This window comes from Talpa occidentalis, unplaced genomic scaffold (genome assembly GCF_014898055.3).
Source record: "Talpa occidentalis isolate TD23 unplaced genomic scaffold, MPIMG_talOcc4v2.1 talOcc4.10, whole genome shotgun sequence".
NCBI classification, from domain to species: Eukaryota; Metazoa; Chordata; class Mammalia; order Eulipotyphla; family Talpidae; genus Talpa; species Talpa occidentalis.
In genome coordinates, this window is record NW_023600993.1 from 27,843,103 (window position 1) to 27,953,192 (window position 110,090).

The 110,090-nt window shown below is 51.9% G+C and overlaps 1 protein-coding gene and 1 long non-coding RNA gene across 4 annotated transcripts; both read right to left on the reverse strand.

Moving 5' to 3' along the window:
• Nucleotides 1-1,974: 1,974 nt before the first annotated feature.
• SCN5A (sodium voltage-gated channel alpha subunit 5) lies at nt 1,975-90,740 on the reverse strand. 3 transcript variants are annotated; one of them, XM_054693185.1, is made up of 28 exons: nt 90,584-90,740; nt 75,036-75,361; nt 73,018-73,136; nt 65,828-65,917; nt 64,974-65,102; nt 58,357-58,448; nt 54,986-55,216; nt 53,486-53,549; nt 52,197-52,338; nt 51,528-51,725; nt 50,503-50,682; nt 49,628-49,999; nt 44,503-44,635; nt 43,342-43,580; nt 35,530-35,703; nt 33,963-34,319; nt 29,673-30,098; nt 28,181-28,342; nt 25,428-25,548; nt 24,762-24,916; nt 17,278-17,451; nt 15,512-15,634; nt 13,499-13,780; nt 11,319-11,372; nt 10,564-10,701; nt 9,821-9,925; nt 8,478-8,748; nt 1,975-5,502 (listed from the first exon to the last, which is right to left on the reverse strand). In XM_054693185.1, exons 2-28 carry the CDS (start codon nt 75,306-75,308, stop codon nt 4,262-4,264), a joined length of 6,045 nt encoding a protein of 2,014 aa, XP_054549160.1. In that variant the 5' UTR covers nt 75,309-75,361; nt 90,584-90,740; the 3' UTR covers nt 1,975-4,261. The 3 variants fall into 3 exon arrangements, with proteins under 3 accessions (XP_054549160.1, XP_054549157.1, XP_037382532.1); XM_054693182.1 differs by lacking the exon at nt 90,584-90,740 and adding an exon at nt 76,011-76,209; XM_037526635.2 differs by lacking the exons at nt 28,181-28,342; nt 90,584-90,740 and adding an exon at nt 76,011-76,209.
• A 7,322-nt stretch (nt 90,741-98,062) lies between these two features.
• Nucleotides 98,063-101,142, reverse strand: LOC119252655 (uncharacterized). Its single transcript, XR_005126877.2, has 3 exons — nt 100,890-101,142; nt 99,273-99,621; nt 98,063-98,085 (listed from the first exon to the last, which is right to left on the reverse strand). It is a non-coding gene; the product is annotated as an uncharacterized LOC119252655 (long non-coding RNA).
• Between the last annotated feature and the right edge of the window lie 8,948 nt (nt 101,143-110,090).

The window sequence follows — 110,090 nt, forward strand, 5'->3', positions numbered from 1 at the left end:
GGGGCCCTGGCCTCACAGAGCTTTCAAACTCTTCACTGGAGTTTCCAGGAAAATATATTTTCCACCACTGCCTGGGGGGCACACAGTCACTCACCCATGTTTTCTGTGTATCTGAAACAGCACTTTTACTCGTCCTTCCACACAGGAGACACTGCTATTGTAGGTCCTGATATTTTTAAAAAAGCTGCCGGTGGCCCTCTGCCTTGGGCATGGCCTGCCTTTAGAAAGCCCTGACCTGGCTGGGGAAAGATGATTAACGCCCTGGCTCAGGGTAGAATGAACTGCGTCTTGCCTGGTTTTGACCAAAGGACCAACACCAAGGGTTTGGGACACCAAATCATGTGTCTCTCATGTACAGATTCATGGGGCTGGACACTCTCTGGAGAAGCCTACCTGTATTTACAACAGAAAGGATACTCTTCTTTCACCCAAGGTTGAGCAAAAAGCCATAGTTTTGGCCTGGTTTTCATCCAGGGCCAGGGAAGATTCCTTCCACTGAACAGAGTTGAAAGGGGCCAGGAGAGACAAGAGCAAAAGCTGGGTTTGATGACGTCAGAATGGTGTTGTTTCCGCACTGTGGGTTGAGTGCTTTGACAAGGAAGTACCAAGAGTTGGGGAGGTGGTGGGGAAAGGGGTGGGTGGTCAGGGAGGCTCCTGGAGGAGGCGCCAATAAGATGAGGCCTGAAGGCTGAGTGGAAAGGAAAGTAGTATTTTGAGTGGAAGGAAGAGCAGTTGGCAAGGCTGAGAGGAGGCAGAGCCTGGGGTCTTTAATGGGTTGTGTAGAGAAGCAGCTACAGAGGCTGGCAGAGCGGGAGGTCCTGGGAATGGTTTGCTTTGATCCTGAGGATCCAGGAAGCCACTGCAAAGCTTTACAAGGAGGCAACAGTCTTGGATGTTACTATCACTCTGGTTGCCCAGAGGAGGAGTTTGGAATGTGTGAGGTTGGGGGAGGGGAAGCCAGCGAGGAGCCACCCTGGTGTCTCCCCAGGCAGGATGCTGGACAAACCCAGGGAGTGGCAGTGGGAGGCACCAAATAGAGGGCTTGAGAGCTGCCGAGAAGGTAGCACCCACAGGGTGTGGACTGGGTGAGCGGGTGAGGGACGATGGCTTCTGTTGGGGTGCCTCCGCTGACGGGCTGGCTTGGGGGTGAGAGAGGTGAGTTTGGTGTTGGCGGGGTTGGATGTGGAAACTTGGAGACACCCCAAGTAGGCAGCCGGATATGCCTGGCCTGGGATCTGTGGGGAGCCCTGGGTAGCAGATGAAGACTTAAGAGATTCTTCCTTAAAGCTGGGCAGGGCTTGAGGGTGTTTTCCCTTATCTCTAGCTGTGAAAAGGCCCAAGGTCTAAAGAACTTGAATATTTAATCCAACATTGGAGGACACACCCCTAAGAGAGGCTGAACTGGTGCAATCCTAGAGAGTGGAGGAGGCCCTGCAGGGGCCGAGAGGACTTCCAGAAGGGACAGTTAAATGCCAAGAAGGGACCATGCAAGACGAGGACAGAGGGGGCTCCACCAGATCCAGCCGCTAGGAGGCCCCTGCTGCCTGGCAGAGCGCTGAGTTGGGGGTGGGAGGTAGGGCAGCAGTGCGGTGCAGTGGGCTGAGGGGTGAGGGTGAGGAAGTCGGTGTCAGGTGTCAGATCCAAGCCTGACACGAAGGTGTGACCATCTGCCTGTGCTCCACGGCAGCTGCCCCTCCTTGCCCCAACCTTTCCGAATCCTTCCCATCTGTGAGCCCCAAATTATGGTCCTCCCCAACCAGTGCCCCAGCTTGGGAGTCCTTGGAAGGTTGGACCTGGGCATTCTCCTGTGGGGGCAGTCTGCTCTGCCCACACCCCACTTTTCCTGGAGTGGCCCGTCATTTTCCTGGGAAGACAACTCGGGTCTTCTCTCCCTCCCACCCTTCTAGTTTGCACAGCACAAGGGCCTCCTGGGCCTCTGTCACTGCCCTTGTCAGATCAACAACAGAGCCCGGACCAAGTCATGTAAGCCATTTATTGGTTTGTTTTAAAAATATGCATCTTATTTATACATGAAGTTTGGTGAGAAGTGCTCAATTAGTTCAGACAACACCTGGCACTTGATGCTTGTCCCTCCCTCCTTTTTCCTACCCTCTTCTTCCCTCCTGCTGGTCATTGTGCAGTTCTGGGGGCGGGGGTGGGGGTGGGGAAGAGCCACGCTAAAAGCTAAGGCATTGGGTCCAGCTTTCGCTGCCCTCAGCCACACCGTCTGCAGCTGAATCTGTCAGCGGGCACCTGTCTCAAGGCTCCTGGGCTGTCCAACACGAAACCACAGTCTCCTTCCGGCCAGCTGGGCTGGTAGCCCGGCCCGCCTCCCTGACCACATTCTTGCCCATGCGGCGGGTGCTGAGTGCCAGGGAGGGGCATCACCTCTCCAAGCCTTGAAAGCAAAGCACAGAGATCTACAAAAATAAGATTTCCACTCCAAGCGTCACTGGGACAGTTTAAAGCACGTCGTCCCACACAGGACTCAAAGGGACCACAGGAGAAGAGAAATCACTGGGGGTGGGGTAAGGTTGGAGGCTGGGGTTGCCACCCAGGGAGCTCGGGGTGACGAGAAGAAACGTAATACTTTACTCGCCAGCAATGCCCCTCAGCACTGCAGCAAGCTCAGGAACATCCAGCCCTCCGACAGCTCGGCGAGGTAGGTGAGGAGCAGCCAGTTTCCGGCTTCCCGGGAGGCCCGAGAGGTGGGTGGCCTGCGATGTGGACGCCTGGCGGAGAGCTGGAGTGGGGCAGCTGAGCCCCTGCCTGCTCAGGCTCCGCCAGCCAACACTGTCCCTCTCGGGTGACAGTTCTCTATGTTAAAAGATTTGCATATGCGAGAAAGGATTGTCAGCAGCTGAAGAGGCCCTGGGGTAACTGAACTAGAAAAAAGTATTTTTCCCTGAAAAGGCCCCCTCACAAGACCTGTTTACAGCCTGGACCCTACCCGGGAGGTCCCATGTGGGGGGGCCACCAGGAACCTGGGCTGAGCCGGAGCCCTCACTGCCCTCTTCTCCCGAAGTTCATTTCCCGCATGGTGGCCAAGACTGAGGCCGAGGCTGGGGTGTGACCATCCAAGGCCCACGCTGTGCTCCCACTCCCGTGCTGCTGCACCTGGAGAGGAGCTGCGGCTCTCTGGGCACCCCCTGCCCACCCTGCCACATAGTCAGAGGCAGAAATGTTCAGAAAGAGGGCCCTGGAGATGACAGCAGGCTCCCATCTTTAGAAGGGCCGAGGAGCCACTGCAGCTGGGCGCTGTTGAGCCGTTTCTCCCGGCTCCACAGGCCTCAACTTTCTCTTCCCAGCCTGTGGGGCAGGGCATGCCAGGTTCCTGGAGCAAGGACAGCTGGGTGCCAGGCTGTGAGAGGGGTTGGCTCCCTCGTGCCCACCCAGCTTTAACATTAATACTCTTACAGAAGGTCAAGCTCTCCCGGGAAGAAACGGCAACGTCTGTGCCTAGGACCAGCCCCGGATTACAGGTCCCTCTCTTCTGGAAGCTTTTTATTTTTGTAGAACTGACCCCAGTTTGATCTGCATTAAAAAAAATGGGGGAGAAACAGGACCTTGGGGAAAACGGAAGGCCACAGCGAGCCCCTGCTTAAGAACCCTTGCTGTGGGGGCTGGGGCAGAGATGGCTGCCTGACAGACACTCACCGGAGGGGAGCCTGGGCACACGCGGTCAGTGCCTGGCCTCTGTGGGTGTGAAGAGTGTGTGCACACGTGTGTGAGAGGAAAGGGGCTTAGCCCAAGTGGCAGGGGGCCCCTTTATGCCTTCCAGCCCTGAGGGCCTGGGGGAGCCGCAGGATTTCACTTTTGCTTTGAGAACAGAGTTCCAGCAGCTCCACAGACTTGTTCAGAGTTAAGAGGAGGCAGCGTGAACTGCTGCCTGCGTCCATGGAAAAAACATTAGTTCTTTGCTCAAGTAAAAAAATATCAAATATAATAAATTTAAGAAAGCCCATTCATAACATACAGTCTGTTTTCTATTTTGCCTCAGCAGCTGGGCTAGAGTTGCTTTTCAGAGCCCCTGGAGCGGGTGGGGGGTCTCTAGGAACAGGTCTCTCCCAAGGGCCGGCTGCTTCCGGGCGTCGACTTGGGCCACAGAACTCTGCTTTGATCCAGAGGGCTGAGACCCATCTCTCACCCCCGAAGCCCAAAGCGAGGGAGATCCCAGGGCATGCTGGTTTGTGGCTGCATTCAGCTTTACCACAATGCAACAGGCTGCCTTTCTGTGTGTCCTGGCCAGCTGGGACAGGCCTCACACGATAGACTCCCGGTCCCGGTCTGGGGATGTGGGGAAGTCGGCAAGCTCTTCGCTGCGGCTGTAGTCAGACACCCGCACCTGCAGGTTATCGCTGGTGGCCCTGGTGACGCTGTCATAGGAGGGTGGGAAGGATGTGGAGGAGATGGAGGAGCTGGAGGGTGGGCCCACGCGCCGGGAGAAGTTCTCATTCATCATGTAGGCGATGAGGCCCTCTTGTTCCGGGGCGTCCTCTTCGGACAGGCCGCTGCTGCCTGTCTGCTGGCGGTAGAGGAAGGAGGCGTGCTTCACGGAGCGCTGCAGCAGGTGCCTCCGGAAGGCCCGCTGGATGATGGTGGCCGACACTTCTTCGTGCTTGCGCCGCAGTGTGGTGGTGATGGGCTCGTAGGAGATCTTGGACGGGTTGGCTGCCATGAACTTCTCCTCCATTTGGATCTTCAGGGCGTCCATCTCCCCAGACTCACCCAGGACCCTCTTGGTGAAGGCAAAGAGGATGTCCATGCAGTGAATACGGTCCCCACTCACCATGGGCAGGTCCATATTGATGAGGCTTATCTGGTTGGGTTTGGCGATGCGGAGCGGCTCAGACAGGGCATCAGCGAAGTCAGACAGGGCTGAATATTCAATGAACTGGGTCGCCTCTGGGTCGAACTTCTCCCAGATCTCGTAGAACATGTCGAAGTCATCCTCGCTGAGGGGCTCAGTGCTCTCCTCTGTGGCCACACTGAAGTTCTCCAGGATGATGGCGATATACATGTTGACCACGATGAGGAAGGAGATGATGATGTAGGTAGTGAAGAAGAGGATGCCCACAGCTGGGCTCCCACAGTTGCCCCGGGAGCCATTGCTGTTGGGCAGATTGGGGTCACAGTAGGGGGGCCCCGTGTTGAGGATGGGGCTGAGGAGGCCATCCCAGCCCGCTGACGTGGTGATCTGGAAGAGACACAGCATGCTGTTGGCGAAGGTCTGGAAGTTGAACATGTCATCAATGCCAGCCTCCCACTTGACATAAGCGAAGTTGGCCATGCCGAAGATGGAGTAGATGAACATGACGAGGAAGAGCAGCAGCCCGATGTTGAAGAGGGCCGGCAGGGACATCATGAGGGCGAAGAGCAGCGTGCGGATCCCCTTGGCCCCTCGGATCAGTCTGAGGATGCGGCCGATGCGGGCCAGGCGGATGACTCTGAAGAGCGTTGGGGAGAAGAAGTACTTCTGGATGATGTCTGAGAGCACGGTGCCTGTGGGACACAATGGAGACTGTGGCTATGACGGTACGACTGACCTCCCACCAGCTCAGCCTCTCTGTCGGGGGAGTTTGTGCAGCAGGGAGCCAAGGAAAGGTGACCTTCCAAGAGGATTGGATCAACCAGGCCGTGCAAGGACCCTGTTCCCTCCTGCCTAAGTCTCCATTTCTGCATCTGTAATCCAGAAAACGAGGGCCCCTGGTACTCACATCCTTTGCAAAGTGCCTCCTGAGTTCCTCTGTTCCTTTATCTTCTAAGAACACCCACACGATAGAGGCGTCCTGGGTAACTTCTAGATCATGGGTTCTCTGGCCTGAGGGGACTTGCTCAACGACTCAGTGGCCCAGCTTGGACCAGAACTTAGTTAGGCCTTTTAGCTTCTTGTGAGTCAGTGTGGTCCGAGGATTAGAAGTCATATCAGAAACGCAGAAACTTAACTCCACCCCAGACCACTGTGTTTTAACAAGCTCAGATGGCTCACGCGTACACTGGCGTGTGAAAAGCCCTGGCCTGGGGTGGGCATGCTCCCGCACACCGTGCCGTCTGCCACTCCACAGCCCCTCTGAGATTGTTCCTATCATTCTCCCAACCCTTCCTGCGTCTGGGGCTTCCCCACCTTGGACTCTACTGACTACCTGGGTTTGAAATTTTAAGTAGCAGGGATATAAAGAATGAAACAGATTTGCCTCATATTGGCCTAAGGGAGCTTTCTAGACTCCTCAGATAATAATGGTGGCACTGACTGACATGCATCCAGTGCTTACTGCCAATAGGCAACTGGGTCCTTCCAGTCATTCTAGGAGGTAAGTTGATGCCATTGACCTCCTTTTCTGGAACAGACCCAGGATGCCACCTGGTCAGTGAGAAGCTGGGATTTGACTCAGACACTGTGGCTCCAAGTTGCCCTGTTAACCATGCCTCCTTGGTGCCACCAAGCACCAGGACTAATGGGGGTTCCCAAGGTATAGGCTGCACCTCCTGAAGCCTCTGGGACAGTCCCTCAGCAGCTACACTCCTGTTGCAGGCACCCTGAATCCTCTAATGCTCTCCCTATTCTCACTAGGCACGCTCTTGCCCTCGCTCTCCTTGGGACCCCCTAGAGCATTTCCTGACCCCATTTCCAGCTCCTCCCCACTGCCATTCTGCAGCCACAGCAACCCGGGCTTAGTCTCCAAGTTTCCCTCTGAATTTGCCCAAGGAGGCTGGAGATGTACATGTGGAGAGATGAAAGTCAGTCACCCCCAGGCAGAGTCCCGTGGGGGGGCAGGGACAAGAGTTTGAGCTCTGAGCACAAGTGGGAGAAGAATAAAATATTGCTATAAATTTATCTTTGAAATTAAAGCCTTTTTGTTTCAAGAGACAGCAACTGAGAAAGTGAAAAGAAAATTCACAGAATGGGTGAAAATATTTGCAAGTCATGTATCTGCTAAGGGACTGGTATCCAGAATATATAAAGAACTCTTACTATTCAATAATAAAAACATCAGTAAGCCAATCAAAAAACAAGCCTAAGATTTGACTAGTTATTTCTCTAAGTCTTTTTTTTTTTATATGTATACTAAGGAAAATGACCGATAAGCACTTGAAAAGATGTTTCAACATCTTAGTCATCAGGGAAATGCAAACCAAAACCTCAGTGAGATATCACTTCCTCCCCACTACAGTGGCTATAATAAAAAAAAAAAATTACAGAGAAATAACAAGTGTTAGTGAGGATGTGAGGTAATTGGAACTCTCTGCACTGATGATGGAAATGTAAAATGGTACAGCCACTTTGGAAGACAGTTTGGCAGTCCCTCAAAATCTTAGATTAGTGGTTGCCAGGGGCTGTTTCTTTTGGGGGTGAGGAGAATATTCTAATATTAGATAGTGGTGAGGTTTGCACAGCTCTGTAAATACACTAAAAATGACTAAATTGTACAATTCAAAGGGTGGATTTTATGGCATGTGAATTATATCTTAATAAAACTGTTACCAAAAAAGACTTTGGGCTTGGAGATCAAATGGACATGGGTGCATGCTAAGGTCTGAGTGTTGGGGTCCTCCCAAGGATGGTGGTATTAGGAGGTGGGACATTTGGGAGATGCCTACGTCATGAGGCTGGAACCCTTGGGAATGGTATCAGTCCCTTGTAACAGCAGCTCTAGAAAGACCCCTAGTCAGTCGCGCTACTGTATGAGGACACAGCCAGAGATGCTGGCTATGAACCAAGAAGAGGATAGTTATCAGAATATACAGCCAGGCTGGTGACTTAATCTTGGACTACTAGCACCCAGAACTGTGAGAAATAAATTTGTGTTCTTTATAGTTATCCCAAATACCCAGTTTGGTATTTCATTATAGCAGCCCAAGGAGACTAAGTGGGAATCCTGACTGTTGCTAGTTATATGACCTCCCTGCCTCAGGGCTGTCTTTGTGAGGCTGACTTCATGCGTTGGGTGATATCTGAAGGAGTATGCCACACACCTTGATGACTAGACTCCAGAATTTTCCATTTCAAGGATAACTTTGATGCTGAGGGCCACCTGTCTCTCTCTCATCCTTGGCCATTCACCTCGTCCTGAGTGAGCCTATTCCTCCTGTGCCTCAGGGAGTAGGCCTCCACTAGGGAGGGCAAGAAAACCCTCCTCTTCCCAGATTTACCCCTGAAGCTCTCCAAGTGGTCAGAGAGCATGTTTCAGGGACCCCTGGAGGGTGCTGCCAGAAAGGGGTGCTGAGTTTTCTGCAGGGTTGGCCCTTTTGGTCTGAGTGGGTCTTCCCAGATAGGGTCTCTCTGGAGGGATGTGTGTGTGTGTGTGTGTGTGTATGTGAGAGAGAGAGAGAGAGAGAGAGAGAGAGAGAGCTCACGCGCAGAGGGAAAGGTGAGGAATGCAGAGAGAATGGATGGAGGGGCCTAGTGCAGTTAAGTACTGACCCAAGACTGTCTGGCCTGGGAAGGGGATCTCCATCCACCCAACATGCACACCTACCCACAATGGAGAGGATGACGACCACGAAGTCGAAGATGTTCCAGCTGTTGGTAAAGTAGTAGTGGCGCAGGGCAGCCATCTTGACGATGCACTCGCCTGTGAAGATGGCGACGAAGAGCAGGTTGATCTTGGCCAAGATGTTGACTTTCTCAGGGCTCTGGTCGTCTGTCTCCACCATCATGGTCACCATGTTCAAGCAGATGAGAAACATGATGGTGACATCGAAGGCTTGCTTGGTCACAATGTCGAATATGAAGCCCTGGTACTTGTTCTGAAAGGAGGGGCAAAGAATGGACTCAGCAGGCGTTTCAGACAGGCAAGCAAGGTCCCTGGAGCTGCCGAGAGGCTGAGACCACCTCATCTTCCTACTCCACCTTCTAGACTATTGTGAGAGGAGGAAGTCACAGAGAATGCAATACCCTGGCCCTCCTGCTGAGAAGTTCCCTGTGCTGTAGGGTCTAGCCCAGGCTCCTGCTTTCCTGAGGCCTTCTTGATGGATCTTCAGGAAGGGGTTTATCCTCCCCTGAGCTGCCGTAGCACCTTTTGTTCTCACTGTCTGACGGCCCAAGGTCAAGCTTAGTAATTTTATCAGCTCTCAGATTAGCAGATTTTCTCCACTATTTTTACGAAATTGATTTTATTTATTCTACTAACTATATGTATGTGTCTTTAATTGTAAACCAGCCCACGTAATTTTGGAGAAGAGATAAGATTTATAAATAAGTGCAAACACACACAACTAACCTAGAATAGAGCATGGTGAATGGGAACAAGTCAGAAGGAAATGATGACTTAGATTAAAACCTGGGACTACCACTTACTAGGATTTTGGTTATGTCACCTAATTACTTTGAGTACTTCCGCCAACCCTGCTCTGACACACACACACACACATACAAACACACAATTTTTGGAGAATGTTTTGACAGGGTCAAAGAAATCATTCTATCAGTGGACCTAGCACCCCCTGTACCCCCACCACCTTAACCTACCAGCTACAGCCCCAACTGCTGAGGGGGGTTGCAAGGATGAGGCTATGAATGGGGGTGGAGGAAGCCTGTACCCTTGCAGGGGAGACGAGGCTCACACAGAGGCAGGTGGGTTGAGTGGGAGGTGAGTGTCCTGTGTCCACCGCCTTCTCATGCCTTCCTCACTCTGTTCACGAGCCCCAGACCTTCATGTGTGGTCAGGCACCTGAGGGTGTCCCTTCTTCCCTGGGCCAGCTGAGGCCCCAGGTGAAAGACTGTGAGGAAGCCCTGATAGCTGACTGTATGGTGGTGGTGGCTTCCTAAGATGCCCCAGGAGATCTTCTCTATTCCCAACAAATCAGGAGCCTGTCTCACCAGGGGACGTGGGATGGGCTTCTGGGGCTTCTTGGAGCCCAGCTTCTTCATGGCGTTGTAGTACTTCTTCTGCTCCTCCGTCATGAAGATGTCCTGGCCCCCTAAGTGCAGAGAGACAGTCCCAACCTCATTTTAGGGTTCTTAGAGGCTCCAGCATAGAGAGCACAGGGATCTTTCTCGCCTACTTGATGAGGGCAAGAAAGATAAGCCAACCCCTTACTTCCTCTCCCCGTGGAGATGAGTATGCTGCTGATCCTGCATCAGAGTCCTCACTAACCTCTTCCAGGTTCTTGGTCTCCCTTCATCTTGCTATTTCTCTGGCTTTGTACCCTGCAAATGCCCACAAGCCATTCCCTCTCCTTTCCAGCTCAGCAGCCTGGACAGTCTCTCTGCCCTTTGTCTTGCCCTTCGCCCAATCCTGACCTGCTGATGGAGCCCCGCCCACTGGCCCTGATCATGGACCAGAACAGTCCCAACCTGCACCCAGCTTCTCTCTGGGGCCTTATCTCTCAGGCAGACTAAGGCGGGCATGGGGCCTCTTGTTGAAGCCGCTTAGTACACGCTTATAGACCTAGGTCTGTTACATCACGATGCACCCCCTCTCCCACCCCATTCTAGCAGGAGCAAGAAGAGGACCATTTCCAACAGGGAAGGCAAAATGGGGCCAGGAGCCAGAACGGCCCCCAGTCTAAGGGCACCCAGCCTGCCTTGCCCACCCAGGTGGGGGCCTGGGCTCTACTTATCTTTTTCTTCTGTTGGTTGAAGTTATCAATGATGACGCCGATGAAAAGGTTCAGGGTAAAGAAAGAACCGAAGATGATGAAAACGACGAAGTAGATGTACATGTAGAGGTTGTACTCCCACTGGGGCTGCTCTTCATACTAAGGGGGAATCAGACAGGCGGATAGACAGCAGGAGGGAGGGGCAGGCTGGGGGTGTCACTGCATTCAAAGGAGGGTCACCAGCTTAGGGGTGTGTGACTGTGTATGCAGGTGAGTTTAGAGCAGGCTGGGGAGGTGGGGCCGGAGTTGAGAAGAGAGGATGTGGCAGGGAGGGGAGCGCTTGGCTGGGCTGGGGCTGCACTCTGCCCCTGGGCCTTTTGCAACTTTGGAGGCCTCTGGGAATACTCAGTCTTCAGAGAACTGAAGAGTGATTGGGTGGCACACAGGATAAAGAAGAAACTTGATTTGTATCTATAGAGATATAGAAATATATAGAGATATAGATATGGAAGCTATAGAGCTTCCACCCCACCCTCCTGGGATAGACTGCAGATCAGGACATGATAACAAATATAATTTGGAAGATGTTGGTTTTGAGACTCTATGGGAGAGCATGCAATCCCGCCCCAGGGCCGGAGCCAGAGAGGCTCAACTCCCAGTGGACTAAGACAGCTTGCCCCCCGGGACGCATCTGAGATGGGACAAAGACTCTCGGTGGCCAAGCCGCAGGAGTCTCTGTGCCTGCGTTGGTGAGCGACACCAGTGTGGCAACCTACCCCCCTGGAGTCCACAGCCGCGTACATGATATCCATCCAGCCTTTGAATGTCGCCTGCAAGGAAAGGATATGTGTAAGAACACCACTGAACTCTACGTCTTGCTTGAGCCACTTGGGGCAACTCTGGGCAACCTCGAGGTGGCCTGGAAAGAGCCTCTGGAGGAAGCAGGCTGCCCGCCTACCCCTTCAGCCGGTCCAAATGGCTGAGCTCTCAGGGAAAGGCCTTCCTATTGAGCCCAGCAGACACCCCAGGGTGTCATGCCGGGGTGCAGGGAATAAGCTTTTTTGATGCTGGCCAAGACTGCTGAGGCCTGCCTCTCAGATCCAGTCACTTCAGAATCTAAAGAACACAGATCCAACCACAGGCGCCAGGGACAGAGAGGTGGGCTCTGGGCTGAGCGTTCGGGTGAACAGAGTGCTGACCCAGTCCACCTTGTCACGCCCCTTACGGCACCTTGTGGTTTCTGCCACAGCCTTTCAAAGGAAGTCCCTGATGAATCTCAACCTTCCCATAAGGCAGTCCTTCAGCCATTGTGTTGGTGAGAGGCTAACAAAGGCTTTCCAGAAGAGAACAAAGCCCTGATTGTTGTGTTTGCCAATTTCTCTGTGTAAATACTCTCACCACGGACAATTTGAAATTGCCAATGCATGCTATTGAACACAGTCGGGAAGAGATGCATGGGAGATGCAGTATAGAATTTCCATTTGTTGTATCGAACAAATATAGTAACTTCAAGCACTGATGTTAATAAATGGCAGTGGTGAGTTCTGAGTACTTACTGCTTTTCTTTTAATATTAGTGAGCTAAACTTAAGCTTAAAATCTAATATTTAATAATGACCATGTTTAACAACAAGCTTGCAAAATATCTGCAAATAGTATAATCGTCAGGTCTTGTAAGCTACACCACAGAGAGGGAGGCTGAAAGAGAAGGGCCTTGGTGCCTGATTCATTATTTGCCTGGATCTGGGCTGTGACAGATTCAGAAAGTGCCCAAGGGACATGCTTGGTACTGACACCACTGCCCAGTGGCTCTCACTTGTGGCCCAGACAAAATCCAGTCTGCCCTGAGCTTTCTTTTAGGGTAAAAGCTTGATCACACAAACTTTCATGTCTGAGAGTTCTTATAAGGCAGGCTGGGCACATTAGGGAAACTGAGGCTGCTCAGAGGAGGCAGGCAAGCTACTTCAGCTCCCTGTGCTACAAGACCCTCAATGGCAAAGAAAGACCTGGAAATAATTTGGTAACTGCTGAAGACCACGCAAGGTTGATCCGCGACTGAATTCCTTCTAGAACTGTGTGTTTGTCTCTGGACCAGCAAGCTCTTCCCAATTTACAAAGGGAGCCTTACATTCTGAGTTCTGACATTTAAAGGTACAGTGACTCAGTTTGGTTCTAATCCTGTTCTCCACCAGGTATGGGGGGGCGGGAGTCTTTGGAGAAAGCTGGGGCATAAGAGGTGGTTGGAAGGTGACTGGATAAGCAGTGAGTTTTCAAGTGAGAGTATGCTAGCTTTTCTTCTGCCTTTGGGTCTAGAGGAGTATGGGTTTAAGATTGGGATAGCAAGAAAAGCAAGCTGTAGCTTTACGCATGAAGGGTCTGTTTGCATTTCTGTCGTCAAGGCTGTTCATAGGTGATTTTATGGTGAGTATTGTAATCTTGGAAGCCCCTGTCCTTGCACATCAATGAAAACTTGGAAGGATTGAGCAGGGTGTGTGTTTAGTCACACATCTTGTGCATCAGAGGTGGAAGTAAATAAATTCCTTTAAGTGACATTAGAGATATCTTTTATGACAGAGGGGTGATCTGAGTCATAATTTTGGCAACAATTCAGACCCTGGGTGTCGATGGCCTTTCATATTTTAGCCTATGCCATCATACTGCTAAGGCGACAGTGTGAAGATAGTGTGAAGAGGTGAGCTGGGGAGTAGGCTGTGTGGCAGACTGTATCCCCACACCATGCGCCTTGGAGAATGGCATCTGCTCTAGGATGGACAGTCTAGGGACTTTTCTGGGGGGTCAGGAAGTCCCTGGAGAATCTTTGCCCTCCTTTGGGCAGCGCCACCTCACTGTAGAAACCCAATATGTCCCCTTGACCACCGACTGCCCATACTGAGGGTGAAGGTGCCCGAGACGGGGGAGCCAAAGGGAGGAAGGAGCCCCTCCTCACTGGGACTTACCACCTGCAGGAGGGCCAGGTACCCGGCCCCCACGTTGTCAAAGTTGACTTTCACCTTGGTCCAGTACAGCTCGCCAGTCACATTGAAGGACTCACAGTCGCTCTTGTTGTTCACAAAGGTGTAGTTCAAGGGCAGGTCTCCTTCAGTCTGGTTGATGCACCTCCCAAACTTCCCCGCGAAGAGGTTCACGCCCATGATGCTGAAGATCAGCCAGAAGATGAGGCAGACCAGGAGGACGTTCATGATGGACGGGATGGCGCCCACCAGCGCATTGACCACCACCTCAAATGGATAGAGAAGAGGCCCAGATCCTGTGGCATCCAGAGCATATACCCTTTTTGAGGACCACCCCCCAGCTACCGAACTCCTTGGCTACAGGTTCTGGTGGGGTCTGGAGTGCACCCTGAGGTCGTGGGCTGAGAGGAACACTTCTTGTCCCCAAGGAAGGGCACCCCATGACTCCCCTGGTGGGGAGCAAGAGGACACACACACACCTTTTTCTTGGCTTCCTAAGATCTAAGGAAATTCCAGAACACATTCCTTCCCCTCCTGGCCCTGCCCTGAATCTCTGATCGTCAAGCTTAGTTTTCTGTGGGGTCTCTGCTGCTTGGGTATGCCAGAGACATGCCTAGGAAAGGACTCTGGGGGTGCATTCCCTGAGCTAAGTTTCTGGTTTATGTTGGGCTCCTGCTACCGGAGGGGTTGCCCTCCCCCAGACCAGACCCAGGGGCATTGGGCAGTATGTGGACCGGTGCCTGGCAGTTCCCCAGTGCTCTGGTGAGAGCGAGCTGGGAGGGCACATGGTGGGGGTGGTTCTCTGATGTCACAGAGTCTCGACCTCACACTTTATCTAAACTCCCAGCAGCTGGCAAATGCATGTGGGGTCCTCCACCCCACAAAGTACTGTGAGCCAGAAGGCTGCGTAGACTGGAGGTGGAGCTGCTGAGGTGCTGCACAGTGTGACCCAGAGGGCCCAGTAGCTGGCACATGAAAATAAGAGGGGTCCCTGATCCCCAGCAGGGGTGCTGAACCCAGGATCAGGGTGGGAGACCCAGCAGAGGCATGGCTGGTATCTAACCTGTCACCCACATTCTGGAATCAATTGTCCCTTGCTCCCCAAGAAACATTTAGCTTAGGCTGGGTTATTAACTTGCAGATGGTTTCCTAGTGGGAAAAAGTGATTTGTTTCTCCACGAATTGGGAATGTGGGCAAAGCTCAAAACCATCAACCAAATGGGGGCTGTGTGATGGTGCCTGCTGGGTGCGTGAGGGGCACACGGATGTGTCTGTGAAGCCACAATAGAACTGGGCACACTTTGTGAAAGACACATACAACGAAAGTCATAAGTGTATACACACACACACACACACACACACACACGTTTGTTTGCTTGTCATATATTATGAGTAATGTTTTTTCTTGGTGAGCTTCTAAGTTTGTCTTACATATGCACATTCTTTGGTAAAATTTGGCGACTTGAAAAATGCAGTTAGAAAATAGAGCAAAAGAGTTTTCTAAGTAAATGCAAACTGATACCCGATGGTGAGAACGCAGCTTGCTCCTTCCTTGCTCCCTCCATCCTATCACAACCCTTCTGCCCCCTGCACACAGAGGGAAGGGGCCTGTGCTGCCAGGAGGCAGGGGGTGCAGACGGGCTCATGGAGAGTCGGGGCATGCCCAGAGATGAGGCCCGCAGGAGAGCAGAGCAGAGGAGCCCCCAGGCCAGCAGAGCTGGGCTGCCGTTAAGACCCTCCCCGGCCCCTGCCTGTCTGCTGCCTGACGCTCTCCTGTCCTCATGGAGGACACAGCCTTGGCGAGGGGTCTCACAGTTCTCTGTCCTCCTGGTGCCTCCAGGCCCCGCCTCGGCCCTCCTGGAGATTCTACACCTTTCTCTCACCAAGGCAGGGGCCACGGTCCCAGCGACACGGTCTGGGCTGCTCGGTCAGCAAGCCGAGTCTGGGGATAAACCTCCTCCCCCTGCCCCCAGAGAGGCGGCCACCGCCCCCCCTTACCCTCATGCCCTCAAATCGTGACAGGGCTCGCAGGGGTCGGAGTGCGCGCAAGGTCCGCAGCGACTTGATGGGGCCCATCTCGGCAAAGCCCAGGGTGTTGGCCACCAGGCTGATCAGGGAGACCTGTGGAAGGCAAGGCGGGGTGGGGTCTGGGGACAGCTCTGGGGGTGGGGGGCAGGGCTCCTGGTCCGCCCGGAGCCAGGGCTGGGCGCCGGAGCAGCAGGCCGTCCCCACGTCCAGTCTATTTCTCTCAGCTGGATGGTCTCACGGGCTGTCGCGCATGGTCTCAGACTTCTTGGGGCAAAGGAGACTTGGGGGTGGGGGTTAGGGCATAAGTGTGTCTTGGCTTTTATTCCTTTAGGGAGCTGCCAAGTGCACAGCACACATATGCCCTGTCATGGCCCCCCTAACACGAGGACTGCAAAGGCTCTATCCCTCGTACGCAGACGAGAAAACAGTTCTGAAACCACCGGGCTAGCGTGGAGAAGCAGAGACTTCAGGCCCGGGCACTCGGTCCCCATGCGCGTTGCTTGTGTCTTCCTCGCGGGCCGGCCCATCGCCTTGCCCAAGGAAGCCTCTTCTGGAAAGAGACGACTGGCCTGGGTTAAGCATGAAGTGACAGACACGCTGGGGCACCTTCCCAAACTGGGCTTTGCAACATTTCCTCATCTTCAAAGAAGGGAGGCGCAGGTGGACATTCTGTCTCTAAGGGAGCCCCCGGCTCCACCCCACTGGGGCGTTTACACACCACAGGCTTTACCCTTCGAAAGCTCTATCGGCCTCTAGTCCCTTCTTACTTCACTGCTGGCCAGTGTTCACAGGCTGGAAATAGCCTCTCGCCTGACCTCCGTCATCACTGATCCCACCCCTGCCCGCTGGCAGCCTGGGGGTGGTGAGGGGCCACGGGCAGGTCTGTGATTCCTACAGCCTCCTCCCAGGCTGGGAAACACCCAACAGGAGGGGGCTGGGCAGGGGAGCTTAGAGGAGGAAGTTCTGGGATCTGGGGTCTTGGGACTTAGTGCTGTCTCCTCTCCCCAAAGGATCCAACCTCCTACCCAGGCACCCCCTGGGCTTATGCTGGGCAGGTAAGCCTGCCAGATACCTGGATCCCAGTCAGTGTTCACGGCTTTCTCACTCCACAACCCTTGCCTCCTCCCCCAAGTGGTTCCTTCTACCTGTGCCAGAAGAACCTCTCCTGCCTGTCCAAGATCCCTCCCCCAGCCCTGCCCGCTCTGGCTTCTGGCTCACTCTGTCCCCTGCCCAGACAGCTCCCTCCTCTGTGAGGGCCAGGAGGCTCTGACCTGGATGTCTGTGTGGTAGGCCTGATAGACACTACCCAGCACGCTGTGGTGAGAGCTATAAGACAGGCTTGTCTGCTCTCCCCATTTCTGGCCACCCCGAGAGGGTGAATCCCCTCCCTGCCCTGGCTCACCCCTGTCTGGACTGCCCTCGACTGTCCCCCTTGATGAGTCTAGTCTCCCCCAGAAGTCTGGGGGCTCCTCAGGCAGTGCATAGGTCTTGCTCTGCTGCGCTCTCTCCTCAAATTACAGGTTCTGATGGGAGGGACCCCAAGGACAGGACTGGGGTCTCTCCCTCATGGCCCTACCTCTGGCCTCCTTCCCCTCTGCCTGCTCCACACCGGCTGAGCACCTCCACACTAGCCTGCTCACTCCCAGCCGCCATGTTCTTTCTGTCTGTCTCTCTGCCTCGGCTCCTCTTGCACGGGGGCCGGGTCTCCCCTCTTCCCTCTGGGCGCCCACACTCACGTCCACGATGAGGAAGTCCAGCCAGCACCAGGCGTTGGTGAAGTAGTTCTTGAAGCCGTAGGCCACCCACTTGAGCAGCATCTCCAGCACGAAGACATACGTGAACATCTTGTCGGCATATTCCAGCAGAACCCTGATGGTCTTCCGCTCCTCCAGGTAGATGTCCTCGAAGGCCTGCAGACCGGGCCAGACAAGATGGCCGTGACGTCCTGCCCACCGCCAGTCCCACCCTGCATGAGGCTTCATCTCTCATGGTAAGGCCGCCCAGGAGGGCAGGACAGAGGTGAGACGCGACCTGCAGGGGAGTCCTCCCTGCTCAGCGCTGGACCGTGCCAGTCCATCATCCACCTGGGACCACAGTCCACTCTGCAGGGAACGTGTACATGCTGTGGGCTGTGACGTGACCTCACGTGGTGTGTGGACAGTTGGGCAGAATGCGTGCGGAGGATGCCTCTTCCTTCACATGGAAGAGTGTGTCCTGGGCGAGAGCATCTTTAAGGCCTAACACTTGCTGAGCCCCCATTTTAACCCGGGAAGAAAGTGAACCAGCTCAGCACAATATCACACCTTTCCCCCTCACTCTCTGTACTTTTACCTACTTCTCACAGGAAACGATACTGGCTTCCTATTATAATCAGTAAAAATTGCTCTTTACAACAAATGTATTTTAATGAAAACAATGAGAGCTGATCTGAAGCAAGCTAGAACATCCCCGAGGCTGGAGGCAGCTTGCAGATATGAGATTTAGGGGAGACGGCACTCCATAAAACCCAAGCCTTTGCAATTCTCAGAATCTAGGAGGCAACGTTTCTAAAATGCCACAAGTTATGAGTCCTTTTTCCACCTCCTCATTCCTGCCTCAACCCACATTCCTGAACCAACCCAGGAGCTCCCATGGCTCCCAGCTGCCGGGATCCGCCTCCGCCTCTGACTTCACCTGCTCCTCTCAAGTCACTGCCCTCGGTCCAGAGTGCTCCGAGGCTCCCAGTCTAGGCAACTGAACACGTCATGCGGGCCCCAGGGGCTGCCTCCCCCGGCTCTCTGGGGCTCCCTGTCTGACTGCAGGGCCCCTGTGAGCTACCTGCTCCGGGTCAGCAGAGGGGATACATAGGGCCGAGGCAGAGCTATGGCCGCTCTGGCTGGTGTAGATGCGGCAACAGGATAATTCAAGTCCCAAAGAGGGATAAAGTGTAGGTGCATTTCCCCCCAATCATTAAAATGTGTGCTTCTTATAAAAATTAAATAACATAAGCATTATAGAAAAGAGAGTAAAAGGCACCTCCAATTTCACGACACTACAGCAACCCTCCACTAACATTTGGGTGAACTTCCTTTTCGGCGCTCACCATTTATACATGTGAGTGTGAGGTTTTATAAGACACACTAAATATTTTGCACTGAAAAGTTTTCCACTAAACAGTCTCGTAGGCATGTACCTACTCATTAACGCGACCACATCTATCCATCATTCTTTTGTAAAGGCTGCATCATCTTGTATTGTTTACATCTATACTGTTTCTCTGGCCAACAACCCTACTAATGAACATTCTAGTGGTTTCCATTGTAGAAACGACATGGTCATGAACAGTCTGTCTGATTTTCTGTCGAGGAGAAGTTTCTAGAATTGGGGTGCCAGGTCAAAGGTGTACTTTGGGAAGAGGCCCTCCTAGAGAGGCACCAATTGACACGCCCTCCACTGGGCACTCCTCCCACGCTGGCTGTGTTTCTCCATTGTCACTGTTCCCAGACTAATGAATGAAAATTGTATTTTGTTACATTTTAATGTATTAGTCGTGCTGCTGGCATGGTTTCCTTGGATATTTGTAATGTTCCTTTTGTGAATGTTTGTTCACCTCCTTTGCCTGCTTTTGTTTACTTGAGTGGTTTATTTGGGGACATTAACTCTTTGTGTAACACACTTTACCCTAGTCGTGTGCCTTTTGTTTACCTTTGCTCACCATACTGAAGTTCTACGCTGCATTTTCGTTTATTGTAATGTGCTATAATTATATCATTTATTATGATCTTCATCTAGTAAAACCTTTTTGAATTCATGTTATGAAAGCTCTTGCCTCCCCTAAGGCTAGAAATGAATTCTTTGTTACCTTTGTGATTTCATTATTTAATATTACCGATAAAATATCTAATAGATTTTGGTAAAGAGCAAATATTCATTTTAATAACTTGCAGAGTATCTTGTCAACTGTCCCATCACCTTAATAAAGAATGTACTTCAAGTCCATGGATTGGAATAGACTACATTTCCACGTTTGTTTGTTTTTAGAGAAGTCTGTGCCTTTGCTGGTCAGGCTATTGAGGGGGCTGAAGTGAGAGCAGTGGGTGGCCCCAGTGCCTGGCTGGCCATGTTTGACAGGCTGGTAGATGATGGAGAACTCGCCAAGTAGTGGCCAGTCATCTCAGGCTTCATCTCTGTGTTTAAATTTATTTCAGATTTCTCTATGTGGTTCTACTGCTGTCTGTTTCCAAGTTAGTAATCCTATGGATTTTTCAGGCCATTTTTTAAGTTATTTTCAAACTGAATTTCAGCAATGTTTTGTCAAATTGCTTCAAAAATGTTGGAAATTTACTGTTGTTGCATTGAATTTACTGTTTTAGAAGCTAATACAGAGTCTTCCTATCCAAGACCAAAGTCTGCTTATAGTATATATTTGTCTTCTTTTACACTCTTTGGCAAAGTCTCATAGTTTTCTTCATGCATCTCACACATTTCATAGTATATTTATTCCCATTTATTTTATGCTTACAGTGTGCCTGGCTTGTAAGAAATATTTGGGAAAATGTTATTCACAATTAATTGGTTTCTGTTAGTATGAAACAATGACAGCAACAATTCTTTGTATATTTATTTTACAATTGGTAATATAATGTTTTCAATAGGCTTTAAATTTTTTCTAGACAACCATTATGTTTCTATTTATTTCTGTTACATTGAACACTTATTTCATGTTTGACTGTATTAACTGCAATTCTTCTATTTTCTAATTTTTACACTATATGTTTACTTTTCTTGATTAATCACACTAGCCAGGCCTTCAGACTATTATTAAAGAATGAACAAAGTTTCATTAAATCATCCTTTTCTTATTCCTGACTTTAATGAAAATGTTTCAAGTACTTTACTACCATGATGAAAACAAAAATTAATTTGAGAGTAGTTTTTTTCCATTAAATTAAGTAGATAAATTTTATTCCTAGTCCTGGCGCAGCGGTTGAGCGCTGGGTTGCGAAGCTGCCCGCGGCCTCTGCAGTGCCTGTTCGATCCCCGGCTGCTCCCCGGCCACCAGAGGAGGGTCCCGCATGGCGCGCAGACCTCTCCTGCTGCCCGCTGCTCCCCTCAGCAGTGTACTTGGGTCCTTCTGCCTGCTCTGCTCCCCGCTCTGGCTCTGGTGAATTCTCTCACCCTCCCACGCTTCTGACTGTGCCCAGTGCTTGTATAAATAAATAAATAAATAAATAAATCTTTAAAAAAAATTTTATTCCTAGTCTTAAAAGTCAGGTGGTTTTTTTTTTTTTTTTTTTTTTTAAAGATTGATTGATTGATTGATTTTTTTGTGGGACCCTCGCCGGTGGCCGAACTGGCGCCGCAGAGGCTGCGGGCAGCCTTGCAACCCAGCGTTCAACCGCTGCACCACCAGGGGAGGCCCTTAAAGATTTATTTATACAAGCACTGGGTACAGTCGGAAGTGCAGGCGGGTGAGAGAATTCATGCGCCATGTGGGACCCTCGCTGGTTGCGGGGGATCGAACCGGCGCTGCAGAGACTGCGGGCAGATTTGCAGCCCAGCGCTCAACCACTGTGCCACTGGGGAGGCCCTTAAAAGTCAGTTTTAAAACTCTAGTTTAAAAATCAGGCATTCATTGAGAGAATTGTGTGGTTTATCTTCTCTGTCCTATTCACATAGATCTCCTAATATGGCACCATTCTGACATTTTGCATTATGCCTATAATATATACAATCTTTTAAGTGTTTTTTCTGGATCTTATTTGAACGTATTTTAAGATTTTTTGCACTCCGATAAATAAGGAATATGAAAATTAGTGTATGGTTTTCCTTTTGGTGTTGAGCTTTATTTTAAAATATCAGTTTTACTATATTTTCTTTATTATTTTTCCTGTTTCCTTAATTATTTGTTATTATATTTCTAACTTCTTGAGTAAAATGTTTATTTACATTCTTTCTATTTAATTATAAACATATTTTCTTTTTAAAGATTTATTTATTTATGCATACAAGAACTGGGGTTCGAGCCAGAGGTGTGGGGGGGGTGAGAGGATTCACCAGAGACAGAACGGGGAGCAGAACAGGCAGACGGACCAAAGACACTGCTGAGGGAAGCAGCGGGCGAGGCAGGAGAGGTCTGCTGCGCCATGTGGGCAGCTCCCTGCCCGGGGATGGAACTTGTGCTGCAGTGGCTGCGGATAGCTTCATAGGTTGCATCTTAACCCCTTGCGCCACCAGAGAGGCCCTAATTATAAACATGTTTACGTTCATGAATTTTCTGTTATTATAGCTTTGGTTAGATTTCACATATAGTATTTTTAATAATCTTCTTTTCTAGTTTTTTTTTTTTTAAACCCCAGTCAGTCTTTACCTCTATTTTTCTTTCTTATTTTTCTAAATCTCAGGTGGACAGAATTGGTTGGATCATAATTTTTGTTATACAACCCACTATCCTCTTTGGTCCATAAGTGGTCTCTTTATCTACTCACTTATTTATATGATGAAACCCATGAACCTACAACCGAATTATATTTTGTTTAATCAAAAGTTTCTTTAAGAATGACTTATATTTCTAAGTATTTGTTTTCAGCCTTTCCATTTTTTGTTATTTCTAATGGTTTCCTTATCTTAAGATAGGCTTAGTACTTGTCACACAGGGTTACTGTGAGAATTTATTCAATGAGTTAGTATTTGTAAAATATTTACAGTATTGTCTGGGACATAGTAGGTGCTATTTACAGTGCTATTATTTTTACAGTATTATTATTTTACAGTACTGTTATTTTTACTATCATTATGTTGCATTAAATTTATTGACTATATTTTTAGATATCTCATTGTGCCTTATTCTTTCTATTTAATTTGTCAGGAACTAGTGTGGGGCAAAATCTCGCTGTGCAATTGCACTATTGCCACTTTTTCTACTTTTTCCCATGATTTTGGCTTCATGTAAGTGCTATCGATTCCCAAATGATTATATTCATAATAGTTATATTTTTGTTGTCAGAGTTTGCATTTGCCTTGGATATTATCTCACTTTTATTTTTTTATTATTATTTTTTTAATAGAGGCATGTTTTATTTATTTATTTGTTTGTTTGTTTGTTTTGTTTATACATGCACTGGGTACAGTCAGAAGCGCGGGAGGGTGAATTCACCAGAGCCAGAGCGGGGAGCAGAGCAGGCAGAAGGACCCAAGTACACTGCTGAGGGGAGCAGCAGGCGGCAGGAGAGGTCTGCGCGCCATGTGGGACCCTCCTCCAGTGGCCGGGGAGCAGCCGGGGATCGAACCGGCACTGAAGAGGCCGCGGGCAGCTTTGCAAGCCAGCGCTCAACCGCTGCGCCACCGGGGAGGCCCTATTATCTCACTTTTAATATTTGATTCACAATGTTTCAGATGTGTCATTTAACACATAGCTGAAGTTTTACTTTTTTTTGTTTTGTAAAAATCCATCCAGAATCCTTTTCTTTTAAAAGATGAATTTTATCCAGTTACATTTATTATTAACAACAGGTTTAATATTACCTCTGTCACATTATTTTGCTCCCTGATTTAATGCTTCCTTGTTCTTTCTTTTTTCTCTTATCTGTTGCTGTAAGATTTGTTTTCTTTTAAAAAATTTCCTTTCAGCAATTTGGAAGGGATAAATAGTCTGCTTTCTGTTAAACAAGCTTATAACTTTAAATAACACACTCAGATTTCTCTTTCTCAATATATCATTGATGTGTGTTTTTTTTAACAGTGCTTGGCTGCCTACCCTGATTAGAGTCACCATTTGCTTGCCAAAACTCCTCCTCACTTATGCCAGGCTGAGCTTTTCCTCCACAGCCCAGACTAAATGGCTCAGGCTGCCCTTGTTTGTGGCTGTTTAAAAACAAAACTCGTTAACATATTGTCAAATCATCCTTCTCTGAAGCCTACAGAGATTTCGCTCTAGCTGCCAATGGTAAGACAGAATGCAGGCTGCATGTGATGGCTCCAGGCCCACTCTGGAACAGGGAGGGCCTGAACTGGGTGGGATGGGAGCCTCAGAGGTTTAGAAGTGACAGCCACAATGTCTTCCTGCACAGGACACAACATGGGGTGGAGGCACACTGCCGATTCTAAAGTGCCCTGCGCTCCCTCTCTGGGCTCCAAAGAATTTCGTGACTTGCTCATCCATGGGGCTAGCACCTCCCCAATGATTATCAGATGTTGGCTCCCCTGGGCCAGGGAAGTTTCTGTTTCTTCTGCTTTCTGCATCTCCTCTCTCCCTGTTTACCAGAACCTTCCAGAATCCTCTCTAGGGCTGTTCCATGTCCTCGTAGAAAGGCACTGACAGATCAGAGTAGGGTGTTTGGGAGCCAGGTAGGGCCTCCCTGGAGGGCCTCACTGAGCCTCCTGACGTCAACAACCTTCCCTATCCTCCATTGTCCAGCTCCATCTGCTTCCTCCAGGGAGACTCCCTAATGGCTCCAGATTCTCCTGATTGCCCATCACTCTGAGTCATCTGCTCCATTCTGGCTCAGAGCACTCTCTTGAGCTGATCTCTGACTATCCCAAGCTGCTGGATCTGGTTTCCCGAACTAGACTGAAGGTCCTGAGACCAAGCCTATAGACACCCTTCATGGCCCCCCCACTGCTAGATATAAGATTAAAAAAAAACTTATTGAACAAATCGGAGATCAAAGACAAAGGACTCTGGAATCCAAGTGCCAGGGTGCAAATGGCACATCTGCTGCTTGGAAGGGGTGGGACCTTAGGCAAGTTGCTTAATGTTTCCACAAAGGGTTGTTGGGGGATTAAATGTGATAATGTGTGAAATGCATAGCTTGTCCTCTGGCCCTAGAAGACAAGGAATAAGTGGAGCTGCCACTGTTCTAACAGCACCAATGTCAATGGCACTGAAATGGCCTGATGGAATGCCCAATGCTGGGTGCAGGTGGGTGTATCCCCAGAACTCAGGTGCAGGAAGTTGGTGACCTGTGACCTCTGCCAGCTGTGTCCTGTGATCTGGTACAATAAATTCCCTTTCAGGGAACAAGGGGGGCAGCACAGATGATCTCAGTAAACTGTCCTATTCTGACCTCTGCCTGGGCTGTGGGTGCTGAGAGTTTGTGAGTCGATCCCTATTCTGGAGGCCTGGGGGAGGGTATTTTCAGCAGAGGTTCTGCCCCAGTTTCTGGCCTGATGTTCTAGCTGGAGACCTCCATTTCCCGCTTCCCCGCTTCGTCTGTCCCTCCCTGCATCCCCAGGCGGGTACCAGTGCTCCACTGCTGAGCAGGATCATGAAGATGATGAATGTCTCGAACCAGCTGTGCTCCACGATGCGGTAGCAGGTCTTGCGCAGCCGCCACCACACCTTCCCTGGGGACTGTGTGGTGTCCACATTACAGCAGGGGCAGCGCCGGACACAGCCTAGAGGGGAAGGTGTGGGTTCAAGTCCATCTCAGGGCCTGTGAATACCCACGCCTGATGGCAGGAGGATGAAGGAATGAATGAGAGATTGCAATGGGGTAACGAACAGGTCTACATGGTGAGTGGGGCCGTGTGAGGGTGGGGAAGGGGAGAACTGGGGGGTGCAGCAGGTGCTCCTGGAGAGGCTGGATGGACCAGGCAACTGGGCACCTAATGAGTGGGTGAAAAACCTGGCAAGTCTATGCAGGGTTGAGGCAGGGGCTGGAATGGGCTTTAGCACATTCTTTGCTCATCTGACCCACAGCTGCCCGGGCCAGCGCACTATGAGCAGATACACCATGACCTATGTCATGGGCAGGTGGAGGAGTCCCCAGAGTTATGAGGGGTGGGGAGAGAGGGCAGATGTACAGGTAAGAGTAGGTGTGACATGACCTTGTGTCCCAAGGGCTGCTGGTCCTCCTGCCCCTCTGGTTGGGGCTGAGGCTGGGGCAAAGGGTGGCCTGGGCAGTACCTTCGGTGAAGCAGTCCTCTGGATCCTTGACATCCTCGCCCAGGTCAGGGATCTGCTCCAGCAGGTCAGCAGTATTGGTCATGTCTGCTGTGCTTCCCTCCGAGTAACTGTCTTCGTGGGTCTGTAGGCAGGGCCGTGGGATGGGGTGGGCGGAAGCATGAGTGTGGGCCATGCAGCATCCTCCAACCTTGTACCCAGAGGCTGGGGGAGCCTGGCGCTCCCTGGAGGGAGGTGCCAGACTATTCTCTATCATACACCCTGGGAACCTGAGCCTATGGTGGGTGAGAACCTGTCACAGAGCCCATCTAGGGCCAAACAGGACTGAGAGAAGCTGGCATCTCAGGATGCCTATGTCTGATTCTAGACTCCTAGACTCCTGGCCTGCTGGCATCTAGGGTGAGGATGCAGGGTGTTGGGGTTCAGGGAAAACACTGGGTATGAGGAATGCATCCATTTGGGAACAAAACAGACATGGGGCAGCAACACAGACACACACTGGCACAGGAACACACAGCAGGAGCTCAGTACACACAGGCATGCCACATCCAGAGCAGTTAGGACCACCACCATGGGTGCGCAGACACTAGGTCAGACATGCACAGAACCAGCCAGCCACCCAGCCTACGCATCTCACCCAATTTGAACGGGTGCTGCTCAGCGCCTGAAGAGTGACAGGTGCTAGAACCTTCCCTGTTTAGCCATGCAGGTTCTGTTCCCTGACTTGGATAGCCTGAGTTTAGAGAGGTGTGTGTGTGCAGTGTGCCCTTGTGAGCATGTGCAGCCTGTGTGTAGGCGTGCTGGAGTGGCCACAGGTGCTCTGCCCAGTTCCCCTCTGTCCTGCAGCGCACACATCCCCTGCCTCTGTGATCACTGGTGCCTCACTGGCCCCTGTTCTCTAGAACACTGTCTTCTGCCAGGGAGTTGCCTGGAAAGGGCTCAGGGGGTTCAACCCAAGTCAGGGGTGGCCGACACCCATTGACTGACTGATGTAGGAACACAAGGGCCAGTCCCTGGCTGTGGGTCGCAGCAACGCTGTGGTGCAGTTCACACTTCAGAGCACCCCTTGGAATGAGGCTGAGGTTGGAGTTTAGCAATCACGCTTGTCAGAGCTGCCTTCTTCGCCTCGGTCAGCTTCTCTTACTTCTTTGTCTCTCCTGAGAACACTCAATAGAGCACGTGCACAGAAATTGATCCCAGGCCCTATTTCGAGGAGCCCAGCCTGAAGATGGATGGTAGAGTAGAGGGTGCTGTGCGGGAAGGACAGTCTCCACTGGCCTCAGATCACACCTAAGCCCCCAGCTCGGCCGGCTGCAGTGCTCAGGCTGCACTTACAGACAAGGTGCTTTGAGCGCAGGTGCTCGGAGTCCACGGCCTGCCTCCACTGCCAAAGCTGCCTTCTCTCCTGCTCCTTCCACGACTCTTTCACTGCATCTCAAAGTCCACTTTAATGTCACGGTTTGTGGTAGGGAAGGGCTGGATTCTGGTGGGAGAAGCGCTCCTGGGTGCAGGCTGGGGCTGTGACCCAAGGGGTGAGGATTTGCCTTCCGTGGACCTGCCATCTTGAGGGCTTCTTCCCTCCTCCGCCAGCCTCGCTGTGAGGAGCGGAGCTGGGAAGCCTCCAGCTGGAATTCTTCATGCTGCTTTTCTTTTCAGATCTGGGTGCTGTCTAGGATACGCCATGTGTCACGTGGGAGGACAAGTTCTCAGGATCACACTGCAGGTGGAGGGGGGGATTGTTCCCCCAGGAAAGCCCCAGCCCACCTCTCGCTCCCTTTTATAGTCTCACTGTGAACTGACTTGAAGACAGGAAGAAATGACCAGACTTGTTCAAAGCCCAATATTCTGGCACGACAGTCCCCTCTTCTCCGCGACTTCCTCTGTCCCTTCCGTGTCTTCCTGTCCCCACATGCCTGCAGGTCTCAGGCCCTTCAGGGGAAGAAGTGGGACCTGGACTGTTGGGACGAGGACTCCCCTGGCCCTTGTGCTTCAAAACTGGCCGTGTTAGCAAAGCTTCCACAGGCACCTCCTTTGAGAACGGGTCCCTTGGAGCAAGTCTCAACTGCTGCACTAGGACAAGCAGGACCGATGCGGGACAATGGCCCCTGAGCAGCGTCTGAACACACGACCTCCCCTCCGCGCCGCTGGGAGTGAGCAGGGCGCGGTGTAGTTAACACACTGGCAGGGGTTGCAAACTCGCATGCGGGTAATGGGAGGAAGCCAGGCAGGCAGGATCTGTGGCAAACCCGGGAGTTCCTGCCTGTGTGCAGAGGAGGTCAAGGAGCCAGTCTCCAGCAGGCAGATTTCTGACTTTTCCAAGAGAAGCCAGAGATGCAGATTTTTTTTTAACCTCAAAACTGCCAGGTTTAAATGCTGGTGGCTAATTCACAGTAAAACCCAGTGTGGACAAACAAACCCCAACAGTAGGCTGGGTGGGTCTCCCTTCTAAGGCCTCTGCTTTAGTTCAGGTGAGAAGCAGCTGTTGGCCAATGTGCCAAGAACTTGTTCTCAGAGCTCCCAGAAGTCCTCTGGGATGGGGTGACACAAAAGGGACAAACATTTACCAGGCAGGAACAAAACCTGGGGACCCAGCGAGGAGAGGTGCACAGCTGGAGGTGAGACGGTGTTAGTCCTGGTCGAGTTAGGGTCCTCGACTGACTATTTCCAGAACTTCCTATGACTTTGAGCTGCAGGCCCTCCCTCCCCTGTCAGGACAGGGTTGCCCACAGCCTTGTCTGTAGATGAAAGTGTGTTACCTCACTGCACCCTGGGGCCGGGGACTCCACTTTGCGCTGCTGTTGCCAGTCTGCCTGAGCCGCACTGGCCTCGCCCTCGGAGGAAGCGGTCTCTGACACCTGGCTCGAGGCCCCGGGCTCCGGGAGGGCCTCTGGGCCACTGGACACAGGTTGGGATTCCTGCTGAAGAGACCCCAAATCCATGAGCTCCCTGGCCAGCGGGTCTCCAGGGCTCCGACTCTGTGGGCTTCAGGCCCCGACCATGCACCGAGGCACGGCCCTGGCCTCTCTATGAGGCCTGGTCTCACTGAAGACCCCGCACTCAGGGCCGGCTGGGAGGTCCAGGCAAAGGGTCTGGAACCAGACAGAGCTTGGCATAAATCTCTTGCACTTCCTGCTCCCTGGAAGGGTGCAGCTGGCCGTGACGCCCAGCTCCCCAATGCTGACAACTTCACTTAGGGAGGATGTGTTGATATTCCCCATGAGTTCCCATGGCACTTCAGCAATCCTGCACCAGTGCACACACGGCACACACACACACACACACACACATGCGCCCTAGGGAACCAGAGTTAGTGGGCTCAAGAGAAGGAAAGGAGAAGGCAAAGGAGTGGCTAGAATTCCATTTCTGCCCTGCCAGCATCCTGGAGATGACTGGAAGCTGTGGTCCTGGCTATGCCAACAGGCCTCCCAACTGACACTGTCTGATTCCAAGGGTCGAAGCTGGCCTCTGGCTCCACAGGGAAGCAGGAGAACATGGAATCTTGCCTGGAACCTCAGATCAAATTGCACGCATGGGGAGCAGCTGGTCTCCAGCCAGCTCCACCTAGGGAGGCCCCAGAGGAAGCGGCCAGGATGGACCCGACTAAACAGGGAGAACCTAAAGACCGAAGAGCCCAGCGCAGGCCCACTGTGAGTGTGCGAGGGGGGCACTGTCTCTTTTGTCCAGACTCTGGTCCTAAGTGTTAAAAATAACAGGTTGGGAGATAAGATAGTGCTGTCTCTGACACCTGTCATCTTAGGGATACTTATTTTTAAATCTCAGAGTTAGCCCTGGACTTGGGAGGAGGGGAAGGGGCAGCGGGAAGGTCAGGAGACTTACACCTCTCTCACGAAGGCATTAGCCCTTGTTAGTCCCGGAGGGGGACGGAGATCAGGATGGGCTCTGGGGTCCGGGGCCCTGGCTCTGTCTTAGACTATGAGGAACTCCTAGCCAGTTTCTCCTTCTACGCCTCAGTGTCCCTTTTCCTGTAGTCGGGGAAATGAATGATGGATAAGCCCCTCCCAAGAACCCCTCTTGAGCTGGGAGGGGAGGGAAGGTTGACACTGATGTCAGGATTCCTCTACAAGGCTGACTGTTGGGGGACAGCCTGTCTTCTGCCTGCACCCCACTCCTGCTGGGGCAGCTCCCCCTGGAAGGGCAGCTGCTCTGTGTGAGGCTGGGTCTCCTTGGCAGCAGAGGCCTGGCCCTGTCCAAGTGGCGGCTGCACACACGTGGTGGTGGGGGGCTCACCTGCTTGCTGGTCTCCTCCTCCTCCTCGTCATCATCTTGGTCATCCGTGTCTGACTCAGCCATGGCAATGGGCACGCACATGGGCTCCGGGTCCCCGGGGGTGCCCTGGCCTGGCCGCTGTCCTTCTTCAAACCGGGTCTCCTTGCGGGCTGGAGGTGCCTTCTCTGTCTCAGCGGGCGGTGGGGAGCTGGAGGTGGCAATGCAGCTGGGCAGCTGGCCATGGGGGGCGAGGGCCGCGGGCTTCGGGGGCCGCCGCTGCAGGAGTCCACAGCAGAAGTCCCAGGTGGTCCGCTTGACGAAGCGCAAGCCCCTCTGGATGCGGGCCAGGGCCAGCTGGAGGTTGTTCATCTCCCCGTCCTCGTCAGGGGCTGTGAGGTTGTCTGCGCTGAAGGAGCTGAGCAGCAAAGCCAGGAAGAGGTTCAGGACCTGTGGAGGCAAGGGGCCAGGCTCACCAGGGCAGGTGCCACACTATGGGCACACAGCCTTGGCCTTGGGGAATCTGAGGCCCAGGGGCCTGAATGACTGCCAAGCAATTCCAAGCTTGACCCCGGGGCCCTGGCCCTCATCCTAAGTCCCCATTTGGTTTGACTCCAAACCAACGGAAGAAAGGGGAGACAAAGTTTTAATTCCTCTTCCCAATCATTCAGTCCCAGGTCTCTTATGTTTTGGTCCAGGTTTGATGGGTGAACCCTGGGTTCACCTAATGTCAAAGCCTGTAGACGGGGCCTTGCTGGCTTGGGAGCAAGGAGGCAGTGAAGCCAGAGTAAGGCGGAACGCAGCCTAGAGTTTCTGCAGCGTTGCCTCTGCTCTGTTGGCAGAAAAGGGACCGTGACGTGCCTCTCAGCTCCCACGGAAGCTGGCTGTGAAGCTGTGAAGCTGAGCTCTTGCTGTGAGGCACACGCTACCTGTGTCCCCAGGTCTGACAACGCTTCCCAGCTGAGGGGCTTGGGGAACAGAGCAGAGAAGGGAGATATGGTGGGAAAAGAGGCCAGGAGGGCACAGGTAACTCTTGATAACCAGGAGTTTACTGCAGGGTTAGGCCAAGGAGAGGTGACAGTGTGTAGGGTGCATGGTGAGGGGTGCTTGGATGGGTGCCGTGTGGGACCAGCCAACCGGGAGTGGAGGGCCTGGGGCCTGGGGCCAGAGCTGGCCATTATGCTGTGGGGAGTCATGGGAGGTGCCAGAGATGTGGGACTTAATGCTTGATTCGGGGCTACAGATGAGACACCTTAAGGTGGATTTATATGACCACTCTGCCTTCAGATGGTTCTAGGCTGCTGCTTGCTGTTAAAACATCCTGTAAGCGTAAAGTTTTAGCTTCTGTTAAAAAAGAGAACTCAGCTGAGTGATGAGGGGCTGAGCTGGGGCCACTGCCCGGCCTTGAAGAGGGTGAATGAAGATGGCCCTGGGCATGATACAAACTGCGGGCCAGAGTGGCTCAGAGCTCCTCCCCGGCCAGAGGCACAGCCTTCCCAGCACCTTGGGCTTGGTGTCCTCTTCTTCCCACCCTTACCCCTAGAAGGGAGTTCAGCCGAACTCCCCGAAAGCAGGCTGGGTCAGAAGGTGGGCCCGCAGCTCTCCCTGGAAATACACTCTGAGCCCCCTGCTCTGGCTTCTCAGACTCCCACGACACGCCTGTCAGGAAGCTGACAAGAAATGGTGGGTAAGGTCAGAGCACATGCTTCAGAACATGCCACGGATTTAAAAAGTAACAGATTCATGGGGACAGAGTGGAAAGGTTAAGAGGGAGGATCTCCCCTGCTGTCTCTGTGGAATGAGGGTCACTTGGGACATCTGGAAGCCTTTTTTTGGCTATCACTGGGGTGCTGTGGGGGGGCATGTGATGTGATTCAGAGCTGATGTCTCTACTGACCCTGGCCTGGCCCCTGGTCTCTGTTCACACTGGCCCAGATCTAGCCTGTCTCTGTTCCCAGCTGCCCTCCTTAGATCCTCCCCCATAACCCTCACCCATCCTGGCCCCACATCCCCTGACCTCCAGGTATCTGGGCACCAGGCTGGGGGGCAAAACAGGAGGGTATCTGGGCACCCTCATCCACCCACACAGGACACTGGGGCCTCCCTCGTCTCCCGCCTCAGAAGTTTGGCTCCTTCCAGTGCTTTCCCCGTCAATCATGCTGCTGCTCCCCAGCCCCTGCCTGATCATCACTTCCCATTTCAATGGCAATCTTGCTTCCACCCACGCCAGGCAGCGGCCCAATTCCTGAGGCGGCAAGGGAGGGGGCCGTGTGGGCCGCGTTAGCTTCCCTCCTCCAGCAGCCTCTAATCTTCTCATCCCCAGGCAGATACGCTCGGAAATCGCAGGGCTGTGTGTGTGAGGGCAGCTCAGCCTCGCCCTGGACAGTGGAGAGCCGGGCATGCCTGCTTCCTCTCGGAACACCCAGAGCCCTGGGGCTGGGCCAGCAGCGGAGGGAGGCTCCGTCCCGAGGGGCAGCCAGTTTGAAGAGATGGGAGGGGAGCTGCCAGGCCAGCCAAGAGCTGGGTTTTGCCAGCACTGGGCACCGATGCTCTGCTTCCTTTCAGGACTCCACCTGTGTGGCCTGAGGGAGACGGATCCCAATTTGGCCTGGCTGCTCTGGTCTGGGTAAGGCACGTGGGAGGAGAAAGCAGGCAGGCTTGGGGAAGGGCTCTGGAATCTGCCGCCCACAGTACTTGTGCGCCTAAAGTCCCTCCTTGAGCTGATGTGAGCCTGTGTTGCCCACGCCAGGCCACACAGGTGTGATGTCTGAGCATGTGTGGGCCACCTGCGTACCCTTGAAGACTCATGTCCACAGTGGACACTGGCTTTTGCCTAAACCATTGACATGCCTCAACCTTAACGCTTCTGAAGTTCCCTCCTCTGGCATTTAGATTTTGGTGTTTTTCAGCTCCAGAATTCCCTATGTCGTAAAGACACACGGCAAGATGCACCTGCCTTAACACAGAGATGTGCCATGGGAGCAAAGGTCAAGGCCCCTCACAACAGGACAGCAGAGGCTCACCATACACCCAGGGTGACATGTGAGGTTCCTGAGGGTGACATGTGAGGTCCCATCTCACCTGAAACGGCACCAGCCGTCAGGTGTGGCACCTGCCTTCACCTGTGTTTTGCTCACCCTGATCTTTCCTTCCCTAACTTTACATGTCTATTAAGTCAGCGCCAAATCCTCCTCCAGGAAGCTTTCCTTGATTTCTCCAGCTGGAGGTGATCAGAAACTGCAGGATCCTCCTTAATGGCTCTGACAATTCTGACCAGTTTGAGAATCATTTCAGGCCTTTTTGAAACCCCCACCTTCCTGTTCTCTGAAGCTGGTGAGCAATGTCAGGACCATATTTACCTCTGGAGGCCCAATAGCGTCTGGTACAATATTTTATATGCAACAAGGAGTTCAGCAAATAATTGTTATGCAGAATGTGACAATTAATTCACAGTGAATGATTAGTGAAATAATGGGAAGACGAGTAAATGAATAAATTAATGAATACAGAATATAAAGAATAAACAGGAAACTACATGGGTGAATGAGTGAGCAAATGAAAAGTGATGTTAATGGATGAATAGGTCAATGAATGAGTGAGTAGATAGCCAAACAGTTAAGTGAATAGATGGAGAGCACTTGTGAATGAGTGAACTGAGAAATGGTTGATAGATGCATGTGGGGGGTGGATAAATCAGTGGAGAGGTAAATGAGTTTGTGGAAAGATGGATGATGGATGGATGGATGGATGGAAGGTCAAGTGAATAAATGGGTGGCTATATGGAGGGGCAAGTGGATGAATGTATAGAGGGTGTGTGTGTGTTTGTATGTAAGGGGGTTGATGATAGATGAATGATGGATGGGTGATGAACTGATGGAGGGTGAATGAGTGAGCAGTACATGGATAGGAGAGCTGGTAACTGAGGAGGCAGACTGATGGAGATGAGGTCAGATGGTCGGTGGTGATGGGTGGCTGAATGGCTGGATGGCTGGATGGTGAGATAGGCAGATGTAAGGAGTAGTAAAGAGATTGAAGTATGAATGGGTAAATGATTAGATGATTTGATGGGCGAGAGAGAGATGGGTGAGTGCAGAGATGGGAGAAATGAGTCCACGAATGGAGGGGGAGTTATATGGATGAAAATTGATGGTGAATGGATGGTTTGATAGATACATGGCTTGATAAATGAGTGGACAGCTAGAAGGAAGGGACAGAGAGATGACTGGGAGAGTGTGTAGTTAAGTGAATAAATGGATAGGTAGGTGAGTATGTGTGTGTGCACATACGCACATGTGTGGCCTTTGGCCAACTCACCACAAGGTTGCCAATGACCATAACCAGCAAGAAGACCAGTAAACACAGTGACTGCCCAGACACCTCCATACAGTCCCACATGGTCTCGATCCACTCGCCACAGAGGATGCGGAAGATGATGAGAAAGGCATGGAAGAAGTCCATCATGTGCCAGCGGGGCAGGAGGCCTGAGTCGCTGATGCGGTACCTCTGCTCTGAGTAGTTCTTGCCAAAGAGCTGCATGCCCACCACAGCAAAGATGAACACAATGATGGCCAGCACCAGGGTCAGGTTTCCCAGTGCCCCCACGGAGTTTCCGATGATCTTGATGAGTGTGTTCAGGGTGGGCCACGACTTGGCCAGCTTAAAGACCCGAAGCTGGAGGGCGAGGAAGAGAGAGTCTGAGGGGCCTGGTTTCCCCTCCCATGGACACTTACCCACCGCCACCCCAGCTGCTGCCTGAAAACCCCAGGAGCCCTTGAAGGTAATCGACACCTCCTTCCCAATGTCTCTAAGGGCACACACCACTGTTTCTCTCCACCCCGAAGGTGGCTGCCTCTGGTTCTGCTCTGCGAGTTAGGTGAACAGCTCCAGTCTCATCTCCCCAACTCAGCCCTATCTCTCTGACTCCACAACAGCCTCCTACCCTCCCCAGACTTGCCTCCAGGGACCTCCCAGTAGGTTCCCCTAACGTCAGTGACCTCCCAGTAGGTTTCCTTAATGTGGAATGTCCCTGCTCTACACCCTCCCACAGCAGACATCCTCCAGCCCAGCTCAAACATCTCTGACTGGCTCAGTTGCCTCCATTTTTCTTCCTCTCAGTTATCACAGAGAAAGGGAGCAGTGTTTATCATCTATTGAACACCTACTATGTGCCAGGCCTGGCTTAGGATGAACGAACTTATTCAGAACTCCCAATACCACATGAGGCCGGCACTATTATTACCTCAACTGATGGAGGAAGAAATCAACTCTTGAACATGAGTAACCATCCTGTCCTCCCAGCACCCAGTGAAGCCCCCAACAGTGCTCAGGAACTCCTCCAGGATGGCTTCCCTGACCCACCTCCAGCCCCATGACTCTTTTAGGCATTTTGAGCTTGAGGCATGGTCCCAGACCAGTAGCTTTGGCATCACCTGGGCATGTATGTTTAATAAGACCCCATGTGATCTTTGTGTGCATTCAAGAATCCAAAATGCTGATTCTAAAAGCAGCTGCCCGCAGGCCTGACTGACTCTATTTGTTACCAGCTATGTGGCTTCAGGAAATTATTTCACTTCTATGAAATGTGTGTTTCATAACACCAGGCCTACTCCTGATTCATCTGAGGACCAAAGGGATCAGGGTGAACCATAAAGCATGGCCACCCCAATTGCTCCGCTGGAGGGCTCTCTCCTGTTCTTGCCCACCTCTGCACCCCCCATATCACCAGCACTGAACCCCAGGGGACCCAGCAAACAGCAGTTGGGTGAAGGCATGGTGGTTCAGAGTAAAGTGTGACTGAGCAGTGAGCTCAGGGGAGTGTGCTCAGGGCCCCCGGCTCCCCCGCCCTCTGCCCCCTGCCCCCTTGCGTGGGCCAGCCACATACCAGGCGGAAGGAGCGAAGCACTGAGAGGTTGCCCATGCGGGACAGGCCCAGCTCCATGAGGCTAAGGGTGACGATGATGCTGTCGAAGATATTCCAGCCCTGCTGGAAGTAGTAGTAGGGGTCAAGAGCAATGATCTTGAAGGTCATCTCTGCCGTGAAGATTCCCGTGAAGACCTGGGGGGTGGGAAGCAGAAATCAGGGCTTCCTGACATTTGCATGGGAAAGACCCCTGGCCAGCAGGTCCCCCACGTAGGCTGCCAGTTCTGACCGCACTCAGGCTCCCAGTGGGTGCTTGCCCGGCCATGGCCCAGCCCCAGGACACCACCCACCTGATGGCCCTAGATCTCCTGCTGCTCACCAAGCAGGAGGCCCCAGCCTTGTCCTCAGAAATAGCTGGTCCCACTGCGGGCACTGCAGAGGAGGCCCTTGAGGCAGGGCGGCGGTGGCACAAACCAAACCCAGACTCCTTCCAGTCTAGGCTGTCACAGGAAACCCCTCACTCCACACCCACATTCCCACAGCCACTGCTGGGCCCTGTGTTCACGCTGTTCCTGCTCCCTCCGGCCCATTGCTGAAATCCTCTCATGGCTGTAACAACCAGCCACCATCCCCTGAGAGCTTGGCCAGGTGCTGAAGGCTAGGCTAGATGTTCTGTTGTTTCCGTTAATTTGCCCAGCACTGAGGAAAGTATCTTTTTCCCCATCTTACGGGTCGGGAAAGGGAGACACTGAGAGGCTGAGCAACTTGCTTGGGGTCTAGCAAGTTTGAGAATTGGGAGATAACGCAGTGCTGCCCCTCAAGATGTAGAGCAACTGCCTCAACCTTCTGGGAACATTCCTGAGGTGGGCAGAGGCTGGGCATCACCTGGTTCATTGACTCATGAGTCCTGACCCAACCAGTCTTTGCCAGTAGAGCCGTATGGTCAAGGGGCCCATGAGCAGTGGGCCAGAGGCTGTCACCACTGCCAGTTACTCTGAGGTGTGCCAATTGCTGTGACAGGAGTGTGCCCCTGAGGGCACAGCTGGAGGAGATTTGGCCTATTCTCAAGGCTTTCTTGGCCCGTGGAAGAGGGGAAGCTCTGAGGTCTTCCACTGGGGAGGTCTGAGGGCCAGGCTACAGTGCCAGGCCTATAGCAGCCATGGGGTAGGTGATGTCAGGGACAAGGCTGCGGCTGAGGCCCCTGGCAGGGGCTGGTCATCAGGAAGCACTCACCCTGTCCTTGGCACCCACCTTGAGGGCTGACAGGAGAAAAGGAGAAGCATGTCCTGGTTGCCTCATTACCAGCTCTTTCCCCCTCTGCTCAGATGAGTGAATTGGGGGGGACCAGGGACTGCTGTTAGCCAGAAGCGAGTAGTATCTCTGCACTGCCCCCAGGGCACCACCTGCCAGTCCAGCCTTCGTGACCTCAGTGCTTGTGCCGGAGGGAACCAGTCTTCCTGGGGGAGGAAGGGCCCCGGCACCAATCCTCCAAACTCAGCCTAGATTCCTGGGCTGCCCTTAAATATGAAGAGGCACCGTTGGGTTCCCAGCTGCAAGGCTGTTTCGGGTTATGCACCCACAGCCTCTCCTGCCCTCTGGCCCCAACTCCTACTCAACTGCTTCCTTGCTGTTCCCTCTTCAGGCCTCTGCACTTGCTGCTCCCTTTCTCCAGATCACCTCTCCACATCCAGGGCTCATCCCCTTGAAGTTTCTGCTTAAGAACCACTTAATGCAGGAGGCTTCCTGGCACCGAAAGAGGAGGCTCCTCCGGCCACACTCCTTATTCCTCTTCCCTGCCTTTTTTTTTTCCTTTTCCTCACATACCATCGGCCATACTGTGTGTGTGGTGTGTATATATATATATATATATAGCTGCATATTTATTAAAACTTCTCCAGCTAAACTGTCAGCTGCAGTAGGAGGGGCCTTTTTTGTCTTACTGCACTTAGAACAGTGCCCTGTCTGAGGGTGCTCTGCCAATTTTGCTACACAAATGTACAAATGGTTGGATCTTCCACCTTCAGCAACCCGAGAGCCTCTAAGGGTGGGGTTTGGGTCTCTCATTCCTTGTACCCCGGCTCTCTTGTCACCCCCAGCACCTGCCTGAGCATGCCGGGGTGGGCATTCTTAGGGTCTGCTTGACAGTTCCTCCCCTATTTCTCAGTGGCTAGATGGGCATTTATATTGATTCCAATTTTCTCCATGACTATCATGGCTGCAAAAAACATAATTATCTCTTGTTCAGACACGTAAGCTTTTCTAAAGAACATCTATCTATCTATCTATCTATCTATCTATCTATCTATCTATCTATCTATCTATCTATCTATCTATATCTATCTATCTATCTATCTGTCATCTATCTTCAGTCAGACTGTTACATTACAGGGCATGCACATCTGTGATTTACCAGATACTACACAAGCGCTCCCTGAAATGGTCACCCCAAATCCAGTCTTAACAAAGTACAGTTCCCACTGTTTCACATCTCACCCTCATGGATGAGAAATGACATCTCTATGGTGCTTTAATTCGCATGCATTTGTTTATAACCATCTGCCTTTCCCCTTCTATGATGTGCTGTCACTCGCGCCCTTTGACCGTTGTGGTTGTGTTTTTCCCAGTGTTGTCCTGCTTTTCCTTGTTGATGTGGAAGTGTCTAGATCCCATGTCTCTCCAGTTCAATACTTTCCATAATATTAATTTCCAGTTGGTGGTACTGATTTTACTTCATGTATAGTATCCTTTTTTGTTATGCATTTTAATATAGGTAAATTTATCAATCTTTTCTTTCATGGTAAAAACTTTTTGTATTGTTGAAAAGGCCTTCCCAACCTTGAGATAAGTATTTTTCCCGTTTTTATTGCAAAAAGATTAAAAATTTGGGGTATTACACCAGTGAGAATGGCACATATTAAAAAAACTAGCAACAACAAATGTTGGCGAGGATGTGGAGAAAAAGGAACTCTCCTGCACTGCTGGTGGGAGTGCAAACTGGTCCAACCACTATGGAGAGCTGTGTGGAGATTTCTAGAGCTTCCATATGATCCAGCAATTCCACTCCTAGGTATTTATCCAAAGGACAGAGAAACATCAGTTCCAAAGAGCACCTGCACCCCTATATTTATAGCAGCACTATTTACAATAGCTATGCTTTGGAAACAACCCAAATACCCAAAAATAGATGACTGGATCAAGAAGATGTGGTACATGTACACCATGGAATATTACTCAGCAATCAAAAAAGATAAACACATGCAGTTTGCAGCAACATGGATGGAGCTGGAAGGGATCATACTCAACGAAATAAGCCAGAAAGAAAAAGAAAAATACCGGATGGTCTCACTCATAGCAGGAATCTAGAAAACTTAAATAAGGGACCAGGAAAATGAATAACTATAAGAAAGTGAAAATCAAAATCAACAAACAACTATGAACCAGGACACTCTATAGGGGAGTGGGGTGCGGGGAGGGGACGGATTGGGGTCAAAATAAGGGGGTTGCAATTGTATGGGGAATATAAAAATAAAATTTATTAATAAAAAAAGGAAAAAAATAAAATTTGGGGTATTAAATCTAATTACCTTCCAACTAATTAATGAATATAGTGTGGGGTAGGGATCTAAATTTATTATATTCTGTATAGGGACCCACCCTTTCAGCATTATTTATTGAATAGACTATCCTTTTCCTATTGATTTATAATGCCATCTCTGTTATTTGTCAAGTCTCTAAAAGTGCATTTCCTAATTTTGAGTTCTCAATTTTCACCACAGGTCCATTTTGCTATGTTTGTACCAATACTATAATATTTTAATTACTATGACTTTATAATATATCTTAACACATTGCAGGATAAGTTCCCACCTTATTCCTTAATTTACCTTGATATATTTTACATTTCTACATGAATTTTAGGATTACCTTGTCAGGTCCCACAGAAAATAAAGCATGGGGATTTTAATTAGAATTATATTAAATTTCTAGGCTAAATTGGGAAGAATTCATATAGCTACCCCATTCAGACCTTCACCAGCAAAAATGGCATCTCTACTAATTTAAGTCTTCTTTTATGCTTTCAATAATTTTATGCCTTATTCACAGAAAATGGACAATCTTTTGCAGCGTTTATTCATGGATTTCTCAGTTGTTATTGCCATTGTTAGTGTTAACTTTGAAAAATTACTCTCTTCAATTGATGGTGACTAGGAAAATAACTAAGTTTGGTATATCACCCTGTAACACTGTCCAATTCTCTTATTAGATATAATAGTCTATCTTGGCTTATTTATATAGATAATAACATAATCTGGAAAATAATGTTGCATGTTATCCTTCCTTCTTCTCTTTCTTTTCTTACCAGGTTGACACAGACCTCCAGAATCCTTCAGTCTGAAAGCAGGGAGAAGGGGACAAAGCTGAGCATGCTGCAATGCAGTGCAGTTGTGGGCCAGCACATGGGCTCTAAAGCAAACTGCTGGGGTTTGAGTCCCGGCTCCACCACTTACTGGCTGTGTGACCTTGGCTTAATTATTTGACCACTCTGTGCCTCACTTCCCTTATCAGTAAAATGGGGGAAATATTATCAGCATTCCGTGTACTGGTTATATACTGACAGAAATGGGGGCTTCCACAAGCATCCGCTGTGATGCTTGCATCATTGCCACACCTTTGCATCATCGTCAGCGTTCGTTCCTGACTTTCATAGGGAGGCCACTAATGCTTCAAGGTTACGTGTGATACTTATTGCAGATTTTTCTAGTTTGCTAAGAGTTCCTACAGTGAAGAATTTCATTTTATTAAATAATTTTTCTCTGTCTAGGGAAAGGTAGGAATAAACCCAACCTGATCATGAGGAGTTGTTTTTTTTAATTTGTTTGATTTTTCTTAATTACACACTGCTGGGTTTGGTTTGGTTTATTTTTTTCTCTTTCTGATCTTAAATCTCTTTTTAGTAATTCATATTTTTCTAAGAAAATTTTCACTTAGTCTGTTCAAAATTTACTGGTATCATCTTTATCCAACAGTTCAGTTATATGACATTCTTAAGAGGATTAAGTCTCTGTGTGTGTGTGTTTGTGTGTGTATGTGCCTATGCTCGTGCATGTGCTGGCTCTTGCTTATTGTGAACTATTTCCCTGTATTCTTTGTAATTTGGGGAATCCAGCTTGGCCTGAGTTAAGTGTGTTCTTTCAGAGAAGTTTTATGTTTGCTTCTTTCAGGAGGCCCCCCAATGTCATCCCAGAATCATCTTATGTGTTAATTTTCAAGGCAGACTTTCTAGGAATATTCAGGTTCAAATTTGAACTGCAAATCTGTTGAGGCCAAATTCATAGTTATAAGCTTCCAGAGGTTACATTACCCTCCATTTCTAGTCCTGGCTGGGACCACCGAGCTTCCTCCTTATCATATTCCAGCATCAGTGTGTGGGCTTTTCCTGTTACATTTTGCTGAATGGAGGGTCACAGTAAAGGGTTACTGAGTTTCAAGCTGTACTCACTCTGTCCCAAAGACATACATTGCTTCTCCGTGTTCACTAAAAGCCAAGCCCCTCATATTATCCAAGTCAGCAGCCTCCCTTTCCCTCCAGGGCCACTGCAGAACCACCCTATGTGTTTCCTGCCATGATTAAAAAATTTTTTACTTATTTATGCACAGAAGAACTGGGGTGTAGGCCAGAGGTGTGGGTGTGTAGGGGTGAGAGGATTCTAGAGACAGAGTGGGGAGCAACACAGGTGCATCTACTGAAACACACTGCTGAAGGGAGCAGCGGGCGAGACAGGAGAGGTCTGCTGCACCATATAAGTGTTAGCTCCCTCTCGGGGGATTGAACTTAGGCTGTAGCAGTGATAGCTTGATAGCACTGAGACTTAACCCCTACAAACAAGGAGGCCCCTACTGCCAAGACTTAAAAGTCTCTCTTTGTTTTTGGCACTTGGGGATTTTGTTTCTTCTACTGAACTTTGCTATGCATTTCAAACAATGTTTTGCTGTATTTTCAATTGTTTTCCTAGTTGGAGACTTTTCCAGCTTTCTTATCCACACTACTGCCAGGAACAGCATGGGCCAATCACCTTTGTTTATATGATGGAATAAAAGTTGGTTAAATCTCTGGATCTTTTATGGAATTTGTCTTTTGTCACTAAAGACATCTAGAATCCATTAATTGCAAGGCAATCAAAACCTTGCATACTAGCAATAAAGCTATCCAAACAGAACAAATAGCTATAATCCAACTGCATGGCCTATTATTAATAACGCAACCACAGGTTCAACGCAGCTGCAATTAATCACAACTTAATGATGCACGAAAGCCCCCAGGGCTCTTCATCGCCTGCACTTGCTGCTCAGTCCAGCCTAATGGTCACACTATAATAGAAGCACACCCAACTGAAAGCCTGCAGAACCACCATCTGAAGATCACCCAACACAGGCAGGCACAAACTGTACCATGAGACTCCTACAGACAGAATTATAGCTTTCCCTTCTGTTTGCATATAGAAGAAGACAGAAAGAAAAGAAGAATTACAGCAAAAAGGACTTATATTTGTGAGAAAATTTGAATAGATCCTATAAAGAACTATCTGGAGTTCTAGATATGGAAAGTAATATGGGAAAAGAATCTTCACATCCCACAGTGTGGGAGACCTGCCTGCCTATGCAGCTGAGACCAAGAAAGGGCTAAATCTGCAGTAAGAGAAAGCTTGGGCCAGATGACCTCCTCCCTCCACACAAACTCAGGAGCTCCTTTTGGAGGCCATGGGCTGTCTGCCAGCCTTGCCCTGGGGTCACCTGGAGAAGGGCTGACTCTGTGTTTACCTGAACAGAACCGATACAGGCCTGTCCCTAAGAGTCAGGATACAGTAGCTACATGCCCACCTCTGTCACCTTTTGCGCCTCAGCTTTCCATTTTTTATAGTAAAGAAGTAGGGCTTGATTTGACCGCAAGGGAAAAAAAATCAGAGTTAGAACCTAGACATTCTGGCTTCCAGGGCCTATCTCTTTAATAACAACAACAGTAACAACCACGGCTATCATTTATTTTGAACGCTTGTTTATCAAACTCTGAGCCAAGCACATTACCCACATTATCTTATTCCAGCCTCATTAGTTTCCTACGAGGCTGATATTGTCATACTAATTTTACATTTATTAAATTCAACAAATACTCATTGTGCCAATTACTGAGACTAAGTAATTTATTTGAGGTCACACAGTTAGTAGGAGATGAGTCAGAATTCAAATCTGGCTCTGCCCAATTTACTTACGCCATCCATCCATCCATCCATCCATCCATCCCTCCATCCATCCCTCTATCCCTCCCTCCCTCCATCCATCCACCCATCCACCTACCCACCCGCCCATCTACCTAGCCACTCCCCCACCCATCTTTCCATTTATCTTCCTTCTGATCATCCATTCATCCTCCATTCCCTCCATCCAACCATCCACCTATCCTTTCCCCCATTCAGCAAACAGTGACACGCGTCTCTACACGCTCTGTCTAGGACAGAACTGCCTCTTTCTGCACACGCTTCCCTCCTCCATCTACTGATTCCAAAATCTCATGTCCCCACATATTTCAGGTTCATCCCAACTCATTTTGGTTTTCTAGGTCTGGGTCAACCTCTTATTCCCGATGACATCTCTCAGCTCCTTAAAAGTCAATCCTGAGACTCCTGCCTCTGAGAAACCTTCCACAATGACTCTCACTTCAGAAGAGCCTTTTGAGCTCTGGGTCCCTCCTCCCTTCCCCATGAAGGCTGTAACAGCTGGTTGAGAGCCCTTTCTACCAGGATGCCCATTTGAAAGTCAGCTGCTGGTGCCTCTTACCAGGTTTCCGACCTGAAGCATCTCCTCAAACTCAGCCGTCATGTTGTAGTGCTCCAGGGCCATGAAGAGCGTGTTGAGCACGATGCACATGGTGATGGTGAGGTCAGCGAATGGGTCCATGACCATGAATTTCACTCTCTGCTTGATAGACATCCACAGTGGGCAGCACTCCCAGATCAGGTAGCGCTGGGCGAAGCGGTTCCAACATGGTGGACACTTGCGATGAGACTCCTCCAGCTCTGAGGGGACAGTCAGTGAGCTAGTTTGTTTTAGTTGACTGACTTATATAGAACTTGTGGTGTTCCAGAAAAGATGGCTGCCTTACCTGACAGGCTGCTACCTGAGAGGGAGGGGCAGGGAAGATTAGGGGAAGGGGTGTCCTACTGTATTCTTATAGGGCTCCTTAACTTGGAAGTATGGGAGAAGAAGACCACGGGGGCAGGAGATCAGCATGGATGTGGGAAAAGCTGGGACAGGATAAACTAGGCCAGATGTCCTAATCTCTTGAGACAATAGCCCCACATGGACATGGGGATACTCAGGAAAGGACAGGTTGAAAAGGATGGGACAACATCTGGTGCAGGCAGGTTCTGGTATAAGGAAACCCAGGACAGAACAGGATAGATGTGGACATCTGGGATGGGTTAGGAGAGATGGGGGCATGCTGGAAAAGAGGTTAATAGATGTGGAACAGGGGGAATAAGATGGGGGTGTGCAAAGCTCAGACTGGAATGAATGTGGGGGTTGCCTAAAGAGGAATTGACTGGGACAGATTGTAGGATGCTGGAACAGTGTGAGACGGACGTGGGAATGGCTGTGAATCCGCCAGAATAGGCAGGATTAGGACAGGATGATCCCAGGAGAACAAAACAATGCTGGGGAGAGGACAGGATAAGACAGCTAAGCACTTGCAGACAGGCAGGACAGCTGTGGGACTGTTCGGGAGAAACACAGGCCTGGCTCCTGAGGATGTCCAGGAAAGAATGAGCGGAAACGGATAAAAGGACATAGAGGAGAGGATACAGACTGAACAGTTTGGCTCAGCTGTGGGAATGTCCAAGGCAGTCCAAGCAGATGGGGGCTGCCTGGCTCGGGGCAGGATCACAGTGAGGGTGTTTAGACCAGAAGAGGGGAGTGTTTGGACGATTCCACGGTGCTGACCTTCCAGCGCGCTGGTGAGGACGCTGACGGCGCTGAGGGCCCGCTGCCGCTCCCCTGGCTCCTCGAAGCCATCCACGCCTGGGGCCTGAGGGGTCAGCATCTGGGGCCTGCCTGGCTCCTCTGACGGTGTGGTCTGGGTGCAAGCAAGAGGAACGCGTCAGCCTGGCGGTGGAGTCCTGGACCTGAAGCAGCAGCTGGAACTGGGACAGCTGGCACAGATCAGGTTGGGGACCTCGCAGGGGGGAAGGGTGGGGGCCTTGATGGGCACTGGGACTTCTCTGCTCCCAACCTCCCCACTAAAAAACTCCCCCACTCCTCACACCAATCGTCTTCCTCGTTCTCGTCTTCCTCTCTACTTCCAATCCGTGGTGATTCTTGAATGTGGACAGGAAGCTACATGTACTAAGGTCTGTTAACCCACTGCTGTCATAACCTTAGTGCCTGCAAAAGTGATCTGGGGGAGTCTCAACTGACCACAAGTGCCTGGAGTCGAGAGCATAAAGAAATTGAAAAACATCTACCACATTCTAAGGTGACATTAATAGAAGCATAAAGGACAATGCTTAGACATAGTTGATAGGAGTTTGGTTACATCTATCAAGAAAACTTTAAAATTGGCTCTGCAATGCCTCAACTAATAATCTAACTTCACAAATAATTATGCACATGCACCAAAAACAAGCATGCAATATGCTGATACCAAAAAAAACCCCCAAACAACTAATCAATAGGAAGAATATCAAAATCAATTGTGAACAGAACCTGATTCTGGACTCTGATAGGAACACTAAAGAGAATGAGGTTGTGCCACGTGTGTTCTCATGGGAACACCTGCAAGACAACCAGTTTGATGAAAAATAACATCTAGAAGATACATGCTGAATTGTTACAGGGGATATATCTGGGTGATGGAATTGTGGAAGTTCCATTTTCATTTTAGGTGCTGCTGCACTGCTGGATTTGCAGTGAAAGAGAAGTTCCCCTTTCACTTTAGGTACTGCTGCACTGCTGGATTTGCTTCCAATGGGTTAGCACCATGTTTGTAGGTAGAAGAACCAGGCCTGCAAATGGAGATGTGACAAGTTCTGATGAAGGAAGGTGGCAGAGGGCATTCTCGAGGCTTACCTGAGTCCCTCACCCCCCCTTAAGAACCAAGGAGGAACCACGAAGGTTTCTTATCAGCATGGCCCACATGAGCACCGCCCAGGAGCCTGAGCTGGGGCTGCTGAAGACACCAGGCTGCTCAGCATACAACAGCAACGCTCCATGGTCTCCGTAGGGCAGAGGGCAGAGGGACTGAGGCTTTGCAGGGTGGCAGAGCCAGGGCCTGGGGTGGATACCAAATCTATCTGAGTTCAAGTTAAGGTCAACCTTCTCAATTGGTTGGACTGCCCTGATATGTTGCCTAGGGAGGTAGTGAGCTCCCAGGCATGGAAGAATTCAAGCAGAGGCAGCTGTGAGGGCTGAGGTGGCCGGTGTAACGGTAGTAATAACAGTGACAAACCTGCCGGCTTAACTCACAAGTATGTCTTAAATACTTCCAACTTCTCTCCTTTACCATCTGTGCATTTGGGTTGCTATCATTTAGCAAATATTTACTCTTTCCCCTGCCACAGGGGTGAAGTGAATTTCCCTGTCCTGGGGCCTCCCTGGTGCCACAAGGGCTTAAGACACAGCACTATGAAGCTATCCGCAGCCACTGCAGCACAAGTTTGATCCCTGGCCAGGGAGCTGACCCACATGACGCAGCAGACCTCTCCTGTCTCCCCGCTGCTCCCCTCAGCAGTGTATTTCAGTCAGTCTGCCTGTTCTGTTTTCTGCTCCGTCTCTGCTAGATCCTCTCACCCCCCACACCTCTGGCTTATACCCCAGTTCTTGTATGCGTAAATAAATAAATCTAAAAAGAATTTCCCTGTCCCGCTGATGACACACTTGCTTTGCTCAATGGAACGCTAGCAGACGCGATGTGAACGGAGATGTGTTTGTACTGTTGGCCTTGTTCTTGTGCTCCAGTCGTCCTCCAGGGAAAGAACTTCCCCAGCTCGCTGCCACCCTTGGCCCTGGGGCTCAGAACAAAGACACAGCCTGGAGCTGAGCCCACATGCAGCTTGAAGCAGAGCGGCCCGGACAAGTCTGACCCAAACAGCCAAACCACAGGCAACCTGCAGAGGGAGTGTGAGAAGAAAGGCTGGCTGCTCGCCATTGACTTTTGGGGTAGTTTGTTGCACGGCATCATTGTGGCACCAGCCAACTGATACATGATCCCAGAGCAAGTCATCAACATCTCGTCCCTAGAATGGCTGTGACAGCATCGTAACTGGCCTCTTCTCTTCCCTCTGCTCTCTACACAGCCGGAAGGGACTCCCTTAAGAAGAAAATGAGATCATGAAAATTCTCTGATCAATTCCTCCTGCTCTACTGCTCCCCCTCTTACTCGGAGTAACTTTTCAGTTGCCTACAAGGCCCTGCGTATTTCACGCCTTAAGTTATCAAACTCCTTTGATAGAGCTTCCTGTTTGCACAATACCCGCCTGGCTCAGCCTTCTCTTCTCTTGAACATGTCAAGCCTATTCCTCTTCGCACATGCTGTTTCCTCTAAAACTCCGTTCTTTCACATCTTCATGGTTGGCTCCCTAAAATAACTTGCCTGTTGATTTTAACATCACCTCCTCAAGAACAATATCCCAAGTATTCCACTGAAGAGCTGCCTTCCCCAGCACCTCTCTATCACCCAGGATATTGGTCAGGTCACGGTCCATCTTCCTGGCTGTAAATGCCACGAGGACAGAGCTCTTGTGTGTTTTTATCACTGCTGTCACCCTGGAGCCTCAAATACTGCCATGTACCCAACACAGTGGGCTGGCACTAGATAAATATTGGTGAGAATCAGGGAGTTTGTGTTAGAGAACTAGCTCTGCCCCTAACTTGCTATAAGACCAGGGGACATGAGGATGAAAACTTAGGCTATGGGGGAGAAGAATGTCTATGCGCTTTGCCTCCAACCTCATCTGGGACCAGCGCCTCATACAGGCCGCGGACAAAGGAAATAGGCTCTTCCATCTGGATAAATTAAACACAAGCTGCGTATTGCGCCAGTCCCGTCCCCTGCCTGCTGATTAAGCGCCACTATGTGCCTGACACTGTGCTGTTTCCAGACTGGACAGGGCAGAAACATCTCCCTGGGGAGCGAGAGGAAGCAGGGATGGCATTCCCAGGGGCCGACGGCCTGCTAATCTCTTTAACTTTTCAAATGTCTCCATCTTGGTCAGCTAATTCCTTTAACTCTGCAAATGATCCCCTTGGCCTATTAATCCCTTTAAAGTTACAAATGGGCCCCACAGCGGTGAGAGTGGGTGAAGTCAGAGTTCCCAGTAATGAGGTGTTTGAACTTGGATTCCTCCCGACATGTGCAGCACAATGAGATGATTTTCTCCCCAATGAGATTAGGAAATTTGATTAGCATTCTGGGCTGCTGACCTGATTCCACAAGGCCAGCGCTCCAGGGCTGGCCCTGTAGGGGGCTCCGGAAGTGTCCATTCAGTGCTCCTGGGAGGCCAGACATCCACCTCCAAGTGATGCCCGGGGCCCCCCAGACCTGCCCAGAAGCTATGCCTTGTCCCCGCTGGGTCTCCAGGGCCCTATCTGCTCCAGAGGAACACGAGGGCCCCGGGCACCCCCAGTGTGCCAAGCAGTTTTGACTCCTGTGCACCAGTAACCGTAATACATAATAATGATTACCCGAACACGAGGAAAGTACTGGTCTCAGCACCAGTTCTTTTAGTCATCACAACCTGCTGACGGGATGTTAACTTTATTTCCACTTTACAGATGTGGAAATTGAGGCACAAAGTCCCACAGCTAGAATAAATGTCCGAGGAGAAAAACAGGCCATTTGCTGACCAGCCTCCACTTCATCTACCTCAAAATGTCTTCCCCTGACTCCTTGTAGGCCTTGACGTCTGAGCCACATGATCACCCTTTTCCTGGGTGAGCAGCTCAGGACACTGCATTGGGAAGTAGGGGTCAGCAAGGATACCGGATGCCCAATGGGGCACTCGACGTCTGTCACGATGAGCCCAGAGCTCTGACTGCCCTTTCATATGTCACCCTACTACCTTTCCACAATCATTCCAACTCATCTGCCCCTTGCCCTGTGTTCTGGCCACACTGACCACATGGCATTTCCTCTAATAGGCGAGATACACTTCTGCCTCAGGGCCTTTGAACATGCTTGTCCAGGTAATATAATGGTGGTATGTGCTTAGGCTGTTACTGCCACATCAACATACTCATGTCTTGATTGCTTTACCTGTGTTGGCACACTAATCCTCCCAACAATCCTTGTACAGATGACAGCCTGAGGCACAGAAAACAAAGTAACTTGCTCACAGTTATGTGCTGGTGAGCTAGCAACTGGAATTCAAACCCACTTGGTGTCCAGAATCTAGGTGCTAAGTCTTTGTCTCTATTCCCCCTCAGTTTCAGAAAGCAGCCTGGTCCCTACCCTTGCTTCCTTCTAGTCTTTGTTCAGATGCCTCCTAAGGAGTAGGGGTTCCTTCTCCCCCTTTTTGGCTTTTGTCTTCCCCTGGCACTTAGGACTTGGCCGAATACTGAATTACCAGCTTGTAAAATCCTGAAATATTTCAAACTTGGTGAGTAATTGTTGCTGAGAACATTGTTAAGTGTCCCCTTACCACCCCACCTCAGTCCTTCTCCCAGGACCCTCTGAATTGCTCAGGATCAAGCAACTCAACAGGGCTAACCCCTGGTACCCACAGGGCCTCCAGGGCACTGGTCCTGTGCCACCTGGCATCGCTGTGCCCAGGCCTTACTAGGTGCTGTACACTTAACCATCTCCCCTGCTTATCACCATTCCATACCATATGCACACATGTGCCTATTTTTCTTCTTTCTTTGATTTTTCAATGTTTGCCCCATTGCTAGAAGTTCTCTCTTTTTAAAATTTTTAAAATTTTTTTAGCTAGAAGTTCTCTGACAGCAGAGCTTTTAGGCTTATTCACCCCCAGAGCCCAGCACACAATAGGTGCTCAATGAATTCAGGACCTGGCACTGGGGACCAGTTTGACCAGATCTTCCCTGTTGCTACATGGAGGGGCTGGCTCACCGTGTCTGGGGGGCGCTCCAGCATCATCGGGCGGAGGAGGCGGCTCCCTAGGGAGGTGGCCTCAGGGTCGCCCGTCCCCAACAAGGAGACCACCCCGTTGCAGTCCACGGTGCTGTTCCTTTTGCCATTGAGGGCATGGCCAGGAGCCGAGGTCCCGGGGCTGAGCTGTCCTTGGGCACTGGGCCGGCGCAGGGGCCAGGGCACCAGCAGTGATGTGCGGTGGCTCTCGCTGTCCCCCGCCGTGCTATTTTCATCATCAGCAAAATCCGTCTCGGAACCTAGGTCTCGTCGGCGAAATGTGAAAATGCTCCCGCGGCTGGAGCGTGGCTTCATTGAGGTTCTGCTGAGGCCGTGGGTGAGGCCAAGATGATTCTGTGGGCACGTGGAGAACGGACATGACCAAGCCGGTTCTTCATGAGCTCCCAGCCTACCTCCCGTGGCACTGGCCCCAGCTCAGCTTCTCAGAGTGGTGCGGGCCTCGGCCAGAACTGGGCGGGCTGAGCCTCGGTAGTGAGGGGAGAGGTGCAGGGCAAGAAGCCACCCTGTATCCTCTGGGATTGCCCTCACTTGAAGCCTCTGAGTGGGGGAAGGACACAGGAAGGCTGGGAGCAGACAGTCCTGGTCTGGAGGCTGTCAGCCATGGCCCTCGCTCATCCCAGCAAGCCCACAGGCTGTCCCCAGGCCCAGCCCTGATGCTGGGACTTAGCTGAGGATGGGATATCATAACTCTCCATTCCTCGGCCCAGGGATCCTCCACTCCAAGAACGGCCATGGGGGAAGAGGAAAAACTGGGAGGGGGATGAAGAATGCTCTCCTTGGGGAGCAGCTGCGGACTGTGACTGTACCCACACGCTGGCCTCAGAGCTGGGGATTACCATTGCCCGGGGGCCATCCTCTGAGTCGGACTTGGGGAACCTCTCATCCCCACACTCTTCTGTCCCTGAAGACATTCGTTTTCTCCTTTTGCTTCTTCTTTCGTGGGTGATTACTGGGGCCAAAGGGGACATCTCCAAGGAGCTGCGTGACACAGTGTCCACACCCCTGATGGTGAGAGCCTGGAAAAGGATGGGAGAGAGATGTCTTGGTCATTGAGAGTGGCCAGTCTCAGGCTAAGGCAGGCCTGGCAACTGTGTCTCGATTTTCTCCATCAGTAAACAGACTTGCATGCTTACCCCCAGACAAGGGCATCACGGAGAGATGAGTTCAGACAGACCCAGATGTTCTGAGAAAGACTAAGATCCAGGGAGGAAGAGAGTGGGGGCTGAGTTGGCAGCTCTTGGAAGAGTGGAGTGTGGGGGACAGGTGGGAGGTTAACTGTGATGGTGGATGAACAGAGGAAGTGACAGAACTAGGGGGCAAGGAATCTTCTTGAAGGTTCAGGTGACAAAAATGGGCCCTGGGGGAGGTGGCACAGGCACTGCGAAGAAAGTGGATGTCCACAGTCTGGCTTCTCGTGGGCTTGCTCTGTAGTTAGCCTCCAGCGCCCAGCTGTGGAACTGTGGGCAGCAGGGCAGAGCTTACCTATTGAGCCGGCTCAGGCCTCTCACCTCAGACCTTCCTCACTACCCCGACAGAAGGCATCCCTTGACTAGGGTACATTTGGCCTGTGATTGTACTACACGCAGGAACCACCTTTACCCAACAGGCAAGATCTTTACCTAGTAGGCCTCTTACAAACAGGTACTGTCTTCACTCAGCAGGTATCAATTTTTACTGAACAGACACCACATTCACAGGGAATACTCTAACCAGCACCAGCTTTACCCAGCATGCAGCACATTTCTAAGCACCAGCTTTTCCCAGCATGCACCCTGCTTACAGGCACAGCTTTACCTAGCAGGCACCATGTTTATAAGCCCCCACAGCCAGGTGAGGCTCTTTGGTTGCACTGCTCACCCACCTCATGCTCTTTCTTGAGCATCTCCATGGCTTCTTGGAAGCGCTTCTCCTTCTCCTCAGTCTCTGCAATGGTGGCTTGGTTTTGTTCTTCATAGGCCATGGCAACCACAGCCAGGATCAGGTTCACCAGGTAGAAGGAGCCCAGGAAGATGACAAGCATGAAGAAAATCATGTAGATCTTCCCTGCAGACCTCAGAGTCTGGGGGAACAAGGGGGAAAAGGTCATCTTCACTGGGGTCCCTTCTGGGTCATGGTCATGGATTTTCAGTTGCCCAGTCTGGCTGTGCCAGGGATTCACATAGCCACAGCCTGGGGAGGGTAGAGCAAGCATATCCCTACAGAGAAGTGTCCTGCCAAGAGAGGGACTCAGCATGTCCCTGTCCACAGGGGCGAGCTGCCGTCAGAGAGGGGACTATTCTGTAGCATGGGGGACAAGAAGCGTCCTGCTCACAGAGCACAGTGTTTTATATAAAGGGGTGGGTACTTGGCTACCAGCACAAGTACCCACAGAGGCTATGGTGTCTATCCCCAGTTCCCTGTTCCTCCTCAGCTCTTGCCAGCGGAAAAACTGCTGGGGCCATTTCTGGTTAGTTTTTGCAACCTGGGCCCTGGTGTAGGGGGTCCTGAGCCCCTTCCCAGTACCCCACTGCGGGCTAGGGCACCCACGCACCTGCTGGTAGAGGCGCTCCCAGCAGTCCTGCGTCATCAGGCGGAAGAGGGCGAGGAAGGCCCAGGCGAAGGAGTCGAAGCTGGTATAGCCATGGTCAGGGTTCTTGCCGGCCTTTAGGCATCGGTAGCCCTCGGGACATGTCCTGAGGCCAGACATGAAAATCTTTTCCTATGTGGGGTTCTCTGCTCCTGAGACCCTCACTGGTCAGCCCAGTGTGTGCCCTGTGACTTCACCACGTTGAGCTCCACACACCTAGCGCCACACTCCTGGTTCCCACCTCCAAGGCTTTCACCTGGGACACCCTCCGCCCCTTTCTCCACCCGTCTGTATTCTGAAGGTCTGAATTCAGCTCCCCGTGCCCACATGACACACCGTCCCAGCTGCTGTCTGAGTTGCCTCTCCCTTCACAGAGGAAGCACCCAGGGCCTGGCTCACTTTCTTCCTCTGCCTACTTCTCCCAAGGGGAGTCGAGCTTAGAGCAGGAAGGCAGGGAGGGCAGTGAGGCTTGGCTGAGCTGAATAGGATGGTGCTCAAGGTGAAGGCTGAGCCAAGGGGCTTGGAGGATGCTTGTGGGGTGGGTGGGCGGGGGCTAGTTGTGTCTGTAGAACATGCCCATTTGTCTGACTGCACTCAGGCACAGTGAGACGGAGCCATTTACTGAGCAGGAGGGGACAGCCACCCTTCCAAAGAGCAAGTGCTTGCTAGACTCATGGTGTGCACAAAATATTGACAGTGAGAGAGTGAGAGTGAGAGCGAGAGGCCTTTGTGCCTTGTTAATATCATAAGACCTTCTAGACAATCTCTTTAGTGACAGGAGTGGCTCTGGTGCTCAGAGATTTGGGACTGTAACTCCACGGAGTACACAGGTGAGACTGTGTGCCCCACCCACTAAGAACCTCGGGCAGTCACTGACTCAGACCTTGGGGTGCAGAAGCTGTACATGGTTACTGGGCATCTCTGGGTACCATATTCAGACTGCAGGTCCAGGCCCTCCTTGCTCTGGAGGAGACTCTAGGCTGCTGGAAGGGGATGTATCCTCAGTTTTACTGTTAGGGAGGCCTATAGGACTTCCTGGGCTTACCCCCAGCCTCACACCACCTGCAGACCTGAATCAATCCTCTCTTCAACCTTTAGCAGTATCTCCCCTGTGGTGGGGGTGGGGCAGGGAAGCTGCCAGGGGCAAGGGAGGCAGGAGGAGAACTCATGGTCCCTGGAGTCAAGGGTATAACTGAAAGTACAGGAGAGTCCCTGGTGGGATGAGATGGCCGTGGGGGGTGGGCACTACATACCCGGCATCGGAGCTGTTTCCACATAGTAAGACATCTGTGGTGCCATTCTTGATCAGGTAATTTTCTGGGGGAGAAACATTGGATGGTGAGAGGCATGTGTGGCCTGGGGGCTCCTGGGGTTGCCACTTTACACACAGAACTTTGGGGAAGTCCACTAGTGGGCTAGTGTCCCCCACATTCTTGGAAGACACAGGAAGCCCTTAGCTGTCCCCATAGTGAACTTCTGCATCCTGCTCCTACCACTCAGGAGGGCAACCAGGGTTAAGAGAGGCCCCGGACTAGGAAACAGGGGTCTGGGAAGAATTCCAGCTTAGCGCCGAGTCATCCATCATATAGCCTTGCCAGATGACTCCCCACCTCTGACCCACTTCCTGTGGATAAGGCGGTAGGATGGATGCCTGGCACACTCCCCATGGCCATACTTTGGTCTGTTCAGATAGGGTTGGGGCTCAACTCGATGAGACACCCAATCCTGTCCCCTTCTTTCAGTGGCCTTCTGCCAGTCCCTGTCAGTTACCACCACCTGTCTTGGTCAGAAGCAGCACTTCTCAACGGCAGACCAGCAGCATCAAGTATCAACTGGGAACTGGCGAGACTTTCTAAGCGTCACCCCAGATCTACTGACTCAGAAACTCTTGAAGTGGGGCCCATCAGTCTGTGTTTTCCAGAGCCTTCCAGAGGACTCTGGTGCATACTGATGTTTTAAAACCACTGCTATTGGCCACAATCAAACCATTAGCAAATGTCCTCATTTTCAGATTTCCTCAAATTTCTAGATTTCTACTTCCTAAGTGGATTGCTGGTGTGTGATAGAGGCCCTAACTTTACACTGGCCTTTAGGACTCTTGTGGCCTGGCATCTAGCCCTGCATTAGCATCTATTTTTGGTCCAGGTCAATGGACTAGTTAAAGAGCTACTGGTCATCAGCCTGGAGAATGGAAGTACAATCCATGGGCAGTGAAAGAGGGACTCATGTGTCTTTGTACAATCAACAAGTTTGTTCTTACCCTCTCCTGGCAAGGAACACTGAAGTCAATTGAAACATCCCAGGCCAAGCAGGTGTGGCTTCCACTCTAAGCCTCACAAACTACCCAGCTCCATGGCACATTCTTCCCGAACTAACATGCCTCCCTCTGCAGGCAGTCCCGCTGCCTCACCACACCCGACGCTCTTGGGTAAGTCCCAGCTCCAAACATTGCAGTGCTGTTCCGGTCTGCTTTTCCAACTAACTCCATCTTTCCTGTTCTTCTAGTGTCATCACCCCTTCAAGTCCAAGAACTCATGAGGACAGGTCCTAAGTGTGCTAATCATATGACCTGTCTCATGGCGGCCCCAAAGGTGGTGACCGGGATCCCTGAGCACACAGCTGGGCCCCCAGAGGCTCAGGTGGGGCTTGAATGCTGTGGAGGGACGCCAGCCCTTCGGCGAAGCCTGTGTGGGAGGCGCCTCACCTATGGAGGGAGCACAAACTTGTACCTGGACCACATTGTAAGTCTGTACCTGAGTTGTTGAGGTAGTCTTCCAGTGATGGCCAGACCACACTGTCAGCCTCCACGGAGCCGTTGGTGTCGTTGAGTATCGTGAAGTTGCGCACGCACTTGTGCCTGAGGTTGCCCATGAAGAGCTGCAGGCCGATGAGGGCGAAGACGCTGAGGCAGAAGACCGTGAGGACCATCACGTCGGCCAGCTTCTTCACAGACTGAATGAGGGCCCCCACAATGGTCTTCAGGCCTGGGGGAGGTGAGAAGGAGCATGGGGTCACCCTATCCGAGACAGGTCCTGTGTTCCCCGCTCCACTGGGCAGGGATTTGGGCAGGAGGGGGTGCTGAGTCTCATGGGTAACCACAAGATGACCTGTCTTGTGCTTTTAGACCCAAATTCCCTAGCTGATGAGATTCTGTCCTGGGGGACAGAAGTCCCATGTGGTTCGAGTATTGTCAGAGGGGCTTAATCCTCTGTTCTTCAGTAGCCAAATACAGGAAATGGGTGTGGAAAATGCCAACCAAAGTCTGTCCCCTGCTGGCTGGTCTCAGGTATGCAAGGCCTGCCCAGTTAAATGTCACCCACAGAAGGTCAGTTGCAGTCCAGAGCATCAGAGGGGCCTCAGCTTGATCCAAGATGGGGAGATGCTCTTGGTAGGGGGACACAGTACATGTGGTAGGGGGCTGAGGGGGGAGGTGTGGCAAAGCCATTGGGGGGTCATGTCCTACGCTCCCACCTTTTGGGAAGGTTCAGGTCAGGAGGGGATGGGATGACCCACATGGCATTTTCTCCTTTGCCTTATCCTCCTGGGACCCATTCCCATCCATCCCATTCCCCAAAGCTGAGATGCCGTGATCTGTTAGTTGCACGACCCAGTTCCCTGCAGAAGCCAGCACCACACAGCGAGTGACAGAAAAGCACGTGTAGACATATTTGGTCTGACACTTAGCCACTGTCCTACGACAAGTTTGAGCAGAGCGTGGGGAGCAAGGGAGCTTCTCTGCCAGCAGCAGGGCCCTGCCCCCATCCCACCCGCCCTCGCCACCCCCCCACTGAAGCGGCCAGATCTCAGATTAAGCTCCATCCATTCATAGTCCAGCTGGTTAATGTGTTAGGAGCACCCGTGGCTACTGTGCCCAAGGCTGCTGTGCCCCTGACCCAGAGACAGGCAGGCAGCAAGGGGCAAACGCGTGGGGAAGCTGTCCCCACAGTGCCACTAACGCTTCAGCCTGCCCAGGGCTCAGGGGCAGTCAGCGTTCTCTGTGGAAATTGTCCTGGCAGATGTTGGCAACTGCCTGGGCTGTGGGTGGAGCTTGCAGGGGTGTGGGCCCAGAGCCGTGCTGGCGGTGGGATTTGCAAGTCCTTTGTTGTCCGAATGCATCAGCTCCAGTGAGTTCCACACTACCTTGGTGGGCACACTTTAGTTCTGCTCACTGCGCCCAGAGCCCCTGCCCTCCCATGAGGGGGTGGGGACACAAAGCAAGGCCATGGGCAGCAGCTCAAATACCCAAATTGGACTCTGCTTTAATTGTCACTCTACAGTATCTTTGGCCTAAAGCATTGGGTTTGAGGCCAGCAACGCATTTCCTGGTCTGTGACAATAGCCATGTCTGTGGGGAAATATCAGCTGGTGAGCACAGATTTACTCTTTTAAGGTTTCACATACTGATGACAGAGTCCACTTATGGCAAGGAAGTAATGGGATTCTTTCTGAAAAGACCCAGGAAAGGATGAACGAGGGGGAGGTCAACTGGGAAATTCTGCCACTGAAGCTCTAAGAGACTGGACAAAGAGCTCTTGGAACCAATCATTTCTCTCTCATTCCCTTGGTATGACAAAGGAGACTGAGGTCTGCAGAGTGCCAAGGCTATTTAAGACGCAGCTCAGGGGACACCTCTTCGAGGAAGCCTTCGATTACGCTGACTATGGCCTTTTCCTAATGGCCACTTTCAGGGCCTGCTGTCTGTTGCCTCATTGGGTTGCTGGCAGCTTGAGGAGACCCAGAGGAGTTGGATCCAGAGGTTGGTGATCTTTCTTCTCTTCTCCAGAACTGAGAAATATTTTCCTTTGCCGGCCTTTCTTATAGAACAGGCTAGAACATGGTTTTTTTTCACTGATCTGGTCAGTGTGCTTATTTACTCTGGTGGGGAGGGCGGTACTCCAGGGGAGTGACTTGGGGGCAGATTGCTCACTGGCTTCTTGCAGGGGTTGGGGTTACTCAAGTGTGCATAGGGTGGCCCCTGTGGACTTCCCATGGTAGGTTCAGATTCCAAAAGGAACTGCTGGCTCACAGCATCAGTGGGGGCTCCTCTTATAAGATAATTAACCCCACCAGGGGGAGTCTGAACTCCTGGAAGCTCATAGCAAGGCCCCTGTCTTATGGGGATAGCAACAGCCAAATGCAAGCCAAGGGCCAGGGACCTACTAGCTTTCCGGCAGTGGATGCAATCACCTGATTGACCTAATTCTCCCCTCAGCTTTGACACTGCCCCACATGGGTAGCCTGCAACCTGATCCCAGCTGCCCTTGTACAGGAAGTGCCTACTCCAGTTCTGAGTGTGGCTGCATTCAAAACAGGCTCTGGAAGGAGTCTTTGGGCTCTGCCCTCTGGGTCTGAAATCGTCAGAAGTCTTTGGAGAGCTTTCCTGGATGGAGAGGGTAGAAAGGCCTTCTAGAGAGGCTGTTTGGGCTTAGAAGATTTCCCGGGTACAATTGCCAACATCTGTCAAGGAGAATTTCTTCCTGAGGCTACCATGCACGGTTTGCTAAACCTCTACCGCACCATGCAGCGAGGGCTGTTAGACACCAAGGCCTGAGGACGCCTGTCCACAGAGTACACTCCGTTTCACAAAGTGGGTCTGGGGCTCTGGCTGTGCAGATATCAGAGACGGGGCACAGGGCAGGGACTGGCACTCAGCCATGAAAACTGCCCTGAGGATTTCCTTTTTAGTTCTAGATACGTAAGTGGTTTCCCTCAAACATGTTCTTTTTTTTGATTTCCTTTTCAGAGGATGATGCTTCCGGCTGAAGCAAATTCCATACAAGTGTTTAGTAATTCAAATAGTTGAGTTCAGTCAGGGAAAGAAATCGCTGTCTGGGGAAGAATTGGGCTTCCACCCAGGGCCTGCCATGAGGTGCTCTGTGCCCCCCTGGTGTCTGGGAGAATGGGCTTTCCTAGGGCAGCGGGGTGACCCAAAGCCCATTCTGAGACTTTGAGGGGACAGCTGTGTCCACCACCGCTGCCCATCGCCCCCCACACCCAAACTCTGGGAAAGGTATTCTGGTGACAGGCACATTCACAGGGGCCTTCCCAAGGGCGCTTTGGCTCCCAGGTGGCTGGAAAGGCCGAAGCGTGTCCCTCCAGCCTTGGTGTTTAACCTGATTTTCACCTGAAATGACTGATATAGTTTTCAGGGCCCGGAGGACTCGGAAGGTGCGTAAAGCTGAGACATTGCCCAGGTCCACAAATTCAGTTGTGTATCTGTAACAAGGGAAATTCACACACGAGACAGTGACGACACGCCAGTAGGAGACACACGGTCAGAGGAGGGTGGGGGGAGACAGAGAGAGAGTCACTTGTAGCTGAGATCTGAGAGGCAAATCTGGGCATCTTACCTGGGATAACTGAAATAGTTTTTAGAGCTCTCAGGACTCTGAAAGTTCGAAGAGCCGACAAATTGCCTAGTTTTATATTTTCTGATACATACCTGCAGAATCAAACCACAGTTATTGGGAATTACAAAGCAGCACCGCAGCCGGCCCTCCCGACCAGTCCTCTCCCTCTCCACCCCCAACAGGAGGGCTGTGGATGGCCCGGGGTCTCTCCCAGGTGTTCTTCCTGATCCTAACCCTTCTGACAAGGGGGCCTCAGCAACAGATGTCCACACAGCAAGCCCCCACGGCGGCTCTCCCAGTGACTGTACTGTTGAGTGACCGGTGCTGGGAGGCAACTACTCTGCCACCTTCTCCAGGCTGCAGGGGGCTGTGGCATGGAACTTCGCGCCAGGGTCTGAGGCTGGGGACACAGCAGCATGAAGAGAGAAGCTTTTCCAGGAGGCACAGGCCACCTGATACAGGAAACATGTGGATTTCTGGTCCTAGTTTTGCTGTGTCTTCTGAGGTCTGTGATCAGCTGGTGTCTGGCTGCTTCTAACCGTGAGACCCTAAGCTCTGGCTGAGGCCACCTTAGAGGCATGGCTAGGTCTCCCAGGGTGGCCGGCTTGCTCTTTCCAACTGCAAGGAGTGGCTTAGGGGTCCTTGAAGCCCTGAGATGAAGGCACTCAACGGGAGAAGCAGAGCTCCCTAGGCAATGCTTTGGAAGATGGGAAGGGAAGGTGTCAGAATATTGGACTCTGCTACACACAGGCAATGGCCACAGAAAAGAACAGAACAGGATGAGGGGTTCTAGGGAGAAGCTGGCCTTGACCCCATGACTCTGCTTCAATCTCACTCCAGGACTCTCAGTGTCCAAGGGTGGCTGTGGGTCTCCATGGGAAGTGGGCAGCCCTTGAGGTGTCCTGCCTGGGCCTGAGTGGGGCTCAGCAGGTTGAATGACCCCAGAACTTGGAAACTCGTGACTGGTGGCCTCCAGAGCACAACAGGAAGAGGTCAGTCTCTGAGGGGCAGGGACCTGCCCAAGCAGAGCATGAGGACATGCATGGATGAGCCACCTGACCAAGATGTCTGAGAGGTAGATGGACAGTGTGTGACCAGGACCATTGGGACAGTGGCAAGTGACTCGTGATATTTAACCAAAGGCTTTGTGTCCAGGGTGTCTGACATTTAACCGAAGGTGTCTGATGTTTAACAAAGGACAGCGGCCTTAGGATGTCTGATGTTTAACCAAGTGTGTCTGTCCTGGTGTCTAAGTGACGTCAGACCTAGGACATCAGTCCAGCGACACCGGGTGAGTGCTAGAGATGGGTTGACAGTGCAGCTGGACTCACTGTGCAGGTCAGTCTGGACCTCCAGACCCCTCCACTGTGCACATGAGTCTGAATCTGCCTTCAGACTGGGGTGTCTACAGGGAAGGACTTGGCAGGCTGTGGCCAGGGACTCAGTGTTCTGGAGTCAGCTGGGTCCAGCTCTGACACTGGGTGGACACCAGCTTCCTCTGTCCACTCAGCGGGACCTTCCAACTTCTTGGGGCCTTGTGGATCATGTCTTCTCCCTCCTTACCACATCCCTTCAGAGACGCAAAGTCAATGTCACATTCTCAGAGATTTCCTTCTGGCCCCAGACGATCCTTTCTGTGCTGTTTTCTATTCTATCCCGCATTCACTTCAGCTTGTAAATCTTTCCTAAGTAAGAGGCGTCCCATCTTGCAGTGGGGAGAAGTCACCTTCCTTGTTCTGGCCCGTATGCACTTATTAATTCGGTTAAAGCTTCCTTTCAACTTTGGATGGCTATTCTGTTCTCTGTGAAGGCTCAGACCCTCAGGCCTCTGTCCCACATTCTCCTCCCAGACTTGGACTCTTTGTCCAGACCCGGTGCCGCCACGGGACTATTAGGTGGAGCCCAGAACCCTGCCAATGTTGCTGTCACACGGAGGCCACGGTTCCAGGCTGCTGGTGGTTCTGCTCCCCCTTCCTGCTGCTGGTCTTGTGCTGGTCACATCTTCCAGAGGAGGCCCAAGGCAACAGCTTTCCTTGCCCAGCACACTGGTTTCAAAGCTGTCTTGGGTTCCAGGGAGTGAGCAGAGCACTGCAAATCTGAAGGAGAAACAACTATCCTTGCTTCCTGCCCTGTTCTGTCTAGATCCTGTGTGTCCCCTGGTGTCTCCAGGAAGAAGACCTGCCTGTCTCCAGCTTGGATTCTGCCTGTCCCCGACCCTGCCCCCCTCCTGCAGTGCCCCCAGCTCCGACGGTGCTGGCCCTCCATTCATCTGCCTCCTTGGCAGCTAGTACTGAGCACAGAGAAGCCAAAATGCCAAGATGTGTGTCCCCGCAGGTGTGCCCAGCAGCTGAGTAGCTGAGAACAAGAGTGGGGCTGGTGGTCTCGAGTCTGTGAAGTCAGGACACACATGGGAGAGCCTTGACTGTGGGGTGCGGAATTGGGTGACATGAAGATTGCTGTCCCTTACACAATCCAGAGCTGGGTGCCTGGCTGCTTCCCTGGTTGGGGCCCTAGACCCTCACCAGGGTTTCTTTTGGGGCCCTGAAGGTGGCAAAGCAGAAGAGACCCAAGGAAGGCCCCCCCCCAGCAGTGGCGGGGCTGGAGAGGGGTCTCTGCCCTGTCAGGCGGGTTCACCTCTCCTCCCTGTCCTCCAAGCCATTTGACTCTTTCTGCCCTGGGCAAGCTGCTGGGCGGGGCGCACAGTGGGGAGGGGGGAACTGAGGGGCTCCTGGGCCCTGACACAGGAAGAGTAGAGGTGATGGGCGAGAATTCACCCTGTCACATCAGCCCCAGGGTAGGGGGGAGACTTTCTGAGGCTGAGGGATCATGAGGAAGGGCAGGGCCCTGCCTTCTTCCTGCTCCACCCCATCTTGCTGTGCAACCCTCCTCCGGGGCTGCTAGGCAGAGGGGACAGCCGAGCCATTAGCTACTGCGGTGCCTGCCACCCTCTCCTCTCTGCCCTCCCTTCCTTCCCCTCCAGATTTGGTTTCCATAACAACCCCAGAAGGTGGGAGGCTGTGCTAACTAGCAGGTAATGCCCAGCTGGGAGGGGGGCCAGAGGAAGAGCTCTAGCTGTCTTCTGAACACCCCCTTCGCCCCTCCCACAACTTCAGGATCAGTGGGGGTGGGGGGGGATCAGGTCAAAACCTGGCTAGAAACATCAGACTTGGGGTGCTTCTCATGGTTATGAGTTAGGAGACTTGGTTGTAGTCTGATTCATTGACGCTGATTCATTCCCTAATTTGGGCCAAGTGGGAGGCTCTTTCAGCCTCAGTTTTCCCATCTGTAAAATGGAGGGGATGTTAGGGAGCAGAACTTTCCTGCAGCTCAAGACCCCTTTGGTAGTCCTAGGAGCCCCATATTATTGAGCCATGTTGGTTATAACAATGCTTTTCACTGCATCACCAAGGCAGTCATTGTTTTTACAAGGCAGAGTCACTGTCCCACCAAGCTTCTGGGCTACCCTGGCCCAGCGCACAAACCTGACATGTCAGTGGGCCCATGCAGACCTGGGGGCATCATTTCTGAGAGCTGCTCAGACATGGGGAACTAGTCTGGTGGCCTCTGGGCCTGTTCTGCTTTGTCATTCCTGGTCTGGGACAGAGGGGAGGCAGGCAGGCCTTGGTGAGGCAGACACACCTGCTCCATGGAATCCCACGGGGATCCCAGAGTCATGGGCTGAAGTCAGGCCAAAGTCTGGCTCCTGTCACCAGTCAAGGGGCCCAGGGCCACGCCTTTCCCCAGGACCTGGGGGTTTTGTTGCCACGGCAGGGACCTGCTCAGGCTCCAGGATAGGAAGGTAGGGAAGGGACAGGCAGACACTGCGCCTCTCCTGCTGAAGCCGCCTCCCTGTGTCTCCAGGCCCTCAGGAGCCCGGGGATCCCTGCCACCCTCCTGCCAGGCATCCTGGGGCCCAGGCCTTGCTGGCTCCATATTCCAGCCGGTGCTATTTCCTAGCTCCGACATGGAGCGCGCTCCCTCTCTCCTCAGACTTCTGACATGTCTCCCCACTGTGTTCTCAGCTGATGATCCAGCTCCTATCACTGGGAAATAGAAGCAATCAGAAAATTCTTTCTTCTTTCATCATTGAATCTATCAATCGCCACCTGAAATTCTGCCTTCCCTGATCTTAAGGCCAACACTCCACCCCCTGGGGCTGGGTTCCCGCCTCTTGGGCCAGCTCAAGGGTTCTCCTGGGGGCCTCCCGCTCTCCCACCTCACCAGGCTCCCCCTCTCTACTGGGTCATTTCCATCGGCCCAGAAGTGTATCACCCTTCCTTGAACATCTTCCCTTGACCCTGCCTCCCCTCAGGCACCACCCTATGTTCTGTCCTGTTTTATAGCAACCCCCACAAAACAGATTCCTCCACCTCCCACACCCCTCCTCTGGAGCTGTCTTGTCAGAGTCCCCATGGTCTTCACGCAGTTGCCTGCAACGGTCAGCCCATTCTTGGTTCTCATTTCCTTGATTCTTTGCAGTGTCTTTCAAGTTGAATCACAGTCCTCAGCCGGCTTTGGGGGGATGTTGCTCTCTCGCGGTTTCCCGCACCCTCCCTCGGGCCATTCTGGTTTTCATCCCTTGATCCTCCTTTTCTTCTGAGCCCGAGATGTTGGCGTGTCCCATAGTTTGGTCCCAGGCGCCTCCCCTTCTCTGGCGACACGCATTCCTAGATGAGCTCATCGGTCTTCTGGCTTGAAAGGCCATCTGTATCCTAGTGGCTTCTAGATTTGTATCTCTACCTCGGGCCTCTTGTCTGAGCTCCAGACTGGGGTATCCAGTTGCTTGCTCAGTCTCTCGCCCTGGGTGCTTTCAAATTGAATATAGTCCACACTGGACTTGGGGTCCTCTTCCTCTCTCAGCCAGCTTCCCCCTTTCTCCATTTTAACAGGCAGTAACACTCACTCAGCTGCTCAAGTCAAATCTAGCCTCTCGTGTGTCGTCTGCCTTTCAGAACACAGCCAAATCTGCCCTTCTCTCTCACCTTCTCCACATGGACCCGGTCCCATATACCAGCCTCTCTCTCCTGGCAACTAAGTAGCCTCCTAGCTGCTGTCCACACCCATCCTTCCCCTCTACAATCTCCTCTACACTGCAGCCAGTGTGATCCTCACGTGACCTCACTCCCTGCTCTTGACCCCCACCGGCTCCCCTCACATTTGGCCAGTAAGGCCACACAACCTACCCCACCTCCACTCTCATCCTCACCGCCCACCACACTTTCTCTTGCTCACTGAGGTCTGCTAGTCTAAATCTACATGGGATTTCGGGCAAGTGGTAGCCTTTTTCTGAGCCTCTGTTTCCCCACCTGTAAAATGGTGGGCTGGGGTCAGCTCACAGTGTACCTAGAAACAGGGGTCCTGATGCATTTCCTAACCCCCAGATTCTGCATCTAGCTTGAAAGGACCCTGTCAGGAGGGCCCAGCTTCCCCTTCTCTCTCACAGTGAGGCTGAATTCATAGCAGGAAGCTCCTGTCCAGAGTTACAGTTGGTCATGAATAGGTGGAGTCTGGGAATCTGAGAACGCTAGGAAGTAGTTCTCACAGTTATGCTAAACCTGAGACCACTTAGCAGAGCACCCTCCCTTTACAGATAGGGAGACCAAGGCCCTGCGATGGGGCATAACTCCACCTCTGCCGCAGCTCTCCTCTTGGGCTCTCCACACACAGCAGGCTCTCAGGGTGATGGCTGAGCCCTTGACCATGACCAGCACTGGAGGCCCTTCCGGACCACTCTCCCACTAGAACACTTGGTGCCCTGACACTTCCAAGGCAGATGCCCCCCACCCAAGCCCTCAGAGAGGGTCTCCTCTAGGCCAGGAAGTGGGGCCTCCACCTGCACAGCAGCAGGTGGGGGATCAAGTTCATTTGCTGGTGGGCTCACTGTGGTCCTCAGCATCAGTTTTCTCATGTAAAACAGTGATAAAGAAACCCCCTCCGGCCTGTTCTCTGGGTGGTGTAAGGATCCACTGGGTCACATCAGCGCCCGAGTGCCTTAAGATGTGCCCAAGGTGGAGAACCAGCGATGGCCTGGCACAAGTTCCTGGGGGAAGCCTGGTCACCTCTCCAGACTCTTCCTCTTTCCTGCAGATTCATCCTTAACCACCTCGGCCACAGTGACCGGAGATTCCAGCCTGTAATATTGGTTTCCTTTGGTGGGGAGGGCAGAGGATACTAGAATCTTAATGATGTCCCTCAAGCATGGGGAGCCACGGAGTCACAGAAGAGCCAGTGGACTCGATCGCCAGGCTGGCCCAAGCCACTCTGGCCCCATCTCCTGCGGTCACAGGACAGTGGGAAGCTCCACAGCGCGTGGCTGCAGCGGGTGGCAGAGGGCTGGGCGCTGGGGCAAGATGGCCTGTGGCACAGCATGGCACACCGAGCGAGTACTTACGCCATGACAATCACACTGAAGTCCAGCCAGTTCCACGGGTCCCGGAGGAAGGTGAATGCATGCAGGCAGAAGCCTCGAGCCAGAATCTTCACCAGAGACTCAAAGGTGTAAATGGCTGTGAAGGTGTACCTGGGGAGGAGAGACCAAGGGGTTTCTCGAGGAGGCGGAAGCCTGCAGGCAGGCTCCCCACGTGGCGGGAGCCCTGCGCAGCAGCTCTCTCTGGGGACATCAGGCCAGGCTTGCCACAACGTCCCCACGGCAGAGCGGGAGTTGGGGGCTGGGGCTTTGTTCCAAGCATCTGCTGACTAATGCACCTTCCCATCTGTTTAGTTGGCAAAGTGCCTGCGCGGTGCCCATCTGAACGCTCCATCTTCTCGTCTCCGTTGCCTTGATGTCAAAAGACCCTCCGCTTATCTCCTCCCCAGCCTCGGGGCCCACGTATGCAGGCATATATGGTAGTCACTGCGGGAAGGACACTCAGAGCCCCTCACCCTTGTCTGCAGGTCCCCAGGTGGCTAGGGATGGGAGCTGCCTACAGGCAGGTGCGTGCCGCTGCCCACCTTGTGCTTGGAAAGGAGACTGATGCTCATCTTTTGATCATTTTTTAGTGCCTTCCCTAATGTTATTAATCTTCTTTGGGGGTGTAGGAAGAAGCCCCCAATTTGCCAACAGGGGGATCTTCCTCCCCTGAGGGCATGACTCCAAGCAAGAAGTTAGCAGGAGTGGGAGTAGCAAAGGATCTGAGCTAAGAACTGCCACCCCCGGCCTCTTCTTGGGGTGACTTTAGGGGCTAGAGCGTGGAAAGGAAAAGGTTGGGCGGGACGGTCCCCTGGAGAGGGCCTGTACATACTTACTCGACATATTTGGTCCAGGGTGGAGGGTCGTGCTGGGCCATGAACACGCAGTTGGTCAGGATGGTGCACATGATGAGCATGCTGAAGAGCGTGGCGCAGGGTCAAGGAAAGCTGTGGGCTCCGTGGGAGGGCTGCCACGCCAGTGAGATGGGTTCCAAGGGGACAGACTGGGGCCGTGCCCACGGTGCCAGCCTCTCCCCACTGAGGCTGGTCTCTGTGCCCTCCCTGGCACCTGCTACTGGACACCTGTCCTGCCCCACAGGCCAGACACCTGAGTCTGCCACTTCAGCAGGCCCTGTGAGGCCCACCCTGGAGGGGAGGGAGGAGGGCCAGCTCCAGACCTCAGGCCCTAGACCTTTGCTTACAGTGTGTGGGAGCCCTGTCCTCAGCATGCTTGGGGAGAGATGCGTGTTTATGCTGTTCCTTGGGGAGCACTGTTGCTGGGAGAGGAAGGACATGGCAGAGCGCCAGCTTCCCTTCCTCACAGCCAGGGGAGCAGCCCCGACTGCCCTTTCACCAAGGGCTTCTCCGAAGCCATGCCGTGCTGCCAAAACCTACACACTTTGTCACGCACACTGACCCCGGGCAGGCTGGGCTGGTTCTCTGCTTCCTGCTTTCATGTCTGGTGTTCACTTTGGCCTCTGCTCCATCTACTCTCTTTCAAGAACTCCCTCAGCAGGAGTCCCCTCCCCCAGCAGGAGCACCCCTTTGCAGAAGCACTCCCTTAGGAAGAACATCCCTCAGGAGGAGTATCCCCTCAGAGGTGCATCCCTTCAGTGGGAGTATCCCCTCAGCTGGCTGCATCCCCTCAGTGGGAGCAACCCCTCAAGGGTCATCCCCTTCTCAGGAGTAGCCCTTTGGCAGGAGCAGCTCCCTCAGCACAGCATTACCTTGGTAGGCGGACCCCTTCAGCAGGAGGGCCCTGTCTGAATGGCCTGATTCCTGGATTACCGCAGCCTCTGCGCCACCAAGGTATAGGGTTGCTTGCTGAATGTAATGCCCATCTGACACCCACCAGAAGGGGCGCTCTTCCAATGCTGGTACTGTGTCTAGAGCATCTGTCAGGGCTTTTGGCACTGCCCATGTCTGATCCCTGACTCTTTGGCTGTAAGTCCCAGTTGCTGCTTCAGACTGGATGAGGCTGAGTAATCCATGGCCTCCCTCACCTCTCTGAGACCTGCAGCTGAGCACAGAATAGACCCTGGACCTTGTGTGGCTGTGGCCCCCCCAGAGGGCCTGGCCCAGAACAGGGACACTGCTGCCCTCACAAATCCCTTCCCCACCGCCCTAGCCGTAGCCCTGCGTGCAGCAGCTGCCAGCCAGCGAATCCCTCAGGCCACCCAGGAGCTGCAGTAATTGAACTCCAGGGGCCTGCCTCTTTCCTCCCTACCACAGCTCCACCCTTTCTACAGCCTGACCTAGCCTCAGGCATGATGGGGAGGCCAATGCAGTCAGATTGGAGCTGGGGTGCAGCTGGGGGTGCAGCAATATGGGGAGGCCTCCCGCAGCGGAGAGAGGTGAGGCCTCTCAAGGACCAGTGGCTCCCCTCCACACCTGCAGGAAGTCTAGGGGGTCAGGAAATAGCATGGCATACCTGACCCCAGTTTATAATGAATTCTCGGGCTTTGGGGACCTCCCTCAGTCAAGCCAGGGCTGCTCAGCTCAGAGGTCATAGCTCCAGAAGCCTTGATTCCTCTCTGGCCAGAGGGCACCTCTCTGGGCACTGGGGTCCCTCCTACAGCTTGGAACCTGCCCATCCTGTGCCTGTAGCAGCGTCTCCATGGCAGGCACATCTCCCTCTCCCTCTGCAGCTTTCAGGGGCAGGATCAGATATTCGTCTCAGAACACACACACACACACACACACACACACACACACACACGCGTGGCTCATGCCAAGGCTTTCCTCACTGCGCAGCTAACAGGTCCCTCAGATCCTTGATTCATCCCCACAGATCCACTGCTAAGCTGTCTGCCGAAGATCCCGGATGATTCCTGAAAAAGGAGAGCAATGATAGGAGCATGCATTTATGGAGATCTGCCTTGGTGCCAGGCTCTGGCTGTCTGTGTCCATGAACTAATTCAATTATCCCAACAACCTATGAGGTGAGAACTTTGTCTCCATTTTACAGATGAGGAGACAGAGGCACAAAGAGGTTAAGTAAAAAATATGATAATAGGTAAAATGACAGTCCTCCAAAGACAACCATATCCAAATCCTTGGAAATTATAAATGTCAATTCCTACGGCAAAAGGGACTTTGCAGATGTGATTAAATTAAGGCTCTCAAGATGGGGAGATTATTCTGGGCCATCTGGGTGGGTCCAATGTCCTCACAGGGTCTTTCTAAATGAGGAGGGATGCAGGAAGGCCAGGCCCAGAGAAATGCATGTAAGAAACACCCCACCAGCTGTTGCTGGTTTTGAAGATGGAAGAGGGCCATGAGCCAGGAATTCAAGTAGCTTCTAGAAACTGCAAAAGCCTAGAAAGTAGATTCTCCCCATAAAACTCCAGAAAGGAACACAGTCCTGCTGATATCTTGATTTTAGCCCACTAAGAACTTTCTGGAAGTCTGACCTCCAGAACAAAAAGGTTCAAGCAATTAAGTTTTTGTAATTTGTAACAGCAGCCACAGAAAATGACTGAGACACAATGCCGATCAGTGGCAGCCCAGCTCTGAGCCCCACTATAGCACCATCTTGGTCCACTGACCCCGAGGGTCACCGGGTCCATTCCCCTGCCTCCAGACTGAAGGGCTTGTGTGAGTCACACTGGCACAACCCTTGCCTGCCAAGGGGGAATGCTACCCCAAACTTGGCCTCTGCCATGTGGTGGGAAAACCAAATGAGTGACAGGCTCATCCTAAGTGCTAGCAGACAGCCACATGGGAGGAGGAGGAGGATCGAACTGTCGATCTTAAGAATAAGCAAGCATGCGTGCCTGGCCCGGTGTGGGAGACAGGGAGGCTCAGGGCCACAGAACCAGACCTGCCTCTCATGGAGCTTCCTGGAGGAGGCATTTAGACAGGCCCTGAAGAATGGCCAGGGTTCCTCTCAGTGAGCAACTGGCCAAGCTGGTCACCACGAAGTATGGTGGGCTGAGGACTGGGGAGGCGCCTCTCTGAGGATTCGCTTCTCTCTCTTTGGGCTGTTGGTGGACAGTTAGGACAAAGGCCCCTTGACAAAGAGCAGCAGTGCAGACAGCCTGCCTTGGACTGGAGGATATGGCCTCCCCCCACATCAAGATGTGGGGAGAAGCCAGTGTAGGCAGCCCTTCTGAGTCTTGCCAGCCAGGGCTGGGGGTGCAGTGTAGGAAAATTCGGCCTATCTGTGTTTTGCTTTCTTCAGACACAGCAATGACCGAGGGTTTTTAGTCTCCTTGCCACTTGACCTCTCAAAACCCTGCCCAGCTCTCCTGACTTTAAGGATGGCCCTTCCACTATCGTCAGCCATTTCTGTGTGAGTGTGTGTGTCTGTGTGGTATCTTTCTGCCTAGACGGAACCTTTAGTCCATGTGACTCTGCTCAAAGCATCCACGGGTCCCCCACGGAGCCCAGCCTGCAGCGATACCAGAGAGATGAGTCAAGTGTCCTCCTGGCCAGGGCACACCTGTTAGCACTGCCTGGCTCTGGGCTGATGATTGAGCTGGTCCTGTGTGTGGGCAGAGGCAAAGGCCAGCTCTCCAGGACTGTACTCGGCTGAACATCTTCAATCCTGTCGTGTCATTGTCCCCAAACACCCACTCCCAGCCTCATGATTAAAATGCCAGCAAGGACAGCCTGCATGGGCTGTGGGGAATGCCTGACACTTGGGCTGCCTGTCTTCAGAGCCCAATGAGTCAAAAAAAATCCCAAAGAGAAGGAAATTCACTGTGGGGGATATTTTCACATATTTGTGCTGTTAAATGAACACACACACACACACACACACACACACACACACACACACACACACACACACACACGTGGTTTGATTGCCCATTTGAATGTGCTAGAGAAACGTGGGAGGATTTTGTGAACGGATCCTATGCACCCAGGAAGGCAAAGCGCTTCTCGGCGTGAATGTGAGGTCTCTCTGAATGTGACTGTGCTGAATTTGGAGTTCAGTTGGTTTCTTTTATTTAATCCTGGCAGGAACACATTCTGCAGGATTATCAAAAAAATATGTAGGAAAAAAATAATTCTACAGGCCCCTATTTACTTTTTTTAGGCAGCATCCCAGGGATGCATTGCAGGGGAGGAGGCACGAGCACTGCTCCATGTCACCGTGCAGACGAGGGGCCGGGGAAGTAAGCAGGTAGTCTCTGCTTGGGAGCAGGGATCTTGAGAGCAGGGCTGCCCCCTGCCTCCTTTTAAGTCTGTCTTGCCCCTCCTTGCCCTCTCTAGTACAGAGGGCCTAGCACAGAGCCTTGCACAAGTTCGTCTGAGATGTTTGAAACGATATAAAAAATGGCATCGGACAATGGGCATCGAGTTTGGGTTCTGCAGGATGAAGAAGTCCTAGGGCGTTCCTGTGCAACCATGGGTGTATGAAGTTAATACTGCTGCACTGCACACTTAAGGAATGGTTAAGACGGTAATGTTTATGTCTTTTTTAACCACAATAAAAAATTGTAAGCTGAGTGAAAGTTCACAAGTCAAATATAGAATCTGGGGGCATCAGAAATTCATAGTGAGTCCTAATGGGCATGTGTTTCTTTTGGGGGTGATGAAAATGTTCTGGAATGAGATAGCAGTGATGGCTGCACAACCTTATGAATATCCCAGCATCCACTGGGCTGTATACTTTAAGACCGTGAATGGCATGAGAATTATCTTAATTAAAAAAGAAAAGAAATGCATGAAAAAAAAAATGTGTAGATTCTGAGGCTCCCAACACTGGTGATTCTGGTCAAGAGAGGGCAAGAAATGTGCATTTTTAACACCCTTCCAGGTGCCCCTCACAGACTGACATTGACAACAACTGCCCTGGGACAGAATGTGCTCAGGGATCCTGGGGACCCTGCTGAGACGCTGCTTCTGGGACGGGGTCTGAAACTCAGCAGCTCCTACGAGATCCTCATGCTGCTGCTGCTGCTACTGGTCTGTGTACCACCCTTAATTGGCAGGGGTCAAGGGCACAGAGGGGCTGCTCCCAAATCCCACTAACATAGGGATTTAGGTGCCTCTCTCCCCCACCGTGCCCTGAGCCCACTAAGGGATGCTGCTGAGGGCTAGCAGTGTGATCCTACCCAGGCAGTGGCGTGTCAAGGCTGCTAGAAGCCCAGCACGGGGCCTCACTGATGCCAAGGCATTTCCCTGGGGCAGCTGCCCTGGGAGACGTGGGCTGGCTCAGAACCCTCAGGGCCTCTCCTACTCAGTGGAACAGCCTCTCACAGCCTCAGTGTCACCATTCAATGGACCCTCTGGCCAGGCTGGGGTCTCCAGTGCCCCCACTACCTCCCTCGCCCCCCTGCCTTCCTGGCCTCATCTGCCCCGCGGCCCAGCCCAGGGCCCCGCAGAAACCTTGGGGCTGCTGCTGCATCCCTGGGGGCTGCCGTGGCTGCCAAACAGTGCTGGGTTGGTTAGATACCTGGAGGAGAAGCCCCAGGTGAGAGCCTGAGATGCTTTCAGGGAGGCCCGCCCTCAGAACGAGGCCCCGGAGACAGGCTCCGAGCGAGGAAGAAGCCTGGCCGACCTCCTCCCGCCGTACTGTCTCACCAGGCTGTGCCCATATGCTGGCAGGCAGGAATGGCAACTATTTGTGTGGCTTTCTTATCACTCTTAGGAGACTGTCAAATTCCCAAGGGGGCAAGGATAGGGTCTTACTCAGTTCGATACCTCTAGGACGCGGCAGGATGGCTGGCATCCATCCAGAGCGCGGGGACAGTTGCAGAGAGGCTCCACATGAAGCAGAACTCTCCGTGCTCCACAAAGTAAGGTGAAACTGTGAACGGCAGGCCCCCTGGATAGCCCCTGCCCCACCATGTCTGCCCCAGGATGTCTGCTCACCACCAAGGCCACCCTGCTGCTCACCCACCTGCTACCTGCAGATGGGGCTTACCTAAATGCACATGCCCCTCAGAAAGGTGGGCGTGCGCGGGATGGAGGAGGGGAGGGCAGACGTGGGGTTGAGAGCGCCTGGGTGGGCAGAAAGGGGGGCCAGGAAGGGACACATCTCATATCTGCCTGAACAGGAAAAGCCCCTGTGTGGTAGAGGTCTCGGTTACTTAGTGTTTCACTGGGCAGCTGTTTTCCTGAAGCCTCCTGCCTGACCCAGAGGGTGAAGGGTGAGGTCTTTGCCTTGACCTCAGAAAAGATCCATCTAGATGGGAAATCGAGGGGCACCTTGAGGAACTCTGTCGGGCCACTCACCACATTCCCCACCAACCACAGGGCTGAGCCCAGCGGTGCTGCGCCAGCGGGCAGTCAAAGGCAGGTGGCCTGGGTTGTCACAGTAAGTGACAGACTCTCACCTCATGGCCGATGCCCACTCTGCCTGGGAGGCTCCCATTCTGAAGTCTGGAGAACAGCCACCCCCTGGTGCTGGGCCCCATCCGAGGTGGGGCCTGACTGAGGGCCCTGAGATCCTAAAGAGCAGTCCATGCCCTTATCACCCGCCTCACTGTAGGCGCTATCCTCCGCCGCCGGCAGCTTTTTCAGGCTGTGGTTTATATAACTGAACGCAAACCAGAGCCTCTGAGATACTCGGAAACTGCAAACATTTTGTCAACACTTAATCAAAAAGCAAGTGTTGCCTCCCTCGAAAGATGCCCACGTGTGGATAAACCAGAGGCCTCTTTACTGGGAAGGGCTTTTTCCTGGGGGTGTGAGGTCCCTGTGAGTGGGCGGGGAGGTGCAGGGTCCCGGGGGTGCAGAGTGACAGGACATTTGGAGCTAGTATCAGAGCCTGGCCCTGGCAGGACCCATTTCTTCTGGGATCCTCAGTCACTGACCTTCTAGGATGTTTCTCTCCTTTAGAATCAGAGCAGGGATTCTCAAACTTTCATGTGCCTGAGAATCCCTTGGGACCCCATTAAAATCAGCAGGTCTGGAGTGGGATCTGAGAGGCTACACTTCCACGCAGCTCCCGGGTGACCACCGCTGGGCTGAGCACCGGCCAGGGGTTGTCACCGCCCACAGACTTAAATACCCTGTCCACCCCCACTGGGGCCCAGAGGGTACACACAGTAGGGACTGACTGCAAAAGATATGAATGAACGAGAATCTTCACGGCCGCTCTCCGGACAGGGTGGAAGGGACTGAGGATGTACAAGGCGTTGGTGGCGCTGAACCGGAAGATGGTCTTGCCTTTATTCAGCACGATGAAAGTCTGTGGACAGAGAGTTGCTTTAGGTGGAAGTGGTGGCCCTTGTGGAGAGAGGTTTTGGGGGGCAGCTGTCCACCAGGAGCTCTAGAGCCCTGGCTGCTGGCGGGGTGGGAGGAAGAGGAGAGAGGCTGAGGGAGGGGCAGCAGGCAGGGCAGCCAGCACATTTGGCAGGTCAGCAGACCCTTGCTGGGTTGCCCATGCTGGGGTGGAATGAGGTCAAGTTCAGGAGGATGCCAGGTTGGGATTTAATTTAGTTTCACAATGACTGTCCTAACAAGAAGGGGGTCCTTCATGACCCTGGCCGCTGTCGGCAGAGGCCGGGCCCATGATGTCCCTACTTTCCCTTGGCTGATGTCTCCCCACCCTGTAAGGTTTTCCTACTGGGCCCACTGGGGACTGACAGTCTGATGAGGGAGCGGGGATGAAGAAATGTGAAAAAAGACTAAAAGACTTTTGACTACAATTAGGTACTTCGGGTCGTATTCCTCTCCCAGCCTTTTTCTCTTTCCTTCCTCATCATACAGTGAGAATATATTATGTGTCAGACACTATGTGGGAATAATGTAATAACGCAGATGCCCTAAAAAGAACGAAGGGTTTAATTTTTCCAGTAATGTGTCCAATCTTTGTATTTTAGTACATTTTGCATTTAGAGTTTCAAAGTCAAACCACCCGAAGACGCTGTCTACACAGCACAGCGGGGCAAGGACAGTGAGTGCTGGGGGCTGGGCCACATGCCAGATGCAGCCCTTGAGGACAGCAGGCCGCCTGCCCGCCCGCTGCCCATGGGCATAGCGAGGTGGCCCAGTTCAGGGTTTCCCTTTTCCAAGGGTGGAGCTGGTGAGACCAAGTCCCATTTAATCTGGGACAACTGGCAGATAGATGTATCAGGACCAAAATGTTTGAGTGCCTACATCACCCTGTGGGACTATGGGCAGTGTTGGCAGGGGTCAGCAGGAGAGATGGAAGGTCAGAGGCCAGAATCATATCTGGGCCAGGGTTCAAGTGTCCATGGACAAAGGGACAGAAGAGACAGTGTCCCTGACTCCTTCCAGCCCCGATGCCACCCTCGGTTGGTTGTCTGCCATGACACTCCCTGCCCCAGCTAACTCCAACCTGCCACTTTGACTTTGACTTGCCCCTGAAACCTTGCCTCGCCACCAGCTATGGCCCGAACTCCAGCCTTGACCCACTACGGCCTAGGCCCACTCACTGTGATGAATCCCAACTTCAGGTCAAATTCGACCCCAACTGTGGCCCCAATCCCTGATTTGAACCCTACTGGAGTCACTTGAGCCAGGGGGAAGTGGGCCACGTCTCCCCCTTATGCTCAGGAAGGACAATAGCACAACTGCCCACTCTGGGCCCCAGATTTCCCACTGGTTGTCATGGCCCATTGCAAGCCTGAGATGCCCAGGGAGCTGCTGCTATTGTTCCCCCCGTCTGGACCACCCAGGCAAGGTCAGTGCTCAGCAGGCTCTCCGGGGTGGGGTGTAGGGGCTCCACGTTGTCTCCATTAGGAGTGTGGACCATAGGATGTGCTGTGAGGCCTCAACTTAATTCAAGACAGGACTCAGGGCCCGACTCCAATTCATACACACCATGGGACAGTCAGGAGTCCTCCAGAGGTGAAAATCTAACCACAGATGATTCCCAAAGTGGGTCCTCTTCAAGGAGGGAAGATTTAAACTGTGGATGTCCTCACTCTTTCATAACACGAAACCATCTCATCCACACGGTTCTGGCCTGCGGTGATCAGAATCTGTATCACCAAGGACTCATTCCCCCACAGCCCAGGGAGCCTGACCCAAACAGAGCCCTAAATGGACGCAAGGCCCTGTCCCTTCTGCTGCTTTGACAGGGAAGCTGAAAGAAAGTGTGGGCAGAAGTGGGCACAGTCACCTTTTGGGTACTATAGAAGGGGTCCAGGTCCTCCAGGGGCTCCCCGATGAGTTCTCGGGGTGGGTTGCCATAGAGATCCGGCAGCTTTTTGGAGGCTTGCAGGTCCAGCTGGGGCCGGGGAGCCTCCTCCTCTGGCAGCCCCTCACAGCTCTCCTGCAAGGTGGCCGAGCCTCGGGCTTGCCTCTCTGCCATGCGCTTCTCGATGGCCGCAAGGGACTCCCGGGTGAACCTGCGGAAGCTGCTGGTGCCCCGAGGTAACAGGAAGTTTGCCATCTTCTCATCCTGCTTCTGGGGCACAGGCTGTCCTCGCACTGCCTGAGGGGAAGCTGGAAGACACAGACACGGGCCTGACCTACTGGCAGGGTGGAGGGCAGGGTGACCAGCTCACTGTGGGCGGCGGGTGGCTGTGTGGATGGAAGGAAGGACATGCCGAGAGGCTCCTGGACCGCGGGTTCCCCATCTCTCCCCCCAGGCACACCTGGCCAAAGTCAGCTTGGGTAAACTGAGCACCTTGCAAGCTGCGGACCATGCATGGGGACTGCAGGGGGTCACTCCTCCCTTTCCCACCCCCAAAGGCATGTCCGGAGGAGACATGAGTGATGGTGTCATTGAAGTCGCTTCATTCTGCCCCACTGGACAGACATGAAAGGCAACCCTTGCCCTGCTGGTTCCTCAAACAAGCCTACCTGCTTCACATTGGCACCTAACACAGGGCTGAGAGGGCCACTGTGGGGCAGGGCCAGAGCCTGTCATGTTGTTATCCCAGGTACCAGAAGGAATGAGGGCTGAGGATTACGCAGATGAAGGGCAAGGGCATAAGAAGCTTCTGGAGCCCCGAGGAAGGAGACCAGTGGCTCCCAAGTCAATGCCCAAATTCCAAGTTTCTTTCCCAGGTAGACTGCGGGTATGGGTGGTGGGGCCAGTGGGCGGGGGACACTGGTCTCCCCATAGCAATTGCTCAGGTGAGGTACTCACACCTTATTAGGGACACAGGGGTGCCAACATCTGGCAACTAAAGGGGCTTCTGTGTCTGCTGAAGGAGACCAGGACAACCCCGTGGGGTTTGGAAACAGCTGGGTAACCGCCTTGGGACTGGAATCCAGGTGTTGGGGTCCAGGGTAAAGTTGTAGTTCAGCCCCGCTGAAAGGACCTAAAAGAAACCCCCAGAGTGAGGCTTCTTCCAGAGATGGAAACCCTGAGCACCTCAGGCTCCCCTCCTCCCAAATCCGAACAAACAAGGGCTCATCCCAAGTGACAGCAGAAGCGGGAATGGTGGCCGCTCATGGGAGAGGCTGTCCAGCGGGCAGTGTGAGGTAACACTGGGAGAATGTGGCCCCCGGTGGCCTCAAACCATCCAGGGCCTGGTGTGAACACGCTCTGCTGATGACATGGAGGCCGAGGTATGCGCTGCTGTCCGTGCCACCAAAACAGGATATGGTCCGCGGGACTCCAGACCGAGCTGCCGCCGGGGAGGCTGAGTCGCTAATTACCACATCAAACCCGGGAATGGCCGGCACCGGTTCAAGAGGGCAGGGTGGACACCTGTTGGAGATCTCTGCCAGGGCAGAGTCCCTTTCCGTCAGCCAAGGGCCAGCGATGACTTCATCTAACTCCTGTGAAGGAGTGACCCCAATGAGGGCTGCTGCACCAGGCCCCTCGTGTGGCCCTCGAAGAGCCCCAAGCCCTGCAGACTGGCGTGAAGCAGGCACCCGGCCAAGCGACAGGTAAACAGAGAGCAAACACAACACAGCCCGGCCTCAAAAGGGCACCTCTGGTCCCCGGGGACCAGCAGCCTGGAATGTGAGCGGCGAGGCTGGAGGAGCGAAGTCCCAGGACCTGCCTTTTCAGAACCACCTCACCTTCAGCCTCTTTCCCTTCTAGTTCATTCAAATAAAGTTTAAGGAACATCTTCGTTAAAAATAGCAGGTGAGGGAGTAAGTTCCCGTTTTATAAAAGCAAGTCTACCTTCCATCTCTGAACAAAGAGAGGCGTCTCGTCTGTAATACTCGTCACCAAACGTGAATGGTTTTTTTTTTTTTACTTAGTTGGAGGAAGTTTGGGTAATTTTCAACTTTCTTCTTTGTACTTTCTTTCATTGCTTGAATTATTTATGGGGATTTTGTTTTATTTTTATAAGAACAAAAAAGCCATTCTTATAAAAAAAAAAAATAAAAGGCAGGCAGGCAGGAAAGGCAGCCTGGATGACAGCAGTCCTTTGCAGGGCAATCCTCTCTGCCGAGACAATCACTAGTCTCGAAATCAGGAAGCCTCCTCGTTTGCTTGGAATTATTTCCTAAAAATAGTATTCTCTGTCTCACTGTATCCATCTGTGTCCACACGCCTGCACGGCTTCTCGAAGACACGTGTATGCCCATGGACCTGCAGCGGCTCCCTGCATGTGCTGGCGTGCCTGCGTGGATGTGTGTGTTTGTGTGTGCACGCACACAAGCTTGCACCTGCATATGCATCTGTTCAAGGAAAGGTGTTTCGAAAATGTGTTCTGAAGTCAGCTATTTGTGCAGATTGGTGCACATATCCTAAGGGTACAGGTGGATGAATTTCCACAGAGTGGAAACACCTGGTAACCAGCACTCAGGTCAGACACTCACTGCCTTCCCCTGCCAAAGGTAACCCGTCTCCTGACTGCTCACAGCATAGATGATTCTGTCTGAGTAGTTTAAGGGCTCTTAACAAGTCTCTTAAGGGAAAGAATTTGGGGAAAATTGCATCTCATTCTCATTAACTGCTGAAATTTAGCATTTCCTTCCATGATGAATGGAGGCAGCAAAATGGAAGTTGTCGTGGCGATGACCAGTATTTCCTGTCCCATCACAGCTACTACAGGTGTGATGGGATGAACTCCGATATCATGATTTCCTCACCATTTCAAAACTGCAATGCTTACCAACATCCTCCCCCTCCCCCAGACCTTCTCATTTAATACATTAATAAAGTAACCCTGACGATGGGGCCCTGGGTCCCAAAGAGGTCTTGTCCTGGCCGGTTTCCAGCCGTGCACCCAAACTGTTGGGGCTTGGTGGTTTCTGAAACCAGATTCCAGATGAGTCCCCAGCGCCCCAGCAGCTAGGCAGCCTCAGGTTCCAAAGTAAACTGGGCAGGAGTGCTCTTTGTCTCTGGGCCCCACAGGCGGCTCATGGCCGGTGGCACGATCCCTTCCCTCCCTTGTTCTCCTGCTGCCTGCACCTGGTCCGGGCCCTGCCCTTCCTGCAGCAGCTTGGGGCCCACACCCTGCAGGGGATGAGAATGGCTGAGCCCTGCCTGCAAGGTATCTGGTGATGCTGGGGTAAGGAGGGTCAGGGGTAGCCTGAGGATACTATGGGCTCAGGCCCAGCCCATAACTCTCAGACCTAGAAGGTCAGGCCCCCAGGCTCCTCCGGAGGAGGCCCTTCCAGCTGGAGAAGGCAATAGGGGAAGTTGGGGGGGGGGGTTGTCTTCCAGCACAAGGGGAAGCTCGACCTGACTTCACTCTAAGACCATCGCTGTCTAGATACTGGTGACTCCACTGGTCCCAGCTCCTGTATCCACAGCAGCCCACACCTGCTCCGGGAGGGGACAGCTTCTTCCCACTGTCCACTCTTGCCGGGCCAGTTCCCCTCACCTGTCAGCTTCACCTGAGCTCTAGGGACCCTCTTCTCCATCCTGTCCCAAGTTCAGCTCCAGTCACCAGGTGCTTCTCTCCCTAAGTTCCACTGGCTCCTGAGAGTCCACGGAAGCAAACTATGAACCTTCTTTTCAAATTGGGCCTCCTGCGATCCTTTGTGACACTGGCCATGATCCACCCCCACCAAACAGCGTGGCTTCCGTCCCAATGCACTGCTCCGGGACAGGCCTCCTCTCTCATCCACCCTGGCTGGGTCAGACAGGTCCCGCTGCCTTTCCCTCCCCTTTTCCTTCCACCCCAAATGCAGCTCCCACCCCTCCCTGGCTCAGACATTCTCAAACACTCCCCAGTGTCATGACAGAGCTACCCCTGCTCCTAAAGACCCTTCCTCCCCTAGACCCCTCTTCTGCCTGCCTGCCCACACTGACCGCCCTTCTCTGGGCCCAACCCCACCCTTCCTGGCCTCGTATGCTCTTCGACAGTCCGTGGGGTGAGTCTGGTCTCCCCAAACAACCTGAAAACCTCTTCCTAAGGCAGAGCTGGATACCCCTCCCCCTCCACTGTGTCAATGCCTGTATGTGTGGGTATTCACATAAGGACAGAGATGGGGTGTGTGTGTGTGTGTGTGTGTGTGTGTGTGTGTGTGTGTGTGTGTGAGAGAGAGAGAGAGAGAGAGAGAGAGAGAGAGAGAAACTGCACCTCCTTTTGTCTCTTCAATTGGCCTTCCTGAAAGAAGGCCCTTCTTTTCCTGAACATACAGGCACACAGCTGGTGCTCAATCAAAGGTGGTTACGATGCCATGACACGGAGCACGACAGCCTGGCGCCCGGAGCGCAGTCGTGGGTACAGTTCCCGGCAGGGGAGCGATGCTCGGACTAAAATTCCTGCCTCCCGAGATATCCTTCAGTCCTGGAGGACGCTGGTCATGCCAGGGGCGGAGGGGTCCTACCTTCAGCCTAGTCCCTCCTTGAAGCCCCTTCCTGCCCACTTTGCACCCGATCCTAAGGCAGGCACACACCAGCGTCCTGAGTCATGTCTGGCATTTTGGTCGCCTTGGAATCGGAGCCTCTGGAACATAGCATGCAAAGAATATTCTTTGCCATGTAAATTTATGCAAAGCACTCTGTGGAAGTGTTTCCCAGGCTTCCTAGAAAATCTCTGCTGGCTTCCTCTGCTCTGTGTTCCCATCTCCTGCGAGGTCCGGGATGACCTCAGCGGGTATACCCAGTGTCCTGGGTACTTGGTCACTTGTGCCCTGGCCCCATGGCACTTCCTTTCACTGCTCCTTGGACCTCTAGCAGGATGCTGAGGAGAGGGAGTGGGCCCCTGAAGCAGGGACTTGCGCCCCACATCTGGAGGTGAAGGCAGCAAGAACGATTGCATTTCTTCCTGGAGGACATGTGGGAAAAAATTAACACCTCAACTATAGACTCCCTGTACTAACTGAAAGACTCAGTGAACACTTAATCAGCACCCTCTGTGTACATGGTCCTACAGATGAAATAAGGTATTTTCCTCCCCAAGGTGATGGATCCCAAATCAACAGGTGAGCTTGGGAAAATGAGGGAAAGTCATCAGCAGAGACACTCCATGGTGGCTTGCAAGGAAATTTCCACTCAGTCTTGCTGAGACTGGCAGTGAGGAAATGCTCCGGGCCAGGGTGGCCAAGCTCTGCCTCCTCTCTGCCCTTTCGCCGTCCTCTCTAGAGTTCCTGTTCCTAAGTGGGGTGGGGACAAGGGCTGAGTGATCGCCTTTGTGGATCTGGGTCCTGGCCACTTACTTGTATGTGTTTTGGGGCAAGTTAGTTGATTTTTCTCTACCTCAGTTTTCCCATCTGTAAATTGGGATGAAGAACAGCACTTATTTCACAGGGCTGTTTTGGGACCTGAGTGTGTTAATACATGTGCATGCTTTGCACACAAAAGACCCTCAGTGAATGCCAGTTTTTATTATCTTTGTGGTTATTGTTGTCACTATTTTTCTCCTAAGAGATGCAGCTCAAAGGGAGCATGCCTCAAAGAGAGCCTTCTCTGAAAATCCTCCTTGCTGTCCATGCCAGTCCTCCTTACCCAGCTGGCTTTTCCTTTCTTCTCTGTGTCCCAGTGCATACTTCCACTTCTGCTTCCCCCTTCGCCTGTTTTCCTGACCCTCCCCGCCCCCCTCTGCACCCCAAGCACAGGCCAGCTCAGCAGCAGAGTCCTCTAAGGGCCTGGTGCATGAAGGAATGAGCGAAAGAAGGAATTCGCCCCAGATGCACGTTCCTATTGCCCAGTCACCACACTGCGACCCTGGGCAACATCAGACAACATCCCTGGACCTCAGTTTTCTCACCCACGAGCTGGGGTGGAGCATGGCAGTAGCACCACACACTCCTTACAGGCCCCAGCCTACTAGAGTGCTCTGTGGACACCTCACTTCAATCCTGCCACAGTCCAAGGAAGGGGGAGGTTACTGTCCCTGTTTCCAGAGAGGAAATCTGATTCTTAGTAAGTAAGCCCACCTAGGCTATCAACAGGCAGGCCTGTGAGCCTCACCACTGCACCACACTGCCCTCCACCTCTGAGGGCAGAGAGCTGGGAGGAAGGGCCAGGGCCTGCGGCCGGCCAGCTGGACTGAGCATGTCTGTGAGCCCCACTCCGAAGCTAAGAGTTGGCCACGTTGGCCTCCTCATGGCTGTCCGAAGCCTGGCCAGGCAGATCCCCTCCATGCACACAATGTCGGAGGCTCCCAGAGAAATCTCACCAGTTTCCACCCTAGACCAGAGAGGCAACAGTTTCCCCAAAAGAAATAATCCCCCAGCATTCTTTCTCTCCAGCTCAGGCACCACCCGGCTGTTCCAGAGGGGAGTCCCTCAGCACAGGCGGCAGGGGACATGGGGGATGTAGCTAGTGCTATATAGAAGTGTTGTAAATCCCACACTGGGTTTGGAGGCTTAGAATGATAAAGGATGTTATTATTTAATTTTTTTTAAGGTAAATGGTCTATCTTCTTTTTTTAAAGATTTATTTCTTTATTTATACAAGCACTGGGTACAGTCAGAAGTGCGGGAGGGTGAGAGAATTCACCAGGGCCAGAGCAGGGAGCAGAACAGGCAGACTTGACGAAGCACACTGCTGAGCAGCAGGAGAGGTCTGCGCGCCACGTGGGACCTCGCCCCGCGGCCCGGGGATGGGAACCGGCGCTGCAAAGGCCGCGGGCAGCTTCGCAACCCAGCGCTCAACCGCTGCGCCACCGGGGAGGCTCTGTTATTATTTATATCTAATGAAATAGCTAATGAAAGATATCTCATTATTAACTTTTTAATATTGCTTACAGTCTAAAGTGATAATGTTCTGGACATACTGGGAGATATAAAACATGTTCAACATCACCTATTTGTTTTTACTGTTGAAGATGTGGCCACTAGAACATGGAGAATGGCACAGGTAACTTGCATCTGCAGCTGGCATTATACCTGCGGGATGGGCTGCTTACAGAACTCCACCTGCTTTGGGGCTGGGCCTGAAGGCTGGCCTGGGGGGATGGGGTAGGGGTGGGAGGGAAGGGAGAGGGAAACAGAGGGGCAGGGAAGGTGGGGGATGGGTACAGAGAGCAGTCCCCAGCAGGCCACCACCCTGGTTCCTGGCAGAGGCTGTGGTGGCTGTGGAGGCTCAAGCCACAGGTTGGGGTGGTAGGGGGAAGGGAGAAGAGGGAGGGGTCGACAGCTTGTTTCAGGCCACCCCTCCCGCCCCTGCAATTATCTGCACAGTCCCGGCTGTCCCGGGTAAGGGCCCGGACAAAGGCTCAGCGGGGGTGCCAGCTGGTGCATGGCCTGTGCATTCAGGTCCTTGCTCCCAGATCAAAGGCACATTGGCTTGTCCTTGCTTGGGCCTCCCCTCCACTAACCAGCTCCCTGTAGGCTCCTCTCCTTTGAGGCTGTACCGCATTAACCCTGTCTAGTCCAGAGTCTGGTCCTCCAAGACGGGGGATCCAGAGGGGCTTTCATGCCCTAGTCCCCATCCCTACCCCCAGCAATCTGGGGAAGTCCTGCAGAATCACCCCCATCTCTTCCGCCCACCCCAGAAGCTGGGGATGCCCTCATTTGCATACATTTGCATCTCATTTATTCCAACACACTGTCTGCAGCGAGGCTAATTCAGCTGACAGGAAAACCCCATGCACTTGCTCTGCTGAAGTGATTTCCCAGACAGGGATGAAATGGGGGGTCCCTGAGACCAGCTCCCCTCCAGAGTGGGAGCTGAGGAAAGAGTCAGTTGGGGGGAGATTAAGTGCACCTTTGATTGGGCCCCTGGATTCAATCAAAGGGATGCCTCTGCTTTTTCCTTCCCCCTTCTCCACTGTGAGGTCAAGTTATGTTCATCAGTGTTTGGGTACCAGGCCAGGGGAGCTGCAAACTCCCCAGGTCCTTCAGGATACCCTCCACAGAGCACATGCACCCCCACCCTCTTCCCCTGGGTCTCTCCTCTCAGGTCCTTAACTGCTCCAGGCAGAGGAGAGCACTAATGTGCTAGAGTGCTAATGTGTGTCAATCCAGGCCCAGTGCCTCCAGGGGGGGCCTCCATGGGGGAATACTCTGGGGCCAGAGTGCCCACATGGTCAAGAGCTGACTTGGTTGCTCTGGGGAACTTCTGCCTTGGACCTCGACTGTCTACCCACACTGAGCACACACAATCAAGTCAGAAGGGTGCCCATTTGTGTGAGGAACACCCTCCTGGCACACAGGTACCTATGAAAAGCAATCAGCATCCTAAGTCTGTCTCTAGCCAGTTCCTTCCAATTTCATTTTATCTGGGCTGAGAAAAGGTTTTGCAGGGAAACTGTGCACCGATGCCATGGCAACGGAGGCATTTATGGGGCACCTACTGTGTACACTGAGGGAGACAGAAATGCCCCCAGAGAAACCAGGAGTCTACACTATAGGGTGTGAGCCCCTGGAGGGAGATAAGTCACTCCACCAATACACAAAATCCATGCCACAAGGGTCCATGACACGTGAGGGACAATGTGCAGGCCTCTTCCCCTCATATTTTAAAATTGAGGTTTTACATATACAAGAAAATGCACAAATTTCAGGTGTACAGTTGGGTGAATTTTAAGTATATACCCGTGTAACCACCATCCCAATGAAGACATCAGTACCAGAAAGTTCCCTACTGTCCTCTCCAGTCAATTCTTCTGATTCCTATCGCAGCAGCTCAGTTTTGTCTGTCCTAGAACTTCACCCATATGGGGAAGGGTGGGCTCTGGTGCCTCAGCTGCTCTTGCTCAACATAATGCTTTGGAAAGCTTGACTTTGTATCTGTTGGTAAGTGAGTGCCTTTCGCGCTGCCGCTGCAAAGCTCTGTGAACACGAGTGACCCATCTGGGGACATGTCCTTAATTCAATCATAAAAGGCCAGAGCTGGAAGGGACCCAAAGTCCAGCTATCTCTGGGGACAGTTGGCCCCCGGGGGTTCCTGAGGGAGGCTTTCCAACCCCCTCTTCTTCCCTCAGACATTTCCTGAAACGGAAACTCAGCAATTATATCTCTAACAAGCATCCTAGCCCAGCAAACAAGTGGGGGCTTCCCTGGGTTTCCAGTTTGGTTAGCAACTGGCTGTCGCTTTATTTAACTGGCAGTCTGGACTGCATCCGACCCAGCGCGGTGACAGGGTGGGCACTGCCGATGGCTGGCTGTGCTCCCATGCCCTCTTCCGCTCTAGTCTGGCTGTGCCGGGCTGGCCTCTGTCCTTTGGCCTCCTGCACCCTAACACCAGCGGTGATCCCTTAGGTGGGGCCGGGGCCCTGCAGGGGATGAACCCAAGGGTGGCAACTCCTCCCTGGAACAAGCCCAGAGGTAGGCAGGAGCACTGGGCAGCAGAGGCGGGCCCCTGGGTTCTGAGGGGCTCTTTGGACCACTTTCCTGCTGTAGGCCCCGGTCAATGAGGCTGGGGCTTTGATGGCCATGCAGGAAGCATTGATTGGGCTGGGCTGGTTCCTCCCATGGCCTGATTTTTCCCTGTTTTTGATTGTCGTGAGCACCTCCCGGCCTGACTGGGATGGGGAGGAAGGCTAATGTAGCCTGAGAACTGATTTGGTGCCTCAAGCCAGATTACCTATGCCAGCCCTGCTGTCCCTTTGAAAACCTTCTCTTAAGTCAGGCCCTTCCTTTACACAGGCCTTCGAGGAATCAATACCCGCCAGAAAGGCATTTTCAACCCTCCTGATGCCAGGAAGAGCCTCTCTACTGTTCAAGACCTATTCCCAGAAAGCATAGGGACTGCTTGGGCAAGGCCCAGTGCTTGGGGGCAAGGAGGCCCGGCCCTGGGCATAGCTCTGCCTACATGGCCCTGCGACCTCGGCCTAGGGGGTGACCAGCACCAGCCCTTGGCTTCCGGGGCCTTAAGGAGGGGAGAGAAAGCTCTGGGAGGGATCACCAAGAGGGCGAGGAACCTCCCGGGCCCACACAGATGCTGTAAGAGCAGCGGTGTCCTTCCACTAGGTTAATGCCCCTGTGGGGACTCGACTTTCCACTGCTTCCCTGGGAGATTTAACCAGGAGAAGAAACTGAAGAGGAGGGAAAGAGAAAGAACTCCAGCCTTAGAGCATCAACGTTCTCTTCCGACAATAGATCCAGAGACATGACCTGATCCCTTTTATCTCGACAAATTCTGTGACTTCCCTGACTGGATACCAATCCCCCCTCCTGCAGGCAGCTTCTCCTGGCTGCTCTGGGCTACACTGACTTCCCACGGGGGAGGTGGAGCTCCCAACTCAACCTTCCCTTCTCCCTGTCCTGGTATCCTCCAGGCCTCTCTGGACTAGTAAACACAGCCAGAGATGGTCGAGAGTGATAAACTGTTCCAATGGACTCTGGCTTCACCAATTTCAGCTAAGTTTTCTGCTGGGCTTGGGGCACACTGATAGCCCCCAGGAAATGGAGGTGGAAGGCTGTGGCTGCAGCTGCCCGGCCCAAGGCTTGTGACTCTGCAGCAACGGGGTGAGGGCAGATCTGGTGGGGAGGTGACATAGTTTCAGAGTCCCTGAGTCAGATGGGCTCCTGCCTCTTCAAAGCATGGTCCTGTATTCCCTCCCCCATCTGAGGGTCCGAGGCCCCAGAAATTGACGTGGGGTCTCTATAAATAGCACCCATTCCATATTGATCATCTTAAAAAGACACGGTATGTTCTAGGCCCACGAAGAGGAGAGTTGTGTCTAAAAATAGCCTCATCCCCAGGAACCGCTGCCAGCCTGAGGTGAGTGGTGTAAGCTGCGCATAACGGAAGGGGCAGCCTGAAGGGACAGGCAACTGAGAGTGTGGGGGTTGGAAATGGAGGCTAGGGGTCTCTACATTCCTACCCCATTCCTTCTGCTTCAGTCAGCAGCAAATCGTGCCTCAGGAGTCGGCCTCTGCCTCAGGGCCTTTGCACGTACAGTTTCCTCTTTAAATAGAGATATTCTTTCTCCAGATTTCCTAAGGATTGGTTCTTTCTTATTCAGTTCAACGTCTTCTTTCAAGAGGCCTTCCCTGATCAACCAGTCTAGAGTCACTTCTTTCCACCACAGTGTTGTTTTATCTCCTTCATCATAGCCCTACTGAAAGTTATCTTCTGTGTCTGTTTTTTAGTGATATCTAGTCTGTGGTTCCCTGATTGTATGGAAACTTAATAAGAGCAGCTATTGTAGCTGAGTTACACACCTTCTAGAATCTTCCATGGCCCAGAGTAGTGGCTGAATGTCCTATCTAGGTTGTCCTCCACCACCCCAGGCAGACCTCTGCCTCAGGCCAGGCTGAGCTGGCAGAAGGCAGAGGGTCTAGCCCCAGGATCTCTTCACATTCCCAGCACGCCTGTGACTGCACTGCTCCATGCAGCGTCTGGACTGGTCTTTGACAACAGGCTGCCGGCTGGCTATACTGTGTCCTCTCGCAGAAGTTAGCCACAGAACTTTTGCCCCAGTTCCTCTAGTCCTGGATAGCTGCTCTAGACGACTTCATCTTGTCCCCAAATTCTGCTTGCTGGAACACTTTCTCTCCTCTCTCTGCTACCTCCTCTTTCTGCTCCCAGCAGGAACCACAGGTGATGCCATCCAAGTCTCTCCCAGATTCATAACAAGAGTCACTTCACCCCGGGCCTTCCTGACCAGCCCACTGGACAAACCAGAACAACTGAGACCCTGTGGGCACAATTTTAACTCACAAACCCCTGGTCCTCACTGTGGGGAAGGCATTTTCCCCCAGCAGGGACACACAGTGGTGCCCACTGCAGGTTCTCCTGACAACACTCCTTCGATCTCACCCCTCATAAGCTCCCTTGCATCTCTTCCTTCCTCAAACCATCAAACTCCTTGAAAAGTTGTCTACATGTGTCATCTCCATGTCCTCACCTCCTGCTCACTGCTCATCCCCCTCTAAACTGGTTTGCATTCTCACCAGTTCATTTATTCATTCACTCATTCATTCATACAAGGATGATCCAGCTATGCCGGGCACCACATTCTCCAGGTGCCGAGGGAAATTTCTGTTGTCAAGGTCACCAGCATCCTGACTGTTGCTCACTCTAATGGGCCCTAGTTTTTACATCATGCATTTTTAAAAACCCAGCCATAATTTTCTCAGAACGTATCTTCTTAGCTCTTTCGGCAGAAGGAAACAGGGGACTTCCCTTTCTTCCGGGAAGTGCACCCCCCTTACTTTCTGTGACACCTCCCACTCCTGGCTCTCCTCCCACCACCCTACCCTGGCTGCTCTTTCCCAGCGTCCTCTGCAGACTTCCCCTGCCTTGACTATTGGACAGCCTCTGGGCTCCAGACTCAACCCTCTTCACCACATGAGGATCACCTGAGTGTTTTCAAAACTGCTGATTCCCAGGCCTCACTGGCAAGTCAAATGAGACCTAGGGATGCAGTAAGGACAGAGTTTTTTTTTTTTTTAAGCTTTCCAAGTGATGCCAACATCGCCATGACTGAGAACAACCGGTCTGTACCTTCCTGGACAATCTAACTCACAGCCATGAGCCTTGTGGCCAGCCTCCGCCTCCGCCGAATCCCACCTCCCGCCTACCTCTCTTCCCTGGACGCCGGGTCCTTCCGCTCCCCTGCAGCTCTCCTTGGAGCACTGAAACGTCTAGCTCTTCTCCTTTATTCTTCACCAAGCTCGCCAACCCAAACTTCACCTGCCCACTCCCCCCATCACGGTGTGATAGGGTGCAGTGAACCTCACTCAGAGAGCAATCTGAGTGAGCCATAGCAGAGTGGCAGATCTCTTCACAGAGAAGGAAGGTGGGATGCGTGCGGTTCTATGCCCTATAGTAACCTGCCTGCCCCTGTCCTTTAGCAGAAAGACTTGACGGCACTGTGGTCTGCACTGGAGAGATGGTACAGCTCACGGCAGGTGTATTGACACCTGGGCTCAAATCCAAGTCCTGCTACTTATGGTACAATAGATGTGTGACAGAGAGCAAGTTACTTAACTTTTCGGAGCCTTCGATTTCACCATCTGCAAAATGGTCGTCATTATGGTCCCTACCTCCAGGGCTAATGCATGGAATCAGTGAGAAGAACTTTAATAAAGTGAGTGTTAGCACTGTGCCTGGCTGGCAAAAAACACTCTGTGAATGCTAGCTGTTTTCAGTACTGTTACTGAGGATAAACCCACAATTCCTACACAAGGACTCTTGTGACTGTGACTTGGGCCTTAACTTCGGCTCTTCCCTCTCTTATATCATGGGATCTGAAGGATCACTGAACAAATGTTGTGCTGTCTCACATTTCTGAGCCATCTCTGTGCTTTTGCGCATGCTGATCCCAATGGCTAACTGCATTTCCTTTATCTAAAAAACTTCTACTCATCCTTCAAAACCCAGGTGGAAGGTTATTTTTTTTTTGTGTAGTGTTCTTGAGTCTCCTGGTCAAAGGTAATCACTTTTCTTCCGAGTGGGCTTGGGGATACACTTCTATCATTGCACACCCTTCCAATAATTTTCCCAAGGGTCAGCAGGAATGAGCCTTCTGTGAGCAGAACAGACATTTACCACTATCTCAGGGTGCCCCAGGACTCCCATCTCCTTGGGTTGCCTGGGCACCAGCCCCCTACCCCTGCCCCCAGCTCCCTACCTTCAAGCTGTCTCTGGGGCTTCCCACCACTCCTGGGCTCCATTCTCATGCTGAGTGAGTCAATCCTGGAATTTTTCCAGAGGAGCTTTGATCACCACACAGAGAAGGGGCCAAACACCCCAGAGACAGCAGCTGCCCACACCATGTTGGGCTGAATGAAGGTGCGTATAGCCCAAGGCCTGTCCCCTTTCTGCTCAGATCCTCTTGGGTCAACCCTAGGCCAATCTGACCCCCAGGAATCTTCATCCAGAGTAATGTCTCAAATCCACTACCTAGATGACCTTGGATAAGTCCTTGACCAACTCTTGGTCTCAGTTCCCCCCTGTACAATGTGGTGGTGGTGATAGGGTTGGATTAAAAGTCCAACGAGGTGCATTCCAGCACAAGTGTGCACATTCTAACATAAAATCTCTTCCATATTCTGTCCCCTGGTCTGGTGCGCCCCAGACGCCGGTGACCACAGCATGGCTTCTGCTACCAGCCAGTACCACCCTCATGACACCTTCCAGCTCCACTACCACCTATTCAAGGGCACCTGCCCACTCCTAACGGGGAAGAGTCGAGGGCCTGGAGATGGAGTTGAGGGGAGCAGCAAGTGCCTAGACTGTTGGTGGCCTGGTTTGGCCCATGTTGCTCAGGGTCCTTCTTGATCCTGAGGGGAGGGTGGAGACCAGGGAGAGGTATGAGCGGCAGTGGCATGGTGGCCTCATATGGTGAGCCTGTCTGGAAGGTGCTGTCTAGGCTGAGACCCAAAGAAGGGCTTGGGGTCTCAGAAGGAGGTGGGGAGACAGCTGGGGGAAAGGAATGCCAGCCCAGTACCTCAGGAGGAGAGAAGGCCATCACCCTAGGCTGTTCTCAAGGCACCGAGGAGAAGAGAGTGGCGCCAGTCACAACCTCAGCCTGATTCAGCTCTGAGCTGGCCTCCAACAGGTGTCTGCAAGGCGGGCCCAAGGCCAGGGCCTAGTCCCCAGCGCAGCCCCCACCGCTCCCACCCTCCACACCTCCGGCCCCCACAAGCCTAGGCACCCCCACTTCCTCCCCAGGCGCCACTGACTCGGCTCAAATAACACAGCGAGGAGAACCACCTCCCGTCTGGGTGTGGGATCAGCCCGGGTCAGAGCCGGGGAGGCAGGGAACTCCCCCCAGTGCCAGCGCAGAGATCTCCCCGGCGGAGAGGACATGGAGATCTCGCTTCCAGGGAACGCAGAGACCAGACGCGGCGGGGCGAGGGCGTCAGCGGGCGCGAGCGGCGGGCAGGACACACGGCTCGCACCCCGTCAGGGGACGGGGACCTGCCGGCGGTCGGGATGGGCAGAGACCTGGTCCCCCGGAGGGCGGCCCCAGCAGACGGCTCCGCAGGCCCGGAGAAAAGGGGTGCTTGGCCCCCTCCCCCACGGCCCTCCCGCCCGGCCCGCCCCCGCCCCTCACCGCGCGCCGGGTCGCCGCTCTGACCTTGGGGTCTCCGGTCTCCGGAATCCGGGTCCGAATCCCAGACCTCCCGAGTCTGCGCCGGGTCGACCGCGGAGCCGGGGCCGCAGCCCCCTCCCCGGCCTCGACAGCGCACGGGGGACCCGGAAGGGGAGGGGAGGGGAGGGGGCGCGCGGCGACGAGCGACGCCCCCCTCGGGGGATCCCTCCAGCGGGGCGCGCCCGCGCCCCTTCTCCCGCGCCCCTCCTCGGGGCAGCGGTGGGGGAGGGCGCTCCCGGGCGCAGCCGGGGCCGGGGCGGGGGTGCGCAGGGCTGGAGGCTCCGGCCCTCGGGGAGAAAAGTTGGGCGGCGGCGGGCGGAGGGGGCCCGGCCGGGCCGGGCTGCCCGGCGCCGGGGCGCGCGCTCACCTGCGGGTCCCGCGGCCGGGTCCCGGGATGGGCGCCTGCGGCCGGGCGCGGGCTCGGCTGGGCGCGGGGCTCCGGGCGGCGGGCTCGGGCTCAGCGGCCCCGGGGGCGCGATCCCCGCATCCCACGGGCGCCGCCGCCGCCGTCTCGGCTCCGCCGCGGGGCTGGGGCGCCGGGGCTCCGCGGGCGGCGCGGGCTCGGGCTGGGGGCGGGGTCGGGGGCGGGCCCCGCCTGGGCTCGGCCTGGGGCTCGGGGCCCCGGGCTGGCTCCGCCCCAGAGCGACGCGGCCCGGCCCCGCACGTGGCGCTGCGCCCGCCCTGGGGGTGAGCACCTCGGCGCCCGCCGGGGCGCACACCCCCACGCGCGCCCGGGGGCGCCCCGCCGCGGACAGCCGCCCACGCCGCCCCGGGCGGACGGGTGCGCGCAGACACCCGCTCGCGCCGGGGTCCGCACGCCCGGCCCGGGGGCGCCTCGCCACGGAGAGCCACCCACGCGGACGCGGACGGGCACACGCCGGCACGCGCGGGCGCCCACCCCGGCACACTCCGGGGTACGCACACTCGCCGCACACACTTCCTCGCGCGCGGGGGACCGTCCCCCGAGCCCCCGCCCTGGGCACAGGGACTCAGTGACGATCGCACACAGACGCCCATGCCCGGACACACAGACTCGACATGCGCACACGCGCGTGGACGCAGACCCGTGCCTGCACACGGGGGGACACTCGCTGCCACTCACCCCCACGCAGACACGGGCAGACACATCATTGACACATACCGACACCGAGGCAGGTATGAGAAACTCAGGGACACCCCCATGACGCTGACATACATCCTCTGACATAGTGACACACACACACACTCCCACAGAACCATTCTCCTAACACACACACACACACAGGACAAGTCTACACTGGACACGGGACATACATGTGCTGGCAGAAACAGGACACAACCAAGCCCAGAGACGCCCACCCTGAAACGGACACAGGTGCTCACATACCTGCACCCTGTTAGCCACAAGCTCCACCTTGACACACAGAGACTCTCACAGGCTGACACTGCGAGGGGCGGATGGACACTGACTTTCACACGCCAGCACAGAGACCTGAACACTCACAAGCCCACTCACTCAAACACCCAATCTGACTTGTGGGGAGACCTACCCAGGAGCACACCTCCTTGTTTGACATTCACTGGGGCATCCTAAAACAGGCCGCTAGCTGTCTACAGGCCACTAACTTCATGAAAGGGACAGTATGCAGGGGAGTCCGTGCATGTACACACACACACACACACACACACGCACGCACGCACGCACATGCACACACACCCTGCTTTGTCTTCTTTCCCAGCAGCATACTGCTTTTAGTCCTGACATTTTCAGGACTCCTAGAAGCAAGATTTGCTCGTGAAGGGCAAAAGGCGTGCTGGGGTCTCAGAGGGCACTGAGGGGCGGGTTTGGGAGCCCAGAGGCCGTGGCTTGTCTCTCTACTTTTGGAATCTCAGATTGGTTAGCAGGGGACCATCGTCCTTTTGGGAGCAGGGTGTGGGGCTCCAGGTGTCACTGAAGGATGCAGCGGTGCTTGAAGGAGGGACCAGGCTGGAAGACACAGTAAGAAAGGCAGTCTGCGGGACGCCGGACCCTTTCTGACACGGTCTGGTAGAGTGGCTAGCGGCTGGTGAACCCAAGCAGCTCCTGCTCCCCGCCTCTAGCCCCCCACTGGCCTCAGGTTGGCCAGCATCTCCCACTAGTGTCCAGAGCAGGAAGTGCAGGCAATGTCAGGGGGTGGCCCAGAGCGTGGACCTCCTTCCCCTGAGCTTACACCTCCTAAAGGGAGACTCAGAAAGCAGAACTGCGCTCCTTTTTTGAGGTCTTCCACCCCTGCCTTCTGTGCCCAAGAATGAAGATTCAAACTTGCAAATGGACATTGCACCCAGCAGGACACAGCGCTAGCAAGAAGGCAGAGGTGGGCGTTAGAGCACCGCCCCCCTTCATTTACATCTCACAGAGGGGGCTCTTCGCATTCCTCCTTAGTGCTGAGGATTTGGATGTTATGGGCAGGAGAGGTGGGCTAGCCGTGTGATCCTACATGAACCCTGATTTAAAGGAGGGCCAAGAACTCTTTGGGAAGGAGGGGCAGGAGCCCCGATGGGGGCAGACACAGCCAGCATCCCTGGCAGTCTGAAAGAAGCCACAGGTGCAGGAAGGGGCAAGGGACGCTTGCTAGCATCTGGGAAACTCCTTGCGTTGCGCCAGGCTCCACCGGATGAAAGCACAAGTCAGGCAGCAGTCAGACGGCAGTCAAAGGCTTTCAAAAAAACCGAATTTCCTTTATTCTACCCTTCCCGCCACCTCAGGTTCAAAGTTGGGTTAAGTATGTTTTCTTGGTGTATCCATTCAAGACTCATTTCTTATATTACTTAATTTTACTCTCCCCCTCACTGCCATTTTGGTGCCCACATGGGCGCCCTCACCAGATCCTTAAATATGTACACGGCTTAGTAAAATAGGTAATCTGTTTTTACAGCCTCGGATTTTTCCTTTTATGTTTTTCTTCTCCTGAACTATAACTTACTTAGGGAAAAGTGCCCAAACACTCAGAATTCAGCTGGAGGATTGTTACAAACTGAACAATTTGTAAATCCAGCTCACAGATCAAGAGAGGAAACCACCAGCCCCCAGCAATCCTGTCCTGCCCTCTACCGGTCTCTACCACCTCTCCCCCAGGCCTAACACCCTAGTGACATCCAGGCCCCTACTGGTTTTGCCCTGGTTTTGAAATTTAAATGGAATCACAGAGTAGGGACACGTGTCTGGCTGCTTTTGATCAGCTTCAGGTTTGTGAGATGTGTCCATCTGCTTGTCGGCAGAGCTAGTTCTCATCTCTATAGAATTTCCACTGGAGGAATATGGCACAACTGACTTACCCATTCTACAGTTGATGGGGTCTGGTAATGTCTCCTTTGGCCTGCTGTGAACATTCTAGTACATGAGAATCGGCGAGTGCATATGTGCATTCCTGCCAGGTACATATTGGGAATGGAATTGCTGCGTCATGGGAAGGAAGGGGTTTACTTTAGAAGACACTGCCCACCCGTTTTCCATAGTGGTTCTACCACTTTGTACAATAGACATCCCACCAACAGTGAACGTATGAAAATTCTGGCTCATCTGCATCCTCCAGCACTTGATATTTTTATCTTTTTCATTTTAGCCACCTGAGTGGGTGTGCAGAGGTTTCACATTGTGGTTTTAATTGGCATTTCCTTGATGACTAATGAAATTGAGCACTTTCTCATGATTTATTGGCCACTGTGCGTATGTGCTTATCATTAGTAGGGATGGGCCTGGCTCTGACCTTCACTCTCTTCTGTTTCTTCCTCAACACTCTGCTTTTTGAGCTCTGCGCCAGTTGGGGTATAGGTAGCTAGTGCCCCGCTTCTGATGGCTATAGGGTGTTCCTGGTTATGAACCCATAGATCTTTCTTTACGCACTTCCCTAGAGATGGATGGTGGGTAGGACTGAATATGGTGCATGAATGACACATACTGTCTGGCTGGAGTGTCCTTTTTCTTCCCTCTGCTAATGTCTGAAGTGGGGACAGGCAAAGATGCAAGCTGATTTGGGGCTCAGAACCCATCAACACTCAGGACAAGGCATCTTAGATGGCAGAGGTGCGGGATGGAGCTGGCAACAGGAGGCCGGGGGAAGGCAAGAGGATCCAGAGATGCCTCTCCCAGCCAGCTGTCCCTGGTCCAGCTGCCTGCGTCTGGCTCTGGGAAGGGACATCTGGCCCAATGGAAGCAGGAAGGAGGACTCTTACAAAGGGTAAAGGGATCAAGTGAGGCCCGTCTCCCACACCTCTGCTAGGCACCAGAATTCTGGCAAGGGATTAGGGCATACCACGTGGAGAAAATGACTAGGCCAAGAGAAAAGATCCCCGATCCTGGGCACCCACCTAACCCCCCACTGTAGAGCCCACCTGTCTCCAGCACTCCTCTCTCAGTTCTCCCTGGGCACAGCCCCTGGTACACGACTCGATAGTGGCCATGAGTCCTGAGCAAAGCTGATCAGGGGACAGGGTGGTTTCTGAGACAGCATCACAGGAGCCACTGGGTCAGCTTCTTCCCTTTCCCCCATTTTCCTGCCTTGAAGGCAGCTTGGCACTTGGAGTCGTGGAGGCCATTGCACAGCCACGAAGGGCAGGCCAGGAGACTTGCAGATGCTGGCCCAGACGGCGCGGAGCTGCGGAACCCAATCTCCCCGCTGCTCTTCCACTCCTGTGTGAATGAATGAGACCGGGTTTGCTGTAGTTTGCAGGCACGTTGGGATGGTGGGCAGGCTCTGAAGCCTAGTTGCTCTTCACACATGCTGTTTGCCAGCCCGCTTGCCCTTTAGCCACACCCCGCTCCCCGCTTTCACAGGTATCCATCCAGTGCCTGAGTCCCAGAAACTCTGCTAAGTCAGTTCCCACTCAAACTTCCCGAAAGCTGCCCTCAAATCTGCTATTGTTTCCTCATCCTTCCTTTTGGTCTTTATAGTGTTGATGCTTCTAGGACCGTTTCACTTTCATTTTAGGGAAATCTTAAGAGATGTCTTCAATCAAGTCCTCTGCGTCAGTTTTTACCCCAGATAAATGTAAGGAGTAATTCGACGTTACTCTGTGAGCTGCCCGCACCCTCCTCTGAAGAGACTTTGCTTTATTTAGAAAACCTCAACAGTGGAGCCCCTCTGTCTCAGGAAGGGCAGAGAAAGGGGAAAATGCATTCATGGTCAAGGGCAAAGACATGACCTGCTCCAAAGGGATGGTGACCTGGTGCCACACTTTATACTGACACAATGGACAGGCAGCACTCTCATCTGCGGGACCATTGCCAGGTGGGGTCTGCCGTCTCCCACGTGTCCCCTAATCCTGTTCAGATAACAAACCACCCCTCGCTCAGCGGGCTCCCCACTTGCCCAAATGATGTTTGACTCCAAAAGAGGAAGCGCTACCCCATCCTCAAGACGCCTGACTGCCATCTGCTGGAGAGTCGAGAGAAGAAGAGACAGGAAGCTGAGGACGAGGAGTGTGCATTGTGTCCCAGATCCTGTGAAGCACTGATCTGGCAGCATGCTCCTGCCTCCACCACGCCCATCTCCTCCTTACAAAATTCTCTCACGCCTCAGCCTGGCCATCGTAGTAACTAGAGAGCAGGGCTTGGAGGGTTGGAAACTTAGATCCGCTTTGTCACTGCTGTCATGGCCTTGGGTTAGATCATCACCTTTCCAGACATGACTCTGCTCCTATGTAAAATGGGATGACTGTGCCCGTCCCTCATTGTGTTATTGGGAGGATCAAATGAAATAACATCTGGAAAAGTGTTTGAGAAATGGGACACTTCACTATCATACTAAAACCTATTCACCCTCAGGCCCTGGCCTTCAGTTGGGTTCTTCAGAGAAAGACTCTAAGATGGAGACTGGCATGCAGGGTGTGCACTGGGGAACAACATGGGTGAGGCTGTAAGGGCAGTGGGGCTGGGCAGAGAGAGTAGATGATTCCCAGTTGCAACGAAGGCCTCTGTCAAGGCTGCAGGAAGCTGTGGAGCTAGAGGACCCTGGAGCTGTCTGAAACCAAGGCCATGGGACAGTGAGCAAGCTTTTCTACTTTTCCCCTAGGCTGTCATCAGCGATGGCTCGGATCTGCCAAGGGGCCATGACCTTGGGCAGGCAGTACCCTTGAGGCCAGGGCAATGCTCAGAAGAGGGCATTGAGCCAAGGGGCTGTGCACCATCGGCAGCCACCCTGCAGGCAAGTGAAGGGACAATAGCACCTCGTTCATTAGAGGGGTTCTGGGCAGCTCACCACAACACCCCCCTACCCTTGGTTGTGTATATCAGGGGAGGTGTTCTTGGTGGATGTGATGCGGGTATAAGAAAGACCCAAAGACTGATTCTGTACCCTGAAGAACCTTCCCGGTTTGAGGTTTTGTGGAGTAAGGAGCATCAGACGGCTGTGCCTGGTGCAGGGACTCCCAGACATTACCCCTTTCACTCAGCTGGCCTGACAGCTTTGCCTTCAGGAAACAGATTCCACAGACGTATCTCCAGTCCACATAGGGCAATCTGCTTCCCATGTTCACTGCACCTGTGGCCACCTGAGTCCTGTCACCTTCAAAGCCAGGTGGCAAGGTTATCCTGCCATAGCTCATAGCAGTGCAGAGCCAAGGAAGAGGTTTAACGCCAGAGATTGAGAGACTGCAAACCAGAGTTTCCTGCCTGAATGCAGCCCACAGATGTCAGTGTGTGTGTGGGGAGGGGGCAGGCACCATGGCCTGCAGCGTGTGACACTGTGACCGTCTTTAGCTGGGTATGTGCTCTCCAGTTTGGTTCCCATCGTCCTTTGTTGCATTATGTCCATTAACATTCCCTGCCTGGCCCTGCAGACATTTGAGGTTTTCTAGGTAGGATTAGGGCTGAGCAGCCCCATGAGGACTCAGGAGCGCCCAACATGGTCACGTGAACTGGGGCCAGAATCAGAAGTAGGTAGGCGTACGTGGGAGGCCTGGGCATTCCGTGCTCTGGTCAGGCTGCGTGTGGTGAGCAAGCAGATCAGGGTAGAAATACATTGATTGCTGGGAGGGTGATGCTGGTTTTGGAGCTGGTGGTGAGCTGTGCCCAGGCCTGGAGACCCTGCGACACGGCATTGTCCCTGGGCCCTGAGTTTTCACTGGTTTTATTTTTAGACTTTTAGAAGCATTTTTATTGATACACATAACATGGACGAATCTCCAATGTGGTGTGCTGGGTGAAGGAAGCCAGTCTCAAAACGTTACACAGACGTTATCATTCCATTTATATGACATTCTGGAGAAAGCAAAATTAAAGGGACAGGAAATAGATCAGTGGTTGCCAGTGGGCGGGGGTGGAGTGATGTGCGGGGGTTTCTCCTGAAGGGGTGGGGGGGCGGTGGAGGGAGGGCGGTGGAGCTGTTCTGTCTCAGCCGTGGTGCTGACCCTGCATTGTCAAAACTCGTGCACCTGCCCACCAAAAAGGACGAGTTTACCGAATATAAATTAAATTGTAAATAAATAATTTGAAAATGAAAAAGACGGCATCTTACCTTTTTTGAAGGGAAGTGGTGCTGCCTTCAGGAATGTGACTGTGTGGGTGTGCAAGAGGAGAGAAACAAGAGGTGTATGTGCTTCTGGAAGAGACTGTGGTCAGAGCTGCTAATCTGTGCCCCCACCAGCTGGAGCAGTCCGTGGACTTCAGGTATTCAAGCTCCCCTGCTCTGTCCATGAGTTTGAACTAGAGGTTCTTGTTGCCCAGAAACAGAGGCCAGAGACTCCGAGACAAGAGGCTGCTGGCTGTGTTTTGGTTCTGCTGTGGGCAGATGTTTCCCCCTCTGCGGTGGTGGGAGAGGAGCCGGGAGAGCGCCCGTGAAGGCGTCCCCACCCCACACTCCGGGAGCCTCCTGGCCACACAAGCACCAACCCCTGCTCCTTCTTCTCAGCTTCCTAAAAACAAAGACATCATGGATACAGAAAGAGCCCGGATGTGGGGTCAGCAGCTCCGATGCATGGAGCCCTAGTTCTGGGCAGAGTAACTCAGTTTCCCCATCTCCAAGCGACAAGCTCGGGATCTGAAATCTCAGGGGGTTCTGCCTGTGATGGTCGCAGTGGTGAATGCCATGGTAATGAAGGAAGGAAGCACCCCAATCTGCACATACCCCAGGGGAACCCTGCCTGGGGCTAGTTCCCTCCTCTCTGTGGGCAAACACTGACACAAGTTCTGGGTGGCCCTGGATGCCAAACCCCGCTCCCTGCACGCTCCCGAGAGAGGCGGATGAACAAAGGTGCCAGACCTGACAAGAGGATTCAGAAGACTTTGTAGGAAAATTGTTTTTTTTTTTCCCCATTGGAAGTCAGTGCTTCGGGCCAGAAAATGCTCAGAACTGGCAGCAACTGACAAAAGCTGCCTCTTGTCTGCAAGTGTATCAGCTTCTGAAGAGATAAGAGGCAGGGGCTGGAGTGCAGGCTTCTCAAGTGAACGCTGACAGGAGAACAGAAGAGCTGCCTCCCACTCCCTACAGTGCGGCGCATCCGGCCTGCCAGGGAGAGCCGGCAACCACTCCAGCCCCCTCACTGCTCTCATGGGGCTGGGGGCCCAGGACAGGGCTGACCTGCCCAGGTCTGTGAGTAGCAGCGGCCATGGCCGGGGGAGCCTGGGGACCTGGCATCCCTGATATTCACCTAGGGGCTGCTGGGCAGGGGTTGGCTGCTGAATAGGGGCAGCCTGAGAGTCTCTGAGGGCTCAGAGAATAGGATCCCTAGGGCCTCAATGCTGGGAAGGGAGTGTTGGGAACCGGATCAACCACACTTCCAAGTAGTTTGGCTTCAGCCTGGCCAACACGAGGGTCACAATTTTATCAAGGGACTTTTTTCAGGGAAAGCTAAGGGTGAACACTGGCAAGGCTTTTGTTCTTTCAGAAGTCTCCACTGCATGGCTTTCAGCCATTCCCAGGGTCTAGATATCAGCTATTTTTCCTTTACCTCCAATTCCCAGGTCCAAGCTGGGATGCCACTTCCAGGCAGATAAACATCCTATAGGAATGCTTTCTTCTGTAATTGCATCTAGGTGTCTGGGAGTAGATGGCAGGGAGCTGGCCTCCATCAGCCACCTGGCTCACTTGCCTGGTACACACCTGTTGGACCACACCAAAGAGCAAATTGCAGCTTCTTGATGCTTCTGATGCCATCAGGGGGCTCTAGCTGTAACGGTCACTGCTGTGATGGGCTCAGTGGGTCAGGCACTCAGTTGCCACCTTCACATCCTTCTAGTGCACCTTTCTGTACCAAGCCAGGTTAGCAGTAAGATTTCCCAGACTCCTTTGCAGATAGAGTTCTGGAGTAGATGTAGGTTCCACCAACTAGATGTGCTGGCATGAGATTTGAGCAGGAGAAACCATCTTCCTAATGCTTTGGCTGTTACTCCTGGCAAGCGAGGTCAGGAGATATTGGGCTTTCCTCTAACAGCACTTCAGTGTCTTGTGACTAGATTTATGGGTATAAAAAAGCAATGTGCAGCCACTGCAGTGGCCTCCTGATTGTGGTGGATTAAAAATATCTGCAAATTCTTTGCAAAACCCCTTCAAGGGATGGAATATATTTTACTTCCTCTGACATCTGGGCTGCCTGTGACTCACTGGGATCCATGGGGTGATGCTTTGGCGCTCCACAGGGCTGTAATGTAAGAGGTCTGCAGCTTCTAACTTCATTTTTTGGGGAAGGCTCCCTGGGAAGCCAAGCACCATGTAAAAAGCCTGACCACCATGCTGCAAGGAAGCCCAGATCCTGACCCATAAACTCAGGAGCAAGTTGAACAGTAATTGTTTTACACCCATTATGTTTTGGGTACATTGTTACATACCCAAGATACATGGTTTTCAACGTACCTGTATGTATTTCATTCTACTTAGACCAAATATTTAACATCGCTGCTATTGTTAACTATTTAAAAATTTTTACCTTTCATTTCACTGAGTGCTTTGGAGGGAAGATCTCAACATTGCGGCAGATGCCTTGGAAACTTGATAGAAGTTACTTGCCCTTGCATTTTAATAAGTTTTATCTCCCAGCCTCTGGTTCACACCTTACTAAGGCAACTAAAGAACTTGCTATTTCTTACTCATCAGATCCAATCAGTGTAATATCTAGAGTGAAACGTGCTATGTAGAACATCAGCCTGATGAAGATTTGGTTGCAACAGAGTTTGTACACATAGCCCTGTGGCTAAACCATGCAGGCGTATTGTTAGGCACGCCAGGTGAAAGTAAGCTGCTTCTGGGGATGTTTGCAAATTGATATGGAGGAAAAATATCTGAAAGGTCAATAACTATGTATGGGTATATGAGGCTATGATGGTTTTTGCCAGTAAAGAAACTTTATCTGAGGGCCTCCCCGGTGGCGCAGCGGTTGAGCGCTGGGTTGCGAAGCTGCCCGCGGCCTCTGCGGCGCCGGTTCGATCCCCGGCTGCTCCCCGGCTGCTCCCCGGCCACCGGAGGAGGATCCCACATGGTGCGCAGACCTCTCCTGCCACCCGCTGCTCCCCTCAGCAGTGTACTTCAGTCCTTCTGCCTGCTCTGCTCCCCGCTCTGGCTCTGGTGAATTCTCTCACCCTCCCGCGCTTCTGACTGTACCCAGTGCATGTATAAACAAAACAAACAAACAAATATAATAAATAAATAAATAAATAAATAAATAAACATGCCTCTATAAAAAAATATATTAAAAAAAATATTAAGAAACTTTATCTGAAATACCAGCTGCAATTAGAGTCTCCACCTCATCAGGGTTGCAGAGCTTCATAGTCATTTTCTAATACACATCTGCCTCCCACATAGGTGAAACCAGGACTTCAGTGAATGTGCTAGAGTTCAGGGCCTCCGCATCTTTAAAGTCTTTGTTGGTGGGACCAGCTCTGGAATCCCCCCAGGTGTAGATACCGCTTTTAGTTATAGCTCCTGAAAAACCTAGCAAGTTCAAAAAGCTTCTACTTGGCCCTTTCCATAATAAGGGCCTGATTGCCACATGTTAGAGAGCCAATGTGGGGATTCCGCCTGTTGCCAAGTGAGCCATTGTGATTGCAGGGGTCAGCCAACGTTTTCTGTAAAAGGCCACACGCTAAATGTTTTAGGTTTTGGGGACCAGTTAGTTGTTGTCTCACCCTTTTCCTTCTGCTCTTCCTCCTTCTGTACCCTTCAAAAAGGCAAAAGGCTACAAGAGAGTTAACTCACAAGTCATGGTTTGCCAACCTCTGGTCTAGAACAGCACTGTCTAATAAAACTTGCAGTGATGATGACGGGAATTTAAATGTAACTAGACACATGTAGTTACTACTGACTCTATTGTACTATGCAGGTCTAGCCTCAGTAACCACAGAGTGGTCAGTGGACCTATTGGTGCCACTATTACTTGAACTTGGACCAAGCTGCAACAAAATATTACTAAATATAATTTTTACATACCATTGCCAAGTGAGACTTATTCACCTGCACATCCCATACCTGCCTAAGAACCTCACATTGGTCTTAATAAAATACCATCACAAAGCTCTTTTTCTCCCTTAATCTTTACAAAGCATTTTTAAAGAAGATTTATTTATATGCAAACAAGAACTGGGGTACAGGCCAGAGGTGCAAGGAGTGAGAGGATTCACCAGAGGCAGAGTGGGGAACAGAACAGGCAGATCTACCGAAATACACTGCTGCAGGGAGCAGTGGGAGAGACAGGAGAGGTCTGCTGTGCCATGTGGGTGACCCCCCTGGCCTGGGATGGAACTCATGCTGCAGGGGCTGGCAATAGCTTCATAGTGCTGAATAAGGGCAGGGAGCACTGGAGACTGGCTGGAGAAGGCAGAATAAATTGGGGTGACTTGGGGGCACTCAGGTGGAGGTGGCCAAGAGGTGTTGGAGACAGCAGCGAGGAGGGGTGACTTTGAAATCTAGGGGACACTTAACCCCTGTGCTTAACCCCTTGTGCCACCAGGGAGGCCCTCTGCCAAGCATTTTTATCTGTAGTAAACACCCTCCATGGGTTTGGCAGGGCAGGAAAGGGAAGGGCCCAGAGCAGTCGGGCTGTGTGAGTGACACAGGTCTGGAGTCCAATCAGAAGCTCCTGCTCTCTTCCAGAGCCAGGTGTCGAGCGCCAAACTGCTCAGCTGATGAGTGGAGTGTTTCCGTGTGGATCTTTGCTGACATGTTCAGCTCCCAAGTGATTCTGAAGCTCCCTGTTCTAGCTACAAGCAACCTCATCACTCAGCAGGCACACGCACACTTGCCTTTATTGTGCTCTCTAATGTGATTATATCTGTAAGCAGGAGCAGCCCCGTTCCTACTAATCAATTAACTCAGATCTGGTCAGGAAGAAATAGGAGTCCTTTTCATGCACACCCTTTCGAATTTGTCATCTTTGCACAATGAATCCCCTTGACCAAGTTTTGATGTTGTGATTGGTTCTACTGTTAGAAATGGTGTTTTACGGCCTCCCCGGTGGTGAAGCAGTTGAGCGCTGGGTTGCAAAGCTGCCAGCATCTTCTGCAGCACCAGTTCGATCCCGGCTGCTCCCTGGCCACCGGAGGGGGGTCCCACATGGTGCGCAGACCTCTCCTGCCGCCCGCTGCTCCCCTCAGCAGTGTACTTCGTCAGTCTGACTGTTCTGCTCCCCGCTCTGGCTCTGGTGAATCCTCTCACCCTCCCGTGCTTCTGACTGTACCCACCGCTTGTATAAATAAATAAAAAATAAATCTTTAAAAAAAAATGGCGTTTTAAAGCATCAGCAGTAGACGTGAACTTTCTTGGTTCAGACTCGATGCCCACAGGCAATTCCTGCCTTTCTCTCCCTGAATCACTTGGATGCTGATTCATCTGGGGCTCCTGAGGAGAACACACGTCAAACATATTTCCACTTAGAGGAATATATGAGAAAGGGTGTGGTGCAGATATTAGGGTCCTGGGGAGCATTTTTAGCAGGAGAAAGACTGGGATCTGTCATTGCACTGAAGACTGGAGCGGCATCCTAGTCCATTCTGGGGCAAGGGGTGTCTATCTGAGAAGACTTAGTTACTTTTAGTCGGTTTGCTTGACAGACTAAAAACACCCAAACTTCAGTTTCCCATTTGGCCCAATTTACTCCCTAATTTCTCTGCCCCCAAACTCAGTTTCTCCTTATTTGGTTATTGTGGCCAGAGGGAACTTCATAAAACATGAATCCAGCTGGAAACTTTTATCTCTTGTGCCCATCTAGCCTCCTCTTCCTTCTGGTAGCAGTGCCTGAACTTTTAAGGCAGAGTTGTTGGTGGTAGAAGGGGTGGGAGGTGGTACTTGACAGGGAGCTTGCTGAAGCTTTCAATCAAAATGCTCTTCCCATCCCTTGCTGGGGGTTGGCCAATCAAATGCCCTTTCTTTGCAGTTTGAAACTTGACTGGACACCCACAAAAAGTTGGAGAAAAGCTGGAACTGATTGGTTCAGGCTCCACAAAGAGCTTGTGTGTTGGTGCCTGTGGCCCAGGAACCTACCCAGCTTTGGCTGCTGCCTCACTGATTTACTTCTAGTCTGTGCTTCCCCACTGCCTTTCAGTAAATTCTTTTTTGTTGTTGAAACTGGTTTCTGATAGCTTGTAATCAACTCTGACTGACATTGAAATGGATACCTGGAGATGGATGTTACTATTAATAAACCTTGAAGTGTGGCTTTGGCCAGGTTTGAGGTGGAGTGAGACCCTGACACTCTTCCCTCACCAGGTCTGAACCTGGAAATTTCTATTATGCTTTAGTTGTAGCCTGCGGCGCCTGGAGGCTCAGACATCTGCTTCTTGCAGCAGGAGTTTAAAGACCTTGATAGAAAAACTCAAGGATTTGGAAAGACGTGGGCTACTTCTTGCAGGTTTAATAAAGTCACACAAAGAAAGACAAACTTTGTCCAAATTGGCCCATATGAAAACAGAAAAGGGAGTCTGTTTCTGTGATCAGTAACCTGCAGTCTTACAATCTTGTGACTTAGAAGTTGGGGGAAGAAATCAAACTTTTGTCCCAAGCTAATATTGATGGAGAAAAGGCAGGGGGTGGGAAACAGTGGTGTGCTGGAGGCTGCTCAGACTGGTTCAAGTCATCTGTGCTCATTTCTTCCCAATTCTGCCTCCATTGGGCCATGTGGGATTATTTATACCAGATAAATCAGAAACAAACAAATCAGGGAATTTTTTTCCTAATAAAGAGCTAATTGTCAAATGTTTATCAGCACATCACTGATTGGAAACACATAGAAGGGGGTAGAATGGAAGCTGGAAGAAGCTTGCTGCCTAACTATGACCCCAAATACTCCCATGCTTTCCCCAAAACAGCCTGTCTCAGCACTTCTTGAGGGACAAAGGTGATATCACTCCAATCGAAAGAGCTAGGGAAGTGGGTGGGGAGTGCAGTTTTATGTGGGCTAACTACGTTCGGAATTTTTGATAAGCCATGTCTGGAAAGAAGAGCGTGTGTGGCTATCGGGCAGCTCAGGGGCAGGAGGTGGGCAGCTGTTGTTTTAGTCTCTTCTTAGGATGTGTTCCCTCTTCTTATGATCACAGAACTTTTCTACTTGGGGACTGCTCTCAGCTTAGTTCTGGCTCTCAGGGTGAGCCCTGGTCCAGCAATGCCCAGGACTCTGTGATCTGTTACTTAGGGAACGGAATATGACATGGGTCCGTGGCACTCCCTGGGAATTTTACTGGAATTATTGGCAAAGAGTCATGTATCCCCTCTGAGATCACAGATGTAGAGGATTTGCAGTGTAATCTTTACCACTACACTGAGTGAGCCTGCCTGAGAATGGAGCCAATTCAGAGAAAGCAGAGCCAAGAGGGAGAGAGATGGGATCCCAATGGCGTCATTTGAGCTCTTGAATTCAGTTAAGCCTGAATCCAGCAGCATCTCTGGGCTCCTGTTTAATAGATGAAAGTATTTTCTCTCCTTTTTCCCATGAAAGAATTTGGGTTGGATTTCTATCACTTGCAATCTGGACTAATACCAGGTGAGTATGTAGAGATACAGTGAAATATTTCTGTACCAATTGGTAAAGAGTGTTGCCTCAAGTGCTCTCCAACTTTGTGCCCCTCTAATCTCTCTTTTGGGACATTCCTCTCAATTTCTCCACAATCCAGTAACTAGAGGGTTAGCGGCCAGCACAGCGAGGAGCGTTCAGCAGCCTGCTGTAGCAACATGGTTAGTGCTGCTTGTTTCCTGTGCCTGGCAGGTTGTTAAATGCTTAGTTAGCATCCATGATACCATCCAGAGGAATCCAGAGGGATACAAACTTTGTCCCCTTTGTGATCACATTCTACTCACTCCCCCACTGCCTGCCAACTATTGCTTTACAATAGTTTGATTACATTTTCTCAAACTCTCTGCCCACTCGCTACCTACGGTGACTTTCACAGGTGATATTCCCTTTCTTTAGAATTTCCTTCTCAGTTGCCTGCATTGAACTTCTACTCCTCCGTTTCCAAGTTAGCTCAGGTCCTAGATATAAATGCTAAGGCACGGTTCAGAGTGGCAAATAGTAATTACTTGTGCAAAAGAGGAGAATCGAAGCTAAGTCATTGAAATTTTAAAAAATTCTATGTGCAACATACTGAAAAATGCATTAGACGTATATGTTGAACTCAACACTTAGGTATAAACACAACACTCAGAAGGAGAACCACCTGGGTGAGGAATTACAACATTGCCATAGACCCAGACACACATGCCTCCTCCCTACTGATAGCCTTTGTCCTGGTTATGATAACCAGCTCATGCATTCCTTAATAACACATTTAATTTTGCCTGTTTTAACCTCATGTGATCATGTAGTATATATTGTTTTGTGTTTGACTTCTTTCACTTAATATTATCCTTCTAAGATTCATCTTTAGACTTGTATGAGGCTAAACAGCATCCATTCTCATTACTGCATAAAATTACATTAAAAAATACACTACATGTGGATGTAAATTTCTGAAGTTTTCCACTTTGGAAAACAGCATGGAAATTCCTCAAAAAATTAGAAATAAAACTACCCTCTGGTCCAGTAAATTTACTTCTGGGTATTTACCCAAAGAACATGAAAGCACTAATTAAAAAAGATATATGCACACCTATATTCATAGAGGCATGCCAAGTTATAGAAACAACCCCAGTGCCTGACAATGGATAAGTGGGCTAAGGTGATATGATACATATATACATAATAGAATATTACTTGGTCACAAAAAAAGAAACCACTTTGGTAACATGGATGGACTTTTGAGGGATATGCTAAAAAAATAAGTCAGAAAGTAAAAGACAAAGAACACATGATTTCACTCATTGTGGAATATAAAGAAAAGCAAAAACCAACAAAAATGCAACAAAAACAAACCCTTAGACTTTGACAACAATGTGGTGGTTATGAGAAGGCAGAGGGGAAAGGGAGGTGGATGATGACTGGGTATTTAGTGGTGGTGGTGGTGAAATGTCATTGCTGAGGTGAGAAACTGCACCCCTGAAACCTACATAGAATTGTAAACTAATGTTACCTCAATTTTAAAAAAGTCACAGCACATATTATTAATACATTCTACAGCTGATGTTCATTGGGTTGCTTCTAGTTTGGGTCTATTATGAACAAAGTTGATAAGAATTCTTGTCTGTGTCTACTGGTCTGTGCACAGATTTCTCCAGACTTCACATCTGCGAGAGGAAAACCTGGCTCATGTGTGTTTGTGTCCCTAACTCTTCTAGTAAAGCTAGATTGTTTTCCAAAGTAGTTGTGCCTATTTGCATTCTCCAGCAGTGCACGAGATGCTGTTGCTCTACATTTTGCCAACATTTGGTATTTGTTAGACTCTGAAAGCTCTGTGGATCTGATAGGTGTGTAGTGGTCTTAGACTATGGTTTTAATTTGCATTTCACTTAGGTTTGTGCACCCTTTTCTAGGTTGATTGGTTATTCAGATTTCCTCTTTTGCAAAGTGGCTTTTCAGGTCTCGTGCCATTTTTTTCTACTGTGCCCTCATTTTATATTGATTTGTAGAAGTTAATAAAGCTCTCCTTTGGAATATTGGACTTTAATTGGATGTAAATGCTTTACAAATTTGCTTCCACTCTATAGTTTGCCTTTTCACTCTATTAATGATATATTTTAATGAACTGATGTCCTAAATTTTAATATCATCAAATTTATCAGTCTTTATTCCATGACCTCATAGATACTTTCCTTAATTGTATTCTAAAGGACTTTAGATTTGCCTTTCACATTTAGAATTGCATTTCAAGTTTGGAATTGATTTTAAAGTATGGTTTTAGGGATGGGGGGGTCCCATTTAATTTCTTTCTCTTATGAAAACACAATTGTGGGCCTCCCCTGGTGGCGCAGCGGTTGAGTGCTGCCTGCGAAGTTGCCCGCAGCCTCTGCAGCACCGGTTAGATCCCTGGCCGCCGGCGAGGGTCCCACATGGCGCGCAGACCTCTCCTGCCACGGCCGCTGCTCGCCTCAGCAGTGTACTTCATCAGTCTGCCTGTTCTGTTCCCCCTACTGGCTCTGGTGAATTCTCTCACCCTCCCATGCTTCTGACTGTACCCAGTGCTTGTATAAATAAATAAATAAATCTTAAAAAAAAAAACCAAACACAATTGTCCCAGCACCACTTGTCCCAATGTCATCTTCTCTTCTCTGCTGTGCTATGCATCTGTGCCATCTACAAGTGCCTGTGTATGCTTTGGTCTGTTACTTCTTGTTACTGATTCTCAGCTCAATTTTATTGTGCTCTGAAAACCTACATTATATGCTTTTAATCCTTTGAAAACTTTTTGAATTTTATATTATTGGGTGTGTGAACTATTTTTTGGAAATATTCTGTAAGTACTTGAAAAGAACACATATTTTGTAACTGCTTGATTTATATGGTGTATCTTTTTCTGTTCTTTCATTTTTTACCTATTTTCATAATCTTAAGTTGTAGGTCTGTCTCTGTATAACTATCTTGTACTTGTATTTAAAAATTCTGCCTGATAATCTTTATTTTTCAGATTACTTAGCCCACTTACATTTAATATAATTGTTGATATATTTGTGTTCAAATATATTACATTACTGTGTCTTTTCAGCTTGCTCTTCTTGTTATATATTTCACTTTCGTCCCCTTTCTTACCTTACTTTTTTGATTGCTTAATTATTTGTTAGCATATTTTCCCTCTGGAAATTATAAACTGTTTGTGTAGTGGCAATACAAGTAATTAAGTCATGCATTCTTAACTTATTAAAATCTAATAATAATAAAAACTTTTACTTTCTTCCTGAATAAAAATACAGCTTTAGAATTCTTATCCTACCCACATCCTCCCAATTTTCATGTCAATGTTGTCTGGTATTTAGCCAATATTTTCATGTTTTTCAAAGGGAAGGATGATGCAAACAACCTAGGCCATCAATGTTAGAAACCTGGGAATTACATCTTTTTAAACCTTTAGTCAGTGTTCAGCTGCAGACTGAGGATTTGCCTTATTAATTTTACATCCCCAGGACTTAGGAAAGAGACTTTACCTTTGTCTTAAGCATATCAAAGCTTTATTTCCAAATAAAAGCACATTTACAGATGCCTGGTTAGGACTTCAGTATATCTCTTTTGGGGAGGGGGAGATACAATTTGATTCAAAACAAGGAGAAAATATAATAAGAATATCATCTACTTTATAAAACTAGTCTGATGTTGGGCCATGTTTATTTCTTCCCGATGACAGTGTAAAAGTACTTTAAATATTAGTTTCCACTCTATAGTTTGCCTTTTCACTCTGTTAATGATAAACCAGTCTCCTAAAATTCTCTCTTGCCCCAGTTGTCTTATAAGCACTTGGGCTGGCATTCTGTCAGATGGCATTTTCATTGACTACATGGAATTTAGAGGTTGAAGAAACTGTGCAGTCAGTATCTACTTCACGGGGCTTGGGAGGAAAAGTCTAACTCGTCTTTAAGACACAAACCAGGCATCCAGAGAACAGCTGATTTGTACTGGGATAGCCTGTGCCCTCAGAAATCCCATCATTGTCTTATTCTCCACATTTGTGGGTGTTGGCAACCCCCAACAAGTTTCTTGTAAGACTCTTTGATCTCTGATGAGTCAACAGTGACAGAAAAAGGATAGTAAGATCCCAGAAAATCTGTATCATAAGGCATAGAAAGTGGACTAGCCTCTAGGTCTTATAGTTGTTTAAATGGAAAATCTTACAAAATGATCAAATAGGTATCAACAAACTTACCTTATCATTGTGATTATAGGAGGGACAGTCCCAAGAGTTAATAGAAGATCATGAGTAGGGCCTCCCTGGTGGCGCAGGCAGTTGAGTCCTGCACTGTGAAGCTGTCCGCAGCCTCTGCAGCACGGGTTCCATCCCAGCCGGCCGGCAAGAATCCCACAAGGCAAAGCAGACCTCTCCTGTCCCGCCCGCTGCTCCCCTCAGCAGTGTATTTCATCAGTCTGCCTGTTCTGTTCCTGGCTCTGTCTCTGGTGAATCCTTTCACCCTCCCACGCATCTAGCCTGTACCCCAGTTCTTGTATAAATAAATCTTAAAAAAAAAAAAAAGATCATGACTGACATTAGGATTGTACTATGTCTCACCAAATATACCCTATGTTGTCATACAAACTCCTCCACCGTAAGACCTGCCACATGTCTTTGGTTTAAAATTTTTCCTCTGACAACCTTTACTTCATTACATAAATCCAATTAACCCTTTGGGGCTTAACTCCCATTATCTCTTGGGCTTAGAGCGGTGCCTATTGTAAAATAGATACCTAATAACGGTTGTTATTAGGTATGAATTAAATAAAGTATTGTTCACAACTTTCATCTTTCAGATCATCTTTCTCAAAATATCCCTTTTCTTTTGATTATATTAATTTTAGAGTCCTGGTCCAAGGGGGAATGCAAAAACCTTTGTCCTTAAAGATTATGAAATGTGAAAAAG

Coding starts and splice junctions, on each gene's coding strand:
- SCN5A (XM_054693185.1), bottom strand. CDS start 75,308: ATGGCAAACTTCCTGTTACCTCGGGGCACCAGCAGCTTCCGCAGGTTC. Junction 43,581..44,502: donor CCTCACCAGCGCGCTGGAAG/GTCAGCACCGTG, acceptor CTGTCCCCTCAG/AGCTGGAGGAGTCTCATCGC. Junction 15,635..17,277: donor TGGACTTCCTCATCGTGGAC/GTGAGTGTGGGC, acceptor TGCCTTCCACAG/GTCTCCCTGATCAGCCTGGT.